This window comes from Pelobates fuscus, chromosome 2 (assembly GCF_036172605.1).
Source record: "Pelobates fuscus isolate aPelFus1 chromosome 2, aPelFus1.pri, whole genome shotgun sequence".
In the NCBI taxonomy this organism is placed as follows: Eukaryota; Metazoa; Chordata; class Amphibia; order Anura; family Pelobatidae; genus Pelobates; species Pelobates fuscus.
The window spans coordinates 139887537-140020988 of record NC_086318.1 but is presented as its reverse complement, the minus strand read 5'-3'; the positions used below and the strand labels follow the sequence as shown (position 1 = coordinate 140020988).

General features: G+C 40.3%; 1 protein-coding gene across 4 annotated transcripts; it reads left to right on the top strand.

Moving 5' to 3' along the window:
• The first annotated feature begins 29402 nt into the window (after window positions 1-29402).
• Window positions 29403-104915, top strand: OPA1 (OPA1 mitochondrial dynamin like GTPase). 4 transcript variants are annotated; one of them, XM_063442769.1, is made up of 31 exons: window positions 29403-29510; window positions 31651-31963; window positions 32142-32238; window positions 34595-34702; window positions 36136-36189; window positions 36858-36928; window positions 46345-46455; window positions 50362-50415; window positions 51830-51934; window positions 54124-54210; window positions 56957-57070; window positions 58202-58282; window positions 58729-58803; window positions 59070-59141; window positions 59217-59316; window positions 60147-60277; window positions 60701-60773; window positions 63381-63453; window positions 63959-64074; window positions 64775-64839; window positions 66617-66693; window positions 68611-68776; window positions 70025-70177; window positions 70481-70589; window positions 71521-71600; window positions 71739-71879; window positions 73217-73333; window positions 75666-75759; window positions 76091-76201; window positions 101428-101510; window positions 101632-104915. In XM_063442769.1, the coding sequence occupies exons 1-30, from the start codon at window positions 29494-29496 to the stop codon at window positions 101490-101492; spliced, it is 3030 nt and encodes a 1009-aa protein (XP_063298839.1). In that variant the 5' UTR covers window positions 29403-29493; the 3' UTR covers window positions 101493-101510; window positions 101632-104915. The 4 variants fall into 4 exon arrangements, with proteins under 4 accessions (XP_063298839.1, XP_063298840.1, XP_063298841.1 ...); XM_063442770.1 differs by lacking the exon at window positions 36136-36189; XM_063442771.1 differs by lacking the exon at window positions 46345-46455.
• Window positions 104916-133452: the final 28537 nt, after the last annotated feature.

The window sequence follows — 133452 nt, the reverse complement described above, 5'->3', positions numbered from 1 at the left end:
GGCCACAGGACTTTCCTCCTCAGATTTCGAGGTAAGGAGGGCAATGTCATTTTCGCCTGCCTTAGTAAAGCATTAGTAGCTGCAAGCTTGTAAATAGGGGCCCAAAATTTTAGTATATCGCTGAAATTCAAAGTTTCTCACGGAGCTCAGGCTTAGTGCGACCATTCGGTATGGCGGTCAGACCCCGCCCCCCACCCACCAAAAAAAATGTTTTTGACTGGAGTAACCCTTTAATTAATCACCCGAGGGTTATTTGCTGGATATATTGTAGAAAACTAATTCTATATGACAAAATGTAGAATAAAGAAGTCAAGTTATGACAAGATCTGAGTTTGAGAATTTTTCCAGATCAGTTATTTTTTTTGTCAATCAATATTTATTGAGTTTTGCAGGATAACGACAGTAATACAGTGTGTACGTGACATTTTTAGTACAGTGGTTAGCAAGAGTAGACATATGAATACTAAATTGGTCTATATCATATAGTAGGGGAGTACGTCTCGCTGCAGTTGGGTTCGCCTAGTTTGTCATGTTTTAGGTTAAATTTAACTCAAGTAGTGTCTTGCCTGGTCGTAGTGTCAAACGCCTGTGGATGGTATCATGAGGTCTACGTAGTCTACCTCCCCTCAGTCATCAGTTTAGCTCCCGTCTCGTTTTGGATAGAATGTCTCCCTGGTTTCCCATTGCTGGCGTCTAATCGGTCCTTAGGAAAGCTCTGTCCATGTAGGATTGCCTGAGTTCTACCAGATCCGTGTCTAGTCTTTTTGTCTTGCGGAGCGTGCAGAGTTAAGCACACATTAGTGGGGGGAAGAGGTATCGGGCTCCCTCGACTTGTCGGGTGGCATTAAAGCTATGCGTCAAGTTAGTGAGCGTTGTGTTAAGTCCCGTGTGTGTCTGGTTGTCGATTTCTGGGTGGCTAGTGGTCACCGTGCCCCCGTGTGTTGTCACTAGTCTGCTCCGGTAATGAGATCTTGTCCGTGTGTCAGGTGCCGGGTCCAGTCCCGTCAGCAGGTGGTTGGATCTCTCATGTGTCCGAATTCGGTCTCGTCGGTCCCCCTGGGTGTTGTCCTGCCAGGGCAGGGTTAGTCTTATCCCCCCTCTAGCATAGTGGGGGTGAAGGGGGTGACCAGTAGGAGGTGGGAGGAAAGGGGGAGGGAAAGGGGGGGTAGGGCAGGGTAGATATCGGTACGGGTATGGGTCTGCTGCCCGGGCGAGGTCCCCCTGGGCGTTTGCTAATCTCGTGGTCCGGCAGCACATGGTCTACGGCAGCACATCTGTTTGCTCTGGTCCCAACCACCCGAGCCTAGTGGCCATCCCCAGTTCTTAAGCCCTTCCGGTAGAGATATATAGCCTCCATGGATACCACTTTAGTGCGCATTTGTCCGAGCGTCCCTGCAGGGAGGCTGTCAGTATCTCCATGTCATATTTCGTTTCAACTTTATCTACCCATTGTCTAAAAGTGGGTGTCAATGCACTTTTCCAGTGCAGGGGTATCAATGCTTTTGCAGCGTTCAGCAGGTGGATTGTCAGAGAGTGTTTGTATTTCTGTGTGGGGACGGGTGTGTGGTGTAAGAGCATCGTCATGGGCAGTAAGGGAAGGTCGTCCCCTGTGATCTCCTTGATTTTTGTATTTATCAGCTGCCAGTATGCCACTATGCGAGGGCACGACCACCAGATATGTAAGGTCGTTCCCAAAGCCGAGTCGCATCTCCAGCATTGGCCCGTATTGTTGCCATCGAAGTGTCTCAGGGTATCGGGCGTACGGTACCAATGTGACAACAGCTTGTAGCTGGTCTCTTGGATCTTTGAGCTAATAGAACATTTATGGGTGAGTAGGACTATCTTGTCCCATTCTTGATCCGTGAGTTGTGTGCCTGGTTTCCAGGGCCGGTGCAAGGATTTTTGGGTACATAGGCGAAGATGAATTTTTCCGCCCCCCACCCCTCTAAAATTAACATCTTCACCTATGTGCCTCCTAACCAGCCCCTCCCTCTTCCCCGTCCCTTAGTGTTCCTCTCCCCTCCCCCCTCTTTTCCCTTTCCCTTGGTTTTTCTCTCCCCTCCCCTCTCTGTCCCTTGGTGCACCCCCCACTCTCTTAGCAGTCACACTCCCCTTCCTGGTGTGCCTCCTACCTGTCTTGTAGCGTTGCGGAGCAGACCCTCTACAGGAGCTTCAGTTTTCTGTACCTGGCTGGACTGACAGGAAGTGCTCTCTCAGTGAGCACCTCCTCTCAGTCTGGCCGGGTACAGGAAACAGAAGCTCCTGTACTGCGCTCCGCTCCGCCACGCTACACTCAGTGGTGTATACACACTAACAGCCACACACACTCAATGACAAACACACAGACGTCACTGACAGACACAGACTCACTGATCTGACACACACTCATTCATTCATTGACAGACACACACTCAATCACAAACATACTCTCACTGATTTGACAGACACTCACAAACACACACACACACACACACACACACACACACACAGACAGACACAAACATTCATACAATCATTCACAGACACACACAGACACATACACACACTCACATCCACAGACACACACACTCACAGACAAACACATACACAGACACACACTCACAAACACATACACACACTGACAGACACATACACACACACTCACAGACACATACACACACACTCACAGACACACACTCACAGACAAACACACACTTACACATACACTTTCAGACACACACTCACAGACAAACACATACACAGACACACACATTTAGACAAACACACACTCACACATACACTTTCAGACACAGACACACACACAATCACAGACACACACACTCACAGACACACACACAAACTCACATATACACTTTCAGACACACACTCACAGACAAACACATACACAGACACACACACATTTAGACAAACACACACTCACACATACACTTTCAGACACAGACACACACACTCACACACACACTTTCAGACACACACACTCACAGACACACACAGACACACACACATACACTTTCAGACACACACACTCACAGCCACACACACACACTCACACATACACTTTCAGACACAGACACTCACACATACACTTTCAGACACACACAATTAAATATTAATATCCACCCAGCCTCCCTACCTGGAGAGCTGGTGTGGATGTGTCCCTGGGGTCCAGTGGGGCTTCAGTGCGGCGGGCGGCAGCGTTCTAATGAGAGGCTGCGAGGGAGCTCTAACCTGTCTGCTCTGCTCCCTCGTGGGCTGTCTGCTGATGCCGGGAGCCGGAATATGACTGTTACGATTGCCCCCTGTCTAGCAGGAGGGTTGATCGCTTGGATGTCCTGGTTCCCGGCTTGAAGAGTAGAATGGAGCGATACTCGGTAGAGACCTGTAAGTGTAGAATCTCCCCCTAGCTATGGTGCAGCTAGGATATTCTTTCCCCCCCACAAAACGAGTCGAGGCTGCGAATTGAGGGTCAAAATGAGAACTGAGGACTGGGATGCCCAGCCTGCTTTTTATTGGCAATACATACAAAGAGGACACTCCCAAGGGGAGGCATAAAATACCCAATCATATATTGGGTTCAACCCACATGTCCCCTCCCCTCAGATAACCAAGTAACACAATTATATTACACATACTTTTGTCCACATTCTGGATGTACCCCAAAACCAGGGGGTACACCCATACACCCTGCATCGCTAGATAGATCTTGTTCTGGAGGCCAACATATCCAAAAACTGGTCGGATCGAATGAGCGGTTCGGGAGTTAGGGGCTCCTAAAGTTTAGACCGACCGCACGGACTTTTCAGCCGAAAATAGTTCCATACGTTTAGGCCTTGCGGTCGGTCTTCGTTCGGACGGTAAAAACCCCACAACCCTTTGTCTTCCGTAGTCCTTCCTGGGGTCGCTGTAATCCCCAGGTGCAGGGCAAGTGCTTTACTGAACGGTGAATAGTTCGGTATGTCCAACACTGAGTTCTGTGATCCTGGAGGTCTCAGCGGTGTTCGCCTAGGTGGGTCTCCGTTTTTGGTTCCAGATGATTCTGGGCGACCACCGCTGATTGTAGGTAAGATGGCCGCGACCACGTGCAAAAGTCCCGAAATGGCGGCCACCTCTAGGTGTACATAGCGGGTTCGGGCTGGACCATACGAGGACTGTAAATTCGTCAGAACAGTGTCCAAAGCACCAAAAGTATGGGACCGAATAAATCTTTTATAACAGGGGACAACAGTAATGTAACAGTGCTCCCTCCTTGTGGAACACTCTGGCAGACACCGTCTGACCCCTTTTCGGGGTAGACTAAGGCTGTCCAGACTTCTGGTTAGGCTGGGCTGATATCGGTTTGCCTGGACAATCCATCGGCATTGCCATTCTGTTTCCCGGGTCGATAAGTGATGGTAAAATTGAAGGGTTGTAGAGCCAAGCTCCATCGTAACAACCGGCCATTATCTCCAGAGACCCGGTTTAACCATACCAAGGGATTGTGGTCCGTTACCAGAGTGAATTCTTGCCCGTACAGATAAGGAGTCAGTTTCTTTAGTGCCCACACCAGTGCCAAGCACTCCTTTTCCACGGCGGCATAGCTAACTTCGCGTGGCAGGAGCTTACGACTGATGTAGGCAATAGGGTGTTCCCCTCCGTCTTCGCCTACTTGGCTGAGGACGGCTCCCAGCCCGAACATGGAAGCGTCTGTGTGGACGATAAAACGTTTGTTAGGGGCTGGGGCGGCCAACACGGGAGCATTCACAAGAGCAGTTTTTAAGGTTTGAAACGCTATTTCACAGTGGGGAGACCACAGGACCTGTCGAGGAAGGTTTTTCTTTGTCAAGTCTGTCAGGGGTTTGGCAATGGCACTATAGTCAGGCACAAACTTCCGATAGTATCCTGCGGTACCTAAGAAGGCTAGTACTTGTGTCTTGGTGGTGGGGGTGGGCCAATTGGCAACTGCCTCTACCTTGGCAGGTTCTGGTCGTTGTTTCCCGCATCCCACCCTATGCCCCAGATACTGCACTTCAGCCATGCCAAAATGGCACTTCTCTGGTTTCAGAGTCAAGCCGGCGGCCCGAATCTGATCTAAGACCATCCCTACATGGGTTAGGTGTTCCTCCCAGGACGCGCTATGGATCGCTATGTCGTCCAGGTACGCACAGGCGAAACCCTGGCAGCCATCAAGGAGTCTATCCACCAAGCGCTGGAACGTGGCCGGGGCATTCTTCATCCCGAATGGCATAACCTTGAAGTGATATAGGCCAAACGGGGTGACGAATGCCGACTTGGGGATAGCCTCCCTGGCCAGGGGAATCTGCCAGTAACCTTTACACAGGTCAATGGTGGTTAGGTAGTTCCCCTGGGCTATGCGATCCAGTAACTCGTCTACCCTGGGCATGGGGTAGGCGTCTGTCACGGTTTTATCATTAAGTTTCCGATAGTCCACACAGAATCTGGTAGTACCGTCCTTTTTGGGTACGAGTACTACCGGGGATGCCCAGGGACTATCGGAGGACTCAATGACTCCTAGGTTCAGCATTTCCGTGATTTCTTGTTTCATACCCGCTCTGACCGCCTCGGGGATGCGGTAGGGGGCCTGTCTCAAGGGTTGCTGTCCAGGGGTATCTACCTGGTGGGTGGTTAGGTTGGTGAACCCTGGCTTTTGGGAGAACATTGCTTGTTTTTCTCGGAGCAATTGCTGCAATTGCTCCCTCTCTACTGGGTTAAGCCGCTCGCCTATCTGTACCTGGCCCACTATATCGGCCGGTTGGTCCTGGGTAAGTAAGTCGGGAATGGGTAAATTATCGGGGTCTTCGGCTGCGGGACTACATATGGCCAGCACATCTTCGGGGCGTTGGAGATATGCTTTCAACATGTTAATATGGAACAGTTTCTTTAAGCTTGGGTCGTGGCAGCTGGCAATCACGTACGTGGTATCTCCTTTCTTTTCTATTATTTGGTAGGGGCCTTGCCAGGCTGCCTGTAATTTGTCTGTTTTAACGGGTTTCAGAACCATTACTTTTTGCCCTATCTCAAAGCTCCTTTTCCGTGCTCCCCTATCATACCAGACCTTTTGTCGCCTTTGGGCCGCCTGGAGGTTAGCCCGGACCGACCTGGCTAGCTGCTCCATGCGGTCCCTAAGCTCTAGGACATATGGTATGATGGGGACTCCGGTGTTCTCCGTCTCCCCCTCCCAATGCTCTCGGATCAGGTCTAGGGGGCCCCGGACCTTGCGCCCATACAGCAGTTCGAACGGGGAGAATCCGGTAGTTTCCTGCGGCACCTCCCGATAAGCGAATAGGAGGTGTGGCAAGAAGCGTTCCCAGTCCCTATATTCCTGGGTAAACGTCTTTAACATTTGCTTAAGGGTCCCGTTAAACCTTTCGCATAGTCCGTTGGTTTGGGGGTGATATGGGGAACTGAGTAGGGATTTTATTTTACAGACCTGCCATAGTTGTTGCGTTAGTTCCGCCGTGAACTGGGTGCCCCGGTCGGACAGGATTTCTCGGGGAAATCCTACACGAGAGAAGACTTGGACCAGCGCATTGGCTACCGTGTCTGCTTGGATATTAGATAGTGCCACCGCCTCCGGGTAGCGGGTAGCGTAATCCACAATAGTGAGGATATACCGTTTCCCGGAGGGGCTGGGAGTGGCGAGGGGTCCTATCAGGTCAATGGCCACTCTACTGAACGGTTCTTCGATGAGGGGCATGTTTATGAGGTGTACCTTGGGGTGGTCTCCTCTTTTGCCGACCCTCTGGCACACTTCGCACGTATTACAGTACGTACGCACATCGGTATGTACCCCTGGCCAAAAGAAGGTATGGGTGATACGTTTAAGGGTCCGGGTTACGGCCAAATGTCCGGCTAGGGGGATGTCGTGGCCTATCCGGAGGATATCTCGTCGATATTTGTGAGGGATTACTAACTGCCTCCTACGGTTCCCTTTCTTTTCCGTCTGTCGGTACAGTCTCCCCTGTTCCCATACAAATATCTCTTGGTCGGATCCCCCCGTCCCAGTGTCGGCCCGCTCTCTGTATTTCTGGAGAGTGGGGTCAGTTTTAGTCTCAGTCTCGAAGGCGGTAGGGGTATCCCAGGGTAATGGGTCGGGGAAGGTAGGTACAGTCGGGATCGGTCTTACCTGAGTCTCCCGCACCGGTGAAGCCTCTCGAGCCTGTCCTGCCTGGGACCGGGTGGTAACCGGATATGCCTCTGAGTTATAGGAGGGGGCAAATGCCGAAGTCATAGGGCCCAGGTCGTTGCCCAGTAAGACCTCAGCGGGTAAACTGTCCATGATCCCCACCCTCACAAGTCCCTTTCCCGCACCCCAATCAAGATGTACTTTTGCTGTGGGTAATTTGTATATGTCCCCTCCAGCCACTCGGACTGCCACCGTGTCTGTGGAGCGTTTATGTGGTGGTACGAGCTTCCCCTGGACTAGGGTGATGGTGGCCCCTGTGTCTCTCAATCCTTGTGCCGGGCGGCCTTCCAACAGTACCTCCTGTCGATGGTGCTGTCGGTTGTCGGTTGCGGCATACACAGGGTTAGCTTCATGTAATGGTCCCAGATACTCTTCCATAGTATTTGCTTGGTCTACACAAAAAGCACGGGCGGGGCGGTTGTTACCCGGGAGGTTGTTGTTTAGGGGGCAGTTGGAAATGAAGTGCCCCGGCTGCTTGCATTTGTGGCAAGTGGGGCGTGTACGCTCTTGGGGGTACTGGCTGGGTGGCCCGGCATATCGAGTAGGTCCGGCCGGCACTGGGGTACGAAACTCGGGTCGGGGGTTTGGTCTAGGGTTTTCTCGGAGTTCGGGCCGGGTGGCTATTCGAGAGTGGGAGTATTCGTGAACTTGAGCGTCCCGATGTTCGTCAGCTAGTCGGGCTGCCGCATTGAGATCGCTCGGACGCCGATCCTTTACCCACTCTCTGTCCTTTGGGGCCAACCCGTCATAAAAATGCTCTAATAAAAACAGTTCCAACACTTCGGTTGCGGTAACGGCACGGCACCCATTCATCCAGTGGGTAGCCGCCCTCCGCATGCGGTGAGCCCATTCAGCATGGGTGTCATTTACTTTCTTACTGGTGTTGCGGAATTGTCTGCGATAAGTGTCGGGGGTTACGGCATATCTCTTAAGTAGGGTGTCTTTTACCGTCTGATATTGTTCCGCTTCCTCGGGGCTGAGAGTCCGAAAAGCTTCCATAGCTCGACCCGCCAGTTTCCCGGCTAGTATCTTGGGCCAAGCTGTTGTGGGGATTTGGTGCAGTGCACATTGCCGTTCAAAATCGGCCAAGAACTCGTCAACCCCCATTTCACTCTCCACAAACGGCTTAAATGCCGCAAAAGGAATCTTTGGGATTTCCGTTGTCTCCGGGGGGGTTCGGCCGGCGAGTTTCATTTTGTGTTCGTGGGCTCTGGCCTTTTCGACATCTGCCTCAGCCTCGGCCATCAATTGCCGTATGAGTTCCAGGGAGGGGTTTGGCCCATACAGGGGCAGCCTCTCCCGGACCAACCGGGTTTTCTCATCGGTGCAAGTGGCAGTGGCTTCGGCCATGGTAAGGCTCTGGTCCATTTTTGTTAGTTCCGCGATTAGCTCTCTCCTTGGGCGGCTGTTCGCGTGTCCCCCTCGGCTCTCCAGTAAGTCCTTTAACGTGGTGCGTTTCAATTTGTCGTAGTTCCTCTCCATCCGTTCTGTACTTCTTCTAGGAATTCCAGGATGATCCCGCCGCTGCCACCAATTGTTACGATTGCCCCCTGTCTAGCAGGAGGGTTGATCGCTTGGATGTCCTGGTTCCCGGCTTGAAGAGTAGAATGGAGCGATACTCGGTAGAGACCTGTAAGTGTAGAATCTCCCCCTAGCTATGGTGCAGCTAGGATATTCTTTCCCCCCCACAAAACGAGTCGAGGCTGCGAATTGAGGGTCAAAATGAGAACTGAGGACTGGGATGCCCAGCCTGCTTTTTATTGGCAATACATACAAAGAGGACACTCCCAAGGGGAGGCATAAAATACCCAATCATATATTGGGTTCAACCCACATGTCCCCTCCCCTCAGATAACCAAGTAACACAATTATATTACACATACTTTTGTCCACATTCTGGATGTACCCCAAAACCAGGGGGTACACCCATACACCCTGCATCGCTAGATAGATCTTGTTCTGGAGGCCAACATATCCAAAAACTGGTCGGATCGAATGAGCGGTTCGGGAGTTAGGGGCTCCTAAAGTTTAGACCGACCGCACGGACTTTTCAGCCGAAAATAGTTCCATACGTTTAGGCCTTGCGGTCGGTCTTCGTTCGGACGGTAAAAACCCCACAACCCTTTGTCTTCCGTAGTCCTTCCTGGGGTCGCTGTAATCCCCAGGTGCAGGGCAAGTGCTTTACTGAACGGTGAATAGTTCGGTATGTCCAACACTGAGTTCTGTGATCCTGGAGGTCTCAGCGGTGTTCGCCTAGGTGGGTCTCCGTTTTTGGTTCCAGATGATTCTGGGCGACCACCGCTGATTGTAGGTAAGATGGCCGCGACCACGTGCAAAAGTCCCGAAATGGCGGCCACCTCTAGGTGTACATAGCGGGTTCGGGCTGGACCATACGAGGACTGTAAATTCGTCAGAACAGTGTCCAAAGCACCAAAAGTATGGGACCGAATAAATCTTTTATAACAGGGGACAACAGTAATGTAACAATGACGTCATATTCCGGCTCCCGCAGCATCAGCACACGGCGCGCGAGGGAGCAGAGCAGACAGGTTAGAGCTCCCTTGCAGCCTCTCATTAGAACGCTGCCGCCCGCCGGGGGTCCAGAAGGTGACCTGGCAGGAGGGAGCGCTTCCCTCCTGCCGGTCACTGAAATCTGGCGCCCCCAGAGCCGGTGCGCCCTAAGGCGGCCGCCTGTGCCGCCTTATGGACGCGCCGGCCCTGCTGGTTTCCCGTTCCGATTTACCCATGTATCCTATGGGGCTGTTGTCCATGGTCCCACGCAGGGTCCCGTATAGGAGTGATACCCCATGTTCCACATGTGTCCTGTTTGTGCATAGCCGCTCGAAGCCCGTGGGTTGTCTATGAAGATGGTCCTTTCCTGCCAGTCTAGCCACATATGTCTGCACCTGGTGATAGCGTAATTTATCCAGCTGGACGGGTTGTATATCTCCCAGTAAGTCTTGTAATGGTATGAGCGCTCCCCCCGAGCACCACTGACCCACGTAAATCCAATCCGTTTGCTGGAAGTTCCCAAACGCCGCTGGGGGTAAACTCCCCGCCAGGTCCGGGTTGTGGGTGATAGGGGTCAGTGGGTTCAGTGAGGTTGTTAATTGCTGGGCGTAGCGGGTTTTGCACCAGGTCTCGAGAGTCGCATCTATCATGGGGTTGTCTGTGCGTAACTCCGAGAATGTGGTTCCCTCCAGCCAGCCACAATCTCGAGGGGATCCGGCCCCGAGTTTGCTGAAGTTCCATGGTTACCCAGTGTTTCGGGCTTGAACTGACATGCCAATCAACGATTCTATGTAAATGCGTAGCTCTGTAGTATGTGGACGCCGACGGTAGCCCCAGCTCTCCGGCCAGCTTGGGCCGCTCTATGACTGCCCTATGGATGCGCGAGGTTCTGTGGTTCCATACAAACCCGCGGATGGCCGATTCTGTCTCCTTGAAGAACGAGTGTGGTATAGATATCGGCAAGGTGGCGAAGAGGTATAGCAGCTGTGGCATCACATTCATTTTGACTGCATTAATACGACCAAACCAGGTGATATAGCATGCCGTCCAGCGTTGAAGGTCTTGCTTTATGCTCTTGAGGAGGGGGAGGTAGTTCAGCTGGTAGACCTGCGTCAGGTCTTTCGGTAGCCAGGTGCCTAGGTATCGCAGCTTCACTGCACACCATGAGAACGAGAATTGGGCACTGAGTCTATGGACATCGTCCTCATTCCGCATTATTGGCATTGCTTCCGACTTATCGAGGTTGAGTTTCAGATTGGATACCTGGCCAAATCTGCGGAAAGCCTGTAGCAGGTTGGGTGCGGAAATCAGGGGTTGTTCAAGGAAGAACAACATATCATCGGCATACGCCGCCACTCTGTGTTCCCCCTTGCCCATTTGAACCCCCATTATGCCCCCGTCCCGTCTGACCGCCTCCAGGAATGGCTCCAGGGTGAGGGCAAACAGGAGGGGGGACAGGGGACAACCCTGGCGGGTCCCGTTGCGTATGGGGAACGATTGTGTCAGGGCACCGTTCACACGTATCCTGGCGGTCGGTGTCGTGTACAGGGCTGATATCCATGTGCGCATATGCGCACCAAAGCCGAAGTGCTGTAGTGTTTCATTCAGGTATGTCCAGTCCACTCGGTCGAACGCCTTTTCGGTGTTCATCGAGAGGAGGACAGTATCCCGATTTCTGGATCTCGCGTAGTGGATAATGTTCAGTGCCCGGATGGTGTCATCTCTAGCTTCCCTACCCGGTATGAAGCCAACCTGATCTGGGTGAATCAGGCCAGGTAAGATCCGGGATATCCTCAGTGAGAGAGCCTTCGTGAACAGTTTTAGGTCAGCATTTAGCAGCGAAATCGGCCTGTAGCTAGAGCAATCAGATGGATCTTTCCCTTCCTTGGGGATCACCGTGATCGTTGCCGCCAGGGCGTCTGAGGGGAATGCGGGAATGCTCCTCCGTCTCGTATGGCATTCAGGCTTGCTAGGAGTCACGGCAGGAGCACCTCTCGGTAAGTCCGCAGGTACGTCAGGGGGAGGCCGTCAGGGCCCGGTGCCTGATGGGGTTTTGATTTCTTCAGAGCCGCCGTGAGTTCCTCAATAGTCAAGGGACCGTCCAGCTCCTCCGCGAGGTCTGGCGTGAGCTTGCGTGAGGCATATTGGGATAGGTAGTCCGTGACCCTTCGGTGGTGCGTTCGTGCCCCTTCTCCTCATTGGGCTTGGGATTGGTGGCATAGGTCCATGTAATATTCCCTGAAGGCTTCATCAGTTATTTTATCCTATATTTTGCCATTCAGACTCCGGTCTTGATTTAATATTTTTGGTTAAGCTTTTCAAATGATTTATTATTTTGGATAAGCCTTGAAAATTATTTGGAAAAGTGAAAATATTAAAATATTTTAAAATATATATCAAAGATAAAAACTTTATCAATATGTCAATATTATTTTTTTTTAAATATTAACTCACCTTAAAAGCTTATACAAAAATATTAAGTCGTTAGAAAGCTTATCCAAAACATTAAATCAAAGCCTTAATTTGTTATAATTTGGTGGTTAGTGAATAATCCTGTCTGTGTCTCTCAATTCAGTACCTCTACACTGCTGGATTATTTCACTATATAGTTAATTGTGGTGATTTGAGAAGGGTATTTTAAAATGGATGCCAAAATAGGCAAACAGAAAAATTCTAATTAGCTACATTTATGCAGTTCTTTTGTTAGATCACAAAGATTCATTGGTTAGTGCATCAGTCACAGCCACCTGCTAAGTGGTATTTATATAGCATAAAATACTTATTGTATCAATAGAACAATGTAATACAGATGACTATATCATGGCTCTGCACTCAGCTACATTTAAACAAGTTCATCAAGAGTATTCCTCAATATATGTACACAAGCAAAATAAAATATAGCCCAGGAAGTGTCATTACCCAAAACCTCTCCTCACAATGGATATAACCACTGACACTCAACAGTGAAACTCTGCAGTCTTCATTGGAAGGGATCATGGCTTGGGTGAGATTAAATTGGGCAGTATTTATTACCTTATCCGACAACTATGGATCTTAAATGTTTAGTGATAAAGCAACCATTTAAATTCTAAATAATATAATTGGCATTTTATTATGCCCATACTGTGCTATAAATGTCAGCCTAAAAACTATTCCTTGAAAAGATATATATTTTTCTAATTCCTAGAACAGGGGACTTATCCATATAGTTTGCTTGAGAGTTTTGTGTATCCCAATGTTCCAAAAACACAATTGATGAGGTACATCATCATACAGTATGGTGCTTTAACCAGAACCTTAATAACAAGACTTAAAATGCATATATAAACAAAAACCTTGAACCAGGAGACATTATACAGTGTGTCTGGTAACTAATTGTATAAATGTATAGTACAGTAAAGTTCCACACTAAACTAGCTAATGAACAAAGCCATATATAATACAGAACATAAAAAAATAGATTATTTCTCAGCATTGTAATATCAATACTTTAATTCAATTATATGAAGTATCAAGTCTATAGTGGAATGTGTGAATAATGAAAAGATACTCTTATAATTGTAATTTATGATTATCAGTATATTTTTCAGCTCCAGGTAACTTATTTTATTTGAACAGGAAACGCTTTATTTACAGACATGCTTTCATAATCCTGAAAATCTTCTCCATTAACATAAACAATTAAGCTATTTACTATGTGGCGAGACCCATTTGTATGTGTGTGTGTTGTTTAGTTTGTGGTTAGTTTATTTTCCATTAGATTGAAAACAGTGTATTTGACAAGTGACTGTGAAATCTCACTATGGCGTCTTTAACCCCCTAAGGACACAACTTCTGGAATAAAAGGGAATAATGACGGAATATTTCCGTCATGTGTCCTTAAGGGGTTAAAATGTACTCTTATTGATCAGTTTGTGACTGATTTGTACCAGAAAACAAAATTGCAGATGCATACAAGGGCAGTTTAGTTCATACGTATTAGTGTTTCTGTGAGTAGATAAGGGCAAGTTTTCTGAAGTTAAGGTTTGTTTAAATATCATTTGAATTGCATTTATTTAGAGGAAAATTACTTGTCTCTCTTATCTCTGCCCATTAGATTGTTCAGGGAGCAATGTATTGTTTTCTTGTGGGCAGAATCTGCTCGCTTGCAACTTTGCAACATTATATGAGTACAAATGATTTCACTTTTAGAAAACAAAGTTAATTCAACTTCAGCTTTCAATGAAATTTGAATGAATAAAAATTAATTGATTGCAAACCGGCAATGCATTTTCTTGAAATACATCAGCTTTCTTTCATAGATTTTCTTGCAACAAACTTTATTGTTCATTGCTTAGAGGAGGAATTCGAAGTCAGTTACTTTTTAAGCGATATTAATAATAATACTATTTATTGTATTGGTTATTGTACAATTAGTCTATGGAAATCTATGGATGTTGCTTTCCCCCCTCATTTTTTTTCGGCAAACTGTTTAAAGGACCACTATAGTCCACTATATAAAGGACCATCTGCTAACCCTGCAGCTGTAAACATAGCAGTTTCAGAGAAACTTTTTTTTCTCACTGTGAAAATCACAGTGAAAAGACGCTGATGTCTATAGGAAAGCATTGAGAAATGCTTTCCTATGGACTGATTGAAAGCGCGCGCGGCTCTTGCCACACCTGTGCATTCAGCCCTGACGTCGGAAGATGGAGAAGATTTCCCAAGCCCCGAGGGAGCCCAGCGCTGGAGAAAGGTAAGTGATTAAGCCCTTCCTCCCCCTTCAGCCCGGCGGGAGTGGGACCCTGAAGGCAGGGCCGGATTAACATAGGAGCTGATGGAGCAGTAATACCAGCAATACAAATGTCTGTCTCAGTATAAACAGATATTATTCTGCAATACCAGTGCCGGCCAGTAGGGATCGCTGTTTGTGTGGAGAGAGGCAGAGATAAGAAGTTATAGAATCTCCCTCCCTGCCTCTATCTACTCACTGATCCGCAGGGGGTGTAGCTCTACACATAGAGTCCAGACAGCAGGGGGACGGTGAGAGACTTGGGGACGCTGAGACATTGGGACACTGGGAGACATAGGGACACTGGGGAACATGGGGAGCTTGAAACACAAGGGACACAGTGGCCCCATGTCTCCCACTGCCCCCTAGTCTCTCAGTGTCCCCATGTCTCCCAGTCAGTGTCCCTAGTGTCTGTGTCCCAGTGTCTCCCAGTGTCCCTGGAGTCTCTCAGTGTCCCCATGTCTCCCAGTGTGCCTGGTGTCTCTCAGTGTCCCCATGTCTCTCACAGTGTCTCAGTGTCCCCAAGTCTCACAGTGTCCCAGTGACATCTGGACACTGGGAGACATGGGGACAAAACTCTAACGGACACTGAGAGACAAGGGGATACAAACACTAGGGGACACTGGGCGACATGGGAACACTGGGCTACATGGGGACACTGGGCAACATGGGGACACTGGGCAACTTTGAAACGTGGGAGAAATGGGGCACTACCAGTGTCTCCATGTCTCTCAGCCAGTGTCACTAGCATCTCAGTATCCCCATGTCTCCCAGTGTCCCTGGTGTCTCTCAGTGTCCGTAGTGTGCCACTGTCCCTAGTGTCTCAGTGTTTCCTAGTCTCCCAAAGTCACCTAGTCTCCCAGTGTCTCAGTATCCCAATGTCTCAGTGTCCCCTATTATAAAAGAAAAAATCTCAGGCACTCACTGTGATAGATTTAAGCAGGTTTATTGGACACTGCAACGTTTCAACCTGTACCCAGGTCTTTATCAAGTCTCCAGTGTCCCCTATGTATCACAGTGTCCGCTATGTATCAGAGTGTCTCAGTGCCCCATGTCTCCCAGTGTCCCTGGTGTCTCTCAGTGTCCGTAGTATCTCAGTGTCCTTAGTGTCTTAGTGTCTCAGTGTCCCCTAGTCTCTCAGAATCCCCTAGTCTCCCAGTGCCCCCATGTCTCACAGTGCCCCCAAGTGTCTCAGTGTCCCCTCGTATAAAATAAAAAAATCTCAGGCGCTCACTGTGATAGAGTTAAGCAGGTTTATTGGACAACGCAATGTTTTGACCTGTACCCAGGTCTTTATCAAGTTTCCAGTGTCCCCTATATATCTCAGTGCCCCATGTCTCCCAGTGTCCCCATGTCTCCCAGTGTCCCCAAGAGTCTCAGTGTCCCTAGGTCTCCCAGTGTTCCCTAGTATCTCAGTGTCCCCATGTCTCCCAGTGTCCCAATGTCTTTCAATGTCCCCTAGTGACATGGGGACACAGACACTAAGGGATTGGGAGACATTGGGACACAGACATGCCCCCTTTTTGTGTATGTTCGCCCCTTTCGGCAGTTCTGGTTATGTGATTTGTGTCAGTGGCCCACCCTTTTACCCCATCCACAGACTTCCTGCTTTACTGGACACTGCTGTTAGGGGGAATGGGTTTACTTGACAGATGAAAGCATGAGATTAGCATAGGGTATGTGTTTTCCTATAGCTACATCCTATGAGTTTCCCTACAGCACCATCTCCATCAGATACATGACGCTTAGGAGGTAGGACTGTTTTAGTGTTTTTGGTCAATAAGATTTTGTAATTAGGCCCATCATAATTGTCAGCACCAGGTCCACTGGGCTCTTAATCTGGCCCTGAGGGTGGGGGGGACCTAAAGACCCTATAGTGCTAGGAAAACAAGTTTGTTTTCCTGGCACTATAGTGGTTCTTTAAGTGATTATAAGCATTTACTACAGAGAAAACATTCCCCTAAATGTCCTATCTCAATGTTTATTCCACAATTGTGTTAATTTGTGCATTAAATAACATTAGTATATTTTTATAATAAGGTCACGTGGTTTGTTTCTTTGCCACATGCTGGCTCAAGAGTTGTGCTAGGTGTGCCCAGGCACTTCCTAATGCTGGACTACTTTGCCTCCTTGTCCTTTTATACAGGTCTCTACCTGCACCTTTGCATTTTGATTGCTTATTAGCTGGGTGAAAATGATCAGTTACAGTTTGTTTGTGTATATCAATGTATGTTTGTGCATATTAATGAAATTAGGAGTGTGTTATTATGTATTAATGTTCACCTTTTACAAAATAAAAAGAAAATCCCTTGGATTATACTCTAATGAAATGTGGTACACGTGCTTACATTAGTTGTACTCAACCATAGTAGTAGAGGTCGCAAGAGGAATCAAGACTGTGGTAGGTTGTCGCAAGGGGAATAAAGGCTGATGGAGGTGGTGCTAGAGGGAATCTCACAGGATATAGCTTTCAGAAAACACACCCTATGCTAATCTCTCGATTTCATCTTTCAAGTAAATCCATACCCCCTAACAGCAGTGTCCAGTGAAGCAGGATTTCGGTGGGCGAGGTAAAAGGGTGGGCCACTAATGTGAATCACATAATCAGAACCGTCCAAAGGGACAAACATGTCCAAAAAAGGGGCATGTCTGCATGAAGAATTAGATGGTCAGTCTGGCGTGAAAGCACCCGGAGCTTGGCATAAATGCGTCTAATGAAGCAGTAGCTCTATGCTTTCTAAGGACTGTCGCCCAGCACTCGCTGGTCCTCTCCTCTTCTTACGAGCAGGCAGAAGCTCCTGCTACACAATCTGGGACAGAGAAAAAGTGTATGTAGTGAGTGTAGAAGAAAGGGAACATGCCACAGTGTTAGAGAGATTGAAGCAAAAGCAAGAGCATATGCATAGTGCGCAAAGTCAGTTGTAGCTTAACTAATTTCATTGTCAGCCAGTCCACACCTGGCAAGAGCATGTAAAGAGTCGTTAAAAAAGTGTTTTTCAAATCAATGGGCCTATTCCATAGGCATGGATCTGGAGCTGCAGGCAGAGCTGTATTTAGCACGAGGCTGACAAGGCATTTGCCTTGGGTGGCTTTTTTGCCATCCCCCTAATGCCCTGGCAGATGCCTTGTCAGTCTGGTCCTGAAGGGCCCAGGAGCTGGCCACCTTGGGGTCCCAAGGCTGGTATCTGCTCATGATTAAGGCGGGCGGCGAGTGTGTATCTGTACTCACCTCCCTCGAGCCACGCAGCCCTCCTCCTGCCACATGGTCCGACCGCTGCAGGCGGCCACACAGCATGATGTAGCTAATACTTACCTCCTCCTGCCATGCGGTCTTACTGATCCATGTGGCTGCGCAGCAGGCATCAATTTATAGAAAGTAGGCGTGACATCAAACCTGTTCTTAAAGCGACCACGTCATCATTGCGATCCTAATCTATTTTGAGTCGCAATGATGACGTGGACCAATCAAAACATAGGAAAGCCTATTTAAGGGTTGTTTTAGCCCCAATTCATTGCCCTATTCTGTTTTTTTTGTTAGATCTTTGTTTTAGTGGTCCTAGAGATTCCCTTGTGATTTCCTGTGTTTGACCTCGGCTTTATATCTGACTAAGGCTCGGTAATACGTCTTTCGGATACAACTTTTGTGGGTTTCCTCTTTCCTGCATGTTGGGGTACAACTCCCATGACAGTCTGTTCGTGAGTGTGCATTTGTGTCTGTCAGTGAGTGTTCATGTGTGTGTAACTGTGAGTTAGTGTAATTGTGAATAAGTATGTTTCAGTGAAAGTGTGTGTTGGTTAAATAGTGTGTGTGACAATGACTTGGTATCTGTCAGTGAGTGTATGTCAGTTCAGGCATCAATGAGGGCATGTGTCTTTCAGAAAAAGAAATTCAGACGGGGGGGGGGGGGGGTGGGTGGATGCTTGAATTTTGTGATGCCTAGGGCAGCACAAAACCAGAATACACCACTGGCTGCAGCTCCATCAGCCCCTATGTTAAGCCCTGGATATGGGCTTTAGTGGCTGCAGGGATAATAGGTGCTGTAGTGGGTGCAGGAAGATAGGGGCTGTTACGGGAGCAGGGGAAATATGGGCTTTACATTGCGGTGGCAATGTGTGGCAACACTCTGATACAATTGAAGGATGGAGAAAAGGTTCTTCCCCTCGGCAACCAGGTGGTCTGGTTTGTTAGGGAGATCTGTGATCTCCTCAACGGCCATGAAAGTTTGGCGGAGGGGCTAAGCATAATTGGGAGGGAGAGATAATTGCCTCTCCTCGCCCCCCTGTAGTGACTCATGAAAGTATATGACTTAGCTCATTGGCTGAGTGCGCTCTGCTCACACTCTCAGTTAATCCTGGCCTGTAGCTGGTCTTGGTTTGAGAGTTCCTGCACGAACACGGACAAACGCTTCGCCTGGCTCTTAAGTAGTGAATGCTCCCCCAGTCAGTAGATCATATCTCCCAAACGTGGTTTGTGTAGTTGCTCAAAAAAGTATACAGGCAGCAGTACCATCTTGACCGGGCTTTGTGAGAACGTGTAGCCGAAATTAGTTCCACGCACTCGAAGACCAAGTGCCACTGTCTGCGTTCGAGAGACAAAACCCCACCCAGGAAAAGCACTCAAGTACTCCTTAATTGCGGTTACAACCAGGGGTGGGCAGTGTTCTAAATCAATAACAGGGGGGACCACACAAGTTCTGTTTGGCTCCTGAACAAGGGGATACAGAAATGTTTGCAAGAACTCAATATTGGTTCAGGCAACCCCAAGGACTGATGCCAGGTTCACCACACAGCTCCCCCGTAACCACAAACCGGCATACACAGTGTGATCCCAACGGATCGTCTTGGGGATGTCCGGGGTGCTCACAGATCATTTCTTTAGTTCAGTTTGTCTGGATAAGGGTAGCTCAAAATGGGCTTAATGCTGCAGAACCTCCAGAGTTGGTAGGTGACTTCTGTGGTAAACTGGGTACCCAAGGAAAACCCATTAGGGAGAATATTCACATCAGGGCCTACACGACCATCTTAGCAATTGTATATTAGTCAGTGCCACCGCCTCCGGGTACCTAGTGGCATAGTCCACTATGGTCGAGATGTATTTCTTGCCGGACGGACTATGCTTCGCATAAGGGCCCTATAAGATCCACAGCCACCCTGCAGTGGTCTCCCCTCTTTCCTACCCTCTGGCAGGTGTCACAGAAGGCGGATATCCTTAGAGATCCTTGGCCAGAAAACGTTTTGAGTCAGTCGGACACTTAGTCTGGCTGACTCCCAAGTGTCCGTATAGTGTAATATTGTGTGCTATCCGGAGCAGCTACTGCCTGTACCTTTGGGCATGACTAACTGTCTAGTGGTGATTGGTACTGACCCAGACACTATCCTCTCTGTATTTCTGTACAATAATCCTTTATCCCAGGAGTATCCTTCTTCCTCGAATCTTGTCTGACTGGAGGTGACTTGGCCCATATATACTTGGAGTGTGGGGTCTAGGGCTACCTCCTTTTAAACTCAACAGGGGCATCCCAGGGAAAAGTTTCTATGGGTGGGGTGTTAACTCTTTCCTGAGCCTCAGAGTATGAGCGTTGGTCCATGGTGCGAGCCTTATGCCGGGTGGTGACAGGGTAGGTTTCTGGTATGTTCTGAGGTACAAAGGCCTTTGTACCTCAGAACATACCAGAAACCTACCCTGTCACCACCCGGCATAAGGTGCCCAAATAATTTCCCAGCAGTACATCTGCGGGTAACTACATTAATTCAACTTCCACAATTCCTGCCCCCACACCCCAATTCAAATGTACCCTGGCAGGCGGTAAACGGTGCACTGCTCCACTGCGACCCACACAGCTAATGATCCTCCTGTGCGTGCTGAATCAGGTATCAGATGGCGCTTCACCAGAGTTACAGTGGCACCAGTGTCTTGAAGTCCCTGGACATTTTCCCCCTCTAGGCATAATGTTTGCCTGTGGTGTTACCGGTTTTCTGAAGCGGCTTGGGCTGGGTCGGCCTCATGTAGAATACTCCAGTGCTCTTCAGCAGGGTCAGGGACTGAACTCTGGGGGGCTGCCTCCGTATGGTAGCAGTGGGCAGCTCCTCTGTTCTCTGGTGGTGGGCTGGGCCGAATCCATGGTGTGCGGTTCCTGTTCTGTTGGCACTGGATGTTGCTGCGAGGTTGGAAACGGGAAGGTGTGGGTTGAATCATACCTCTGTTGCGCTGTGGTGCTGGTGGTCCTGCCGTGGGTACAGCTGGTCTGTGAACCAGTCGGAGTTGGTTTTTTTGTTGGCTTCGGGTGTCCTGGTGTTCATCTGCCAGCCTGGCTGCATCTGTGAGGGTAAGGGGTTGCGGCCCCTTACTAATTGTTGTACTTCTGGGGCTAGTCCATCGAAGAACTGCTTCAGTACCATAAGCTGTAGTAGTTCCTCCATTGTCATAGCCTGGTGCGCTTGCACCCATCTAATTGCGGCTCGTTGTAGCCTGCAAGCCCACTCTGTATGGGAAATCTTTTTCTAGCTTCCGTAGTTCCCGGTATCGTCATCGGTATGCCTCTGGTGTGATAGCATACCGGGCTAAGATGACTACTGTCTTAATCAGGTACTGCCCTGTACCCCTCTGCTGCATGACCGGATAGTTTTCCAGCCAAGAGTGGTACTCGATCCTCACGGCTGATGTTATGTAGGTGGCACAATCTTTCAAAATCTTGGAGAAAGCCGTCTATTTCATCCTTCGTGTCTGAGAATGTTTTCAATGCGTTGTAGGGTATTTTGGGCTTACCTTCTTGGTTGGTGAACATTCCTGGGGATCGTTCCCTGAATTGCCGGTCTGCTAGTCATAGCTGGTTTGCCTGCTGCTCTTTGGTCAGCATGTATGCCTGTGATTCATCCATCACCCTGGTCAATGTTTCATCTGAGGGAGTTCCACTGTAAAATGCCAGCCTTATCCTTAATTCCCTCTGGAATTCCTTTTCATCCATAGCTGGTAGAGGTGTAGCACTGCTGGCTCGTTCTCCCTCCATTAATTTGCCGATAAAAGTAGCTTTTGCTTTGTTGCTGGCTACCTTACCCCTTGCTTCCAAGATCTCTTTTAATGTTTTTAGTTTGAGAACGGAGTAATTCGTCTCCATTTGCCTTCCATTCGCGCTGTTACTATCCACCGAACCATGGCTTCCTTCCGCTGTGAGATCTGGATCCCACTACTCCCACCAATTGTAGCGGAGCTGCAATGCTGAGACTGAGTATCTCTGCTGTAATCCTCTGGAGCTGGAAGGGAAGCGCTGGTTGGTGAGTATAGCCCATTCCCCCAGTAACTGGATGACACACAGTTCTGGGAGTCAACTGATTTTTATTAGCCAACACATGGCTTTTTATGCCATGGGGTCTCCATGACAAGTTTACAGGGAATTGAGCTGGAAATTTTAGATAACTCAATTATCTCTCAGTTACATGAAATACATAAACTTTTATAAAACACCCCAAAAACATAATAAAACAGTAGAGGAACCCTACAATTATTATATCCCTGAATAGTCTGAAACTGAGCCCACAACATATCTGAAAAGCGCTCAGATTGGTTCAGTGGAACGGGATCGCTATTCAGGAGAAGTTTTGACCGGCCGGCCACAAGGTGATGCTCTAAAAGAGTTCAAGAGAATCCAGGGATATAGCCGGTCTTGGTTCGGGAATTCCTGCACAAACACTGACGAATGCTCCCCCAGGCTTTTAAGCAGTGAATGCTCCCCCCATTCAGTAGATCAAATCTCCCGAAAGTGGTTTGTGTAGTTGTTCGGGAAAGCATACAAGCAGCAGTACCATCTTGACAGGGGTTTGCGAGAACGTGTAGCTGATATTAGTTCCACGCACTCTACGACCAAGTATCGCTGCCTGCGTTCGGGAGACAAAATAGCACTCAAAAACCACTCAAGTACTCTTTAATTGCCGTTAACAGCCAGGGGTGGTCGGTGTTCTAAGTCAATAACAGGGGGATACAGAAATGTTTGCAAGAACTCACTATGGGACTGATGCCAGGTCCGCCACAGAATTCATAACAATACTTTTTTTATTTAGAGGACACGCATGTAGTAAGAAACATAATGCAACATCTGTACAATCAGTAGGCAGATATTCATTATACATTCCAAAAAATAGGTTCAGTCTGCACAGGTCTGTATTGCCGTGCCGCTATCTGAGCAGAACCTGAGCCATGTGAGACCTTCCAGGACCCGACATTACCGACTGGCACACATGTTGCCGACATGCCGGTATAGAATATTCGCATCTGTCTCTTATACACTTTACCACATCATTAATGCTATCTGCTTTAAGCCCAGACATGTGGTTCTCTATTCTCCAGTATTAAAATGTTACCCCTCCACATGAGTGTTGAAGTGAGTTGAAGTCCGAAGTGCAGAGATGTATGCTCCCCCTTGCAGATAAACACAGTCTAAGGTGACCAGGTAAGAAGCCACCTGGGCTGTGAAACTGTGCACAGGGGCTTGGCAGGAAAAGCGCTCCAATTCGCAGTACAGGCAAGGGCACAAACAAAAGGACAGTCGAGGAGTAGCCATGGTAAGAGGATGCCAGAGGATGCCAGGGGTCAGAATAAACAAGGAGAGGAGCCAAGATCAGAAGCCAGGGTCAATCTGGAGAATACAAGCTCAGGATATAGTTATAGCCTAGGCACTACAGAGTCCAAAAACCATAACTATATACACATAATACATATTTCTGGCTAAACGCCTTCCTTCATTCATTCATCTCCCTCTCTGATACTGACCAAATTATAGATACCTCATAAGTACAGATTAGTGAATAACTTAGACCCACTGAGTTTATTAAATAGCTCCATGATTTAGAGCATAGGAAAGAAACTGCGGATGGATGCGGGAAGGATGCACTGTGTCAATAATGGCGCAAGAAGGATGTGCAGCATTGTGTGAAGGAATGACGCGGGTTCAGCGATGTGCTCATTGATAATTTTTCCATAATGAGGTATCACTATTTGAGGAATCTGTTCATCTGCAATAAGGGTGAGTCAATCCATACACAGATCCAATAACTTGGATCTGTAGTCTGGACATAAGATACATTTTTTCTCTCTTTTCCTTGGAAAGGAATGTTTCAGACTCTCTGATGCTGCAAGATAAAGAATTTAATATAATACACTAGAAAAAAAATCTAAACGTAAAATGATTAATGCCCCATGACAAAACCCCTCATCAGCAGAAATTTAAATTAGCTAAATTAAGACACAAAGACCCACCTATGATAACACTTATCCGAACTATGGCCTCAATTAAGTATAATACGTATACTCGAGTATATAGGGTATTTTAAAAGTTTATCCAAAAATATTAAATCAAGGCCTATATAAACACTCTGATGATCTTATATCTTTTGCTGTCCATTTTTATTCTTCCCTAAAATACACTATTGTCCTCATCTCTCCTCTTCTCTTTTATTTAGACTTCAGTCTTTTCTTCATCCTCTCTAGTCTATTTCCAGCCACTCTATCCTCTTACATATATATTTCATATGCTGCCAGGTGATGCCATTTCCGTTTACTTTGAGAGAGAGTCTTTTTTTCGGGGGCGTTGCTAGGTGGCAAAAAAGATCAGTGGCTTCAACCCTGAGGTGAATTTTACAGCCCCTTCTGCACATATGATGTAATAAGTCCAACACACTCTGTGTTCTATTAATTACACCAGGGGTAGTCAACCTCTTAATACCTACCGCCCACTTTTGTATCTTTGTTGATGGTAAAATTTCCTTACCGCCCACCAGTGCTGCAGTAACTCATTTTATAGCGCAAGTATGTTTTTGTTTGTGTTTTTTTTAGAGAGGAGAAATATGTACTTAAATGTATCTATTTTTTCTATTTTCTATTCCACTTTTTTTCTATGTGTGTCTGTAGGGTGGGGTATGTGTGAAGGGTGTAGTGTGTGTGTTTGAGAGATGTAGTATGTGTGAGGGGGCAGTGTGTGGTGGTGTGTGTGTGTGAGTGTGTCTGTTAGGGTTGCTGTGTATGTGTGTGTCAGGGGTGCAGTGTTTATATGTGAGGGGTGCAGTGTGAGAGGAGTGCAGTGTGTGTGTGAGGGGGCATTCTGTGTGTGAGAGGGGTGTAGTTTGTGACGGGGTAGTGTGGGTGAGGAGTGTAGTGTGTGTTTATTTGTGAAGGGTGCATAGGGTCTATGCTGTGTGTAGGTGGGTGAGATGTGAAAATCTATCTTAATGTCTTCCCCTCCCTTCTTCTTACCTTTTACCAGCAAGGGGGTACATAATGCAAGTCCTGGTGGTCCATTGGTGGCATGGTCACTTTAGCCTGCAGCTCCTCTGGCTGTAGGCGGACTCTCCTGTCCTCCTGCGAGCACAGAACTGTATCGGAGCGCTGCCATGGTAACGCGCTGCAACGCTCTGACCAGCCTGCTCGCAGGAGGAACACAGAGGCTCCCAGGCCCTTCCCTCCCTCTGCTGAAACTAAGTGCCAGCGGTCCAGTGTGAAACATTTTTGATCTCATCGCCAGCCCGAGAGGGCTTACAGCAAGGCTGGCTCTGCATGGGCCGGCAGGGGAGATGAAAGGAACTAGGCCCACCTGGAGTTTTCTACAGAACCCACCACTGCCCATCTGAAATCCCAAACCTCCCACTAGTGGGCGGTAGGGACCAGGTTGACTACCCATGAATTACACGATGATCAAATCTTTGATTCAATTCAGAGTATTACATTAACCTATATTTATAAACTCCACCATTGCTGTATCAACACCAAGCCATGCTGTATTAACACTTAATACATTTGTTACCTTTGTTAAGATCAGCCTCAAACAAAATTCTTAATGTCAGATAACTGCGGTTCTGCGGTATATATTGTTTAGTAGCAAATACTTTGCCATTTGCGGGTTCCTAGGATGCTGTTGAGACTGTAGATACAGAAGAAAAAAGTACAGGGTCAGTGCTACCCTCCTAGGGTGAGGATAACTAGGCATCCATTTCAGCTGGCTCTATTGGTTTTAGCCTTGGGTGGCATGGAGCACAGTTCAAATGTCTCTAGTGTCATTGTGTGTAGTCACGGTTGCAACAACCCATCGCTCCCCTTTCATTTTGTACCTCTTACCATCTACTACACGTCTCTCTAAAACACCCCGGTGTGACTCTGCCCCATAACACCAACTCATCCCATTGTGCCTCCGTCCTTTTCCATTTGCCATTCCCTGGTTGGTTGGTAATTTAGTACCATAAGAAGAAATGAGGACACAGGATCTGTGCTCCCTATGGGCAGATATCCTCTAAATCAGCACTTTCCAAACTTTCCATGTTTTTGACACACTTTTTAGACATGCATCATTTTGCAACATGGTAATTCAGTTTTACTAGCAAACTGGAGGCTAAACTACTAGCCCCTTATAAGAGATACGGACACACGTTAATTGTAATAACGAAATGTATGGGGACACAACATATCCCATGAAAACCTTCCATGTAAAATTTTAAAAACTACATGATTTGTAAGATAATAACACACATTTTAAAGATTGTTGTCTTTTATGAGTAACAATATGTAAATATGTGCAAGAATTAAAGGAATTTTAATAAAACCAATAACTACTTGCCATTTTAATGAGATGTATGAAGTTGATAGAATAATATTGGTGGAATATTAGATACAGACACTCTCATTTCATCAACAAGCATTTTTAAGCTCACACATTTCAGTGTCTTTCATTTTGCCATCCTTGCAAAGGACTCTTCACAAATGTATGTAGTAAAAAACTGCAGAACATTTTTTAAACTCCGTTTTTATTTTTTTATTTATAGGATCACTATAGGGTCAGGAACACAAACATGTATTCCTGACCCTATAGTGTTAAAACCACCATCAAGCCCCCCTGGGCCCCTCATGCCTCCATGAATATAGTAACAAATCTTACTGTATTCAAGCCTGAAGCTGTAGCTCTGCATGTTGTTAGACTCAGAAAAACAAGCAGTCTTCTGACATCATCAGAAGTGGTAGCCTGATCTAATCACAATGCTTCCCCATAGGATTGGCTGAGACTGACAAAGAGGCAGAGCCAGCATGATTCAAACACAGCCCTGGCCAATCAGCATCTCCTCATATAGATGAATTGAATCAATGAATCTCTATGAGGAAAGTTCAGTGTCTGCATGCAGAGGGTGGAGACACTGAATGTTTGGATGCATTTTAGGCAGTCATGACCCAGGAAGGATCTCTAACAGCCATCTGAGGAGTGCCCAGTGAAGTTATCACTAAGCTGTAATGTAAACACTGCATTTTCTCTGAAAATACAATGTTTACAGCAAAAAGCCTGAAGGTAATGATTCTACTCACCAGAACGAGTTCAATAAGCTGTATTTGTTCCGGTGACTATAGTGTCCCTTTACGTTTGGATGCATTTTTGAAAGCGAATCCAAAAGCTAAGTCTCCCTCTTCATACATCATTAACAGACTTTAATAATTTTTTTATTTTTAAGTTAAAAATTCCCCGTTGCAGTTGAAAGAAAGCGATTTCTGATCTAATCATAATCTTGGATTTCAACATTTGGGAAGTAATGATGAACATTCTCTCAGAGCAATGGTCAGATGGTTAAAATGGTCAACAATTAGCGACCATATATCACATTTTAGCTCACACTAAGCAGTTTTGGAAAACATTTCAAAATGTCCTTCTTTCACTTTCCTTTTCCAAATTGCTATTTTGTCTTTCTTATAGAGCAAATTTTATCTACCGCTGTTAAGAAATATTCTCCTTTTCCTTGAACACTGGTGTTAATTTTATTCAAATATGTCAGCAATATATGCCAATTTTGTGCACCAAAGTTTGTTTTGAATGAGATCACAGAATTCCTTTTGCTTATTTTCCAAAAATAATTTTACAAAAAGTTTAAGCATCGTTTCCCTCAATTCGTATACACATCAAAGCATGTCTGTGTCTATGTCTGTGTAGTATAAGCTTCATAAACCTTACCCCATCTGTTCACAAATATAAGCAAATAATCTTGTTTGAAGAGGTCTACTTTTAATGTAACTGACTATTTAAACCACTTTTTCTATAACTTTTCTTAATTAATTTTCAATGGTTTGCGCAACTAGTGCTCTGCAATGTAAAAAGCAATGAGTAATTGGAATATTTTCATTCTACTTAGCTAAAGTTATAAAAACCTTTTCTTGAACCAACCATTGAGGGTGTGCCATCTCTGCATATGCCTACACAATGTAACCATTACAAATTATTTTACTTCATGAAGCAATCTAAAGTTTGAAATATATCTTAACATCTAGTTCTCATTGGAAGTTCAAGGCAACACAAGAATTGCTCAATAATTCTGTCAGTATGAATGAAATGTATAAAAAAACAATAGTTGTGCTAACTGACTGATATCAAATTCTGACTCAAACATTGTTCGAACAATAGCACATGAACATTCCTTTATGGTGGTGGTTTCGGCAATGCTGTGTGGTTTCATGTTTTCAGCAACTATTTCAGAAACCATTCGAGCTTTCTTCGATCTCTTCATTCTCTTTGTGAATTATGCCGACTGCTTCTTTATAGATTTTGAAAACTCAATTAAAGTATTCTACTTCTACTCCACTGAGCTCTGTTTTGAGCAAAAATTAAGCTTTAGTTTGTTTGGTACCCTACTCTTATTTTGAAGTATATTCACACATACTAAACACTGGAGACGGGGATTGTTTTCATTACCAGAAAATGTGAACCCCAGTTTCAGATAAAGCTTATTGTATAAATGAGGCTTGGAAATTTGTCCTTTAAACTTCTTACGTTGTAATACAGACTGTTCAACAGTGGATTCGTGCATAGTTTCCTCTATAGCCGCTACTTTTTGTTCATCGCAAACGTCATCTTCACCAGCTTTTCTTTTCCTAATTAGAAACGTATCCATTATCCATGCAATTTAAGTAACTAAACATAAAAATAACACAGAATATAGTAAGGGTTGTACTTTTATTTAGAGTCACATTATGCCTCCTAATTTAGAGGTCTTAAAGTGATGTGCTACTTTATGAATACAACATGTTGAGTCCCTGAAACAGATGACGGACTATTTAAAAAAAAAAAATGTAATAATGGGGTCTCCCCTGTTACTATCTGATGCGCATATAAGAGTGTAATCTGGGGGAATTAATAAAAATTAGAGTTTATGAAAAGAAAATTAGAGCTCTAGGATTGGCAGAATTATATGTAAATTCTTAAAGTCTATGTGCTGCTTTACAATTATGAAGATCACTATTTCCAGCGATCAAACAGATCTTCGATTATGACAATTGCTCATAGGAGCTGAACAAAACAACCTAAGCTAAATAAAATTGGGCACAGTGATTAGCTTCAAATGTCAGGGTTGTCATATATATATATATATATATATATATATATATATACACACACATATATATTCTGAACCCCCCACTAGATTTGGGGGAGGGGATCAGACCCGCATCCCCTCTTCCAACATCCATGAGAAGGTATGATTCTGAGATTTAAAAACAGGTACTATTATGTAGCAAAGCACTATATAAGGAGAATCACCATGGAGACCATTTTTTAAAGTGAAGAAAACTCTCTTTTACACTGTGAATTGTCCTTTATAGATCTAAAGAGGAATCAGTATACCGCCTTCCCATTTTCACAGCCACTAGCTGTGTCTTATTTAGAGTTATTTTTATATCTGTATATGCATTGTAGATGAACTATTTGTTAAAGTATTTCAGTAATGAAACGCCGACAAGCTGACTCAGTGTTTTACCCTATCAGTTATCATCCCGTGCACAGACATGCTTGCTGTATGTCTTTGCTCACGACCTGGATCCTGTACGATCATTATTTCCAGTAATCGGAACCTTTCTCATGCGGAACCCCGGGCTCGCTCTCTCCTGTTTCTGTGCGGACTTACTAACCCGTTACCCCTTTCTTTTCCCGGAAGAACTGCGGTGACAGCTCCTGGGTGCCCTTGTTTGGCAGCTCGGTTGGCTGTGAGGGAGCTCCGATCTCCTCCCCGGGAACACATAATGCTGCGGGCCTCATGGTGAGTGTCCTGACCCCCTGACCGAGCTCTCATCCCCGGAAGGAGACATTTCAACACATAGTAATGGCTCAGATTATGACTGTAGATAGGCACACATGGATTAGACCATTATCCACACATGATGTATAAACACATAGCTGATATTTGTGTTGCATTTAATACAGCTTATATCTCAGCTCCAGCCGCTGTATGATTGCACATTCTCATTAACTGAAAGAGTCGAAAGGCTGAGCGACGTCCTGCTGTAGTGTCATATCTCTACATTTAAAGGAACACTCTAAAGTTACAATTAAATGCATTTCTTTTTTCCTCCTAAGTTAATTTTCTTTATTCATTTATTTTCTGGACCCTCATTTTTAAATTGGGTTTATAAAACTAATAAAATAAAAATTGTTAAACATAGCTGTAATCCAGCACTGGGTGGGCTGTCACCCTCATTTGAGTTTAGTTATTATGATCTTGGTCCAATTCAATGCTTCTTATTGAGACAAATTGAAGACTTATGGTGCATTTATGGCAATTGCCATGCTCTGCCAATCTGACATTTCTCACAGAGAAACAATGAATCCAATACTTCTCAGTGATAAACATTTAGCAGTGTTAGGCTTCATCGTGTTGCATGTGCATGAGGACGCCTAATTTGAACACCTTCAATTTTTGAAGATATTCATGAGGAACTGCCTTTAGTGGCAGTCAATCTGACAGCCACTAGTTGTGTTCTCTGACAAAAGTAAACATTGCCAGACAAAAAGAACAAGTTCTGTGCACCTAAACCACTACATTAGCATGACCCCCTTTATGGGGCACTGATTGGCATGCCAGTGGTGTGAATGTCACAAATGTGCTGCCCAAAACTAGGGCAGACCCAACCAGAATAAGGAGAGGTCCCATAAGCAATAAGCCTCGGGTGAATGATGACGTGTGCACGCTATGCTTTTGAGGACAGTTCCCTAGTGTCCCTAAAAGTGGGACATCAAGGAACAAAGTTGGTTACACTATATAGTGTAAGGTGTTACACTATATTTGGGCATTGTAACTCTTACTTTCTTCATCCTCCATTCAAAACGTAAAAAGGTGACATCACTTCCCCTTGTTGTAGAGGGAGGGATGTCAATGATGACAGTCTGAGGTAAGGACTTGGGCAGCATGGAGGGAGCCCTGCCAACATTGGTCATCTGCAACAGACGTCCAGTACTCTCAAAATTGACATTAGTCAGCCAGAAACACTTGTACCAGGGAGCTAATGATGAAATTCAAGGTGGAGTTACAGCTCCTGCAACAAAGTCATATATCTGTGTATGTTCAGCGTTTCACAGACTCCAAGCAACATGACCACTTTTAATCACTGCAGTGGTCATGGTGCTTGGATTAACCATTTAAGATGTAGTAGTTTCAGGTATTATGGTGATGCATATATAAATAAACACACTATATATATATATATATATATATATATATATATATATATAACACTTTTCCTGTTTGAATTTAAAGGAACAAATGAAAAGGTTATGGTGCCTGGAGTGTCCCCTGGCGCCATCTTATCTTTTAGTGTTAAACCATTTTACAATTGGATTAACACATAAATAATATTAGCTCTTAATATGAGCTCTTTATTCTTTCCCCGGCACAGATTTTCAGACTGTGCCAGGAAATAAACCAAAAAGTTGCAATTGCTGTGAGGACGCATGCAATTGCAACTTTTCTATGCCTTAAAGAGCTGTAATCCTGCTTTTTTAGAAGGTGGGAATGCAGACTTGCAGTAGCCGAGCTCGCCTTTTACTTCTGTTAGCTCTATAGAGCTAACAGAAGCAGAATATATGCTCCCCGGCTGTTTTAGTGACAGCCAGGGAGGTGTTTCTGCCAATTCTAAAAGTGACGATTTCTACTATAAACTGCTACAAATATGACAGACTCCAGACACAAATAGCTATGTGGAGTGGGGCTTTAATTTTTAGATTTCATTAAATAACAAAACTAAATTTAAAAGAGAATCCACCATATATCACATTGTATTTGCCTTCTGTAGCAGTGAGTGTCACCATCATTTGTATGTTTATTTTCTGCACTCTGTGTCATATACGTGAGTGAACAATATGTATGTGTTAATTACCAACCTTTTTTATATTTTTTATTTTAGCACTGTGTGCCGGAGTTTGATAAATAAGCGTTCTCTTGAAGAAGCCAAACTCCCCTTGCAGAAGCTACATTCCCGTAGAGTTCACCAATATTCTTTTTCAAGATTAAGAAATCAGAAGCCATTACCCAGGACCTCGACTAAATACTATTCATCTTTGTCACGTCTCCCATTAAGGAGAAGCAGACTTTTGCCAGCCAGTTATGGATACCAAATTAAACGTAACTTTTGGATCGCTAGACTGGCATCGCGGGTGTTGAAACTCCGTTATCTTGTGTTGGGATCTGCTGTTGGCGGTGGATACACAGCTAAAAAAGTGAGAACACTAGAAATTATTTTGCAGTAATTTTTAAAACAAATATACTGAGTGTTTTGCCGTCTCGTATTAATGTGTGCCAAAGTATGTTGGCAAGGTATGATTGATGTGTTTATTCTTTTGTTAAGTTTTTGACACCTATCGATTCTTTGCTAATTTTACTTTCTATTATTTTTAGACATATGATCAATGGAGAGATATGTTTCCTGATCTTAGTGAATATAAATGGATTGTACCGGACTTTGTATGGGAATTGGATGAACACATCGATTTTGGTTCGTATTTTATATTTTACTGGGATTGCTTTTATTTTAAAGGTTTGAATATCAGATGGACAATAGTAACTGGAGTTGATCCACATTTTTAAGTAATTAAATAGATAATCTATACAAATATTAAAAAAAAGACATAGGTTTGAAGTTCTTGCAAATATCCAAACTTGGCTACTCAGCCTCCATGATGCACTTTTAACACAAGCACTGCTGAGCTTATCCCATGAGCAGTAATTTTTGGCAAAAACAAGGGCTCCTGAGAGTTGTAGTCCAATTGGCAGATTTCTGCATCAGAAAGCTAACAGTTTAGTGCTTATGGTGTCAGGATAGTTTGAACCATTTCACTTCTTACCTGTGGTCCACCAGGTGCTTCTCCACACCTCCACTACTAGCACTGGACAGATGGAGGTTCCTAAGCAGGAACTTTTTTTTATTCTCCTGAACTAAGCCCCACAGTGCTTTACCAGTCAGTTGAAGCTTTGCTCAGGAGAGCTGAAGGAAGCTATTGGCTTAGGAGCTTTGGCACTCCTGCAGTTTGACTTCTTACAAAAGGGAGGCTCCAGGCCACTCCTGGCACCATAATGGTTATGGAGCTTGAGATTCCTGTAATACATTAATACTGTGGAACATCCTGTGTAGATGACACCCAGCAAGCAGCTCCTCCAAAAAATCTTAAAACATCCCATGCAACAGAGGGTGCTTACTCATAAACAGTTGCCTTTTAATGTTGGTTGGTTGTTGGCTATATTAATCATTGATTTTTTTCATTACATGTATGGAAACTAAATATTTAATACTTATATAAATTCTATCCTTCCATACACATTTGTATTAAGCCTCACATTCATTAAGTGGATTGTTGGTAATTCAAAGTAAATTCAATGAGAAATTTAGGCAGTAATAGCTAAAATGTAAAATTCTTATAGTCCGCTATGTTTTCAGTTTGGCTATTGTGGTCTAAAATTTGAAATTATTTTTGTCTTAAAGGACCACTATTGTGCCAGGAAAACATACTCGTTTTCCTGGCACTATAGTGCCCTGAGGGTGCCCCCACCCTCAGGGACCCCCTCCCGCCGGGCTCTGAGGAGAGGAAAGGGGTTAAAACTTACCTTTCTCCAGCGCCGGGCGGGGAGCTCTTCTTCTCCGATCCTCCCATTCGGCTGAATGCACACCCGCGGCAAGAGCCTAGAGTGGGTGCCTAGAGTGGTCCTTTAATGGCAGTTAAAACTTTTTGCCAGTGGCTCTTAGATTTTAGGGAATATCTTACAATTTTAGCTGGTTATATGTGTTAATCAGAGTTTGTCATGGATCTATTAAAACTCAAAATATGTCCTTATAAACCAAGATTGCAGACACTGAAAACCTGAACTGTAGTGTGACTATAGGATAGACTTTAGTTCCCCCTTTTATGCAAAAATAAAGGTAAGATGCAAACTTTTAATGACATTTATTTTGAAGCAAGAACAAAAAAAGGGTTTTGTCCCACGCTACAAGTCCATAAAATAGAAATCACCTGTAGATGTAAAAACATATATTTATTTAAACATTTTAAAATCCATAAAAAGTTACTCGCATATAGTGTGTAAGAGCATTCAAAATCTAGCAAGTTTCTCCATGAGACTAAATCATATTTTGAGGTACTAATCCTTCTCTAGTGATATCCCTTTTAACCAGGATTTTACTGAGATCTCTTGACAATCACCAACGTCCCATTAAAACAAACAAATAGATTAGTAAACATGCATTCTTGTTCATCATAATTAATTATTACTTTAGCAGTTACCACCTGACCACTCGTGCTGCCAGTAGTCAAATGCTGCAGTTCGCATGAAAAATGCAAATTAATTTATTTTGCCAATGACCCTTCTGCTGGATGTGTGTAACGTTAATCTGGTTAAATATCCAGTGTTTGATAAGTATACAAATTCAATATTTTATATATGATTTGTATATTACAATTCCCATTTGAAAGAAAACGCTGTATGTTACCAAATGTAATGCACTCATTTATTTAAACTGACTGAATTTCAAACAGATTTGCCTATTGTATGAAAATTGGGTAGCAATTTGTTTAGTTATTTTTGTTTATGTGTGAATGTAATTGATCTTAGTTGCATTTGGACTTTAATGAATAATGCTGATAGCAAATGCACTGCTTTTTCTCCCTTTAGCATCCTATAAAACATGTTTTTCATGATCGTCTCTTTTTAACCCCTTAAGGACCAAACTTCTGGAATAAAAGGGAATCATGACATGTCATGTGTCCTTAAGGGGTTAAAATGGATGTAATGACAGACATGCATGTAATGTTTCATACTTTGTGATAATGACATTTTGACATTTGGATCTTCATTTACAGATAAATTTAGAAAAGCACTCCCAGATTCTGACGAACTAGCTAAACTTCTGCCTGATTTTGAGAAGCTGGGTGAAAGTTTTAGCTTATTAAAAGGATGGCTTTCATCAGGTGAGGGGATAAATATTTCATCTCATCAGTTGTATCAGTCAGTTATATGTATCACATGTTTTGTCTCATTCAATCCTTTTAATTCTTGATTGAAAACATTTATTCTTTAAACAAATCTTCTGTTACCACCAGTATTGCCCTTATTGATGGTAGTTAGAAAATGTGAAACTGCACATCCCCCTTTCTGTGCATATTATAATGTTTGCAAATGTGGTACGGACTGCAATCCTCAATTTATTATGTTGCTTCCAGCTTTATAATATTCAGGCCAATGCTAGCATATGGTTTTAGGGCATGTATGGCTTATTTAAACTCCCCAGTCCATTGCATGTGCTGTTCGTGCCCACAGGGTTTCCCTTGTAAGCCTTTCTTTCTCAAACCCCTTTAACAGTGGTACCTGCAATAAGACTTGACATTTGGATCTGCCACAACTTCTCACATCGGCAGTTCAGCACCATATGTAATACTGATGTTGCCAAATTGGCAATTTTCTACCAACAATGTATACATTTATTATAATTCATTGATCGCACAATTTAGTTACAACTCGTGAGACATAACCATATGTATATTTTTAATATAGGTAACTGTCTCTGAAAATTACTTATAGTATAATTTAGTGTACATTTTGCATGACTCTCTTTCAACTAATAATTTCACAACTTTTGTAAGGTTTTGTTTTTGTGAAAAATACCAAACGCTGAACATGGGAATTTAAATAAATTTAAAATCACACATACATACAAGATGCGTTATCATGTCTCACTTCTATTACATTACATATGACCATGTAAAGGGTTACTCCAACTACCATAACCACTTTTAGAAGTGGTCATGTGGGTAGGCATGTGTATGTGCAGTGTTTGTAGTCCCCCACCCTCCGGAACATGTCACTTAGGCAGCCTAGAAGTCTTTTCCAGAATGCAGAATGTCAATTCTGTGCATATTTTACATTTGTCATCAGAACGCATAACATACTGTCAACAGGCGTATTGAGCTTCTCCTCCAGTACAGCCCTTCCTGCGTCCCTATACTTTTGTTTGCTTTTTCCCCACACCCAATCTCCCTTCCACTCGCCGGCTCAAAGCACACTCATGTGCTCAGAGCTGGTGAAATGGTCCGATCAAAGCCTTTGATTGGACCACACATGGCACTAGATTCCAGGTAAGGAAAATACTTAAAAAAAAATAAAAAAATGTTTTTTTATTTTTATAAAAAAATATAAGAGGGGGCATAGTGAATAGTTCCCCACAGAGCATTTTATATGTTTAAAAAAAGAAAGTTGGAGTAACCCTTTAATTTTCCATTTTATTCTCATTTGCATATTTTAATGCATTTCAATTTAAGTAGCCTTGGGTTTCCTTTCCAGGTTTGCAACCATGCTTTCACACAATATCATTTTTTCCCCTTTTTTTTTTGCCAATCTTTCACAGGTCACAATTTGGTTAGTGAAGTCATAGGAGCTTCTGATCTGCTACTGTTGTTAGGTGTGTAAATGCCATCTATGTTGCCCTTTTAACACAATTATCTGATAGTACCTCTTAAATATCACATTATATCGCTTAGCATAATATGACATTAGCACAGGAATTGTCTGGTGGGGTGTTGGGGGGGGGGGGGGATTGTGTGAATCTTAGCTGATATTTAACTTTTTAACGATGTTCCATTCCCATTTTTCTTAGTTCTGCATGAGTCCATTTTGTTATGAAAGTTGACTATACCACCTATATTGCTGGCTGTTACTGGAAAGGAAGCCTCAGCTATTGCAATGTTTATCATATGTCTATAATTGTATTCATTTCACATATTTACAGCATTTATTGCAATTTGGCCTAAAATGTGCAATTCATTTCTCAAAGGCCTTTACATAATTCTGTTTCAGCTGTGCTCCAACACAGTTTGTTCAGATTGTGACATGTCTTTCGAGTATAAAAAAAAAAAAAAAGGAAATAATTACAATTGTCCACCCATGTGGTATCTTGCTGTAGGCATCAACTATGTTGTGCAATTCGCAGAATATTATTATATATACTATATACTATTAAAATAAATCACTGGGAATATCTTATTGACCCTTTCCGATTGAATTGATGTAATTTTTAAAGATAATCATATCTATGACATGATATTGTGCACTCTGGCTTCTTTTATTTAGGTTCAGGAGGGGAGACTGCCTTTAAAGCTTCAGATAGTCAAGGTTTTGAAAATGAAAAACAATACAAAAAGGTGAGAAAACATTAAGTAGCTTTTATTTTATGTTTTTTTTAATTTATTATTTATTAAAACAAAGTTGGTATTAAAGAGACATGCATGACTTGACAATTATTATTTTTTTAAACTAGCAAGCAAACACTTAAACAAATATAAACAAATATACAAACCATAATAAAGCAAGAATTTTTTTTACAACTTCCTTTCTACCCACCCATCTCTCTTTCAGATCTGTCCACTTATGACAGAAACAGGGCATTAGTCTTGTATTTCCACTTACCATAACTAGGTTCTATAGAGAGAAACCCTACACCAAGGCCTGCTCTGCATGAATCACACTGATCAGACTCCGTTTCATCTCCCCATGTTTTAAGGCCAAGAGATCTTCCAACTGCACATTTGTAAATTTGCCATGCATGCCTAATCCACTTTTCCAGCATTCCTAGAGATAGGACACTGATTGGGTAGATCAGTGCCCTCCCTGGAGTGGATGTGAAAAGCATAAGAAAGAAAAAAGCTAATAAAAAATATATTTCAACCTGCAGAGTGAGGCAACTGTCCCACTTAAATCTAAAGGTTGTCTCAAAGTGATGCATGTCCCTTTAAGTTTTCACACTGTATGTAACATTGTAAGGTTGTTTACAATTCATAACAATGTCTTATAGTAATGTACATAGTCTTTTGCAAACTGTATCTAACACAGATATAGAGCAATATTTGAATACATGATGCTAATGTATCCTGTAATTGAATACTATTTCTATTATATACTGTAATAAAACATCGTGAGATTAGAATGCAATAGAATTCAAAAAAATTCCATCTACTTTGGTATTGTATTATTTAATATTATGTCCAGCCCTATATGTTCATGGGAATATGTACTATATATCAGGGTTTTCATCTTCTTTTCTCTCCTGGTGTTAAGATTCTGTCAGTGTGCCCAGCGAGTGCGTATGGACACAAAAATATATTCTTTTGATTGCTGAAGTTTTCTTAGAAACAAAAAAAAAAACAGGTGGTACAGCCTATACCCTCAGTGAAGCACTGTAGGGGGTTCATGCAATGTTAAACACAATACACACACAAGCAAGCTATAAGAATAATAACGAAACAGCTGTCCATGAGTGGTTCACTGGCATTGCACCTCTTCCTGAGTTGTGTTTCAAAGCTGTTGTATGCAGCAGACACATACATGGGAACCATGTATAAAGTGGAATTATGAGGCAAAAATGTGGTTCTTTGTTGAGCTCATTTGCATACTCATTTGTAAAATAGGTGTTACGCTCACTTTGTTCAGATCCTTAAAATCATTGCTCTGAGTGTAGCAGTTATAGTACCTATATAAAGGGGATGGCACAACCCCAATGAAGATTCTTGAGGCTTCAGAGGGCTTATGAAGTGCTATTAAATCTATTTAAGGAAAAATGGTATTAAAACATATAATATAAATCATAAAATGAGCAAATAGAATATATACTCATATAAAGAAAAGTTCTGAATATAGCCAAAACACGTTTCACTACTCCTGGAGCTTCCTCTGTCATCTGTGATCTGATACCATGAAACTTTCATTTTTTTTCATGTCATCTAGGCCCTCCCTTTGGGTCACATGTGTTGTCTGTTTGTCCAAGCATGATGTCTTAATACCTCTTTCCCTTAAACTACAATATATTCACCTGTTTCCCCCAAATCAGATTGGGTGGATATTTTTTCCACCGATTTTGCTTAATATTTCATTTTTGGTCAGTGGACATGACATTGCGGGATATCCTGCTCATTACTACCTTCAATGCACACGCACGGCCACATCTCCCCCAAATCCTCCTTCCTCCATGACGTAGGAAAATGCTTTTCAATGCTTTCCTATTTTAGCGGCGCTTTTAGCGACGCTGGAGGTCCTCACACAGCGTGAGGACGTCCAGCGACGCTATAGCACAGAAAACCCGTGCTATAGACCAGGAAGTGTTATCTAGTGGCTGTCTAGTAGACAGCCACTAGAGGATGAGTTAACCCTGCAAGGTAATTATTGCAGTTTATAAAACTGCAATAATTACACTTTCAGGGTTAAGGGTAGTGGGAGTTGGCACCCAGACCACTCCAATGGGCAGAAGTGGTCTAGGTGCCTGGAGTGTCCTTTTAGTCTGTTTTGTTCATGCGGGTATGCCAGCCATATTTTTCTCATGATTCCCTGCATGTGTATGTGCATTCATAGACAACCTACAGGGAATTATGGGGCATTTCATATTTGTATTGTATTTCAAAATGGCAGTTTCAGAAGGAATGTAATTTGTACATTCCATTGCATATACTCAGAAGTTAGGCATCAGCTGTATTATTGAAAGCAACCTGAATCTTTGTTTGTCATCCTTACATTACAACTAAGTTATTTGTAATGACTAGGAAATTATGGCATCTCTTTTGGGTAAGACATCACTCAATGTTATTGCTGTGTTAAATAAAATACAGGACTGTATGTACGTTAATCATATATGTGTAGGTATGTAATGTGTTTTCTTCTATTTTATCTTTTTATGCGTTAGGCATAAGTTAGCAATGCTGGAAAGCAGCACCAGTATACGTTAATAAAATAATAAAGAACACTGCACACAGGAGCATTTACAATGGCACACCAGTTGTACTTCAGTTTGAATAGGATCTCATAGAAATATAAGCCCTGTCACCATTGATTCACACGTAAAAGAAACTTGAGACTCTCAGCGTGTTAACATATGTATTCAGTACAGGTATATAATGAGAATACAACTAACAATGTACATACATACATACAGCCACTCTGTTACACACTACCACTCTCTCTTATTAAGAGAGAGACACACACACTCACAATCTCTCTCTCTCATACAAACACAGCTATTCTCACGTAACCTGACTGTCTGTAAACTTGTCAAAGCCTCAATGTGGCTGGGATTGTTGTATATTCATCACTTATCCAAGCTTGTCAAAGACCCTGCTGGATTGAAATGTTGCTGTTGTTTTGCTCTCAATAAAGCTTCTATTTTGGCTTTTATCCTTGAGTGCCTCGATCAATATTTACTTTCTATATCTGGAAGTGAGACCTAACCATCCTCAGTCTTGAGCACCCTGGAAGCCTGGCGAATGCAGTATCCATTATCAATTCCACATTGATACATACACCATAGACAAGAAAGATAGTCTTCTGGTTGGTATAGCACCCACCTGGTCATGGGCAGGGTTGCAGGCCGCCTCTTCTTTCTTTGCAGCCTCATGAACTTTAGAAAAATTCAGTTTTTACTCACAATTGTTTCCTGTGGCACCTTACTGCGCATTTGCAAGATTATCTGTGGAAGGGTCTGCGGGATCCTCTTTTGTACTATTGCACATGTGCAAGAGACCAATAATGACAACAACTTCTGGAAGATTAAATTCTGACAGCACTGAAGGAGGACAGCTTAAGGTAAGTATGTTTCTTTAAGTGCTCCCAAGTCTGAGATCTCCACACAAGGGAACATGTCGATTTGTCAGGTCTTTGCACAGAATACAGAGACCTGAAAAGTTTTCACTACCCCTATCACCATGAGTGAGTGGTGAGTGAAAATTGAGTGTGCTAGTGTTAGATTACCCATGATTAACCATACTCTGTGTCAGAAACTGTGGCTGTTAGTGGTATAAGAAACCCAGCACAGTGTGTATATGTGCTTACATTAAACACCAGGGATGAAGCCCCTACCAACCAAATGGAGAGATGATTAATGACATCTGCCTGTATGGCTAATATCAAATGTGTGAATCTAAGTCCCTTTGTGAAGAAACATATTACATAAAATAACATTTCAGTATTCTGTTTTAAATCTTTATTAATAATCCAAAATGTGTAAATGTTTGCTTGTCTTGAAAGAGGTTTGCATGTTATAGGCCAACTGTAAGGCTTACCCTGGTCTCCTAAAAAGTGTGTGGTAGGCAACTTTGCCCTTGTGTTGACATACAGTTGTTATGTCAGAGTATAACATAAATGTTGGTGCCCCAGCAATAGTGTTATCACTGGGTTGAAGTATAAAATTCTTGGTCCTGTAACCAGGGCCAGCTTTAGGCCCCTGTGTGAAAAATCTTCACAGCGCCCCCCTGGTCATACCACTTCATCCATGTATATTGTGTGTCAATAGGTGTAGTGTTTGTATATGGGATTTATTAAATTAATTATTTAAAAGCTAAAATTAATTCCTGCTTCCCTGTTGTTACCTTGCATGGAGTGGGGCATGCTGATCTCAGGTGGTCCAGTGTGCTGGGAATCTGGTCAGCACCTCCACCAGGTGCAGACCATAAGTAACGGTCTTGCGAGCTCTGGCACTTACAGTGTCAGTGCTTTCCTGTGGTAATCCGCAGCAACATTCTGATTGGCCGGAGCTCGGAAGACAGCTACATATTGTATTTTGTATGACAGAGCACCGCTGTAATAAATCTCATAACAATATGATGTAATGGTGTTTGTGTGCTGTCTGTGTGTGCTAGGCATGATGGCTGTGTGTGATATGTATGTTGTCTGTATGTAATAATTGTAATGATTATATTGACTGCGTGTGATATATGTATTGGATCTGTGTGGTATTTGTGCAGGGTTTATTATCTTTGTGTGATGGGTATTTCATTCAGATAAAAATATGTATGTAGGCCCATGTGTGAGTGCCAAGTCACATACACAATTAAAGGTAGTCACAGGCAGACAGTCTGCACACTGCTACAGACAGTCGTAAACACACTGTTACAGGCAGACAATCATACACACATTTGCAGACAGCCACACATACATTTTCAAGCAGTAGTAAACACAGTTTCAGCGAGACACACATAAACACACACTAACAGACAGACTGTTACCTCTTTACATTATGGGCTGGAGGGGGAAGCAGGGTAGTGTGGAGGTGGGTATGGGATGAGGGGGCACAGTAGTTGTAGGTGGGGTAGCAGGGGTAGTGTAGTGGTAGGTGGGGTAGCAGGGGTAGTGTAGTAGCAGGTGGGGGAGCAGGGGTAGTGTAGTGGTAGGTGGGGGAGCAGGGGTAGTGTGGTGGCAGGTGGGGGAGCAGTGGTAGTGTGGGGGAGCAGGGGTAGTGTGGTGGCAGGTGGGGGAGCAGGGGTAGTGTGGTGGTAGGTGGGGGAGCAGGGGTAGTGTGGTGGTAGGTGGGGGAGCGGGGGTAGTGTGGTGGTAGGTGGGGGAGCAGGGGTAGTGTGGTGGTAGGTGGGGGAGCGGGGGTAGTGTGGTGGTAGGTGGGGGAGCAGGGGTAGTGTGGTGGTAGGTGGGGGAGCAGGGGTAGTGTGGTGGTAGGTGGGGGAGCAGGGGTAGTGTGGTGGTAGGTGGGGGAGCAGGGGTAGTGTGGTGGTAGGTGGAGGAGCAGGGGTAGTGTGGTGGTATGTGGGGGAGCAGGGGTAGTGTGGTGGTAGGTGGGGGAGCAGGGGTAGTGTGGTGGTAGGTGGGGGAGCAGGGGTAGTGTGGTGGTAGGTGGAGGAGCAGGGGTAGTGTGGTGGTAGGTGGGAGGAGCAGGGGTAGTGTGGTGGTAGGTGGGAGGAGCAGGGGTAGTGTGGTGGTAGGTGGGAGGAGCAGGGGTAGTGTGGTGGTAGGTGGGAGGAGCAGGGGTAGTGTGGTGGTAGGTGGGGGAGCAGGGGTAGTGTGGTGGTAGGTGGAGGAGCAGGGGTAGTGTGGTGGTAGGTGGGAGGAGCAGGGGTAGTGTGGTGGTAGGTGGGGGAGCAGGGGTAGTGTGGTGGTAGGTGGGAGGAGCAGGGGTAGTGTGGTGGTAGGTGGAGGAGCAGGGGTAGTGTGGTGGTAGGTGGAGGAGCAGGGGTAGTGTGGTGGTAGGTGGGAGGAGCAGGGGTAGTGTGGTGGTAGGTGGGAGGAGCAGGGGTAGTGTGGTGGTATGTGGGGGAGCAGGGGTAGTGTGGTGGTAGGTGGGGGAGCAGGGGTAGTGTGGTGGTAGGTGGGGGAGCAGGGGTAGTGTGGTGGTAGGTGGAGGAGCAGGGGTAGTGTGGTGGTAGGTGGGAGGAGCAGGGGTAGTGTGGTGGTAGGTGGGGGAGCAGGGGTAGTGTGGTGGTAGGTGGAGGAGCAGGGGTAGTGTGGTGGTAGGTGGGGGAGCAGGGGTAGTGTGGTGGTAGGTGGAGGAGCAGGGGTAGTGTGGTGGTAGGTGGGAGGAGCAGGGGTAGTGTGGTGGTAGGTGGGAGGAGCAGGGGTAGTGTGGTGGTAGGTGGGAGGAGCAGGGGTAGTGTGGTGGTAGGTGGAGGAGCCAGGGGTTGAGTGGTGGTAGGTGGGGGAACAGGGGTAGTGTAGTGGTATGTGGGGGAACAGGGGTAGTGTGGTGGTAGGTGGGGGAGCAGGGGCAGTGTGGTGGCAGGTGGGTCAGTGCGCAGCGTGATCTGCAGTATAGGAGTGCTTTGAGCACCCCTCACACCTGTCACTAGAGGCATGTGCCGGTTGCATGGCCCCTGTACTGCCATGGGGCCCTGTGCGACCGCACAGCTCGCACACCCCTAAGGCCTGCCCTGCTGGTAACTAATGCCTGACTACAGTAAAAGCAACTACAATGTGCGTACAACACCTGCAATATCCCTTGCATCCATTGAGAAACAAGGTCACATTGTATAAAGCTATCCAAAAGCTAATCAAATAAGGATATAGATGGATGAGACCAATTACAATTGAATTGTTCTTTAAATGCACAGTTCCAAGAAAAAGACATACCGTATATAAACAATTTGTTTAAACTTCGGTCGTGTGAACTTCATATGTCTTTTGACAAGGTTATAGTGGTCTATATTTGCAAACCACTAATCTTGATGGTTTTAGCAGTTTTTGTTTGCGTGCTCTAAGAGGATTTTCTAGTGCACATCCTACACAAAGTGGAAATGGCATTTTAAGACTCTGACTTCATTTAACTTCTCTCATCCTGGATTCCTCCTTTTGTGGTTGTGCATTTGCATGTTAGTGACAGTTCAAAATATCCAAGGCTGCATTGGAACAAAATATACATAGAGACTAATTTACCCACAAAAGTTTAAAAAAAAAAAAAACGCCAAAAACCCTATGAACCCATGTTACTTTTTTCCATCTTTTTCTGTCTGATGAACCATCTAAAGTTAGATCACCCTTTTCTGGTGTCAGAATTTGTTGCTTGCTCATTGTTGAATTGGGGTTATCACCAGGCCTGTTGCTTCCCTTATACATGGTTTTCTGTTCCCTTCATAAACAATGATTTCTGACCAAGCCGGTACAGATAAATCAAATGCTATGTAGATTTGCTGGATTTATTAATACTACTTATGCGTCAAGAGATAAAGGAGCTAAACAACGAAGAAGTAACTGGACTGGTTGTCTGACAGCCAGGGAGGTGTAACAAGGCTCCTGTATAAAAGTGACAGTTTCTATTGAAATCCGTTCTTTTTGAAAATGGGAAAAAAAGAGGACACACTCTTTACAAATAAAGCACTTTAGCAAGCTAAAGTGCTTTGTGTTTAGAGTGTTTTGTGCTTTTGACAATATAGGAGAGTGTGGTTTGATTTATGGATCAGTGCTTTATATAGAACAGAATTATTCACAGCGTTTTTCTTCCTTGCATTTTCCCTGGCTACATCAGCTGTCGGTGAGAAAGGAGTTCTAAAATGTACTCTATACATCAGCTGGATTCAGCATTGAATGGAATCCAGCTAGTTTAGCATGTTGTGAGACTACATGGCATTTATCTTGATAAAACCACATAGACCAATAAAGCCATGTAATCTAAATCACATTTGCGTTGATTGATTTTGGGTATGTGTTGGGGTGTTTTCCTGGGGTGTGTTGGGGTGTTTTGGGGATTGATGCAACCATGAAAGAAAATCTGACTTCATATTTAAACATGGTAGTCCTAACCTGTTTTTCCACTACATGAAACAATGAATTAACCAAGCAAGAACCTATCATGTTCAGTTTTCCTTGCTTTTTTTATTCCCTCCAGACCTTTATTTTTTGTGTGTAACACAAGTTTTGAATACCCACGTGTAATCTGTGTAGTCCTTGTGTTTACAAATATCTGCTGTTTTGATGTATTTTAATAGCATGTTTCATGGCAGGCATGGGAAATCTGTGGTGATCCCAAGATTATAGCGTTAAGGCACCAAGATTGATGAGGATCATGGGTGTCATGGTTCACCTGCAAGTGAATAGTCACAGTTTGCCCATGCCTGTTCTAGAGCGTAGCAGTTAAATTCGGGATCCTCTGTGTCATTACGCTTAATTTAGACAGTAGATATACGTTTCTCAGCAAATGTCCATCTATGTGTTTGTGTTTAGGTATATGGAGGCTATTATCCTGCTCACATACCCAAGGTCTTTTCACGATATTCCATCACATAATCTTACATACTTTGAAGATTTGCCATTGCTACTATCCTGGCATCACATTCTGCTTTGCTTTGCGCTCTAAGCATGCGCTCTGCAGATAGCGGCAGGATAGTTATTGTGTTAACAGCTGTTGCAAACTTACTTTTATCTGGCTAGTACTTAAATATTTAATGTGCTGCAGTTAAAGCATTACAGCTTTTAAATATATAATAATGCAATTCATGTGAATATTAAGAACCTGCAGAAACGCTTTTGCTTGGATACAGAGGAAGTGAGTGTAACATTTAACTTAACTTAATAGCAACATACACATAGTTGCTTCTGTTGTTTTTTTTTTTGTAGTTGTAAAACTCATGATGCAAACGGGATAATACTATAAGTACCAAAACAACCGTTGTTTATTCTAGTCATTTTATGTATAGATCTTGCCCCTGCAATCTAAAATCTCAAATCTCTGCCATTTAGTTGTTAATTCACTTTATTTATACAGCCATGTAAAGAGAGATATAATGTTTAAACTTTTTTTTACCTCACATGGTGTTTAATTTAGAGGTTTTTTTTTTGCTCTGTTAATAGCCTGTAAGCACCTGCAGGAGCCTCCTGAGTGTGGTTTAAAGTTCAATTAACAGAGCGGTATGTACAACCTTCTATAATAAGCACACTATATCTGATGTGTTGTTACTTCTGATTGGAAATGAAACCATTTTTTTAATGTAGCATGTGGGAGGTGTAGCTAGGGCTGCCTAAACAGAAACAAAAGTGATTTAATTCCTAAATGGCAGAGAATTGAGCAGTGAGACTGTGGGGGCAAGCTCATATACCAAATTTGCTTCATTTAGCTAAAGTTGTATTGGTGCTTAGTGTCCCTTTAATGAAGATTAAAAGTCATCTAATGTTCAGTTCTTTATTTTAGATACTATCACTCTTCAGTTAAGTGCAGCACTCACCAGTCTGTTTCCATTTTGACCCTAGGCATTTCTGTCTTCTCATTTGTGTTTAGCTTGCCCCTTTTATTTTATTTGATTCCCAATCACGTTTTTGTCTTCCACCTTCACCCCTTCTTTCTCTCTCTATGAACTCATGGCAGGGTTTGCTTGGTGAACTCATTCTATTACAAGAGCAGATCAAGCAGCACGAAGAAGAGGCACGCAGGGCGACCGGGAACATTAACACAGGCACCTCACAGCAAAAGCGCAAGGTGAAGCTTCATAGGACGCTGCATGCAATGAATCTAAAAACCTGAGTGTCAGAAAGCTGGGTATTCACACAAAAAGAGCTAACCTTGTTTGATCAGTCCTAGTCTGATAAATAATCTATCCTCTTTTCAAGCATGAATACTTTCCCTTTCATTTTCATTTATAGCCACCACTGGATTGAAAGTGCTTTATTCACATGATTTGATACACTTTAATTGTGATTTCTCCCTTCAAGTCTATTGTAGCAGGTTTTCTGTCACATGTATAAATTGACTTCATTTCTAACAGGGATAACTTGTGTATGTGGTATTAGCGTGGCAGCCATTCTTCAACTTTATCATTAAGCATACTAAAATAATTTTAATAGACATTTTCCGGTGTCAAATAGGTCTCTGTTGTACTGAGGAAGGAATTGCCACTACGGTAAACAACGTATTGCTGGGAGATACCTGGTTTTGGTCCACATATCATGTGCCTTCTTCATTTTAAATGGTATCTAATGTTAGCTATTCCAAAACCGACAAGCTGGAACAATTTACGGAGTTGGATCATTTTTCCACTTGTGCTATTGTGGCCTACATTTTCCAATTCCATTTATAATCTTTATAACCTCATTAGTCATTGTGAGAGAAAGCATGTTTGTGCCTCCACATATGTGCTTCCTAGTGCATAGTAAGATCCAAAAGACATTTTATCTGTAATTCTTAAGGGACATGGAATGCAATTTGTGCATGTTAGAAATTTTTCTCCCAAAAAATTATGGTGGAACATAGTGTGCATCGTTAACACCTACCCTATTGTAGAATTTATGGTGGCCATAGTCTTTGAATAGAGTCCCTCTGATTATTGTGCAAGTAAGTACTCATTCAAAACATGTATAAACTAATTTGTTGATGATTAATGGTACACTCCATGCATCATAACCCTTATCCCAGGTGCTCTCCAGTTGTAAGTAGTCACACCGTTTCTGAATGGTTTGACTTCTTACCTTGGTATCGTCATGGCTGCACCCTGCTACTGTCACTACTTCATACATGTCTGAGCTAAGCCAGCTTTGCAGGGTGGCAATAGCCGTGATGAAGAGTGGCGCCCGACAGGTTTTAGGTAAGAAGTCAAACTGTTCTAAAACTAAATACTTATCATGGTTGCGACAGGGAACTCCTTGCATCATAACCACTACAGCACACTTATAGATAAATAAGATGTTACTGTTCCAACCTCTGGGGACCTACTGAAGTGGCTTAATGACCTCATTTCATTTCTGTCCCAGAGGATAATGGAACACTCCAAACCTATAAAGGCTTTAGCATTTAAAACCACGTCCCCTCACTATTTAACAAGTGCAGATTTTAAGAGATATTTGGCACTTTATAAAATGTCTAGTACACTCTCCCAGCTATCAGTCGGGTAGCCAGTAAGATGCTCTTCCTGATTGATCCAAGCAATGCTCCTCGCAGAGAAGCATTGGATTCAATGCCTCTTTATTAGAAGCATTGCAGGCAAAACTAACAAAAGGCTGTGTATGTGCCCTGCATCCCAATGCTTTTAAATGAGAAGCATTGGTTTGGCTTGGAGATCATCAGTACTAAAAATATCCTGCCAGGTTGATGAGAGCTGCGCTGGATTCTAGACTGAGTTAATATGTTTATTTAGGGGAGGGGAGAAGCAAGCAAGCCCAGGAAACACCCCAATACTCAATCAATATATATATATAAAAGGATTTATTTATAGAGCTGAAGTGTTCCTTTAAGAAACACTGGTCTATGTGTAGATCTTTAAAATTCTGCACAAAGTTCGCATTCTTATTTATTTATAAATAACAATCATGGGCTAAAGTCCTAAAACTAGAGCAGTAGGAACATTTCACTGGTTTCTACTTTTAGCACTTTGAATTGTCCTTGGAACATAAACCCTCATGTGTTTTCCTGACAACCACACTTTGAATGCAGCTAATGTCTGTTGTGGGATCTTAGGGGCTTTCACTCAGTTGTTTTAAAGCTGGGAGCTGTTAGAGTACATATATGTTTGCTGCTGAGATGATGTTGGTCATGTAAATTATTTAAATATTTTAAGTTCACAAAGCACATACTGAAAGTCTCTTTGTTTTACATCATTTCTAACATTTGTCACATGTTAATTTCTCCTGTTGGACAGTGTTAGCTGTAATTGCAGCAGCTTACCCCCTGAATATATCCTGCATTGTATTATGTGCTTTGAATGCATATTGACCTGCATGGATTGCCCGCATGCTGACACTGAGTGACCCTGGTGGTACCAGTGCCATGAATTCACCATTGCTGCTTTAGAGGAAATAAGAATACAAACCTGCATTTCTAATGCTATAGTATCCCTGTCCCTACTCCTTTCCAGATCCCCCATGCAATAAAAAATATAAAAATAAAATCCAGTGCTGCTTAGCACTTCTCCCCTTGCAATATCATGGTCTCATAGAGGAGCGTAGGGGACCTAATATGCATGGGTGACCAGTGCCACACGCGCACTCAAAATTCCCTATAGGAGAGCTTTATTATGGGGCTTACACATCATGTAACCCTACAGTTAATATGCGGTCATCTGGGTAGAGGAGAAATTGAGATTTGTCAATAGAGCAGCTAGTCGTTGCACTAATTGTAATAGTTAACATAGTGAATGTGCAATGGTGCTTCCACCACAGGGGGCAGTTTGGTATTGGAACATGTAATTGTGTATGCTAGAAAGTTGTGGATTAAAGAGATTGTTGTACACAGAAGGCAGGATTTTAGAAAGTAGGTGCAGGGCAGTGGGGTGGATGTTATTTGATAGTTGTTTTCTTAATTGGACTGTGAACATGTAAGTTTTTTTGTTTCGATGGGGAAAGAACAAGTATTCACGTTTTGCGGGTTGCTTAAACATTTTGATTGGATTTATTATTCGGTTTAGTTAACATTGGGATACTATCTTTCAGAGATGCCCAGTGCTATAATTTATTTTAATCCTTGCTACTTGTCCTCTGTCAGTTTATTTGTAAATACTACGATCTACATTGATAAATAAAGGGTAATTACGAAGTAGGACAAGAGAAATGCTGTAATTCATAGGGGAAAGTTGAGCAGATCAAGTTCTTGTGATGGTATGTGATTTATCACACTGTACTAGGTGCTGGAAGTTAGGACATAACATATATTTTTTCATCCCTTACCAGCATTGTTTGTTGTTGTGTTTTTTTTTTTTACATGGTATGTTTGGCAAAGAGAAAATCGCATAAGTGGGCAGCAGCTCATTGTACGTTAGTGGGAAGGTATCCTGTAAAAGCATTGAGGCATGCATTTCCTTTACATAATATTAAAAAGTCACATTAGTACACTGGAATACAATAATGTCTGAGAGGAACATTTGTAGAAAGTTAAATAATTAGCAAACAGTGGGCAGTGCGTGCTTGTGATGAGAAAGCATACTTAGATGAGAGTCAATAATATTTTAAGTAGCTTTGAGATTAGTAAATATATATTCTTAAATATATAATTTTAGGAGTAAAGCTTTGTAATTTGTGTTTTTATCAATGTGAGGTCCCTAATATGAACTGTAAAGTGGAGAGAACGTGAAATGCTACAAACAAAGTCAAGTCTGTGTGAAGTTCAGTATTATGGTATTATAACCAAGCAAATATCTTCTCATAAAATGATAAATGATTGTGTGGTAGACAGATTATATATGTTAATGTTGATTTTTCAAATGAAGGTGGGGTAAAATAGGTTTGGAAATATCATGGAACATTCTAAACCTTGCCTTATCTGATTCCACCATGCAATGACCATGCGGGAACGGAATTCTCTTGGTGGATCCTATTATGGCTTTGATTATAAACTATATTAATAAAGTATTTTACACATTGATAGGCAAATAGGTTTCATTATCTCTTTCTATTCAAGGTCTCTGACAAAGAAAAGGTTGACCAACTGCAAGAGGAGCTCCTGAAAACTCAAGTATGTATCATTCACAGTTCAGCCATTGATTGCTGCAATAGCTATTCCTTCTAAAACTACAATTACTAGTGGTATGTTTTACATAACACTAATAGTTATATATTAAGGGACACTATAGTCACAAGAACAACTACAGCTTATTGTATTTGTTCTGCTGGGTAGAATCATTCCCTTCAGGCTTTTTGCTGTCTTTTTTAGCGAAAATGCAATGTTTACAATACAGCAGTAGTGTAGCTAGAGCTTTTGCCACCCCTATCTCGACCCACATCATGTACAATGCAGTCGCAGATGTCCGTGGCTGCACCAGACATACTTCTTTTAAGTACCCAACACAGTTTACAACCGTTACAAGCTTTTTTTTAAGATATGCATGTAATTCATTGGGGGCATATAATCTAAACAGTGATTTTATGGGGGATGGGGATTTGCCTATTTGAGGATCTGTGCAGGGGAGGGAGGCAGTGGCAGAGGAGATCTGTGCAGGGGAGGGAGGGGGACTGTCAGGGAGACAGTGGGAGAGGGGATCTGTGTAGGGGGTGCATATGTACAGGGGAGAGAGGGGGGCTGTGCAGGGAAGGGCATACATGATGTTTCTGCCAGGCTGCTCTTCCTCTTCACTCCGCAGGACAGGAGGCACAGGAAGTGATTTCACTTCACATCCTTCTGCCCCGCCTCTCCCCTCACTCACTGCACCGCTTGGAGGAGACCTGGCAAGCAGAGCAGAATCGCTGTCAGGTCTCACTCAGAGGGTGGGGGGAGGCACCTTGCCGCCCCCAAAAAAGTGCCACCTGGGACAGGGAGCCATCCCCCCCTCGCTACTTGCTATGCCACTGCAATACTGATAACTCCACTGGCCACTCCTTAGATGGCTGCTGGATGTTCTTCCTGGGTAAGTCCTGCCTAGTGTGCAGTACTGCCATTCAGTGTCTCTACCCTCTGCATGCAGGCACTGAACTTTTCTCATAAAGATGCATTGATTCAATTCATCTCTATGAGGAGATGCTGATTGACCAGTGCTGTGTTTGACTTGTGTTGGCTCTGCCCCTGATCTGCCTCCTTGACAGTCTCAACCAAGCTTATGGGGAAGCATTGTGATTGGCTCAGACCACCGCTTCTGATTATGTCAGCAGGCAGAGGCAGTTCACAGGCAAACAGGGGCAGAGCCAGGAGCTGCAGACTTGAATACAAGTAAGATTTTACTATATTTAGGGTGGCCAGGGGGGGCTAGATGGTGGTTTTAACACTATAGGGTCAGGGATAAATATTTGTGTTCCTGACCCTATAGTGCTCATTTAAACATAGTGTGAATTGTTAGGAATACTAAGTTATTTTCAGATAAATGTTCACATGTATCTGCAACATCAGAATTTGCCTTTACTGGATGTGAAACAAAAATCAATGTTTATATTTTCAGCTAAAATACCAGCGAATTCTTGAGCGGCTAGAGAAAGAAAACAAAGATTTGAGGAAAATAGTACTCCAAAAGGATGACAAGGGAATTCATCAGCGGAAAATGAAGGTGATGTGATAAAATGATGATGACATTCTCACCAGTAGGATTATAGTTAGATCTTTTTCCCCCATTTAAAGGGATACTATAGGCATCAAAACAACTTAATTTTAATGGAGTGGTTTTGGTGTATAGATCATGCCCCTGCTTTCTCATTGCTTAATCCTCTGCCAATTAGGAGTTACATTAATTAGTTGAAATACATTTTGGTACCATAACAGTCTAACCCTGCTATATTAGGCTCAGCACCAAGTGAGTGGAACTTATTTCCATTGTGTTATTGTATGAATATTGCTATATATTTCACCATGATCTGTGTTTATGCTCAACTTTTTAGAAGTGGGTTTCTTTTGTAACATAAGTGTGGCAATATTTTAATTTTATATAATATTTTATTATTGTTGGAGTGGTTGTGCGTTATCACCAATTTTTATGTTTTTGGAATTACGGTATATACTCGAGTATAAGACGAGTTTTTCAGCAAATTTTTTGTGCTGAAAAACCCCCACTCGTCTTATACTCGAGTCAATTGTCTGTATTATGGCAATTTACATTGCCATAATACAGACAGGGGGCTGTGGGGGCTGCAGAGCGTTTACTTACCTCTCCTGCAGCTCCTATCAGCTCCCTTCTCCTCCGCGCCGGTCCGTTCAGCACCTCGGTCAGCTCCCAGTGTAAGTCTCGCGAGAGCCGCGGGGTCATAGTGCGGCTCTCGCGAGACTTACAGTGTGAGCTGACAGGGAAGCTGACCGGACCGGCGCGGTGGAGAAGGGAGCTGACAGGAGCTGCAGGAGAGGTAAGTAAACTCTCAGCCAGCCCCCCTCCTCCCCCCACTGAACTACCAATGCCACTGGACCACCAGGGAAGGAGAGCCCCCCTCCCTGCCATGTATCAAGCAGGGAGGGGGGGACGAAAACAAATATTAATAATAATAAAATAAAATAAAAAATAATAATAATAAAAAAAAATGAATATAACAAAAAAACTATTAATATTAAAATAATAATAAAAATGCCCACCCCCCACCAAGGCTCTGCATCACACTCTGCATCACACACACACTCTGCATCACACACACACTCTGCATCACACACACACTCTGCATCACACACACACACTGCACTCATACACACACACTGCACTCATACACACACACTGCACTCATACACACACACTGCACTCATACACACACACTGCACTCATACACACACACTGCACTCATACACACACACTGCACTCATACACACACACTGCACTCATACACACACACTGCACTCATACACACACACTGCACTCATACACACACACTGCACTCATACACACACACACACACTGCATTCATACACACACACACACTGCATTCATACACACACACTGCACTCATACACACACACACACTGCACTCATACACACACACACACTGCATTCATACACACACACTGCATTCATACACACACACTGCATTCATACACACACACTGCATTCATACACACACACTGCATTCACACACACACACACACTGCATTCATACACACACTGCATTCATACACACACTGCATTCACACACACACTGCATTCACACACACACTGCATTCACACACACACTGCATTCACACACACACTGCACTCATACACACACACACTGCACTCATACACACACACACTGCACTCATACACACACACACACACACACACACACACTGCACTCATACACACACTGCATTCATACACACACACACTGCATTCATACACACACACACTGCATTCCTTATATACACACACTGTAAATAAATATTCAATTAATGTAATATTTTTAGGATCTAATTTTATTTAGAAATTTACCAGTAGCTGCTGCATTTCCCACCCTAGTCTTATACTCGAGTCAATACGTTTTCCCAGTTTTTTTGGGTAAAATTAGGGGCCTCGGCTTATATTCGGGTCGGCTTATACTCGAGTATATACGGTAATTAAAAATAATTGGATAGCATCATTTTTTGTTTATATATATATATATATATATATATATATATATATATATATATATATATACATAATGCAAATTTTTTCATAAAATTATATGGTAAAACTAATGACTGTAATTTTTTTGTGTCTTGAGAGAAGCACAGCATGCAGCATTGAAATGACCTTAATGCAGTCTTAACCAACACTATCCAATATTTTCCGAAATTGTCTTCTAGAAATCCTTGATTGATATGTATTCAGAAGTTTTGGATATATTGTCTGACTATGATGCAAACTACAACACCCAGGACCATTTACCAAGGGTATGTATCTAAACCAGTATGGGCAGCAAAGTGTAATTAAATGCAGAAATGTACACAAGTGTGTTAACCTAGAAGCCTAGAACTGGAAACTGCAATCTTGGCCTTTTTTTTTCACAATCATTGTTATAAAAACAGCTGTTGCACCTGTCAGTCAGCATAGAGAGAGGGCATGAAACAGAAAGGGAAGATTCCTTAATGTGTTGTTTTATTATGAGAAATGGTTCAAAGTGCTAAAAGTGGGGCAATCGCCATGGAAACCAGTGGGACCAGCTAGTGCATTCTTTTGTTGATGCTTCCTCTTTTACAATTCACATCACTTTACGGGACAGGACACATTGTTAAATCTCACCCAGTGTATCTTTTTCTATTCCTCCTATGCATGTGTGCCTTGACCCTGACTGGACTGAACTGGATTGTTAAAGACTCCTAAATCTTGAAAATATATTTAAAAGAAAACAGAGCACAACACAAAAAAGGTTAATACAGTTCATAGGAGATTGTTAAAGGAACATTAAAACTGTAGGAATAGAAACCTGTGTTCCCAACAGTTGAGTGTCACTGTCCTTAGTTGTTGTGAGCTACCTCCCATTTGCAATAAAAAAAAGTTAAATGAAAGTTTTAATCACCTTTTTCTATTGCCGAGGTGCTTTGTTTCTCCCCGCCTCCAGAGACATTATGGAAGCGGCATGGCCTCTTCCGCCGATGTCCAATCCAGTGCTACTCATAGAGGAGCATTGGGGACCTAATACACATGTGTGGTGAGTGCCGTGCGCACATTTAAAATTCCCCACAGGAAAGTATTGAATCAATGCTTTCCTATGAGGGCTTCTGCGTCTGTTTCGCAGAATCGTCTCTAGTGGCTGTCAATATGACAGCCGCTAGAGGAGGATTTAACCCTACAATGTAAATTTGCATTGCAGGATTAAATGGACCTGACCACTGCACCCAGGAAACTTCATTGAGATGAAGTGGCCTGGGTGACTTCAATGGTTCTTTAATATTTTATTCAGTTGTATAATTTCCAGAGAAGTGACAGTTTTTTCCCATTTAGAAAACTCATGGCAAGTCGCTACCCCTATAAGGTTCTTGGCAGATGACTTTCTCTGTGCTGTCTTGAGTTGAAAGCAAATTTGATTTAAAAAAAAAAAAAAAAATCAAAATATATGCATGGCTGAAATATGCTGCCATATTCTTAGCTTCCACTAGAGGTCACTGCATTATATAACATTTTGAAGTTTTGCTTGTTACTTTTTGGTACATGGTGTAATTTTGTACATCTATACAATGAAAAATGCCCAAATCCTCATATGCCAATGTACAATCATATATCATTCAAAAATTAGCTATATTGCACACACTTTACAGAAAAATAAACTTTCAAATCCAGGGGATCCAATGGATCAATTAATCAAAAGCTTGATACAGTATAGAGTATTATTTTTATATTTTCGACTATATCAGTAATCAACCCATTTTTGGAAAGTATTTTTTAGACAGAAAATGTGTTCCAACACTAAAACAGAAAGGAATCCTTATTTTCCCCAATAAGTAAATCATCAACCTGTATATCATTCTATTCGCTAAAATAGGCTTTCAAAATTGTAAACCTGTAGTTATTGATACAGCTTTAATTACAGTATAGAGTGGTCTGGGTGACTATAGTGTCCCTTTTGAAGTATTGATTTGGAAAGCATGCTACATTTTCTAGTATATTAGATTTATATGCATCTTAATTAGAATTTTGATTCTTGTTCAAACTTGGAAAATTATCTTTAAAAAAGTTCTCATTTAAATATAGCACTTTTTTTTAAGGAACACCCCAATGGAAAAAAAATATATATTTTTTCAAACAATTTAGTATATATATCCCCAATGAAAACATGCATGCATTTAATACTTCTTTTTTTTCATTGGGGATATATCTAAAAACGGCTTGCAAATGTTGCAGATCACTTGTCTTCAGCCTTAACAAGCCTTCTCCAGCCCAGACCTCCGTCTTCTCCAGCCCAGACCTTCTGCGGCTGTCCAATCACAGACTTCCCAATGCAGCTCAATGAGAACTCTTTGCAAGGCAAGTCTTCTGAGCAATCATCTGTTTCTTGACTTTATCTCTACCGAGTTAACCAAACCAGGAAGTACCAGGGCTGTTTGTCTTTGTCATTTATAAATGAACAGTGTTAATTTATAAATAAATTACTATTGAAATATGCACTTTCTGTAAAATGAAAAAAGAAAACACTCTCTTCACACTTCAGCAAGCTGTTCTCAAAGATATTAACCATTGCAATGCAGTCAATTCAGGATAGGTCTTACGCCAAGTAAATACAGTGACATGTTTTTAAACCTTTGCCCTAAGTTTGATTCTGTCACATTTCATGCTTGTATCTAGAATTGACTAAGCCTCATCATTCATTATTTTGAAAAACCTTGTTGTCTCAAGGAAGCATGAAATGTAAACATAAACTTGCAACATTTTATTATATTTTTTTGGGAGGGGAAAGGGGTGCATTATCTTTTCTTTCTTTTTTTTTTTTTTTTTTGCTCCTTATAGACATTAGTTTTAGTTTTTTTTTTTAAACATGTTTAAGTACAAAAATTAGCGGCATTCAAATAACCAAGATCGATTTCAACTGATATTTGGCTCACAATGAGCAATTCTCAGGCAGATTTGCACTAAGATGTTCTACGGTGACAAAATTACAATTAAAACGCACAGAATGTGAATAATAGTGCTTCATCATTACAGGTGATTGTAGTTGGTGACCAGAGTTCAGGAAAAACAAGTGTCCTGGAAATGATTGCACAGGCCAGGATCTTCCCTCGTGGATCAGGAGAGATGATGACTCGTTCTCCAGTGAAGGTACTTCACAAAAAAAAAAGGAATATTGGGGATATAGTATAATGTCAGTCTTGCATAGTTAACTTTTATAAGTAACCTGAAAGTTCAGCTGTTGGGATTGATTACCTTCTTTTATGAAGTAAACATTATTTTGCATATGTTTGTAAATCAATGTAATCAGTGTAGCAGTGTAGAGTTTTCATTGTTGTTTGAGTGTAAATGTGTACTATTATAGATTCCTACTTAATAATGTACACATAGTTGTGTATATTTTTTCACATTTTCAAGAATTGCCTCTGACATAAAGGCATTATGATTTAAAGTTCAGACATATTTGAAAATGAAGGCGTCCTTGGGTACATTTGACACATTAAAGGGATATTATAGGCACGAACCCAGGCCCTGTAGAAAAGCGTTGGATTGGCTAAAATAATTTAATTTTGATGATGTCAAGAAGGAGGCGGATCAGGGCAGACTCACGCTGTGCTGTAAAAATGGTAAGTTTTACTACCTTTTAAGGGGAGAGCAAGCCACCTAAATGGTGGTTTTAACACTATAGAGTCAGGAGAACATGTTTGTGTTCCTGACCCTATAGTGGTCCTTTACAAACGTTATTTTGACGTCTTTAAAGGAAAACTTTAATCAAATTTGCACTTTTTTAATAATAAAATAAATAATAAAATAATAAAAGTTGAATACATTTCATAAACATTACCGCTGTTTTTCAGTTGTGTATATCTTTTTTTTATTTTTATTTTTTTTATTTATTAAAACTTTTGTATTCTACTGTTGTCTGCCCAACTGCTGCTTAACCAAGGCAGGTTCATACAGAGCAATCGCAGCAGCAGGCCAGTTAGATTTGAGCAACAGATGGTCAATCAATATAGCTGCTCGCTAGATAAAAAGTCATTTTCTCAAAAAAATCAATCTACATCAGAATTTTTTTTTAAAGTTTCTTTAATTGTAATATACTTTAAAAAAAAAAAGTTCAAATTTGATGACCGTTTCCTTTAAGTGGAGCAATCAGCACAAGCATTCATTTAATTGCCATTATGATTGCTCCACTTTTAGAACTTTATTCTAGAGTTGTTGTCTGCAATCACCATTAGTTTTCATTTGACTACTACTAATTGTTATTTTCTTTTTCTTGAGGTAACTTTAAGTGAAGGTCCACACCATGTTGCTGTGTTTAAAGACAGTTCACGGGAATTTGACCTAACCAAGGAAGCAGATGTACGTACGCATTACCTTTTTTGACGCACATTTTAATATTTTGTGGTGATGTACCATAGGAAGGTAATTTTTATGTGAAGTTTCTCTGGAATTTCAGGCCATAAAAGCCAACCTGGAAAAACAAAATTGATTTTGAGATTTCATTTCCCCCCATTTAATCTATATTGGTGTAATTCCTTTGACATTTCTGGACAATTTCAGTTTTACAGAATGGCTTGCAGGAAGTGCAAGCTGTGTTTTAAGCTTCTATTTTACTTGCACAATGTTTGACTTGACTACCTACCTTTCTATAGCAAGCAAATACCATTGTTCATTATAAATTAATTTAGACATGCCAAAATTGCATGTTAATTTCTTGCTGTCTATAGTCATTATGCTTTTCATTAAGATTTAAGATAAGGTTGTGCCATCAATTAGAATCTATATTTTCTCTGTGTATCTAACAGCTTGCAGCTTTAAGGGATGAAATAGAGGTTCGCATGAGGAAGAGTGTGAAGAATGGACAAACCGTTAGCCCTGAGGTACTCCACAATTTCAATTAACATTCTCATAATCTACATAACAATGCAATTTAAAATGAAATAATAGAATTCCAAATGAGAAAGTAGACTGATATAATGGAACTTACCTTGAACACTGTCATCAATCTTTATTTTCTTGCTTATCTCATTCGATACACTTTGTGAAATGCAAATTATTCATGTATCTCCAACTAATGTATACTTATAGCATTCCTGCAACACCTAACACATATATATATATATATATATTTTATAATTGTTTTCAGACTATCTCCTTAAGTGTGAAGGGTCCTGGCATTCAGAGGATGGTACTTGTTGATCTGCCGGGAGTCATCAGTGTAAGTTTCTTCATTTTGCAATAGCTTTTAGTACATGTGAGAAAGATTATTACGTCTTATTTCTTCCTTTCTCAGACGGTAACATCAGGCATGGCTCCAGATACCAAAGAAACAATCTTCAGCATCAGTAAGGCTTACATGCAGAATCCAAATGCTATCATTCTCTGTATCCAAGGTAAGCAATTAGAACTTGACAGTAAACCCAAGTTACTATTGTGATCTGAGACGAAATTCAGTGCCAAAAAGTGATAAACATTTCCATTAACGACTATATACCTTGCACTGCTCCTGAAAAGTTATTTATGTTTAGGGGAAGAATGCATATATTTGTTGAAATACATGACATTTTACCTTCTGCCAGGAATACTCTATGATTCAGTAGACTTCCCTGAACCTGGCCAGTACCTCACTTGTGTCTTTGCAGTTGATTGAGGAAACGCTAACTTTACCATCTACTGCTGGCAAATCTGTTTATCCCAGACAGTTGAAACACAGTATATTAGTAGATATGATCATACTTGTCCAGTTTTTTATATTTAAAATTTGTATCTGTCTGAGGAAACAAAGCAAAGTGATATATAATATGCAAAACACATATTTAGCTAATATATTTCTTAAAGGGTTTCTCCAACCCTTTTTCCCTTTTAACGGAACGCTATAGGGTCAGGGACACATGTATTCCTGACCCTTATAGTGTTAAAACCACCATCTAGTGCAGTGTTTAGGACAAAATAACAGATCAATTCAGATCTTTGGACCTGAAGTCGGTTCCCAATTTATTATTATGCTCTTTAAACATATTTTAATACTAATATGAACCCAACTAGTCTATTTATTGAAATAAATGTTAACTTTGTTCTCAGATAGATGTCATAAAATGTTTATGGGCCTACTTTAAGATGTTGATATTTTGAGAGTTTTCAAAAAAAATATAAGCTTTTTTTTTAAGTGCCCTTTTGGTCCACAGAATTTGCACAGGACTTGCTATACCTTTCACTTTTGCAGATGGTTCTGTGGATGCAGAGCGAAGCATTGTAACAGACCTTGTAAGTCAAATGGATCCACAGGGGCGACGAACCATCTTTGTTTTAACAAAAGTTGACCTTGCAGAGAAAAATGTAGCTAGTCCAAACAGGGTGAGTTTTCTATAGGGGCCAGGCGGATGTATTGTGTGTCCTCGTATTATCATTTGTAATGTTTTGTGTTTACATTGTTCACACTGCTGCATATAGCATTTATTAGTATGATTATTTTTTTCTCCAATTGTAATATTTATTAAGAGTTTGAATTTAGTAAAAGAAAAGTTCCCAACAATATCAGTATAGTATCCGGTGACAATAAATATGCATGAATATTTAGTTAGTATAAAATGTTTGAACAAACAGAAAAGAAGTCTAGAGCAAAAATGTTATCTGTGTTTCATCTATTAAGGCTATTTTGCTTTATCACTGTTCATATGGTATTTTTGCAAGAGGTTACTCTTTGACTAAATAATTTATAATCTATTTAATTTTTCACAAATATTGTGGAAAACATGCTTTTTTTCTGTTGTTTTGTAGATTCAGCAGATAATTGAAGGCAAATTGTTTCCAATGAAAGCTCTTGGGTATTTTGCCGTGGTTACAGGGAAAGGTAATATCAATTAAAGGTGTACAATACCTAAAATAATGTTACTAGAAAAACAAAAACAACAAAATGTCATTTTAAGCATTAAATCTTTTGAATTATAATGCCTTCCATATTGCAAATAGTTGTGCAGAACCAAAATTTGTATAAATTCCTGCAATTTCAATATTTTTGAAAAAAAAAAAGTTAAATTTTTGTTGTGCATAGTGATAATAACATACTTGGGTTTCTCCAATAGCAGTCCTTGAGCATCTTTTCAAGCATAGCAGTAGGAACATTAGAAATAATCTGCACATTTTAAAGAATAATAACATTAGCATAATATCAGTATTCAGTAGCACATTTTTTTATTGTTAAGGACACACTAGCTGCATGTAAGTACGTCTATATGTTCTAAGTTAGTTAGGCATTTAAACAAGAAGTTACTGCTATTCATATCACTAGTTAAGCGTAGGTTTTGTGTAATTAGCATGGATTACACATGGGCGCTTAACATGCCTACAGTATACCTTGTGCAAGCCAAACAGAATAGGAGCATTAAAGGTAGGATTAAATTGTACATGCAAATGGAACATTATTAATACAATCAGGCTGTGTTCACACGTCTAGAGTGATGAGTAGGTTCAACTAAATGAAAATAACAATGTTGCGAGACTTTCTAGACATATAGGTTGATAGCATAAGAATATCGTATTCAAACAGGTTAAGCAATACACATCTAAGCATAAAACATTTTTTACTTTCTCAAGCTAATCAAGTGATGTGGAGAGTAGGTGCCACTGGGCGCCAACATCATCTGGGGACAGTGTAAACATGGCAAAGCATCACTGGTGACTGTCCACGAAGAGGTGGAGCACTGTGGCCCCTGAGGCAACAAAACAAAGCATAACAGCCAGCCAATACCTCTCATATAGTGGGCACTGCCAATGTAGTAGCAATGGTGTTTTCCCTTGCAGACAGTAGTGATCTTCTGAGGGAGTGGGTTGAGCTTGTGGAGGCGTCCCCTATTGAACCGCGCCTGGGAAGGTAGCAGTCCATAGCAGGACCAAGCCTCAGTTGCCACTGTGTCCGTCGGGCACCAGCCTCTTCGCCGCCATTTTCATTGTTGCTTTAGCACTGTGCCCAGGCTTTCCAGTGGCAGCCATCTTGTCATGCTGGTTGCAAGTAGACAACTCCACAGTTTCTGCCGGCTCCAGGGCATATGAGTATGTCGGCACCTCGGTGCGGACCGGGATAACCCCCACCGATTCAGGGGGAGGGGGATAGGATCCGCTCCGTTGCTCATGTAGCGAGGAGAGCGGCCACGTCTCCCCGGCTCCTATGCACTTAGGCTGCAAATTGTGGTGCTGGCTCCCCGTATCCATTAGCGTCGAGAAAGGTATCCCCAGAGTCGTCGGTTTACTCCCCCACTGCATGGAGTGCATATGGGGTGATTTCAGGCTTAAGTTCTGGGATTAGCTCAGTTTTTGTGACTGACACCCGTTGCAAATATTATATATGAAAAAAGTGTGCAGGCATGGTTTCAATATTTTTCTCTTGGTTTATCTATTCATTGTGTTATGCAAATCACTAGCAAATATACAGATTAGCAGTTTAAAAATCAGATTTTCATATAGCTCTCGTGGCTCTGGATCTTTAGCTGCACAGCTAGCCACAAAGAATGCACGTGAGCCTGATCTGGCATATATATAGTCTGTACTTGGGGCATTTTGTTAAAGAGCTGCCATGGCCACTTCAGTGACTTGCAGTGGTTATGGTGCTCGGAGTCTGTATGTGCAGCACTTGGCTACAAATGACAAAACAAACCTTTTGCTGCCAGTAACTCCACCTCCAGCAGCGTCATTGGGTTGTCATGGTTAATCTTACTTAAAGAAAGTATTGGTAACCAATTAATGTACATGGATACCAGGTCTGGATGCAAAGGGCATAAAAACCACCCCCTTCAGTGGTACAATTGTAATCGGATATTAAAGAAATACCCGCACTCCTATTCTCAAAAAACTATATATTTTCATTTGAATTATGTTTTATTAGTGATCATGTAATAAGATTTATTTATTTTTGAGAAAAGGAGTGCGGGTATTTCTTTAATAAAATCTCAATTATGTGCATATTCTATACACAGTGGGTCATTCATCAGCCGATGCTCTCCGCCATTAAATGGCCAATGGGATCCGCATATGGCTTCTGCATCTCTGCAGAATCTGGATGCACAGGAAAGGAACTTTGGTGCCCAGCAGGATCCAGAAAAGAGTGTACATCTTTACAAAATGATTTGCCCCATTATTAGGGAAAGGTGCCAGGGTATTCCAGGCATCATAACACTACAGTGGGCTGTAAACAGAAATCATATGAAAATATTGAAATATTTCCTTACTGTACATTTGCTTAATGTTGATTGTGTTGACAACAAATAGGTGAAATTATTGGGAATTAAAAAAAACATTTTCATCAGTTTATGCAAGCTTGGATCCCCTTTAATGCTTCATCCCATAAAAGGCTGTGGGAAAAATATCTATACACTAACAAAAATTGAAAAAAGCAAGGCAGTATCCATGTCAGGAGACATGGTACAAACTTATAGGTTTTTTTGTTTTTGTTTTTTTTTAATAGGCAACAGCAATGAAAGCATTGAATCAATTAAAGATTACGAAGAGGAGTTCTTTCAAGCATCCACACTTTTAAAGTAAGTATCTCCCAATCAATAATAGGCTGCATATTTCTGGCATTTTTACATATTTTGGGGATTATTTTTGCCTCCCCTGAGTGTTTTTTTTTTCTCCAGATTTGTTTTTGTCTTTGTGAATTGATCATAAATCTTAAATTAAGACCAAAATAAATAAAAAATAGTCTGCATCTAATATTTAAATGATATTGCAGTGTTGTCAAAATTACCACCATAATAGCACAAATAACTGCCAAGTTATTTTTGGAAGTATGTGTACACAGAATGTGCTACGTAGTGGAAAAAAAATGAATCAAATGTTCTGTTGTCCATTACAGAGTACTTGTGGTGTCACCAGCAGCACAAGATGCATTTGTTTTAAATGGCAAATCCAGTGTGGTTGCAGTCATGTGTAACAAAAAGGTGTTTTGTTTAAATCCTGTTTTGATTTAAACGTTCCTATGTATGGAAATACATTTTGTAAAATCTGAAATGTCACTGTGATTTCCTTTTTCATCCTCTCCAGAAAAGGAATGCTCAAAGCACATCAGGTGACCACCAAGAACTTAAGTCTTGCGGTTTCTGATTGCTTTTGGAAAATGGTTCGAGAGTCTGTTGAACAACAGGCTGATGCTTTCAAAGGTAAAGTCAATGGGAAACACTCAGATTTTCTTATGTTTAGAAATTAGAAGATTGTAATATTACTGATTTTATAGTAACAATGCCAGTACTGAGCAGAAATGCACAATTTTGCTGTGTAACACAAGTGAAATGCTAGAAAAGGACCCCTTTCCTAGATTGCCATGGTTTGTGGTTAAACAATTCAAAAGCAGTGCACACAAACAGATGTACGTAAGTCACAGCAATAGAAGATTTTATATTTAACATATAAATAACAATAAATATTTAAAAATAACATCAACAAATTGTTCAGTCTGTGCTGAATATGACATTACACAGCAGTTATTCAGATACTAGGATTATGATGTTAATGGAATTATGAACAATAATAGATAAAAAAAATAGTGTTTGAATATGGCTTTCTTCTTTTGTCTGTCAATTACTTAATAATAATATTACATAACTGTATACTTGTAAAACATTCTGAAAATGTTGGCAGTATATAAATGCTAATATTTTTATTTATTTTATTTCTTTGGCATTATAAACTAGTTCATATCAGAAGCATGAACTGCCACTTCTATATCAGAACTAATCTGTGTAATGAAGGTTGCAGGTTCATGATAAACAATATTTTTTTTTTGTTTTAAAAGCTCAATTTGGTATTTCTGTGATATGTTGCTGGTGTCTGTTAAGTTTTACATCTTTTCTTTTTCAAAAGCAACTCGTTTCAACCTTGAGACGGAGTGGAAGAATAACTACCCCCGACTACGTGAGCTAGACAGGGTAATGATATAAAGCATTATTCACATTGGGTAAAACCAAATGCAAGCTGCATGTAAAGGAAATCATAATTCATTTGATGAATTTGCAAGAAAAGTCAGGAGCGATGCTTGCCTAATCATTTGTTCTGAAAGAGTTATCTTTTTATAGAACCGGAAAATATTCAGTGCTATCCATTACAAAATCTAGAACTGCCTTGATTCTTGTGTTTAATCTTTCCATGCATGGAATGAGTAGGACTAATTCCATGCTATTAAAGGAACACTCACGCTATTAAAGGAACATGCAGATACCAGGCCACTTTATTGTTTATGGGGCCAGTAGTGTCACGGCTCCCTCCAAAGTTAAGTATTCAAACTGGTTGACAACATACCTGGGGTCAGCCAGTCACCTCCTCTGCTGCAGGAAGCAGTAGCACTGAGTTAAGTTAGGAAGTGCAGGTCTTGGGTCTATTGTTAAAAGTGCTCAGCTGATGCTCTCAGTCTATAAACCGGCCCTACACAGCAGGACTTAGCTCAGCAGAGCTAAATAAAGGTCCTAGCAATAGCTTCCAGTTCCAGAAGAGGCTTGGACTGATGCCCAGCAGACCCTAGGTAAGTTGTCACCTGTTTGCAATCAGTCTGACTACTTTTCCCAGGAGGGCACGTTTTCCTCTGCTGCTGAAATCAACGGTCCTGGGATGACCCCAGCAGTGGAGGGCTTAGCTCATTGGTGCAGAATGTTCATATGATGCTTTCAGCCAATGACCAGCATTGCATTGCAGCGCTTAGTACAGTGGAGCTAACAAAAGCTCTACAACAGGCTGCAACCACTGCCCAGAAGACTCTAGGTAAATTGTCAAACTGTTTGCAACCAGTATGACTGCTTACCTCAGTAACAAGCCAGAGTGACTATGATGCTTGGATCTAATATAATTAAAATGTTTAGTGCTAGCAAAACAATCATGCAAATTTTAAAATTCTATGCATTCTATGCTGCAGAAGTGTTACAGCCTTATCAAGTGATACCTATGTCAACTGGCTTGCTTTATTCAGTTTTGCTTTTGGCTGTGATATATGATATCCTGTTCACAAGGAGATGTCATTATTCAACCTAGACCTAGATTTCTCAAAAGAAGATTATATACAGTGTATTGATTTCTTTCTTCCAACAAAACAATGTATTCTATAAATTGCATTTATTCTATAAATTGTCTCCTAAAATAGTTTTTTGTCAACTGTTTGTTGTTGAAAGATCTCGATAATGGCCAATAGAAACATTAGCATAGCTAATAGCTGCTTCAAACTGAAATACTTTTAATAATTAAATTGCTGAACCTGGTGCTCTATAGTGGTTATGGTGCCTTAGCGTCCTTTGACTTTGAGTAGTCAAACTATTTCTAGATGGGTTTTTACCTGGGGGCCAAAAGGACCTTATCGCTGCCTCTATGAGAGCCGTAGGTACAGGGCTTAGCACATTGTGTGAGAGCTGACCTTGCACAGTATGGTTTTGCTCAAAAGAACTAAGGGAAGCTCCATGCCGGAGCTTCCACCTTTCCATAGAGGCAGTGATCAGCACCCAGCATACTCCAGGTATGAAGTCAAACCGTAGGCAAAAGGTTTTCATTGCTTACATTGCAGGGGGTAGAACACTCCTGGCACCATAACCACTATATGCTGTAGTATACCCCTTTTATTTTCTTTGGGCATAAGATGTTGAAAACCCGATAATGTTGTTTAGTGTAGTTGTTTGTTTGCACATGTCGATAGTGAATTCCATTTTTGTGTCTTTCTTATATTAGAATGAGCTGTTTGAAAAAGCAAAGAATGAGATCCTTGACGAAGTCATAAGTCTTTCTCAAGTCACACCAAAACACTGGTAATATATGTTTCATGGAGTAAAAAAGTTCAACACTTGCTATCATTGATATTGCATAACTGTCCTTGGGGTATGGCAGAAGTATCCAAATATCTGCTAATTACTTTTTTTGTGGTGGTTTTATGTATGTTTGTATTTTTCCTGTAGCTGACTTAATCCTAAATTATCACATCTCAAGCACACATAAAACAGGATGAGTAATTTAGTATTAGTATTGTACTGTACATTTTTTTTACATTAAAAAAAAGTATGTTTCAAAAACATGAATATTATTGTACATCAAAATTCATAACATTGGTAACATTACCGTAAGAGTTATACAAAGTTAGATCATTATACTGTCTACCTGCACTTACAATACCTAAACTAGTATAAAGGATAGGGATGAAAGACTACATGTTGATTAACTGATCTTAGGTGACTGGAGTGTCATCATGTATTGCATACAATAACAAAAAAAGCTATTTACTTACATTTTTGTCCCACATTGAACACAAAATGAATATATTCTTATTAAAACATTGTGTAAAAAGCAACCACACTTGAACAAGATTTGCATGTGAATCAGAAATTCAAACTAACCAGCAGGCATACATTTACATAATATAATATATACATATATAGAAGATGCAAGAAATTATCTGATAAAGCACACAGCAAAATCCTCTTACACGGTAGAACATACAATATTATTATTATTTTTGCCATTTAGATAGCGCCAACAGATTCTGTAGCGCTTTACAATATTATGAGAGGGGAGATGTAACAATAAATAGGACAATTACAAGAAAACTTACAGGAACAATAGGCTGAAGAGGACCCTGCTCAAGCAAGCTTACAGTCTATAGTATGTATTTCCCTTAACAAGCTCAAAAATATTTCCTAAAGTTTACCTGTCTTCTGTTTGTTGGAGTTTATAGAACACTTGCCTAGGTAAACATAAGTCCCGTCAGCTACCATTCATGATTTTCATTCATATTTTTTCATGTGTGAGCTGTAACGAAAGGCACTGCACAAGTATGTGCGATGCTGTGTTGATTTGTACATTTCACGCCTGATTTGTGCAGTAGTACCTGCCTATACTACTTATCAAGGCTGATGTATGTATCCCATAAACTCCTCCTGCAAATTGAAAACAAAGGAGAAAGCGTAATTGGGTGAGAGGTCTTAAACACTTTCTGGCGTCTGCAGCTTTGTCTTAAAAAGCTGAAGGTGATTGAAATTGCATTACATCGTGGCATTGAAAGGTAAATAACTGTAAAAGGACCACTATAGTGCCAGGAAAACATACTCGTCAGGGTCCCCCTCCCGCCGGGCTGGATGGAGAGGAAGGGGTTAAACGTACCTCTTTCTCCAGCGCCGGGCGGGGAGCCCTACTCCGCTCCTCTTCTTCGGCGGAATGCGCATGCGCGGCAAGAGCCACGCGCGCATTCAGCCAGTCTCATAGGAAAGCATTTACAATTTACAATGATTTTCACAGTGAGAAGCGCGGAAGCCCTCTAGCGGCTGTCAATGACACAGCCACTAGAGCCTGGATTAACCCAAATATAAACATAGCAGTTGCTCTGAAACTGCTATGTTTATAAAAAAAAAAAAAAAAAGGGGTTAACCCTAGCTGGACCAGGCACCCAGACCACTTCATTAAGCTGAAGTGGTCAGGGTGCCTATAGTGGTCCTTTAATATTTTTTTTTTTTTTTTTTGTGTTTGTATGTTTTTAATCATTTCTAGAATGCATTGAAATGTGTGCTATTAAAGTTGGAGGGTCCCTTTTACTATTTGTATAGTCCTTTGAAGATGCTTTTTGCTACCGCTGTTAACATATTTTCTTTCTGCTGATATTTGCATAAACATTTGCCATGCCAGGGACATTTGTAATATTTTGCATACACCTTTACCTATTTGTCAATTTATCTTAGGGAGGAAATTCTCCAAAAGACTTTGTGGGAACGAGTCTCAACGCATGTGATAGAGAACATCTATCTCCCAGCAGCCCAGACAATGAACTCAGGCACTTTCAACACCACAGTGGACATCAAGTTGAAACAATGGACCGACAAGCAATTGCCTCATAAAGCAGTAGAGGTTTGTACTTCTATATGTAAATGTCAATGCTCCCCTTAGGGCATTATACTAGCAAAATTACTTACAGCTATATATTGTTAAACAGCTTTACTTATTCCAGTTTTCAATAACTGAAATAAACTGTTGAACAAGACATTTGTATAGATTTACTCCAACCTTTTGGGGGGGAGGCGGGGCCTTTTCTGTGTAATATGCCCCATTAGGCACTATGAATTTGCCCCCCAATCTGCTCTATTTTCATTAAAACCTGCACAAAAAAAAAGTTAGCAACTTACCTTGAATCCAGCACTAGGCAAATGGAGTAGACCTTCACTCACCCTCTTTATGTCACAGGGGGCCTAACATGTTTCAATCACAGGCTTTTCATAGAGAAGCACATGATTGGACTGTTTTGCAGGCTTAGTGTGCAGGCACACCATCTGAGCCAGGGAGAGTAAGGAGAGAGAGTTTGTATTTTTTTTTTTTTTTTTTTTTTAAAGGTCCATTCAGCTAGCAGAGGGAGGGAAAAGCTATCTTCATCTTGCAGTTACTTTGCCTGCAAAGGAGAAGATTTTTCTGTCTGTTGCCAGCACGCTGATGACCGTTCTAAAATATGCATAGAATTAAATTAAGAAGTCAAACATGTTGGGGGTTCAACTGACCACTGCACACAATTAAAAATAACTCCGTATGTGCAGTGTTTCAAGCAGAAACTCTGCATATACAGACTCCTCACTACAAATCACTATATTGGTTATAGTGGATGAAGTAACCATTTAAGTATTGCTTCATTAAGTTATGCTAAAATGTACTGAAGTTCGGATTAGCCACAAGGAATTTCTGCTTGTCCACCTCACATCAATTAAAATAAAAATGAGAAGCAATGGAGTTGTATTGGCAGCTATAATATGAAAATGTGCTGTGTGTGCTCAATTCTCCTTTATGAGAAACATCTGATTAGACAAAGTTATCAGTCTTGATGATTTCACCCAAATCTCTGCAGTGAGGAGATTGTCTTACACTGGAATAAAGGTAAAGGTCATGGCTCTACTGAAGTGCTCTTTACAAACGGCCCCCACTGGTTCTTAATTATTGTGCTTATTAATTAAAGTGAGATTCTGAGTAATGGGTTAAACATTTAATTTGTGTATTATAATCCTCTTCTACCTTGTTTTATGAAGCAATTTGTACACTCATGTACCAGACGTACATTTGTTACTGGGAGGAACAAGTTACCTGCAATTTTTACATTTGTTTCTTCCCATTTAGGTGGCTTGGGATACTCTTCAGGAAGAATTTTCCCGTTTCATGACCGAGGAAAAAGGGAAAGCACATGATGACATATTTGACAAACTTAAAGAGGCCGTAAAAGATGAGGGCATCAAGAGGCACAAGTGGAATGAACAAGCAGAAGACAGTCTGGTATTTCATCTCAAATATAATGTTTGTGAATGTAGTGAATTAGAATCTGAATGGCATTTTGAAAATATTAAGCAAAACTCTTTTCTAGTCAAAGCTTAGCGGTTTTAACCTAGATTTTAACATACAAAAACACCATGGTTTTTGTATGATACACTGTAATAATATGTTGATGTTTTTTTATTACTACCTAATGTTTCAGATATGTGCCACTAGCAACAATAGCGGGAGCTGTATCTTTACTATCTTGTGTGTTCATTTCTTATGATTTTAAATTTGGATATATATTGCCTTTTATTTGTACAGAGAGTCATTCAGCACAATGCTTTAGAGGACCGCTCCATTGGAGACAAACAACAGTGGGACGCAGCCATCCATTTTATGGAGGATACACTGCAGAGCCGCTTAAAAGACAGTAAGTGTATTCATTTGAAACAAATATGAAATTAAAGTTTAGAACTGAAGTGGAATATATGTGCTTAGTAAAACTGGTGGTGTTACTGTTAGGTTGTTGTTTTATAAATCACATGTTTTGGATAGTTATGCCATTGCATAATTCTAGTTGTTATCTTTTCATATTTTTCAGTAGAGGAATCTTGAATATTATATGTTGACACATATTTGTGACACAGCGTGAAATAGACCTCTTACTGCCGATGAGCCATTTAAATCGGTTTTGGGTTTTTATAAAACGTAGGAATTCAAGGGCACTTTACTATGTCTTTTCTTGTGTTTGAGGAGAGATTCAAAAGAGAGTCGTGGGAGAAGAAAGGAGGAGGCAGTAGAAGTCGCATAGAGCCCTTTCCGAAAGGGAAAAGGGATGAACGCTGTTTTAGGTTCAGGACTGGTCCTCAAGCCTAATATCAGTCCCCTGTTCCTGTTACAAATGTAAACGTTGATGGGTCTCTGAAACAGCAATGCTTATATTTGTCAGACTTCAGGGACAGCATCTGGCCAGTAAGACCAGTACAGTAAGCTACAACATTCCTTCAATTTAATCCTTAGAGTGTGAACTCATATGAGCAGGGCCTTTTTCACCTGTCTCTGTCAGCATTACATTGCATGTCAACACTAGTTTTATATTCCCAGTGTATTATTGTAATGCACTGCAGAATATGTTAATGCTCCATAAATGATGATCATAATAATAATAGAGTATCCCATTTAGTAATACATTTGAATTGATGCCTGTCCTGGCAATTTAACTAACACAGTTTGCATGAATTGTTTTTCTCTAGAAGTGGCACCAAATCTCATATAGAATATCAATCACTTTAAAATAAACTGAAAGTAATAGACCGTGATTTGTATAACTTGTGTGCCTAACTTGGGTTTTACTTTTTCAGCTGAATCTGTTATTCGTGACATGGTGGGTCCTGACTGGAAAGAGAGGTGGTTTTCATGGACTTCTCGTACTGCAGAACAGGTAAATGCATGTATGAGTTACCATTTATTTTGGTATTTTTACATGTGTAGAAATTATCTGATTTTTTTTTTTTTTTTCTTTCTTTCTTTTATGATTATATGAAAAATTGCATTGCTTTCCAAATCCACTCTACTCAAGAATATTCGCAATGAAACTAAAAAAGAACTTGACAGGATGATGAAAGTTAACGACGATCATCCGGCATATCTTGCTAATGATGAAGTCACCACAGTCAGAAAGAATCTAGAATCCCGGGGAGTGGAAGTTGATCCCGTTTTGGTAATTCATATACTTTATATGAAAAATAAAAAAAGTGTTAAAACAGTAATAATTTGTTGTTTAATATAAAATACTGCTAATGATAAAGTCAGCCACGGCTAGAAACAATCTAGAATCTCAGGGAGTGGAAGTGGATCCGATTTGGTAAATTAAATATATCCCAGGACATTTTTCTATTCTTCTTCCGATGTAAACATTTTTGTCAAATATTCTTTATTGAAAGGTTTTCATTTTTAACAAAAGAATAAGAATACATATAAATAAAACAAACAAAAAGAAATAGAGGGAAAAATTATCCATCCATTGTAAAATTGATAACAAATGCATTATGAAATACACTACACTACATCTCTAAATGAGTATACGTTTGGTCTAGTATTGGGACTTCAAATATCTTGCTTAATCTGGTAGCTACAATTTCATATTTAGTGGCATCTGAACCTTCTAAATGTTTTAATCTAAATTTGTCAAATGATAACTAATTATTTGAGAAAAAATTTATTATTTGAGAAAAAAAAATAGTCCAGATAATGTAGAGAGAGTGGCCCCCAGAAATCAACATCAATCCCAGGAATATTATATTTTAAAATGGACACTGGCATTCCCTTTATCTGTCTAAACAGTATATTCCAAGTCTTTAACATTGTCCTGGCTGTGGGAAGTATTTTTCTGAATTTATTATGAATTTATGAGGAAACCATAAAAGTTTCTAGTGTAAATTGTATTAGATTGATTCTGAAATTGAGAAAAGAAGCATTTTCTAAAATTACTGGTATAAAATAATAGTATGGGAAATTATGTGAATTACACCAGAGATGTTTTTATGTGTTGCACTTACCTCATGCTCTTTACAATGATTAGTAGTTATACAGCCTATTTAACGTTAGACTATGATCTGTCAACATTAACATTATGCATTTGTTTATTTTTGCAGTATAAACCATGCTGCATATAATACACAAGACAAGACAAAATAACCTTCTTTTGTCTTGTCTTGTGTATTGCCTTTGTGTATAGGGCCTATAGCAGGGGTCATCAAACTGTGGCCTTCCAGATGTTGCTGAACTACAACTCCCATGATTCTCTGGCTATCTATGTAATTCAAAGAATCATGGGAGTTGTAGTTCAGCAACATCTGGAGGGCCACAGTTTGAGGACCCCTGACCTAGAGGGAACCCTATTTTTAGGTTTGCTGCCTCCTACTTTCCCTATTTATAGTATTGGTTTATTTTAGCGCTGTTCCCGTTTTTTGTACATGCTGAATGTAAGCATATATTTATGTTGGCTTTACACTGTGTATCTTTTTTTTCTCTTTTCATTGTTTTCTTTTTTTGTAGATAAAAGATACATGGCATCAAGTTTACAGAAGACATTTCTTAAAAAACGCTCTCAGCCACTGTAATCTTTGCAGGCGAGGATTTTATTACTATCAAAGGCATTTTGTAGACTCTGAGGTAAGAGTGTGAACCAAAGTGTGGCTTTGAGAATTAAAGGCTGTGGGCAAAATATTTTAGGAGACCCATTGGTATTAAACTTGCAATCCATAACTTTGTGTGGTATAATATAAGTCTGTTGCAATGCTATTGGTCCATATGTCTGTCCCATCTCCTCGTTCACATAATTTGGAAAATGTGGGGCCTTATACATCCACCTCTAATAAGGTTCCCATATTCTTCTTTGATCTTGGAAAATATAGTTTTGGGTACACTGTTAAACATTTGTACCTGGAATACATTGTTTAGTGAGACCCCTGCGCTCAGCCCAAGACCTACGCCTATCCTCTGCCCGGATCCCCACCTCTGATGCTCGCCTTCAAGACTTCTCCAGGGCTGCACCTATTCTGTGGAACTCCCTTCCCTCCTCAATCAGACTTTCACCCAGCCTCCACTCCTTCAAAAAATCTTTGAAAACTCACTTCTTCATTAAAGCGTATCAATTAAACTGTCAGCAGGTTTCTCATCCCCCACCCCATGACTCCTTTCCTGCAACTGTCAAAAATGACCTACCAAGCACTCAATAAACCCTTCTCTAACAAACTATTTAATTCCCTACTGTAACCCTTTGTGTCACTATACCCCACTCCCTCTAGCATGTAAGCTCATCGAGCAGGGCCCTTGACCCCCTCTGTTCCTGTACGTCCAGTGGTCTGATCTCAATTATGTGTCTGTTAGTCCACCCATTGTACAGCGCTACGGAATTTGTTGGCGCTATATAAATAATAATAATAATAATTGGCATTATTTAACAAATGCTCCATCATGTTCTGCTGTCAGAGTAAGAATTTGTTTAGTAATAATTTTGTTTTATGTAAGGGATCTTTTGTTGACATCCACATGTCTGTATTAAAATTAAAAACACATTTAACATTAGATTATGACAGTTGACACATTAGGTGTTAAACCCTTTCTTCCACCTAATTAAAGGCATTGTGTCCTGCTCATTGGAATGCTTTCTATATCTTTATCAATATTTGGCTATATGGAATGTGTGTGTGTTTTTTCCTTCAAAACATGAAAACGCATACTTTTTTCTAGCTATTTTTAGACAAAGTCTCTTTTGTCCTTTGATTACTTCTGAAGCATACTCATAATGTTGACTTTTGTGCTTCAACAGCTTAAACTCGCCTACATTTTCCCCATACTTCACTATGTGACCATCCACAGTCATCAATCACATTTCCTATTTTTTCAGTGCTATGTAATGATCTTTTTGTGCTAATTCACAGCATCAGGGTAGTATCTGGTAACGTTTAGCTCTGCTTTAAAAAAACAAACAAACAACCTTACAGGCTATTAATATCAACATTGATTGGTCTTAGTCAAAAAACCTGACAAGAGTGTTCTATATACTTGTAGAAAAAGAAAGAAATCAAGCTTATTTAAAATATTGTTCAGACGTCTGTATAATATTGTTCTAGAACCAATGTGTGCAGGTTTTGTAACCGCTAAATTCAATAACAAGCCTGGAGATCATTTGGAAAGTATTGCATGTGTTCCTAACATTATCATGCTTAGTGATCAAATGATGTTCCAAAGTATGATGTAAATTTGAGTATTGACCATTAGGTGGTGCCAGAGAATCTGAAATGCATTTGGAAATGGTTTCACCCATCAGTAAATATGATACTGCAAGTTCAAATTCGCTTACAGGATCACTATAGGGTTAGGAACACAAACATGTATTTAGGTGGCTTGCCCCCCCTTAGCCCCTCTATAAAAGTATAAAACTCACCTTATTTCCAACACAGTGCGGGTCCGCTGGCCCTTTGTGACATCATCGAAATGGGCAGTTTTTAGCCAAGCCAATGCTTTCCCATAGGGAAACCATTGGATTGGCTAAAATCGGCGCGAGGCGAAATGCCGTTTTGGCCAATCAGGACATCCTCATAGAGATGCATTTAATCAATGCATTGTTATGAGGAAAATTCAGCTTCTACATGCAGAGCTTGGGGATGCTGAACGGCAGGGCTGCTTACTGTGCAGCCCTGAGCCAGGAAGCCCCTCCAGTGGCCATCTAAGGAGTGGCCACTTGGAGGTGTCCCTAGGGGCAATGTAAACACTGCCTTTTCTTTGAAAAGGCAATGTTAACATGAAAATGCCTGAAGGGAGCTATTATACTCACCAGAACAACTACATTAATCTGTTACTAATTTTTCTGGTAACTATAAACATCAACATCCCCAGCATTTTATTTTAACTTGGTTCTCTTTGTATATGTTTTTCTGAATATGACTAGTACTCCCGGTATGTAAAATATTAGGTAATGGCATTTTTATTAATTTTTTAGTTGGAGTGCAATGATGTGGTCCTTTTCTGGAGGATACAACGGATGTTAGGAATCACTGCTAACACCTTAAGGCAGCAGCTAACGAATTCAGAAGGTACAGTGTTAAGAATGGTGAAGTAATTATATAATATTAATGCAGAGTATTGGTATTGCATTGTGTATTTGTCCATAAACCTAAATGTTAACATATTATATAAACACATTATATTTTCTAAGAAAAAAAGCGGAATCTTTATTCTATCTTTTACAGAATTATAAAAAAACGTATTAGTGTATGTGTTGTGTTTAGTTTTTGTCCAAGATCCTGTAATCGTAATATTGGTTGCTTTTGTATAGATGGCAATTGCTAGCCAAAATTATTTGTGTGGCAGGGGTGCAGTAATTCGTAATTGTCTGCTAATACACCCCTTCCATGTCTTATGCAGTAAGACGCTTAGAGAAGAATGTGAAGGAAGTATTGGAAGACTTTGCAGAAGACAGCGAGAAAAAGGTTACCTTGTTAACCGGGAAGAGGGTCCAACTAGCAGAAGATCTCAGTAAGTGGAGAACGTTTTCAATGTCCAATTTACGAACGACTATCTTTCAGAATCTTTACATACATATGTAAACCATCAATATGGTTCGTGTTTTCTTGCATAATGACTTTTGAATATATAAGTATTCTGTATAATTCTTGGTGTTATATTGGTATGTGGCGCTACACTGTATAAAACCCTATAACTATTTGTCTTTTTATGTGTGAAATATGCTCCATAAATATGTATTACTTTTATGCCCTTGTACAGCGCTATGGAATTTGCTGGAGCTATATAAATAATAATAAAATAATAATAATCACTGGCACCTTCATTAAAATAGCCATACTCTGTTCAAACACCAGGTGGCACTATAGCCTTTTATTTCATCATGTACTAATTAATTTGTATTAACATGCTTTCTACATTTAATAATGCCGTTTGTAGAAGCTGAGCTAGACAAAGAAAATTAAGATCATTTGCTGTACTAGTTGCTAGGATTTGGAAATAAAATTTATTGATTACTGTATCCTATTTATACTGCCTTAAAAAATGGAAACATAGTGGCTTCATTTGGAAAAAGTTAGTTTTTTTATTGTTTAAAACCTGCCCCACATGCAAAAAAGTGTTCCATAAGAAATCTACAGTAAATCATCATCATCATGTACTAATTTATTTAGGTTCATGCTTTCTACTTCATGGCAAGCAAATCATGCAGGATTATGTTTGTCTCTCTCACCTGAAATGTTTGTGGTATTTGATTAAATCAGCATGTCTGAAACTAAACGTGTCTGCCAAACCAGATATTTTACAGTTTAGACATAGATATTTTAAACATTTAGACATAATTAGAATAGATGTCACTATCAATAATTTTTGGAAAATGACACATGGTTTGTCACTTCAGCATAGTAAAAGCAGCAAAAGACAGGTGTTTTTTGGGTGTTTTTGTTTGTGTTTGTTTGGTTTTATTTTACATAACATAAAATGTATCTGTAGAATTAAGAGTTCTCAAGCAGATGTTATACACCCAATGGTGATATTAATTTTGCAATCCTTTGTTTGTATCAAGGATGGCTTATATAGAATGTAGACTACATTTTTTTCAAATTTTAAAGGGACATTAGTGGCACCTAGACCGCTTTAGCTCATTCAGGTAGTCTAGGTGCAATGTCCCATGTCTCTGCAATGGTTTAACCCTGCAATGGTAAACTGTAAAATGTACCTCTCAAGGCTAACTCCACCTCTAGTGGCTGTCTGGTGGATTTCCTGGTGGTTAGGTGACTAAAAAGTCGTCTAGATGACGCTGGATGTCCTTACGCTGTGCATAAGGACATCCAGCATCAATCAAATCCCCATAGAAAAGCATTGAAACAATGCTTTCCTATAAGGAATCCTAATGCGAGCGCGGCATTTACAGCACATGTGCTTTTGGTCTCCCCCGCCGACATCAGCGAGCGTGAGCAGGCATCATCCAGCGCTGAGGGACATTGACGCTGGATTCAGGTAAGTGACTGAAGGAGTTTTAACCCCTCAGCGCCACACGAGGGGGCACGAGGGAGGTTGGGCACTGTAGGAACCTATAGTGCCAGGAAAACGGCTTTGTTTTCCTGGCACTATAGTATCCCTTTAATAATATCAGCACTTCCCCATAGTTCAATGTCACCATGGCAAACATCTTTGCTTAGTCCCTTATTAACAATTAATTTTGCTGCTTACAGTTTAAAGGGCACCATAACAACTTCATCGCAATAAGAAGTATATATGCACCATGTTTCCCTTGAAGGTCTAAAACTTCAGTTTGGAAGCCTCTGGTTAACTGCTTGCGAACGGTTTAAACTTCTGCATGTTGGCGCCCAATCACGGTGCCCTTCACTTCTTCTGAAGATCTGAGGCAACAATGAGATCTTTAATCTTGAAGCCTCAGACTGGGCAACAATGATAGACTGACAGCTCTAGGCATAAAACTAGCTCCCATTCACAAAAGTAAGTGAAAAAGGTAGGTATCTTTTTTACTCTCTTTTCTGAATGGGGAGCTAGTGGTAAGCTTCCCATTGTGATAGGCATTCAGTGCAAGGATGCCTTGGACCTGCGATTGGGTTACACTATTTAGATTTTGGGATTAAACCATTCATTAACAGTTTAATGTATTCAGGTAAGACAGCACCTGGTACCTCTTGCATCATAACAATTTCATTTTAATTAAGTTGTTATGGTGCCTAGAATGGTCCTTTAAAGACAAATCTCTAATGAGACAAGTGCATATTCTTATGAATCCCTACAAACTAATTAACATTTAATAGGGAAAGCACTGTTACAGTCACAGCTAGGCTATTTTAACATGCATTTTCTATTTTCATGTCACTAAAATGACTGAGCGCCTTATAGTTTGAAGAGTATTTTAAACTGGTGTACCAAAAATATTTTAGGCATCCATGTTTTTTTATTTTTTTATTTATTTATTGAGTTCATCCTATGTATTCTCAGTTCCCGATGGGCCTGTGTAACACTGCCTGTTATTTTTTTAGATACAGCATACAATAGGACTATTTGTATTCCTATTTAAACAAACATAGGGCTTTGGAAGGTCTTATTAAGTACCTAAAGCTTTATTGTATAGACACTGGTACTCAAATGGTTAAATCCCTTTTCTTTTTTTTATATTTGTGTGAAGATAACATGCATTGGACTAGAGAGGTGTTTTGTGTCCAATTAGTGACAGTGGTGTACTTTATTTTCATTCCCATGGGTCACTTAGTTAACTAAACAGTGCCAAAGTTGTCTTTAGTGTTGACCTTTGGCATGGGAGTAAAGATGAGACAGCCCAGGGATGATGTTACCCTGGTTTAAATGGCAGTTAGCAGATCTGCAATAAGCTTATCTGGATTGCACTGCTTTTTTTCAATGTTAACACAGAAGTAAAACTTTGCCCCTCTATAAATATTTGTGTTTTATTTTAACCCTCGTCACGTGCAGAATAAATTGGAAGCAGCAAATACTACTAGAGTTTGCAATCTGGACAACAGTACTTGCCCAGACATGTCTGCCGTGCTGTGCCACAGACATATTGAGACTGAAGAATTAGCAGGGTTGCTATGTTGCATTCTTTTTTTTTTTTTTTGAAGAGTAAAAGTGTTTTATTGTGTAGTAGTTGCCAGGCAATCTTATCAGGCAAAGTACTGTATAACTCCTTAACAAAGTTAAGGAAATGAAAGCTATAATCACAGAGTGTTTTATGTCCTCTTGTATCTCTGCTATTTATTGCATTGCAATGGTTATCATGCCTTTTTTGAGTTATAAATGTGGCTGTACGTGTTGAATCCCTGAGAAGAGTTTTAAAGGGGGTTTGTCCTTTATAATGTGTATTTCTATCTATGCATTATCCAAATCAAATAGCAAAAATGTGTAGATTGCAGATCTAAAAACCTGAAATTTTACTTCAAAATAATTTTTTCGTTGGTGCTCGTGAAAGTACACAAATACGTAGTCACCCTAAAGGACAGATATCCTATTAAAAGACTACAGTATTTTTCCTGAGTTATTCATGTAAAATGTATTACCAAAAGCTGGTAAAAATGTGCGGCCTGAAAAATCCACATTGTTACCATAGCATCTGAACAAAACACATCCCCATAGACAGTAGTGTATTTTGGATTTGTGCTGCCCTAGGCATTCCAAAACTCTGGCACACAGCCCCCCTCCCAATTTAAATTTGCCCCGCCCTCTACTAGTTTATGACGAACGTGCATTTTGACTGGCACACCAACTCACTGACAGACACATACTCTCAGATACACATACAGTGACATACATTCACTGACAGACACATACTCACAGACATACACTGACAGACACACATTCACTGACACACACATTTTCTGAGACATACAATGACAGACACCTACATTCACTCACAGACGCACAGTGACAGACACGCACACATTTACTCACAGACTCACACACTCACTTACAGATATACATTCACTCTGACACACTGACAGACACACACATTCACTGTGACACACTCACACACATTGTCTCATACACTTGCAAATTTTTTATATATATATATAAATAATTTATTTATTTTAATTTAAATCCACCCAGCCTCCCTACCTTTGGAAGAGCTGGAGTGGATTCTTCCCTGGGGTCTAGTGGGGCTGGTTCCTGCTGGGCAGGTAGACAGGCAGGCACACAGTGGAGTGAGGAAGCTGTAATTCTCCTGCTCAACTCCCTCGCGTGCCGGTTAATTATGGTGGGAGCCGGAGTGATGTCATATGTTGGCGCAAGGGAGCACAGCAGGAAGAGCTCAGAGGACAATGGTCACTTGGGGGATGTTTTTTGCCGCCCTGCTGAAAGTGCCACCCAAGGCAAATGCCTTGTTAGCCTAGTTGTGAACACACCACTGTGTGTGTGTGTGTGTGTGTGTGTGTGTATATATATATATATCAAAAAGATCTTGATAAAGACCCCAGGAGGGTCGAAACGTCGATTTTGAATATGCACAGTTGATGTATTTTTTTGAAACACAATAAATAACCTTGTTTCACTATTTTGAAGACCAAGAGTGCTCCCTTATATATGTTTCTGTATATATATATATATATATATACACATATACACAAACACACACAATATGCCTCTGTTTACCATTCTATAGTGTTTAGTGGCGCAACAAGACCTGGGTAGCAGCCTTGAATGATTAGATTTCATTCAGAGGCCCACAATGCACTTGTTGACTATCAAATATATTGATATTTGGTATGCGAAGGAATCCGCTCACCTGCACTCCATGGTAATAGCCATGTAAGGACCGGTGGTGCTCCGCAGTAAATATAAGTTGTATATGATAGCACTTCAGTCACTTTGAATTGTAGTTAAATACTAAATAAAAGTTGTTTTATTTTTAACAATTAGAAGTTCCTGGAGTGCTGTCATATACAGCTTTTATATAGTGTAGATTGAATTAGCTGTATTAGTCCAGTAGACAAGGTGCCCGGTCAGATGAGGCCCCATTGCAAAACCATTTGGCAATTTGCTAAATAAATTACCACAGGGAGCACTTGAAATGCTCCTTCACGGATTCAGCATAATGACTCTGAATGCTGTCACTATGGCAACACTGTGACCCATTCACTGAGTGCCGTGCCAGAAGAGTGTCTATGTGGTCGGCATCCACCAGAGGTAGGTTCTTTACTGGACCACCGGGGATGCTCTCTGCAATGAACATACGCTCATTGGATGACCAGGGATTTTACCCCCTCCTTGCTGTGTGTGGATTTTTATTTTAAATATACAAAAAAAAAAAGGTATTGAAATGTATTATATCTGATTTAATCAATTAATTGTAAAAAGTTATTGGCCAGTTAATCAGTTGTGAAAATAATAGTTTGGTGCAGCCCTAATTCTCACAGCAGTTGTTTTTTTGTTAGTATGTTTTTTTTCTCTTGCATTGGTATTGATATTTGGTATGCAAAGGATTCTGCATGATTTTTCTTAGGCTTTTGTGTTATACTGTTGCGCATGAGTAAGAGTTCAGCAAATATGTGGGCTACTGGCGGATAAAACATCTGACGTTAAAGAAGGGAGATGGCAGCACCCCCAAGGGAGAACTAATGCCGTGTTTTATTATTTTTATCTTCACCCATGTGGGTGAAGCAAGCGGACATGCATATTTTATAACCATGTTACTAAAATATTATAGTAAACCAGAATACATGACCTGCCAATTCTTCCCAGATTTTAAAATGTTGTGTTGTTGATGCCTCCGAGGAATGGCTTTTAAAAAATGTGCAATCTCATTATTTGCACACAGGAACAGATTTTTATGTCTAATTAATACGTTGCCTAGTATATCCATTATTTAGTAGAGACCTTTGATGTTATTTATTAGAGTTAATTTTTATATGCATACAAGCAGTGTAGTCCAATGAAGAGTGGGCAATGTAAAGTATATTAGGCGAGACTTAAAGAATGACATTGTGTGAATAATTTTATTTTCTTTTTAACTTTTCCCCTTGAACATTTTTGTCTATTATATATTTTCACCCTCCTCTGCACATTCACTTTAAAACATGCGTAAGATGAAAGCGGTTGTTAATATAAGGTGTGCACTGCTTGCATTTCAGTGTTCTCAGATTTCTGGAGAGCAGTTCAGATTCCATGCTCTAGGGGGCAATAGAATGCTTGTTTAGTGTATTTGGAAGGATTAGCAGACTTAAGAAGAGCAGCATGACAAACCTCCTGCCTCTGTTTACCATTCTGTAGCAATGAATGGCGCAACATGGCCTGGGTAGCAGCCGTTGCCTTGAATGATCAGATCTTCACTCCGAGCACACAATGCACTTGTTGAGACTTGTTCTTTATTATTTTCCCTTTCCTTACCCCTTTGCTTTGTTATGCAGTTCCCACCGTGATGCTAGCAGAATTCTATAACTGCCTTAAATCCATGATGCTTGCCCTAATTTAGATGTTTTTCTTGACATGAAGTTTAACTTTGGTAGAAAGTTTGACAAGTGGCATTAAATGATAACTTTGCATTTTTGTTAATTGGCATCAAGGGATGGACAGTTCCCACTTACTCCGTGCTGACTGTTTTTTTGTCTAGTAGCGTTGTAGTTGTTATAATGCAGGGATTGGACTTCTTACCTGGGGTACATTGAATGCTGCAACCCACTTCCACCATGTCCTACAGAGAGCCAGACGCTCCAGCTTCAGAGCTTCCGTTATCTCTCCTGACCTTAGCTCAGAAAGAAAGCTTTAGGCTCTCTGTTCAAACTAGTGGAAGCAGGAAGTAGCATCCAACAAGCCATAAGTAAGAATGTCATTTGTTCTGCAAAGGTTTGAATACTTACAATAACCATTACAGCAGTAAAAGAATTAAGGCTGTCCAACCAAATATCAGCCAGCCTGTAGAAAGTAGGCAGAAAAGGCCAAGCTGTACAGTGCATGTTAGAATGCCATGTGATGTGCAGAACTATGGAATGTGCATTTTAAGATTCTTTATTTATTTTTTATAAATGCTTAAATAATTGTCAAGTATTTTGTAATTTTATATTATTATTTTATTTTTTTTGTTTGTACAAAAAGACAGAGATCACTGGATATCACCCTCTGGCGCTTAAAGAATTAAAAGATGACTTGCTGATAGAAAGACGTTGATGTGCAAAACACATACATAATTAATGGCCAAGGTTACCCCTCGGTCACAATAAATGCTGATGGTGCAATAAAACCCTTCATCACAAAGCATGTGACCAATGACCCCGCAGCTTGTGACTTCCCTTTAGTTACACCATATTGGCAATTTATAAAGAAATCTCTTGTTAATGTCTTGGCTGCACATAGCAAGCGCAGGGTGTCAGCTGCCCAGGGATGCTCGATCCAATTAAGCACTTTGAGGAAGACAAACTACTTATTTGTGAGCAGTGCATGCGAGTGATAACATGTTTGTTTTCCGAATGGTCTGTGTCTCCTTATTTGTGGGCCTTCATGATTTCATTACTGTTCTCCTGTCCTACCTAGCAGTCTTTGTGTTAAAGACTTTATATCTATAGAAGAGATACTGCTTTTTATTCTGTAATAAATGTCTTGCATTTTTTCTTGCTACCTCTTTGTTTTTTTGTTTCTTAAACGGGATAATTAAATAGTTATTAAAAATTATTTCTTGATAATACTTACATAATCATACAAGACCTTGAATTGTGATACATGCTCGTTCAGCTGTAATTTGCCTCCTTCATATAGAGTGCACACCAAATATTTTTTCTCCAATAAAAACTGAATATATTTGGTAGTGGGGGATGTGATCAATATCCCAGAATTTCAATGTAGGTAGTCTGTTGTGGGCTGTCACAAATGTTTACCCACTGGTTTGTCTGTTTGCTGTCACGGAACATTGTTGTTTTTCTCAATGTTAAGTCAGTCTTCCCTACAAATGACAAACTACAGGGACAAGTAGTTAAGTATATAACGTGGTCAGTGGTATATGCATATAATCTTGAATGGGGATGCATTTGCCACTGTGAGGGTGTGAAAATGAGGTACCACTGATCTTGTGGCTACAAGTAAAACAGCCACTGCACTTGAAGCATCCATTTTTAATGGATGAAGTGGGGCTTTCTGTGTACAAGATCACTCTATACCAAAAGATCTTTTTACTATTTCTTTTATAGATGATAATGTTACATTTCCGAAAAAACACCTGTACATTCTGATCAGATTGTAGCAGCCACCAATATTTGTTAATGGAGACTCTTATTTTTGCTGTACCATTATGGATGAGTGGCATACGCATACTATTATGTTGCATGCTCTCAACACGATTATTATTTTGCGTTTCCATTCACCATATGTCTAACTGTGTTTCTCTAGCACAGAGTTTCCCAATTAATTTTTCTTGTGAAACCCTTTGACATAGTGTATCAACATTGTGGGAACCCCCAAACCTCCCCTGGGAAAAATAAATAAAAATTGCGCCGTTTATGTGTGTCTTTGTGTCAAGGTGTGTGTATCTGTGTTTTTATGTGCCAGTGTGTGTGTGTGTGTATCTGGCTCACAGATACACACACTGGCACATAGTGGCACACAGATGTACACACCTTGACACACAGTGTGTATCTGTCTTTGTGTATCTGTGTTTGTGTCAGATTCAAACACACTGGCATACAAACACAGATACACACACCTTGATACAGACACATACACAGATACACACACACTGACACATAGTGGCACACAGATACACACACCTTGACACACAGTGTGTATCTTTGTGTCAAAGTGTGTGTATCTGTGTTTGTATGTGCAGGTGTGTGCCAGTATGTGTATCTCTGTGTCAGTGTGTGTGTGTGTGTGTGTATGTATCCGACTCTAGCATCACTGCTGTGTGCACAAGCAGGGAGCTGAGCAGGGAGATCACTGCCCACTGCTCCCACGCCCACAGTGGCCATTTTGTTTTTAGAAATTTTGGCGGAACCCCATTTTTGTTCTCCCTAGGGTTCAACGGAACACCAATTGGGAAACGCTGCTCTAGTAGTTCATTCACTGTTGTATCTGAGAACTTTCAGAAATTGTGATATCGGTAGGAAATCTTTAAGATGGAAACTATGGGCGAGCAACAATGTGTTACAATCTATCTAGTTTCGATACAATGTGTAGCCAATTGTATTTTGTGTTATAAAAACCATGACATCCAGGAATTGTATGGATGAATCATGCCATGTGGATGCCAACTAAACTGGAAGTGGAGATTGAAACTTCTCAGTAGTGCCTCCCAAATCAGAAAAATATAATTGACAAAGCATGGTAGCTCACAATTCTGTCACTGTATTTAGGCACAATTTGCTGCTGTTCAAACCAGAACACAAAAGCATTGGCATAAGATCATAGCAGTCCTCATTGCATTCACAGCTAGTAGCAAATACAATTTATTTTCAAACTTGCAAGATAGAGCTATCTGCAAAAATTCCAGCAAATATTCAATGAGTGGGCCAGAGTTCAGATGAGGGGCACATACGATTTCTCTCAGGGCTTGTATCCCTTGCTTATGGGGTATTCTTGTGCACAAGCTATGCAAGTGTTATAAAAAGCACTTCATTGTTGTTTAAATCCAGACTACTGATTTTAATAATAAAAAAAAAAAAAGAAAAATGAAGTAATGTAAAAATCCACATATTTTTGAGTTTCCATCTCTTGCTGACATTGATCTATGCTGATTTCATACATGGAGTGATTTATTCATATTCATAGTTACATTATATGATCATACATTGCATAAGCCTGCCACAACGCCAATGTACCCCATTTTTAAAAATTCTGTTTAGTGAATAAGCGGGTGCGTTAGATCTTGCATGTTGTATGAATTGCTGACCCCCCAGCAGCACCCTTATAATGTACGCATATAAGAGGAGTGCAGCTCTCTTGGTTTTGTGAATGAGTGAGTGCACAGGAACTTGCATGATATATGTATATTTATTTATTTTTTTTTTTTTATTTTTTTTTTAAATATATATTTTTATTTAGGCATAGATTTTTTTAATTTAACATAATATTAAAATATTACCTTTGTTAGACATACAGAAATGCAATTAAAATTTGTTATGTTGAGGATCATTTTATTTTAGTTACTGCGAAGCAATTAAGTGAAAAAGACATGTGTAAACATTTCAATTACATTGCAAAGCCATCAATGAATGTCTTTTTTTTTTTTTTTTTAATTCTGTATTTTTGCTGTGCGTGAAATAACATACATATGCGTGCAATGCCACAACAGCATTCACAGGCAGTTAGGAAACAAATATTAGTTATCAATTGCATGGCATTCAGAAAAACGCACAATTTTTAAGTTTGTGAGACAAGCAAAATACAAGCTGCTTAATTATTTCTAATATAATGGTTCACGTTATGGTCGTCAGGCTTAAACTCGAAACATACAGTGCTACATTGTCAAGCTGACTATGATGAGAGTATACCAAGGCAAAAGCCACAGTTTTAAACAAAATATTTCAGTTAATGATAGGTGCCTGACAAGTTAATTATGTTAGCGTAATTGTACTATAGGAACAGTGACTTGGCTTTAAATGCTGGTACAGAATATACATCGTGCTGAACAATCAAAGCTTTGTAAGTAAATTATAATCATGAGTAAGTGAGTCGCTTCAATGCTTGTATCACCCCAGCCGACCGGGACCACCATTGCTGCCTCTGCGGGTGGCCGTCTTCCTGGCGGTCCAGAGACCCCATACTCAGCGAGAATCCCATGAGCTGTAGGAATCCGCTCTGCCTTACGATCATGCCGAGAAGTGAGTGTCCATCATGGCAGGTATCAGGACACAGTCCCCCCATGCTGCATTGTGGAGTGTTCGCTGGTTCCCATAAGGCTGCAGCTGTGCGGGAGTGTGCTCGTCTCTCCCGATAATCAGATTGTCGGCGTCTGCCGTGGAGGGGAGCCCGGTTTTCGGTTCCTGGGTGAGTCTGTTACAGGCTTGGAGTGGGGCGAGAGGTCAGCTTGTCTCCATGTCGGTGGCACTTTCCGTCTGTTCAGGCGGCGGTAGTCTGTGTGCGGGTTACCTCCTACTCCCCTGTGCCGCCATTGCCGGTAAGTGAACTCGCTCCTCGGCTCAGCCCTATCTGAGAGCTGGGGCCACCTTGTCAGTCTTGGGCGCCAGTGTTAGGTGTTAGTCCGTGCTTCGTTGGCTTGCGCACATGGCGCCCGCCATCTTGGGCCTAGCGGTTAGACCTCCCAGCTTCGGCCGTGGTTTCTCGATCAAGGCCTTGGGGTGAGGACCGGGATCACCCCCCCGGTCCATAGGGGGGGAACGGGGCCGAGTCCGCCCAGCGTTGTGCTTCAGGTTGGGTGCTGTGTGGCAGGCCAGTGGGGCAGCGGCCGTCCGCCCCACTCACCACCGGAGTAGGCCTCAGGCAAGTCCATGAGGATTTCTCCTCCAGGGGACTGTAGCTCGGGGAGCCAGCCTCTCCCTGGATCCAGCGGTCCCTCTGCTTCAGGCTTCGTAGCCGCAGGTTAGCTTTTCGGTGTATATGCATATTTTTAATCGATTATTTGAGTGGTGTAGCAGGAGCTCTGCTGGCCTGCGACCGACCAGCTCGGCGGCCCGGCCCCGCCCCCCGATATATGTATATTTATATGTATATGTATGTATGTGTATATATATATATATATATATATATATATATATATATATATATATATATATATATATATACACACACTAAATTATGCAAACAATTGGGGATTTAAAAAAAAAAAAGGTAATTTTGTTTTCTATATTGTTTGCAACTTGCAGCTAAAGAACATAAAATATGTCTGTTTTATTTGTCCTAATTTTGTAAATGTCTCTTTTTAAATTAAGTGAGATCCAGTATTAGACTTCATGTATCTCCTGTTAGCAGGGGATTCCTTGTCACTACATCACCCAATATGTTAAAGTGTGCAGCACTAACCGTATCAGCAGAAGAAACGCACTCTTTGATGGGCTCAGAGACTCTGTTATAGAGATGCAGCTCCTCTCTGTGTGTCTGATCACACTTGGAGTAATGGGAGAAATCTATTAGGGTCTCTTTAGACCATGTGAGTCCCTCCACAGTAGTCCCAGTACCTCACAACATCAGCATTGACATGGCAGGAGCATACAATGGGTCAGCTGGGACATTTAGAATTCTAGTGTAAGTGAATAAGGTAGGTACAGTTTTGGGCTTCTGACACATACTTCATTAAATCTGCTAATACAAATTTGGGTATGGGTACCATTTTTCACACACTGTAGCAATGTGTAATACTGGCTAGTTGTAAAAAATTTTTATCTAACTTAGTAAAAAGTTTTACCCAGCAAATTATGTAAATATATGAGCAATCTAGATTTGGGCTACTAATGTAAGTGGATGCCGTTATTAAGCCTCTTGTTTTCCTGTTGATAAAATACAGTACGTTCCTTGTCCTGTCTTCTCTTACTTCTGTAGTGTGATACAGCCAGTTAAATACAAGTATTCTACGCTTGACAAAATAAAATAAAAATGCAATCCAAAACCTACCACATATGCCACCATCTCACAGAGTAGAATCAAAACAGACAGTGATAGCACTTGCAGGGACATGCTTCCAAGGAGTCCATGTAATTTAGTATGCTATGCATGCAGACAGAACCGACTCACTTATAAGAGACCTTGGAAGTGCAATTCTAGGTTCAGTGATTGGCAGGGCTTTCTTCTAAAGTTATGCTTTAAAGCTCTGTTGGGAGAGTTCGGAATGTAATTGAAAGCTGGAACAATAGAATGAAGTTGTTATGGTGTCATAATGTGTCCATTTTAATACCCTCTCCCAGAAGGAACACAAAATAAAAGTCTCCATTTTGTTAAATGCTTGTATCCAAAAGGAGATGCACTATACGGGCCTATATTTTGAAGGGTTACTCCAGGCATCATACTCACTTTAGCCCACAGTAGTGGTTCTGATGCCAGGAGTACCTTGACCCGGTTCCCTGCTAATGAGACAAACTGTTTAACAGTCCGGCTCTGAGGCTCCCTTCTGCTTTAGTGACATACTTTGTGCTTCTGCAGAAGTGCAGAAGCCAGTGCAATCGCCGTTCATTGATCAATGAATGTCACACTGCAAAACAAAAATATTTTTTGAAACACAGAATAGACATTAACTCTCCAAAATCTCTAGCTGCCGTAGGTGTAGTTCACAGCAAAATGCTGCACATACAGACTCCAGGCACCATGACCACTTCAAATTATCGACATGGTGCATGCACTATACCTTTTAATGTGAAGCTTTATGTTAATTGTACATTATTTTTTTAAAGCTTTCCTTTTGATTCATAAAAAATGCATTATATGTTTATATTGTTGACTTATTTTATTAACAAATTTATAATTGTTCTTTTTTATTTGCATTTTGAGTTATGATTTTGTGGGGGTTAATGCCAACACTGGCTCAGCAGCAAAGAGGTTTGTATTGCATTGCACTGATTTGCAACACTCAGTTCAGTGAAAAGGTTTGAAAAGACTAACCCTGAACAATGCCTTGTTTACAGTTTCTGTAGATAAGAGGATCTCCTGCTATGTCTCAAGGCAGGAAAAGTCTTACAGAGTAGTTTTTAAAGACAGTCATCCCCTTTCTCTTGGGGCACACAAAAAAACCCATCAATTGTGAACCTCACATGAATATGTTTGGTTTACTTAACTTCTAAATCCTACATAAGAAAGATTCAAGTGGTTCTGTGGTTTTTTAAAGTTATTGATGAGGAGCCAGACTTGAAACGTGGATTTTTACAGCTTTTAGTGCATTCTTAGGAAGCCAGACACATTATTTAATCTCTGCATCAGAAGATAATGATGGATCGCTGATTGATACCAGGCTTTCTTAGTTGTCATGCATACTACTATCCTTTCCTTAGTCTCTAATGCATGTGCACCGAAAAGCATTTCTCGCGCTGATAACACTGCTTTGAACATCAGCCATTACTGTCTAAAAGCAAAAGTGAACTAAAGAGACGGCAGGCCAACTGTATCCCTACTTTACAAATCCACTTATTGCTGCCAGGAATTTGTTTACAGTTTGTTACTGTTCACATGCATTGTACTGTTTGCTTAGCTTATTAGTGAATTAGTGAAGTTATTGTTTGCAAATGAAAATAGTGGTCAACTTTGCCACCTTGCTTTAAAGGAACATTATAGTGTTAGGAATACAATACTGTACTCCCCCCTACAACCTCCAGCAATGTAAAGGGTTAAAAAAAGTCTCCTCCACTGATGACACCTGATGGGGTCAGGATCCTAAAGTGCTTGACGAGCGCTGCACGCACATTAGGTATTCCCCATAGTAAAACATTGAATCAATGCTTTCCTGCGGGGGATTTTCGTGCAAAGTGTGGAGACGCCTAGCATTCTTTCATGGAGTCAAACTGCAGTATACGCCTCTAGTGGCTGTCTGGTAGAAAGCAGCTAGAGGAAGTAATAGCATTCTCTAAAACTGCAATGTTTAACATCGTGGGATTAAACAGGGACACTGCACCCAGACCACTTCAATGACATAAAGTGGTCTGGTGCCTATAGTGTCCCATTAATTTGGGACCATCCAAGATTTTTCCCAAAACTAGGCAGTAAAAGTCCTAGGTCTACATAATATGTATAGCACTTTCTGAAACAGAATGAGAGACATCCATTATCTATTGAAAAGATTTGGAAAGGTCTTTTCCAGAACTCAACCATGCTGCTACAATCTTGACCCTTTTTTTCTTATGTTGCAAAAAGGCATGCTTGAGACAGTGTACTCCTCCCATGTGTTTTCCAGGCCTGCTGAGTATCAATTCAGACCCCATCTGTTTTACTGTCCTAAAGGAAAAGGAGAGGGGGGGTCCTCTTATAAATCTTTTTTTGCAGGTGATAATTGATGCCCTGTCTCATTGAGGACAGCCTGGGTGGCTTCCTTTCTTTATTTTCCCTCTTAAAAGTTATCCATGGGAAAGCCTAGTCTGTGAACTTGGTGTTAACATGCTAACCAACTTCTTATACAGTAAAAGCACATTTCCTTGTCTGTGTTTCTTTAGGCAGCAAGTTGGACAAATTATGGTTTGGTTATTATAACAGGGCTACTGTAAAATACAAAGTGGCAAGCAGCTATAGTAAACAAGACATGCATTATTTTTGTACATTGCATTATACCTTCAATCCTACAAATTAATACATTTTTTGCATGATATGACAAATTAGGAGTACATGGTATTGAAAAGGCAAGGGAGCATCATTGTAGCGTAATGTTGTGAAGCATGAAATTGAATGACAATTTTTTAAGTATTTGTGTGTGTTTTATATTCCACATTTTTTATTTCTATATATTCATACTGTAGTTACTATTGCAGTCAAATGGAAATTGGAAAAAAACTTGAATTCAATAATATGCTATGCTTTATCAACAGAAAGAAAGCATAGTTTGTCAAAAAGAGAGCTATAGACCCCCTGCTTCAAATTTTGATATAGACTCTGACAGAAGGTTTTAATAGACAGAATACAATTTAGAGGTAAAGCATTTGTCTCGGAGAATTGATGGGGAGAGACCTTGTGTTCTCAATCTTGGCTCTGTGTGAGTCCAAGGAAGTAGTATTTCACTAAGAACGGTAGTTGCACATAACCAGATAAAGGTGGTCTGGGATCAAATGCTTTTAGTAATTCAGTACAGAAGGAACGTGAGCTCATAGCCAATAAGTTATTTTTTTGGGGTGGCGGGAGCAACTTACTACTATTTTAACTGTGCATTACGAACACGGTTTATTTCCGAAATTCCACTGAAATAGCCTTCTTAACTAATTGTTAAATACAGGTATGGTTGATTAGCTCCATTAAGCGGACAGTGAACCCGGAAAGGATATTTATTCCTTGGGTCCATGATGTGACTCATGCTTACTGCCTAGGGATGTTGAGTTCAGAGCAGTGTTTCATGTAGAAATGATGCATAGAGTATCTGCAGATTCTGCTTCCTCTGTTATGGGTATAATGAACCTGTGTTGAGCCCATATGGGTATCCTTCATTGCCAAACATCACAAAAACCCGTTGAACATCTTGGAGTGGTACTAGATTATGCTTCTCTCAAATGCCATGTCAAGCAAATTGTACCCAAGATATCATATGCTTTATGTGTGTGATGTGTTTTGATTTATGCATCCATTAATAAATTACGTTTTGTAATATCTGTACAATTATAATTACTTATATAGCCAACACAGTCAGACACTCTTAGAGATGCATTGATTCAATTAATCTCTATAAGGAGATGCTGATTGGCCAGGGCTGTGTTTGACTTGTGCTGGCTCTGCCCCTGATCTGCCTCCTGACACTCTCAGCCATTCCTATGGGGAAGCATTGTGTTGGCTCAGACCACCACTTCTGATGATGTCAGCAGGCAGATTAGGGGCAGAGGCAGCAGCTGCACACTTGAGGGAGCCACGGGGGGGGGGGGGGGGGGGGAGGAGGGGGAGGAGGGGGGACTAGATGGTGATTTTAGCACTGTAGGGTCAGGAATACATGTTTGCGTTACTGACCCTATAGTGTTCATTTAAGGATTTTTTTTGGGTGCCAACCTGTCTTTTTCTTTGACATGCTGTTTTTGAGCTCTTTGACAAAAGCTAGAGCTTTGCCGGCACAAAACGCTTGGCCCCTTTGCTGCCGAACAGATAATGAACATTTCACACAAGCCAACCATCCTTGGTTGTGCAATAATAGGCTCGCTGGAGCTACATTAGCATCATCTAAGCTGCAGCTGAAGGTTTGGCTTTGAGTAGCTTTCTGAAAGCATTTGAAAAAAATGGAGATCATACTTATTGCACCATAACCACAACAGAGTATTGGAATGGTTATGGTGCTTAAAGGGTCAATTAAATCACCAGCACAACTTTGCATTATGTCAAAGTGATGGTGCATAAAGCTCTCAAAGTCTACTTTCAGAACCCTTCAAAACTGTCAGTCAAGCAGCCAGAATACTTTCCAGTGGCCCCATAGCGTTTCCCCCCACTTTGCACAATTTGGGATAACTTCTTTCTCCCCCCCCAAAGATAGAGCCAAGCTGCTGACCACTTGTGCATGGACCTCTTCTCATAGTGCACATCTAAACAATGAACTAAGCTAAGTTTCATGTGATAGCAACCATGGTATGACGACTGCCTATTTACAGAGCACTTCCATTCATCCTAAACGCTTGGGGATTAACTACTTATCCTATAATCTCTTCCTGGATTGGGAATAATGGAATAAGAGTCTCTACCTGCTGCAGATAGACCCACTAAACAGTACCAAAAATAGTATTTTAAAGGAACACTATAGGGTCAGGAACACAAACATGTATTCCTGACCCTATAGTGTTAAAACCACCATCTATCCCCCCCCCCCCCCCTGGCCTTCCCTTGCCTCCCTAAATATAGTACATTCTTATCTGAAGATGTTTGCTCTGCCTCTGGAACCTCCTGTGTTTGCTGACATCAGAAGTGGGGGTGAGTCAATCACAATGCTCCCCCATAGGATTGGCTGAGACTGTCAAGGAGGCAGAACAGGGGCAGAGCCAACACAAGTAAAACACAGCCCTGGCCAATCAACAACTCCTCTTAGAGAGTAATTGAATCAATGCAAAGTTCAGTGTCTGCGTGCAGAGGGTGGAGACACTGAATGGCAGTGCTGCTTACTCTGCAGGACTGCCCAAGGAAGCAGCTTTAGCTGCCACCTAAGGAGTTGCCAGTGGAGTTATCATTATTCTGTAATGTAAAACTCTGCATTTTCTCTGAAAAAGCATTGTTTACAGCAGAAAGCCTGAAGGGAATGATTCTACTCACCAGAACAAATTCAATAAGCTGTAGTTGTTCTGGTGACCATATTGTCCCTTTAACCCCTTAAGGACACATGACATGTGTGACATGTCATGATTCCCTTTTATTGCAGAAGTTTGGTCCTTAAGGGGTTAAGGATATGTGTGTGTTTTTTTTATATATATATATATATATATATATATATATATATATTTTAACATTTTGCATCATTTACATCTTATAGTTTCCTTTTAAAGTGCCCATTTAAATTCAGTAAACTTGGAATTGTGGAGAATTTACTAAGAAATATGTGTGTCTTTGCCTGTTATACAGTGGTGCAGAATTCACGTTGAACGTTGAGTGTGAATATAGTAGTCGATTTTATAAACATTGCCTAACTTGGCTACGTTTTCCTCTGTGGTCTTCAGACCTGTCCCCAATTGAACTACATTTCTACTGGTCTCTATGTATGACTGGATCCTACTGTTGTTTAATTTTCCACTGGTCCAATGCAGCTTTGTCTTGTGGTGGGCAAGTACCCATAGACAACTTATGTTCTCAAGCCATAATGCAGAAAAGAAAACAAAGGCTGAGAATTGTGTGTACTAGGCACCCAACTCTACCACATTCTCTGTTTATACATTTCAACAATGGACTACTTAGCTACCTGGTCATTTCCATCCCTTCCTTTTACCCTTTAGCCGTACCCATACAGGCTAATTTTTTAGCACCAATTTAGTATATTGTTTGTTTAAGTTCCATAAATTCATTGCTTTGCTTTCTCTTATATGATTAATCCTTCATTATCAACTCTTTTGGTAACCCCTGTACAAGCATTTTTGAACATGTACAGTCATGGGAAAAATAAAGTATACCCTCTTTGACTTCTATGATTTTACATATCAAGATATAATACCAATCATCTGTACATTAGCAGGTCTAAATATTAGGTAAATACAGCCTCAGATGAGCAACAACACATGACATATTACACCGTGTCATGATTTATTTAACAAAAATAAAACCAAAATGGAGAAGCCATATGAAAAACTAAGTACACCTTGTGATTTAATAGCTTGTAGAGCCAACCTTAGCAGCAATATCTTAGTTATTGTTTTCTGTATAACTTTATCTATCAGTCTCTCACATCATTGAGGAGGAATTTTTGCCCACTCTTCTTTACAACGTTGCTTTACTTCATTGAGGTTTGCTGGCATTTGTTTATGCACAGCATTACAGGGTTACGGACTGGACTGGGCCATTGCAACACCTTTATTCTTTTCTTTTCATCCATTCTGATGTAGATTTGCTGGTGTGTTTGGGATCATTGTCCTGTTGCATGACCAAATTTCGGCCAAGCTTTAACTGTCGGACAAATGGCCCCACATTTAATTCTAGAATACTTTGTTATACAGAGGAGTTCATGGTCGACTCAATGACTGCAATGTTCCAAAGTCCTATGACTACAAAACAAGTAAATTCATCAACCCTCCACCACCGTGCCTGACAGATGGTATGAGGTGTTTGTGCTGATATGCTGTGTTTGGTTTTTGCCAAACTTGGTTCTGTGCATTATGACCAAACATTTCCACTGTGGTCTCATCTGTCCAAAGAACATTGTTCCAGAAGTTTTGTGGTTTGTTCAGGAGCAACTTTGCAAACCTACATCATGCTGCCATGCTCTTTTTAGAGAGGAGAGAAAACCCTTCCTGGCAACCCTTTCAAGCAAATTATTTTTGTTCATTCTTTTTTTAGATGTAACATATATTTGTTTAATCTTTTTTGAGATGTAACTCTGTTTTTTTTTTTTTTTTGCAATTTCTCTGAGCATTGCACAGTCTGGCCTTGGGGTGAATTTGCGGAGACGTCCACTCCTGGGAAGATTGGCAGCTGTCTTGAATGTTTTTCACATGTTAATAATCTTTCTCACTGCAAATTGATGGAAATGTCTTTATAACCCTTCACAGTTTGATGGGTAGCAACAATTGCTTCTCTAAGATCATGGCTGATGTCTTTCATACTTGGCATTGTGTTAACACACACCTGAATTCTCCAAACCAGCAAGCTTCTAAAACTTTGGCTCTTCTAGAGGTGGTCACACTTGCTGATGATCAATTAAACAAGGGCATTAGCCTTTTAACCCCTTAAGGACCAAACTTCTGGAATAAAACGGAATCATGACATGTCACACATGTCATGTGTCCTTAAGGGGTTAAAGGACCACTATAGTGCCAGGAAAACAAACTCATTTTCCTGGCACTATAGTGCCCTGAGGGTGCCCCACCCTCAGGGTCCCACTCCCGTGGCGCTGATGGGGGAGGAAGGGGTTAATCCCTTACATTTTTTCCAGTGCCGGGCTCCCTCGGCGCTGGGACTCTCCTCCCTCTTCTGATGTCATCAGCTGAATTTGCATGCGCGGCAAGAGCCGCGCATTCAGCCAGTCCATAGGAATGCTTTCCTATGGACGCTGGCGTCTTATCACAGTGAGAAGCGCGGAAGCGCCTCTAGCAGCTGTCAATGAGACAGCCACTAGAGGCTGGATTAACCCATAGGTAAACGTTCTCTGAAACTGCTATGTTTACAGCAGGCCGGGTTATTCCTAGATGGACCAGGCACCCAGACCACTTCATTAAGCTGAAGTGGTCTGGGTGCCTGTAGTGGTCCTTTAATTCCTATGGAAGCAGTAAGGGTGTACTTAGTTTTTTTTTTTTTGTTTTTTTTTTACACATGGCTTTTTCATTTTGGCTTTATTTGTGTTAAATCATGACATAGTGTAATATGTCATGCGTTGTATTTACCTAATTTTAAGGCCTGCTAAGTAGATGATTATTATGTCCAGATATGTAAAACTAAAGAATTCAAAGAGGGTGTACTTTCTTTTTCCCATGACTGTATATTATGATCTAACCCTCTGTAAAAACCAAAGTACAAAATATAATAATCCTTCATTTGGTAATTTAAACAGCAGTTCTACTACTACTACTGGTTTACATTGACCAGTCAATGCATGTAATATGTACAGTGCAATTCTATTTATGTAATATTATTTTGAAAGTATTGAGTTCACTGTGATTGTTCCAATGTGTGGTTACAATTGCAGCGATTTTTTGACATAAAATCTGTTTATAATTTATTCTGTTCTGTAACTTTTTAATTAGGTAAGACAACATGCCACTTAGATTCTGAAAGTTGGTCAGTGTATGTTATCAGAGAAAGGGTGAAAGTTGCAATAGGCACACCTTGAATTGATCCTTTCTGTTCCCTGACATTGGTCACTATCCGCTGCGGGAAGCATGAAAGTATTTATCACCCACCAGTTCGGGATAAGCTTAGGATGCTGTGTGTACCAGCCAGCTGCTGTTTGATGAAGTGTAGGTGGTAGCTATCTTCCTCTTTCAGAGAAAGATCCTTATGTATATAGATACTGTTTATTCATACACGGGACATTAGCAGACTACTACTTCAATGGCCTTGCATTTACACCTCTAAACAGCAGATTTTATTCTGTTTAAACAGTCATAAAAAGCTTGGATTGCCTATAGCGGCTCTTTTTAAAGGGCCACTTGAGTGTGTTCAGGTGCATTTTGATGAGGAGTAGGTAAGCAATGGGCTTTTTACCATTTATCAGTCGGTGGGCTAGGCAGGAAGTACTAAATAATTAAATTAAGCCTTTTATTCAGATAAAGGATACAATAAACCTTCCCACGTATTTTCTCACTTTTGTTTGGTAAACATTTCTATTCCTGCAGATACTGTGAAGTTCAATTTCTTTGATGTGGTAAAGCGGAGGTCCTTAGAGGTTAAAAGTACACTCCAGGCTAATTTATACCTACTTATCATTTCTGTATTAATGAAATAAAAATGAATCTAGTATCACTAAAAAATAAATAAAAACTCTTTGACAGTACCTTGCTCATTTCCTGCTGGCCATGGTTTTCTCATTCCTTTGTAGCGAAGAAGAAGCTATGTGTAGCACATATCTGTGATGTTCAGAGGGTATGCAAAGTATCTGCGATACGTCTATTCTCCCCACACACTTATACAGACATGGTTTTCCCATTTTTACTCATTAACTAGCATTAAAACAAATGGGATCATAATACTTTCACTACTTTATATTTTGAATGCTGGTAAATATTGTGCCTGGAATGCCCCTATATTTCTGCAGGTTGTCATCGAACAGCAATTTATGTAGTAATGATGGTTGTTTAATACGGACCCTATCCTGATGACACTCAAGGCAGGACAGTTTTTCCTCTGCAGAGAATGTATAGTTTTTTTCTATACTTTATCTATGCTCTAAAGTAGACATAAGGACAGAAATGTCATTGACATAATACAACTGGATTTCTAAATTAGTACAATTTATCCCCCATCCTTTCCCCCCGCCCCCAATGTAATTACTTTTGAGTCTGTTCTCTTACATTTGAAGACGAATATTTAAGTTTTTTTTTTTTCTTTCAAATGTGAGCTTGTCACACTTTAGTAGAAAATAACATTTTGCCTGTTTGACAAAATGCCAACAAATGTATAGATCATATTTAACATTAAAGGGTGATGCTTACAATAATATGTTAATTCTCGGCGCATATATAAATACATGTGGATGTACACATATCTCACAGAACAGGCTTGAATGCAAATCTATAATTATTATTTGCTGGTGATTGGGCTAAAGCATGTGTATAATAGTTGGAAATTAGTTTTCATGTTTCCTTATGTTAAAGTGAGCTTTGCTTTTTTGCATTAATGTACGCATATAATATACTGATGTTCTTAATGAATCTAGATCTCTCTATTTTGGTTCTGACATCCACAACGTTCCAGCATTGTGGTGAACATCATAAGACTGTTCGTTTTCTCAGTAATTTGTTTAACAGACTAGTCTTAATTTTTAGTATCCTGTTCTTTTTATGTCTTTGATTTCTGTATCCTACAAAAGCACATTTGACCTTAACGTAGAATGACAGATCTATATTTCCACCTCTGATGTGAAGAATAAGGCTATTGGGTTTAAAGAGAACCCAAGGATTAGTAATCATGATGGAATGGATGATGACCAATGTAAAGTAACAGGTGGTTTGCAATGAAGGCGGGAATTTTGGAAACCAAAACTGTATTTTTACACCATGATAAGCCCTAAGGCTGTAAGGAAAAACTTGCTTCAAACAACCTTTTTAAGGGGCACTTTACCCTAATAGGTCATATTATTTATGAAGAAGTGGATGTGACAGCTTTGAACTGAAGTAAATAGTACAGAATGTGTGGGCTTATTATGTAGCTCTGTACAAGGAACTAATACAGAAAATGGGGTAAAACACTATTTTGTGATAAATATAGAATTGTACCACTGATGAGTTGGGAATTCGGATGGCTTTCCTAACCCAATGCCTGACAAACTACTTTTCAGTGAGAATGCTTGTTTTAACAATGATGCTCTCCACTTTCAAGACATAACTAGATCTGCACTATGGCTGAATAGTTAAAACCCACTGCCTTAGAAATAAGTTTAGGCTAACCAGCTTATTTCTTTCCCTTGTTACATTCTCCTGTTTGCTTTTATTAAAGGGGTACTCTAAGCATAATTACTACAGTCAATTGGAGTGATTATGGTACCATCCATAGTTCTGTGTCAGTCCATAGCCCCATAACCACAATTGTTTATGCTGCTACACTACAGTTTACAAACTATGTTGTTAATACACAATAGAATGTACTACATATTTTTGGTAATTTTAATCAATCTCATTTAGATTGTAATATTGTATAAGCTAACTCAAATTTACAGAGCAGAAAAACAGACATATAAGTCTGGCATAAACGGTGTGTGTGTCTGTGTCTGTGTCTGTGTGTGTGTGTGTGTGTGTGTGTGTGTGTGTGTGTCCGTGTGTCCTGACCAGCAGATTTCAACGCTTTTTTTGCACAGCTTCAGTTCTGCTCAGAAGCCACAGCTAGGCATGACAGCAACAGAGAGGACAAACGAGTAGCAGTATCCTTACTACATGTCTGGGTGTCCACTGTTTATAATGGTTTGCAAGATGGAGGTAGTTGAGGCAGATTAAGTTGTTATGGCAATTCAGTTGTTATGGTTTGACTAGGTCTTGAGCACCATGTTAACTTAAGGTGTTGAACTGTTAACGAATGGTTTAACCACAAAATCTGGAATCCAGAACCTGATTGCCTTGTGCCTCTATTTCCTCAGAAGCTCCACGGCTTCAGTCAGGAAACTGTGTACTGGGCACAGGTTGAGAGCGTACCTTTCACGTATCTGTTTTACACCGTTTTCTAAATGGGGAGCCAGCAATAGCCTGAGACCTGATTGAAGCCTCTGACATTCTGAGGAATTGGGGTTAAACCATTCGTTAACCATTTTAACTCCTTGGTGTAAGACAGTGCTTGGGCCCCCTCTCACATCATAATAACTTCAGGTTTTTATTTTATATGGTTTTTTTGTGTGTATTAGTGCAGTTTATATGCTTTAAAAAGGATGGGTAAGTTATGGTCTGGAGTGCCTTTTTAGATATAATTTTAAATAAACTAAAATTGGGTGGGGGGAGGGGGGGATGAAAAGTGCCTAATAGCACTTTAATAGACAAGGTATTTCTAAATAATTTGGTTTTCCATGATTAGTTTTTTTGTTTTTATTTATTTATTTTTAAATTCTTTATTTTTCGTGAGTCGTTGCAGTACATTTTATATAACGTAATAACAATACGCAATGCAAACATCTATGGCATGGGTAAAAGTGTACAGGTCTCATTTTGTTCTATCATGGTTAGTTCTCCTGCCTCCAAAGGAGGTTGCTTGCGTTCTGACGACTTCGGGTTTCCTTTACTCTATAATTTTATCACAGTTAAAATTAACATTTCCAGTAGAGCTTGTGGTTTTGCTTATAGTCTCTGTTAGTGCTTATCTCTCTGTTGTTAAATACCATGTGCTCTCTCGCTCTTACTGGCTTAACTTGGAGGAAAAAGGAAGAAGGGGTGAGGAGTGGGAAAGGGGGGGGGGGGTTGTGTCCCTCTCGTGGTCAAGTCTGGATGAGGCGGTTTATCGGGTCGCAGTGGTTCGGTCTTCGTAGACTGCCACCGGCTTTTTTCGAGGTCCCGCGGCAGCCCGCGGCAGCCCGGGTCACCCCTCTCCACGGTGATCCCACCGGGAGCGGGGTTCTCGTTGGTTATTATTTATTTTTGTATCACAGTTTTCTTATTTTGCCCCTGAGACTTACTTAATCTAGTTACAACTCTTGCTCATTGACTTTGTATTAGCTCCTATGTAAACGCTATGGAGGAGTCCTACCACTTACATACTTCCTTGGTGATATAGTGATAAAAGAGCCAGGCATATCTAACTACGGCAGGGAAAAAGTAACTCCTTTTAAAAATTTTGATGACCGTTTTTTGTCAAATTATCACATATACAATGTATTTTCTGTTTAGAAAAAGTCCGGGAAATACAGGAAAAACTTGAAGCCTTTATTGAAGCCCTTCATCAGGAGAAGTAGGAGCAGTTTACCAAATAGGTAATTTGTCTATTTATTGCATATTGTGCAGTGTGATTAATTTTGTTAATACTGACTACATATGTATTTTATGCACGTTTAACAATTCAGCAATTTATTTTTTCCCTCTCCTCACACTCAGATAAATTCTTAGAAAATGAAGACATTTTGGATTTCCAACGTTCTGCTAAACAGACCCGAACAAGTGCTGGAATTCAGAAACAAGAGGGAACTGTGTCCGATGTAAAGACGAGAAAGCTTTCAATGTCCATACACCATAACAAAGAATATGGTTGTTTGTTGCCACTGTCCTGTGCTTTATTCTGCACCTTATCCTACCTTACACAAGCAAAATGCCTTGGGGGAAATTGTCATTTTACCATTTGTACATAAATCACTAGCGCTGTGAATACTATCTTCTGTTTCAATTGCTGTATATTTAAATTTTGTCCGTCACTTATGTCTCAAGTAGCAGCATTTGTTTTCATATGAAATTTAACTTTGCAACTGCAAATAATGAAATGAATTTTGCTTCATTCTTAAATTCTGTTTTATATACCTAGTACCAGGAAGGGAAAGCAATGTACTTATTCACGAGTTTGGAATTGTAACACTTTGAGTCCCATTCAGGGAAAGAGGGCTTTAATATGAATTTGTTATTCTGTTGTGTCATAATGTCTGCTGCTTTGTAATTAGATGAACCGATGAATTCTAGTCAAAGCAGACTAATTTATGCAGTGTAAATATGTGTATCCAGCCCAATCTACTGCTGTCACGTGATCTTTTTTGCTTGGACATTTCTGAAGGATCAAATAAAAGAGCACTTACTGTAAGCCTGCAATTAAATTATTTAACTGCCTATAATTCCCCTCTTTGTAAAATACTTTAAAGGAACACTTTAGTGTTAGGAATACAAAGATGTATTCCTACCACTAATATTTTCCTCTGCCCCCGCAAACCCACCTCTCCCGACGAAAGCATTACCTCAGTTCTGTCCTATGGGGTTTTCCTTGACGCTGGATGCCCACTTGCAGAGTGTGAGGACATACAGTGTTGATTCACAGATTCTAAAACTGCAATTTTGTGCATTGCAGGGCTAAGGGGAACAGGGACACTGAACCAAGAACACTTCAATGAGATGAAGTGCTCTGAATGCATATAATGTCCCTTTAAACTTCTATTGAAAAAAAGCAGTGTTGTTTTTAAAGTTTATTGGCACTTTAAATATGTTAAAGGAACACTCCAAGCATTGACTCTAGCAATTATGGTGTTTGGAGTGCTAATTTGACCATAAATGTCCTTTAATTACATTTCTTGTCATATTAGTCTCTTTATATTGATATAGACATATATAAAAGGGATTCTAAGGTGGGGGAGGTTATTAATATTGCTAGTCTATGTTAATCTGATGGTTTATATTAAGTGAATTGTTTTGCATGTGACAGCCAGTTCACACTCATATTTACATGATGCACTGCATATAGTACATTTTTGGGCCGTTTTTTTGCCAGAATCTCTCCTCTTGCTTAAAGTAGGGGGAGGGTTAATGTTCAAATTACAGCACATTGCTTACTTTGCATATGTGTGCCCAAACTCAAGTAAAACAAAAATATGTTTACATTTTGAATATTGCACATTATTACATCTTGTAGTGTGTAATTGACACCCTGTTATCTCTGATTTGACAAAACATGTTTTGTTATTTTACCATTCATTGTTTAGAGATCTGGGTCCCCTCTTGGGCTTCAAGGCTCCCTGATCGTCTGGTGACATGCTTCTGCAGAGACATGGAAGCTGTGGCGTTTGCCATTCATTGGCTGAGAGCATAAGGTGACCGCTCTCTACCAACGACCGACGTTCTGTGCAATGAAAGCTGCACAGAATTGGCGTTAGTCAGAACAGACCTCTAGTTCAAGGCTGGCTGATCACAGTGCCAGTAGGTGGCGTTACACATCTGGCTGCAGAGGGATTAAACTCTGTGCAGTGTTTCAAACAAAATGCTGCACATGACATGCAGATTCCAAGCACCATAACCACTTCAAATCACTGAAGTGGTCATAGTGCCTGGATTAACATTTTAATTTGGCACAACAGCATTTGTTGATACAACAAATGTTTGGACTGTCTGAGTATCATGGGAATCGTAACCCATGAATGTATGTAATTGCATTATTATCCGTCTCTGGTTTTCATGAACGCCTTAATATTTTGAAGCCTTTAAGGTAAGGATAACTAACTTCTCTCTAAGCCTATTTAACATTGTAATAATTTCTGTCTTAATTAAATCTAAATGTTTTAAGCAATAAGAGAGATAGACATTTCAGCTCATAAGAGGAACCTTTCTCAAGCTGAGAAGCCAAAATGTTGCATGGACTATCCTACTATATTTGCCTGAAACATCTTCATGTGACCATTCTAATTTCTTTATTAATACTGTTTTGCTGGGTTTTGTCTGCCGTAACCAGGAGGCACTTTGAATGCTATTCTTCAGCATGTGCCACCCCATTTATACACACTAGATCAAAATAAAAACAAACTTTATATATATTTTGGAAAATTAAATAATTTATGAATACATTTCACCTACAGAATTCAATGGTACCATACCTGTAGTGTTTTTATATTTTAATCACACTCCAGAAAGGGGAGTGGGGGGGGGGACCGATTCACAGGTTTAAAATATCTTAAGACAATTTAAAATCTTTTAAAAAACAATTACAAAGCATAAATAAATAAATAAAAAAGCTGAGCTTTATCGCTTAACATATTAATGGTTAACTTATGCACTCCTATTATTATTCTAAATCCGTATGCAAGGTTTCAGCTGCATAATTAACCTGTAAATTCTCAAGTTTCTGAATATACTTAAAGCAACGTATTTCTCTGTGGACATTTATAAAACATATAATGCATTTAAAATCTGTTGTTTTTTTCCCTAAGTATATATATTTCTTATATAAATGTACTATTTTAGGTAGTATGACATACATCTGATAACGTCACTTTCAAAATAATTTTCACCATATCAAAATACATTTTCAGTATCATTAAGACAGACAGTCAGTTCAGTGTTATGTACGAAGTTTCCCCAGTTGCAACTTGTAAAAATATATAAGAATGACTATTAGTAGTATTTGTAACATCCATAATTCTAAAAGGTCTAAATGAAATGTATATCTGATTTCAAAAAGGCAATTCTCAGACTGGACATGTAGAATTCACAAAACATGTAAAGTGGGGTGTTTTGTGTGCTTGGTTCCCGAAATGCTTTCTGAATTCTCTGCAAAATGAAATGTCAAACGGTCTACTTAATTAAATGTGTGAACTAGTAATGTATGAAGCATGATGTATAAAACAAACCTTGGGTATTTATTAAATGACAATGTATTTGGACAGAAGGCAAATAAAATAATTTTGACAATTGTATTTCATCATGTTATCTGCGTCTTGTTTAATGTTTATTTTTTTCCAAAAAGCTTCTTGACATTTTGTAACTTAATGTCCATCATTAGCTGGTATGCAGGATTTGCCTTCCAAATACTTGATTATCAAAGACTGGAAAAGACAGTGTAAATTAATACAGAAGTTTCTATAATTAAAACGATAGGCACTCAAAAACACTTCAGCTCATTGAAGTGGTCTGGATGCATATTCCCAGAACTCTTAACCCTCCAATGGTAATTATTGCAGGTATTGATAAACTGCAATAATTACTATCCAGGGTTAACTCCACCTCTAGTGGCTGTCTACCAGACAGGCACTAGAAGGAATTCCGGGTGGTTAGGCTACTTTTGGTCGCCTACCTGACGCTGGGCGTCCTCACGCTATGCATGAAGATTTCCAGCGTCACCTGAAACCCAATAGGAAAGCATTGTATAATTCTTTCCTATGGGGAAGTCGTACTACGAGCGCAGCGATTGCAGTGCATGCACATTAGGTCTCACACGCTGACTGACGTCAGTGGGGGAGGAGCGGAGACGGAGTCAGAGTCCGCACCGAGGGTCATAAACGTTGGACTCGGGTATGTGACAGAGGAGATTTTTTAACCCATTTTGCACCATTGGGAGGGAGCGGGCACTATAGGGAGAAATAGTGCCAGGAAAACAACTTTGTTTTCCTGGCAATATAGTTTCCCTTTAAGCATTTCTCAACATACAATGCATAAGACTCATTCTCCACCTTAAACTGATTTGTTCAAAGCTTCAGTTATTTCAAATTAGCACAAGGGCCTAAGTAGTCTTACATAAAAATGTGCTTTTTTTCTACTATAGTTTGGAGAAAAACTCTATACTGTATTCAGCTCAATGTCATATGGAGCTGTACTAAAGTTAGACCTTACTTATGTTCCATATTCACTTCCTCAAAGCTAGGTATGAAATGATCTAATGACTAGTCAATATTGTTTTGAAAATGCAATCCTATTCATGGAAGGAGTTTATTATTTTGTGCAAGTTTTCTTATTTTATGTATGGCAGATTATAAAGTCATGTTTCCCGAACTGATTTGCATTAGGACGTTGTTTGAAGTGTGCAGTCTTTTAAATACATAAATAATAAGATTTTTAAAATGTGTGATTGCAGCATACAATTTCAGTTTCATAGGAGGGCTTTTTAATTTTATTTTCGTAGCATTTGTCAAGTAATATGGGCTATTCTGCTCAATCATAGATACAGTAGACGTTTCACGTTTTATAACTTTAGTTAGTTAAGTCATAGAATTTGATAATTTTTTTTTAAAATACTGTATGTTCCACGGAAATTTCTCTAGGATCTTTTTATAATAATTATCATATATCAAAGGTCTTTTCTTTTTTTTTTCTCTATGGTGAAGCTCGTTATTTGTCATAAGATGCTAAAAGTTTTTTCACCAATCCTTTGATCAAGTGATTTGAAATGTTCTATACATCTATATTACTAAACCCATCTGGAAAATGAATTTGTACTGGATAAAATGTAGATATGTAACTTACTATGTGACAGGTGTATGTTCCCATATGTTGTGGCTGCACATCATATGCTAAATCCAAGCTTGGGTAATTTTTTTAAGCAACGATGGGACTTGTCAGTTTATTTAGATTTTGCTCTTACATTTCAAAAGATTTTATGAAACAAATTACTAAACATTTGTGGAGGTAATTAATCACCTCTTTTGTTCAGTGGGTAATATTTCTTTTTAACTGGGTAAAACAACATCGTGATTTAAGATTGTTCTTTAAGGCCGCCTTCTCAAATTCCCAAGAAACCATGTTTCATGTATTGAATGAAGACAAACAACGCATTTTTATTTTCCATGGTAAAGCAAGAAGTGTATATTAACACACGGTTTAGGTCTCTGTTAAAATTCTCATCACCTATTGTTTTGCTAATTGTGAAATATAAATACTGGTATACAACAGTGTTCATTTTGGCGGCAAATTCCAATTTAGTTTTAGTCGTAATCTTTTGACTAAAAAGCCATTTTATTTTTAGTCGTATTTTAGTCATCTGAATAGTTTTAGCTTTAGTCGACTAAATCTCCAGGAGATTTTGGTCAACACGACTAAAATTTTATGGGTTTAGTTAAAGCCTCTATTTGCCCCTTCTCCTACCCCTCTGGGTGTCTCTCTCCCAAGCCCCAGTCTGTCTCTTTTGCCCCTTCCACAGTCCCTCTGTGTTGCTTTGTGTCCCCAAAACCCTTTGGGATCCCCCCTCTCCCCCCCAAGTCCCTGTCTTTCTCTTTTGCCCCTTCACCAGCCCCTCTGTGGCTCTTTGCCCCGCCCCCCTCCCCTCTCCCCAGCTTGAAACAGTGGTAATATGGTTGGAAAAGCCAAAGTGATCACAATGAAAAATCCAGAGAAGTGGTTATAACTAGGCAGGATGAAGTAGCTAGTTTTCACCCTACACAATTAATGTTACCCACAGCCGGATCCTGGTGTTCTGGAAGAAGAGTGCAGAAAATGAGTAAGGAACACTATAATGGAACCTTCAAAAACACACACACACACAGTGTAATGCTCATATTGAACATAATGAGTTAATTAGAACCTGTAACCTCTTAGCATCATTAATGCTCTTGGCTGTCTGTAACCTTAAACTTGTGATTTAATTGAAAACCGTTTGAAGTCAATAGTGAGGTCTTTATTGCAAGGTTAACAAAAAATCCCTATCCAGCTCTACATCATGAGATTAATTATGAAGAAGAAAAACGGTTTCCATAATTACTGCAAGTTTCTTTTTCTGATCAATAACCTTGTCAGCACTAACTGATGGGTAATCTCCTCCCCTCACAGCTTTAAGCACAGGAAACAGAGTTCTAAAATTAATATAACTTTTGTAACTAGCTTCACAACCGTCATAGAAGATGGTGGTAACATAAATCTACCGTGGTGATTAATCAGGAAAATAAAATTACTGTAATTATAGAAACTGTTTTCCTTATTTCTGATCAACCAGTGGTAGTATACCCATACAAACCAATAGCAATGAATAGCACATGTATCCCATCTGTAGATATCACAGTTTTATTTGATCAAACCGCACCCATTCACTATCAAAGCCTAAATTATCTCTTAATGTCTATTTATTCTTCCGGAAATGTCTTCATTTCTCTCCAACTCTCATTTCTCTCCTAACGTTTCAAAAACCCTTTTTGTTTTTTTCAATCAACTTTTTTGTTTCTACTCTCCTGCAGCCTTCTCTCATCCCACAGATTTATCTCCTCACTCCATCCAGTCTATTTTCCCTCTTCCAGTATTTTCCTTTCTCTGTTTTCTTTCATTCACTCACCTCAGGCTTCACTCTTATTCTTCTCGTAACATTTCGTCTTATGTCTCCAATCATGCCACAACCATTCTCTTAAATGACCACTATAGTGCCAGGAAAACATACTCGTTTTCCTGGCACTATAGTGCCCTGAGGGTGCCCCTCCTGCCGGGCTCTAGGGGGTGGAAGGGGTTAAACTTACCTCTTTTTCCAGCGCTGGGCGGGGGACTCTTCTCCTCCTCCTTCTCGTCGCCATCGGCTGAATGCGCATGCGTGACACGAGCCATGCACGCATTCAGCCAGTCAATGAGACAGCCACTAGAGGCTGGATTAACCCTATTATAAACATAGCAGTTTCTCTGAAACTGCTATATTTATAGAAGAAAGGGTTAATCCTAGCTGGACCTGGAACCCAGACCACTTCATTAAGCTGAAGTGGTCTGGGTGCCTATAGTGGTCCTTTAAGCTTTCTCATATATTTTTCGACAGTCCTCGTCCTTTTTTTTTTACATTTTCTCCCCTATCATTTCATCTACTATACTCATTCACCTATAATACAATGCTGGAAGGGGCACTTCGAGTTGGTTATCATCCTTATTTTCTTTAAAATACATACGACAGCTATCAAAATATGCATGCGGTGTATGAATACCTAATCTACAGCATTAGTTTCTTCGTAGCTGCATGTTTGCAGCTTTCACAGGGAGAGTCATCCATATTTCACTTGGCTGCCATTTTAGGAAGCTGACTGACATTGCTTATCTTCCCATCAATTGTCTAAATTCCCTCTCTGCTCTGCCACAACTTTCCTTCCCAGTCCAGACTGTTCCACATTCAGAACCTCAACAGACGTTTTACTTTGTGGTTGGCACTAATAAAATAGCACAGTCACAAACCGAACTAATTACCAGACACAGTTCTTAACTGGTTGCCCCGTACTACACCTTCAGCAGAGGTCAGAGAGTGACATTCATGTTCCCTCCCAAGTGTGCACTGCAGCACAACATGCAACAGCCGCATAAGAGTTAAGGGGAACAGAGAAAGCAGTCAGAGACCTGGTTGCTACCCCCCACATTGCCTTTTCTATTGTACTTTTATACCCCACCTCTTCTAGATTGTAAGCTATTTTGAGCAGGGTCATCATCAGCCTATTATTCCTGAAACATTTTCTATTGTTACATTTCTATTGATAACTTTTCCCCTTTATAATATTGTAAAGCACTGTGGAATAAGTTGCTGCTAAATAAAATTACAAAAATAATAATTTTGAATCCGTGTGGATCAGTGACCTATTTCATTGGTCTTTAACCCCTTAAGGAAACATGACATGTGTGACATGTCATGATTCCCTTTTATTCCAGAAGTTTGGTCCTTAAGGGGTTAAGAAGATAAATATAGTAGGGTGTTGAGAGACATGAGGGCCTATCACTGCATGTAACTTAGCACTTTCACAATCTAATTATATGTCAGTAAGGAAGAGTACTATGCATGACTGCACTTCAAATTCAGCCTGCTTGGCTTCCTGCAGCTCAGCTCACTGATTAGTATTGAGAGTGTCTGATTTGTGTATGTACGCCTTTAAGGCATGCAAAAATTATATTTTCACTCCACTAATTTGTTCATAAATTGCTGTACTTGACTGTATTAATACTTTAAGACTGGAATATTCATCTATACATCTGCTAAATGTTTAGCCAGAGTAAAACATACATTAAAATAATCACATCATATCCAAAACTTGCAGAGTAAAACATACATTAAACTACACATTAAAATAATCACATCATATCCGAAACTTGCAGAGTAAAACATACATTAAACTACACATTAAAATGATCACATGAAATAACTACAAAATGTACATTGTTCTTCATGCCACATAAATGCTATGCAATGTTAAATGATGCGAAGGTACCTGCTGTTGTGGCAGTGCATTTCCGCTTGTCTAATCTATGTACAAATAAAATAAAGAATTTAAAAAAAAAAAAAAAAAAAAATGATCACATCATATGCGAAACTTGCGTTTTCACCAAAGAAAGTCCTTTTAACATCTTTCCACACAAAAATTGAGTGTAGAAATGCTTTATTACATTTTCAAATAGAGAACAAACTGAAAACAAATTGAGAAAATAAAAAGCTTTCCTTCCTCTAATGAAGCTGATGTTTGGTGTGTGGTGTGATATCAGCACTGAAAAATAACAAAAAACACATGGATAGACAAAAAGTAATAAGCTACACAACAGCTAGGTGCAAACTATATAGGCAGTCCCCAATATGCATTACTAAGTCAAACCATACAAGATACAGAATGCACACTATAACAGCCACAATTAATAATATAAATCTTTTATTAGAACAACAAAAACAATCAATACATAAAAAGACAAAGCAACAAAATAAGGCAAACCGTAATCTCCTTTAAAGCAATTCTCTGGCATGTCTATGGAAATTAAGACTCATCGTTCACTTGGTGTGCCAGCTATGTTTCAGTGCTGATATCATTTCATACCTAAATCTCACAAGCCTCAAGACAGAAACACGAGCCACCAATCCCCCCAACGTTTCGGCACCTACTGGTTGCCTTTAGCAAGGGTGTCACAGACAACGTTTCAGCACCTACTGGTTGCCCTTATCAAGAGTTTCACTGACACACTTGATAAAGGCAACCAGTAGGTGCTGAAACGTTGGGGGGATTGGTGGCTCGTGTTTCTGTCCTGAGGCTTGTGAGATTTAGGTATGAAATTATATCAGCACTGAAACATAGCTGGCACACCAAGTGAACGATGAGTCTAAATTTCCATAGACATGCCAGAGAATTGCTTTAAAGCAGATAATTGATTGTTTGCCCAAAGCAAATTCAATTTCATTTTAAAAGATAATCATATTCTGGGCCATTATAAGACATCTGTAGGGATTTTTTCATCCTTGTACAGTACCTAACTAAATGTTCATATACACATGAAAAACTATTAGAGTATTTGTGTTTGTTTTGGTTTTACACTGATATACACATGGTAGATTCTAGAGGGATTTTTTTTCGCCATACCTTTTGCTTACAAACATGTATACCTCACACTATAATGTTAAAACCACTATCTAGCCCCCTTGGCCCCCTTTGCCTCCCTAAAGATAGTGAAATCTTACTTGTATTCAAGTCTGAAGCTGCTGCCTCTGCCTGTGAACTTCCTCTGACATCATCAGAAGTGGTGGCCTGATCCAATCACAATGCTTCCCCATAGGATTGGCTGAGACTGACTAGGAGGCAGATCAGGGGCAGAGCCAGCACAATTCAAACACAGCACTGGCCAATCAGCATCTCCTCATAGAGATGAATTGAATCAATGAATCTCTATGAGGAAAGTTCAGTGTCTGCATGCAGAGGGAGGAGATACTGAATGTTTGGATGCATTTTAGGCAGTCATGACCCAGGAAGGATCTCTAATAGCCATCTGAGGAGTGGCCAGTGAAGTTTTCACTAGGCTGTAATGTAAACCCTGCATTTTCTCTGAAAAGACAGTGTTTACAGCAAAAAGCCTGAGGGTAATGATTCTACTCACCAGAACAAATACAATAAGCTGTAGTTCTGGTGACTATAGTGTCTCTTTAATCTTTTCAAAAAGCTTAGAAGACTAGAGATACCTTGTAATTAGTAAGGCAACTTCTACAGTTGGTTGTATGTGACCATCAGGGATGTGAGCTAACTTGAATGACATTAATGGTGCCCCCTCTCCACCATCAATTTAAAAAATGCAGTTAAAACATAATGTTCTCTAAATGTTGAGCATCACTTGAATAACACAGTAATGGCACAATGCATAAGAGTTTAGTGTCATTACTACTTGGTCCATAACAGCATTATTTTAATGATGAATCCATAAATAAAGGGACACTCTACTGCTAAACGAAAAAAACATATATATATAAGAAAATCACTTTTTTTTTAAGAGATGTAACCCCAATGAAAGCATAAATGCATTTAGTTATGCTTTTTTTAAATTGGGGGATACCTAAAAAAGAAAGCCTGTCTGAAGCCTTTGTAAGCCCTCCCATTCTAACCCCGCCCACACTTTCTGTGGCTGTCCAATCACAGACTTCTTAAAGCAGCTCAATTTGCAAGGCAGGTAAATTGCTGCCTCTTGAGTTTAGCTCTACTGAAATAAGCAACCAGGGAGTAACAGGACTTGTTGTCTGACATCCAGGGGATGTAACAAGGTTAATTTATAAAAAAAAACAAATGCCTATTCCTGTTAAAATCTGCTCATTTGTTAATTGAAAAAAGGACAAGCAAGCTAAAGTGTTTTGTGGGGTCTGGAGTGTCCCTTGAAGAGTTCTGAGTATATTGAGTTAGGTTTAGTAAATACTAGGGATATATTTACATTCAGGATAATGTAGGTCATGATTTCAATCTTTCTGAGGCAGTCCACAGAATCTCAATTTTCCATAGGGCTTAAGGGGTGTTCTGCACTCTAAGGATATTGAGTTACAGTATGAGATACAGTTCTATACTCTGTGCTATAATGCTGGGACTCTTATGAAAGCATACCTAATGTTGTTTATTAGTTAGTCAGCTCTGTATTGTAGTGACTTAATATCCAAATGGCAAATTGAGGGCAAACGTGTTCTGATTTGAAATATTCTCCCACTCCGATATAGTCATAGCTTGGCTACTTATTTCTACATTTTAAGTAACATACTTAAATTAATTCTATTATTCTTGTCCCCTATTTTGTTTTCCAATCACTAATGATCTTGAAATTAGTGAAATCTTGTATTCATGTCTAATGTTATACGTCTAGTAAGATGTTTTAGATATCATGGTCTGGCCTAGGATATCTAATGCTCTTAATGTAGAGATCCTTCTTTGCGAGTTTCTGGATTGTTGATTTTTTTTTGTGCTGCAGATACTGTTCGTTGCCAGAATAATACAAAACCATTAGCATCTCCAAAGATGGTTCTCCGTCTATTAGCAAAACTTCAGATACTAGGGCTGCTCAACTTGTGTTTTTCTATTATGTACTAGAAACAAAGAGACTGAAGGCTGGCAGAGTCCTGTCACATCTTGCGTTGTAGTGACCGACCCCAAAGCCTCATTCTGCTTTATAATATGTCTTGTTCATTTCCCTTGAATGCGCTCTGAGGTAGGTAAATGAATTCAGTGAACTGGTGGGCGTGTGATTCCTTTCTGACCTCATTCCTGTACCATTTGTTTCCCAGCTTGTAACAGGCAAAAGGGACATTTTTCTGCATCTTCTTTGAAATATTTTTCTCATTGGCTGATGAGTCCATGGAGATTGTTCTTAGAACCGAGAAATGTCAAATTGCACCTTTGTGTCAAGCCAGTTTCATTCTACTGATAGCAAAAGTATAACATGCTTGTTGTACATCTCTGTGTAAGTACACAACTTACATGTTAAATAAATATTTCAAGTTATATGGATCACGAAAGCAGAACTAAATATAACTGTTTGCACTGTGATTGCACAGCTGTAAGAATAGGACTTTGTTTAAAAATAATAGCTAACAAGTCTTATTATTAAGCTGCTTTTTTTTTTTAGCTTTTTTCTCAAGTAAAATGAATGTTACAGTATATTTATTAATGGTCTTATGTTGTATTTTTTGTAGGATTGCCTTATCAATGCACCGGTGCTCTTTATTAACAGATAATGTCCTTTGCAGAATACAAACAAAAAAAGTAAATTACACTATTCTATTTGAAAACAGAAGCCGACTTGTATGTAATGTTTCAGGATCAAATAGGATGCCGTGGACCAGAGCATCCCTTCTTAATTGAAAGGTTTCTGTTGTAGTGAACAGATGGATTAGAAGAATATTCATGACTCATGGGGATCAGCAGGTGACACATACGGCCTAGCGGTTTATCCCTTTGGCAAACAGTAAATAAAAGCATTTGGTTGCCAGGATAAAAGTGCAGCTTCACAAACCATGGTCTTACCTACTACAAAGGAATGCTTCTCTTTGCCACTTACAAAAGTAGAGGCATGGACGAGTGCTTTCATTTCCGAGCATCAGCTTGCAGGAAAAATACAGCTCACGTGACATCTTTTGATTATGAGAATGGGGAGCTATTTCTCCAGGTTCCTTAACTCTCATCTCACAAAACCATGTCCTCCAAGATCCCTGTGACATACATAAACCTTCTTACACATTCTGAATATTCTGCAAAGCTCCTCACATTTCAAAGTGTTATGTGATGAGACGTTATGATAGCAGCATGGATGGGACAAAACGTTCTAGGTGTTCTACAGAAACCAGTATAACTTAACATTACATGGTTACATTATTTGTTTTATTAGTACTAGAGGAAGAGGAAAGTTACCACCAATCTCAACTTTCACAGAATATTAGCTCATCAGGGTTATAAATTGATTTATGTTTGCCCAATACCACACTAGACCTTATGTTACAAGCAGTTACAGTAACGACCTTTATCATGACCACATGATTATACCAGCTTTGTATAATTGCATTGGCACTATCTTTGGTTTAAATGGGAAATTCCATTATCAAAACATTTTTCAGCTCATTAAGAAATGAATAGTTGTTTTTCCTAGGGTCTAAAGCATTGCTACATAATGGCAGAAATATTCTGAGAATTTTTTATATTTTAACTCTGGACGTGATGTTTGAAATCCGACTCCATGCTTATTCTGTATCAACCTTTTTATAATAAGTCTAGCAATGTTATCATAAAAGTGTCAAGTGTTAAAAATTCAAAGTGAAGTAAAACGAATATCAAATATTAGACCAAAATGACCAAATTGGAAACATTATCCGAGCCAGCTAGCTATGTTTTCTGTTTAACTATTTTGGCCAACAAGTTGAAATTGTCTTTATGGGAGGTCTTTTTTTGACTAAACCAGAAATTACAGAGAATTTACAAGAATCGCAAAATGTGGACAAAAAAAAAAGACGATCTCGAGAATGCTACAAATAAATTTAATTTAGCCTATTTTCTATTCCTTTATGAATTTCCAACTCTTTCACGGTTATTCACTAAAGTGAGAATTAAAAGTGAAGCATAGCTGGCTCAGAGATTTTTTTCCCAGTTTGGCTATTTTAACCTTAAATAAGTGAATAAGCCTGTTAGTGGTTTAGTAAATAAACCCCTGTATTATATTATGAAAGATTAAATTTACATTAGCTCATCTGATATATACAGGTTATAGTGAGAAAGATGCTCTGATCCTTTGATTTACCAAGAGCCCTCTTTCAATATGTATTCATCCAGAGCAGACAATTAAGAATCACTTTTGTTCCGTTAACATGGTCATAAAATGTTTCTATTGTACTACTAAACATAAAGGAGTATTAAAAAGAAAGCCTTCTTAGTATATATTTTTTTCTAATTTCCTTTACAATTCAGGGTTGCTGACCAATACAATATAGAACCCTTAGCCCTGAGAATAATTGCAAAATACACTTTGTAGCAGGTAATTCATTGGTGACCTTCCTGCGTGTGACAACAAATATTTCCAAGTTTGCAAACAAAATAAACGTGCCCTATTGGTGTCTACACAAATATTGAACCAAAGTCTTCAACACTGTAAGACTGTTGACTGAGGCAGATAATGCAATTGTCTTTTTGTTACTATGAAGTACAAATTGTGGTTTGTGCCATCACTCTCTTAGTAAACACGAAAGATATTCTCGTTGTAGGTCTGGAATGTTTGCTCTGCCAATACAAACCTGAAGCCTACACTCTTGTCTAAAGTATCATCCATTGAGCCATGGCAACTGTAAGAATCTTGTGAAAGGAGCAGCAGTGTTGTCATTGAGAAGCTAATGGCAGTATAGGTTCAATGTACTTAACATCGAAACTTTGCTATACACACATACAACGGTCTCTCCAAACAGTTCTTTTTTGTTTTTTTATTAATTTATTTATTTTAAGAAATGTTTCGTAGAGCTCATCACTTTTGAATTGCATATCATAAAATCATATGTTGATAAAAAACGATCAAATATTTATTTTGCCATTAGTGTTTCTCTATTTTACATAATTCTTAAGTTAGGGGGTAAAAAAGATGCAAAGATTTAGTTATGTTGAAACGTGTTATCCTTTCAATTTGCAATCTAGGGAAAAAAAATGGCAGATTATTTTATCTTTATTGTTTTATGAAAAATAGAGGAATAAGAAGAATACAAAATAAACATTACAATTATAAATATAGCGCCAATACAGTCTGCAGTGTATACTGCCCAATGTTTCAGCATAAAAATACCCTTGTCTTTGCACTAGTCCATGTGAAAGGCAAGTTCATGCAGAAAAGTAGGGGGTAGGTTCTTTAAGACGGTGTGCTGCTCTCTTTCAGGATCTTGTTGATATCAACAATATCGGTGGGTCCTACACTAATTCCAATGTGGGAGACAAGTTAAATTCTTTTTTTGTCTTTAATATATAAGTTTGGAATCCAGATTCTTTTTTAGTTGAGCACCCTGCCCAGCCCCCAGCTTCAGAGGCCCCTTTGGAAGGTGACCACAGGATAGTATAAATTTTGGGGAGGTTTTGAATAGTAATGTCACTTTAATTATAATTTTCATAGAGCCGATACATGGTATGCATTGTGAGTTTCTACATCAAAGCACTATCACTTTAATAGTTTAGTTTTGACACTGCATTTTTTTGAATTGTGTTTTTTATCACATTCATTTTGCATTATATATATTCACAATGCTCTTACAACAGATTTTTAAAATACACTTCAGCTTATTTGGCACTAGCACTATTTGATTTGTCTCCCACGTTGGAATTAGTGAAGGACCCACGAAATTGGGGTGCTGTGAAGTAGTGGTGGGCTTAACACAATATGGCTATATCGTGGAACTGAATCCCAATATTTGTTTGCTGAGACAGAGGATTTTAAGTAGCCTTATAAAATGTAATACTGTGTTTTTATGTGTGTGTTGTTCTTTATGTGTGCGATGTACTTGTGTAAGTCTTTGCCACTTGAAATTAGTATGTCGTTTTTAAATGGTATTTTTTACTTTTAGACAATTTGTATATTCATTTCTAAAAACAAAATCCTTGTAATTTGACACTAACTAATAGCATTATTGTTTAATGGGAATTTCTAGGAAGAAATGGATGCCTATCTCTGACGTACATTAAAAAATACATAGAAAGTTCCCATACATATGCACTGTTAAGCTGACAGTTACAGACAGAACCCTATCTAATCGGGAATAGACCACTAATCAGGAGCATTTCATTCTCTTTTCTGTGGTCTATTCTTTTTTGTTAAACTTCTTTTCAGCAAGGCATTATGGGATAGGTACCTTATACCCCACAATAATTCCACTCATTTCTTGATTGGATTTGGACCTGCTTTGTAAACTATCAGCCATACCATGCCAGTCTTGGCTGTGTGAGTAAAAAACAAAAGAAAAAAAAGAGTTACCTGTGCACTAGCCCAAATCCCTATGCATATTTAAATAAATGGAGGTTATTTAGTATCTCCAATAGCCATTAGATTTAAGCCAACCTGCCACGTCAAGGCAAAACTCTTAGGTGATTCCTATACTAACAATTCACCTTGCTACCTTCAGCTTCAGGCAGAGATATCGCTAATGACACAGAGAGGGGTATTTTTCTAAACCCTATATATTTATTAACCCTCAATAAGGAACACATGGGATGGTTGGCAGCCTTGTAACATGACTGATGTGTGCTATGGTCGTTGCCACCGCCCAGGAGTAATGGGAGATGGAGCGCAGGACTTATTTTTGTGCATTGGTAGTGTCAGTGTCTAAAAAGGCTAATACAAATGGCCAGCTCACTGACTTGCTCACCAGTCTAGCTCTAGCAATGGTTGTAGCTGACAAGTCAAGTTATGGTAGTCAAACAACAGATGAGTACCAAGGTAAATCTTTTAGGTAGGAAAATGACAGAAAATACTCTCAAGCTGATACTTTATACTTTACATTCTCTTTCACACAAACAATCACCTTCTGCAGTTAGATCAATGAAACAGAACACAGTATGTGTTCAAACTCCACATGAAAACATTGACTAGACTGTTCTAGGTAACATGATGTCTGCTGGTTGGAGGCAGAGCCGGCTGTTCAATTTTTTCTATGTTGGTATCTACCCAGAAACTGGCCATTGATCATGGCTGAAGCCATCATTGTGGGAGATGTCAAATCAACACTTTTTTCATTATTGGCTCATTGTCTTAACTGTTTCTCTCACTACAAAAGCGGCTGCTGGAACCTGTGTTTCTCCTGCACACAATGTCTACGGCTTTGAAAAAGTAACAAGGGTCTCACTGTGAGGCAGCATCCTCCGAAATTTTAGCAATGAGAGAGGATGGTCCTGTTGCTTAGCACGTCCTGTAGAAAATGAAAAGGCTGCCATTGCAGGCTTATAATATCCTACTATATGAAAAGAGATGGACAAAAGAGACGAACAAAAGAAAAATATACACTTTAGTGAAATAAATGCATGCAGGGAATTCAGTATCAGTGGAAAAAAACCCATTGTGGCTTTTAGTTAGCATTGTTTGCTTTTTAGCAACAGCATCATTTATTATAGGACTACACCCCCACTACACGTTACTGTTGGTCTGATTTGTAAGTGTCAGACATTGCTTCAGTAATTGTACAGCCCAAGTAGTAGGGGGTTTGCCTATTAAACAGTGAGCTGATTACTGACAAACAAATGTGCTCATATTGTGAACTTATAAATAAATTCTCCCACTTGACTTTGTATTAATTCTCTTGCAATTAAGCACCAAGGTTTGAAACATTCCATACAGGGTATTTTTTTTTTTTACCTCTGATAATTCGGGCACCCATTACAATCCAGCATGGACCGATCAATAACATTTTCTGACTTTTGGGCAGTGTCCTGTTTTTAAACCATCCATAATAAAAATTTCATTGGCCATTTATCTGCCTTGAACATCACTGAGGTCAGAACAAGGTATAGTTTTTAAACTGGGTTCCTCATTAATCAAAGTCAAACTTGATAGGTTGATATCTCAAGATTAATGACACAAAAACTGTGCCATCACAGTGTTTTTTATTACATCACAATTTGATGGACAGTCGTGTGCATTAATGATAATAAAAGGTGACAGGTGTGTTAAGTTCCAAATGGGGATTGCTGTGTATGTATGTTGTATATTTATGTAAGGAACCTCTGAATGGACATTTTATGTATTATGTACATGCATAGGTGTTAAGTATACATTTTGATATATTATATTTTATTACAGTGCTATTCATGCTTTAATTGGTCTTACTGAGTAATGAGGAATTGTTAGATGATGTTGAATCGTTAGGACGTGTTTGTGGTGTTCTCTCTGCTCGTGCGAGCCCATAAATATTTAGCAATATTTGTTATTTGTTATATTAAGATGTGAATTCTTAATATAAAATGGGCGCTCTCTTTTTCATGAATCAAATAATAGCACCAGTTGTTTTGAAACTTACTGGAACAGTGGGATTGTAATTCCATAAACATTGTTAAGGGCTCCTGGGCAGTAGTTAATGTGATCCAGTGAGATGGATAATTATTTTCTTAACAATTAAATGAATTCCATATATATGAGACTGTCTCAATTTTGTACCAAACTCTGTATTCATTGTTGCTGGTGGGTGGAAAACCCACCTGTCCCCACTTGGAGGGTCAGAACATATGCATCTTTATGTATTTTGCTCAACTTTGACTCCATTACTGAATTACTTATTTTAATATACCCCAGGGAGAGAAAAATCACTTTAGCAGTAGACTCTACGATTTTCTTATTTGGAGGAATTTTTAGTACACAGCAGATAGTTATTATTATTATTAGTAGTAGTTGTAGTATTGCCATTTACATAGTGCCAACAGATTCTGTAGCGCTTTACAATATCATAAGGTGGTGGGGGGGTGGGGGGAGATTTAACTATAAATAGGACAGTTACAAAAACTTACAGGAACCATAGGTTGGAGAGGACCCTGCTCCTAAAATGAGCTTATAGTCTATAGTTGCCAATAGTTGTCTAAAAGTTATTTGGCCAAACATTTCCAAATGAGTAATACATTTCACTGCAATAAGTTACAGGCCTCTCCTCCAGAAAATGGGTTAATCTGTCAGATTTATCAAAGCGAAGGAGCAGATATCTTGGGCCAGAGGTTAATCCCATACACCCCCCATGTCCAGAACTCCTACAGATGACACTAATAAGTTTTTCAGCTGATCGTTTTACCATGGAGAATTCATCTGTCATTTTGATAGCTTCATTTTCAGGTACCTTCACTTGTGCTCTGAGGCATATTTAAAATATGTATCTATATGTACAGCATGACATATCATAAGCAGGCCTTGAGTAGGTAAAACAAAAATAGTTTGAGATACATTATAGCAAATCCTTATTGCTTCCCTACATTGAGCAAATATACTTAAAAGCATGTTGATTATGGGTTGGTAATCTATACTATTGCAGTTCAAATTGAGGATTTTTAAGAGGCAAACTTGGCATGAGCATAGAGGTGCGATACTCTAACTTTTATCACCCACAAGCACCATGTTTCAATTGTCCTCAGACAAGAGGCCTTTTTTTGGGCAGGAAACTGGCCTATCATTTTTCAGACATTTAAAGGATCTACATCTATACCAAATGATTCATTACATATTCAGATATATAGCCCAAGCTATAATGTGCTTATATGGCTTTTTCTTTGGATCCCACCTTAACTAAAAGAGAAGTTACCAGTTGACAAGGTCACAAGTAGGGTCTTATTTATTCATCTGTTGGTTTATTAATTTACTTTTAATTTGGTAACTTCTGAAAACACTCACATCAGTTCTATTGTTGCCAGGACCATCCGGATATGGGACATGTGTCCTGATGTCCATGTGTGATAGGGAGGGTACCACCACTGGTGTGCATATGCACCAAGCGGCGCCGGTCATGCCGGTCCCAAATGATCTCTTTCAGTTTTTATGTGTATGAATATATTTGTACATGGAACTCAAAAAAGATCAATTAATTCAATGTATAGACATTACGGCACCATGCAGAAGGAGAGGTCCTGAGATGGTATATAGACAGGTTCCTTGGGGAATTTGAGTTTCACATTCTCATGTAGGTATAGATTATCTTGTTCAAGCTGTGTTTTCTGATCTTAGAGTTGAGTATGGAAGGAGCAGAGGTTCATACATACCAGCATTCAAGGAAATGTTGAGGCAATCTCAATTTGGGACTAATTCCCGTCATCCCTGGTTATTTCTTTGGTGTCCTGTTTCCCTGAGGGGACGCTATAAAAAGCTAGCTAAATTGCTAATATGCATAGAATGAACACCCAGACCCAGGGATTTTGTTAGCATCATGGTATTTATGATGGGAGTACACAATTCCCCGAAGCCAAGTTTCTACGATACATCCCAGTTTCATTAAGTTGAGAGGAGTGCTTGTGCAGGGTGTCGTAAAAAAAAACAACAAAAAAAACAAAAAAAAACAGGAACAGGAACACAAGGAAAATACATACTATTGTGAAATTATTTTTTTTATTTTTTTTTTTATCTAGGACAGCATAATAGTCTATGTACATAAGATTCATATCATTCATATCCACAATTATAAAATTTTATCCAAAATTATAGATAGAGTTTTTTTTTAAAATATAAAATAGATTAGTTTCTTTCAGGGTGTTGGGGGAACATGGCAAATTAGAAGTAACATGGCTGATTGCTTTCACAATACTGCAAATCTAACTCTGGTTTCAAAGGGGACTTTGTACTTTGGCTGCATGCACCGGAGATAAAAGAGACCTATGGGAGAGTGAGCACTAAAACAGAAATAGTGGGTTTTAACACAAAAAGTCTTGTGATTTAATTCTACAAACTCTCGTGTCAGGCTGCAAACACAAGATGGGGTATTTCAGATGCCCTGAATTGTGCTGAGGTCACACAATCAGCTTATCAGGATCCTGCCTGCTAACACTGTCTAATAAATGTAATAGATCAAAGCCATCCATTAATGCTATTGACAGAATAGACAAATGGTTAGGTATGTAACTCTGTTTTATAGAGCTCCCCCACATACGCTGGACGCCACGATGAGAACTCAAAATACATGAACCAAATAATCCCTTTTGACATAAGAGGAAAATCACTGCATAACTTATCAGCCTGAAGAGCTCACAGTCAAAGCTGTATTATAAACTGTATGAATTAACAAATATGCACAATACAACACAAATGTCTAATGTCCATCTTTGATTCAGCAAGCTGACGTCATATCTATATACTTCCAGTCTGGATTGTCTGTTTAAATGTCTGTAATGTGTGAACTTGGCTGGAATATCCATGTAAGTTGTTTTTTTTTTATATACGTAAATGTAACTTTTTTTACAATTTTTTTTTATTACCATACATATTTTTTCCAATTTACTATTTTATTGTAGTAACAAGCAAGTGGTGCATGCATCAATAACAACGGCATCACATACTACACTTTTTGGTACAGTGCATCAGCTAAGTGAGCAAAGAATAACAATAGATGGGAAATTATTATACAAAGAACAGATAACGTATTTAGTTCTTACTTAAAGACCTATAATATTTATAGTAGTTTATCAAATTGCTTAATTGGGGGTGGGGAGTATGAGCCTCAGTACGAGATGCATGCAACTGTAAGCTTTGCCCCGACAAATTTCAAGCCAAACATAAAAAACAAACAAAAAAAAACAGAAAAGCTTAAAACATTAAATGTAAGGCTGAAACTTAAGGCACTGGATGACAGCCTTGTACTCCATCCACCTCTGGTGAAATACATAGAGTGATAGTAAGAATGAGTTGGTATTACTTTACAAATGAGCCAGAATTTACAAACATTTGTTAAAAAACTAGGTTGTGAAGAGCCCTGTGAATTTAAGCATGGTACTATGATAGGAGGCCACCTTTGCAATAAGTCAGTTTGTGAACTGACATTATATTTATAGTTGACCGTGGATATTCCACGGTCAACTGTAAGTGGTATTAGTGTAAAGTGGAAGCATTTAGCAAGAACAGCAACTCTGCAGCAGCTTGTGAAGTCACAGAGCGGGGTGACCAAGTGCTGGTGCTTGGTGTGTGATCGTCGCCAAGGCTCTGCTGATTTCATACCCGGAGAGATCAAACTTCCACTGGCATTATTATATCAGCACAAAAACTGTGCGGCAAGAACTTCATGGAATCGGTTTACTTGGCTGAGCAGCTGCATGCAAGCCTCACGTCACCAATGCCTAGCATTAAATTGAGTGGTGTAAAGCACACAGCCACAGGCCTATGGATCAGTGGAAGCATGTTCTGTGGAATGACAACTCACACTTCTCTGTTTGGAAGTCTGATGGTCGAGTCTGGGTTTGGAGGATGCCAGGCGAACATTACCTGACTGACTGCATTTTGCCAACTGTAACGTCTGATGGATGAGGGATAATGGAATACGGCTATTTTTCAGGGGTTGGGTTAGGCTCTTACTTCCAGTGAAGAGAAAGTTTAATGTTTGGACATAGCCATGTTTCTACCTTTGTAAGAACAGTTTGGGAAAGGACATTTTCTATTCCAGCATGACTGTGAACAAGTGCACAAAGCAAGGCCCACAAAGACATGGCTGGATGAGTTTGGTGTGAATTAACTTGATTAACCCAAATAGAACCCTGACCTCAAACCCATCGAACACCTTTGGGACATAATAATTTGGGTTTACCAAATGTGTAACTGGAACAGAGATTGCGAGCCAGTTCTTCTCGTCCAACATCAGGGCCTGACCTCAGAAATGATCTACTGGATGAAAGGGCAAACATTCCAGCAGAAACATTCCAAAATCCTGTGGAAAAGCCTTCACTGAAGAGTTATAGCTGCAAAGGGTGGACAACTATATATTAATGTCTTTGTATTTAGAGTGAAATGTCAGAAAACCTCCTGTTGGTTTAATGGTCAGGTGTCCCAACTTTTGTCCACATAGTCAGTCTATCTGTCTGTCTGTCTATCTCTCTATCTTTCTATCTACCATCTATGTATTTATTATTTAGTTCTGCATAAGAAAATCCCCTAATGATTGATATTCTCACGGCTATGATAGTCTGTGTGCTATTTTTTCTGCTAGAAGTTTGAGCACTCAAGTGACTCAAGCTGAATCAGAGGAAGTGGTGTAAATATGGAAATAGCAGCAAGAATAGCTAAGTGACCATTGACAACTGTTTAGTACCCTAAAAATTTAAATTCTACCTGTAGAATGATTAATCACCCATAAGATTATATTTTATCAGCTAACAACCAAAATGTAAAAAAAAACCTTCAAAATTATTTCCCAGATTAGATTTACTTGGTGTGCTTTCAACTCATAAAGTCCTATTTTGTTCACAAGCCCCCTACCTTCATCTAGTCAGGGAAGACTGATTGATTCCACTATTTTAGCCACAGGGTGCATAAGCTTCCTTAATAATGGCGTAGGGTAACTTAACATATGAACTTTCAGAGTCGTGATATTGTGCAAAATTTAATTCCTGGAAAAAAAACAGAGTTATAAAATAGAATTCAAATGAGCAGATATGTAAACCAAGATAATGCGTTCCTTTGGCTTCTAATCAGATGTATTAAGAGGTTTTGTAAAGTTTAGTCAAGCAGCCTTGATGATTTTTAACTTGAAGGCACAGTACAGAGAAGAGGCCGCATTGGTCTGTGACCTTGCTTTTATCAACTTTCTGTCACGCCTGTTCTTCAAAGTACAGCTTAAGGGATCTGAAGCTTCTGTGTGGGCTGAATGGAAGCATGAAGGCAGATACCAGAATCCCTGGAGCAGTTTTTCATTAACTGTCTTTATTCAAGGCTATTCGCATTGTGAGCCTTACGTTGTAGGGGCAACAGCTACCTCGCTGCTTGTTCTGATTCATGAAATCAAAGCTGAATAAATGAAGTCTTTATGTGGTGGTCAAAGTGCTAATACCGAGTCTAATACTATCAGAAACAATAATAAAGTGAAACTAACAAGAACATAATGATTTGGGTATACCAAATGTGTGCTACATGACATGCATTAAAAAAACCTCTTCAGTCTTCACAAATAATGCGTCAACAAAGCAAAATTGGTAACTTCGTAACATGGCCAGATAACAGTGGAGCATAAACATTAAGATCTGAGTAATGAGAAAAAAAAAAACTATTAAATAAGACTGTCCTTACATCTTTAAATTTATCTGAATGTATTTTAAAATGGTAGGTTTCTTTATTTTGGTTTATTTCAAACATTCTACTTAGATATTGAATTTAAATCGGTTTGTAAGACTGTATTTTTAAAACGTTTATCTTATTGATTTAGGAAGTTCTAGATATGACTGTTTATGAATTTTGGATGATCTTCAAAGATAGAATCCTTATATGTCTCTTTGTTCCTGTTGGGCTTTTGTCCCAACTGCAAATTTAGATTTATGTGGTTCAGTGGAAACCCATAATAAATGTATACTTAAAGGGACTCTCCAGGGAGGTGATTTTACTCACCTCGTTCCAGCGCCGGGAGCCTCGTGAAGCTGCGCCCCCTATTTCGTCAAAATGACGAAATAAGCGGACGCGAGCAGGGAGCAATCAGACGCTTCCATTTGGAAGCGTCATTGCTCCCTTGTGCGCATGTGCGGCTTTGCCGCACATGCGCACATACTTCAGAGGGCGGCATTCATGCCGCCCTCTGAAATGCTGAGCGCACTACCGCGCATGCGCGGTGTGCGCGCCCGCGAGCTGAGCTGAGTGACAGCTCAGCTCGCGGTCTTTGCCCGCCCCCCTCCTCCGCTGACAGGCTGGAGAGAGAAGGCGCGCACACAGTGCCTTCTCTCTCCTGAACACGTCAGACGTATTTTAATACGTCTGACGTGTGCAGGGCCTTTTTAGGGCCCTGCGTGATAGGAAGTCCCTCTAGTGGCCGTCTGAGTGAGGTTATTCCTATCAATTCCTATTAAGGTATTCCTATCAATCAATGTAAACACTGTATTTTCTCTGAAAATACAGTGTTTACATTAGATTGCCTGCAGGGAGCTATAGATAATACCTGAACAACTACATTAAGCTGTAGTTGTTCAGGTGACTATAGTGTCCCTTTAACATATTTCGAATTAAGTTTGCAGTGCAAATCTCATTATACCTAGTTGTTAAAACATGTGAAAGAGTTATTCACTATTTTATTTGCTTTAAATTCACTTTACATTTCTTACAATTCATAGTTTAATGAACAACCCTAGAAGTTCAAAACTTGAAAGTCTTTTTTGTGAATGCAATGGATATTTATCATTTGGAAACTAGATTACTCAACAATCCATAAGTATTTGGGGGGAGGGCGGGGGTTTGGTGGATGAAGCTACAGATGTTGGACTCTTAAGCCCCAGCTATCTATAAGTAGTTGAGGAAAAAAAAATTTGTTTTCTTTTTTCTTTTTAATGGACACTAAAGTCACCCAGACTTATCTCAATAATGTGGTCTGGGAGAGGTGGCCCTATAGTTTTAAAATACACCTCTAGTGACTGTCTTCCTGACAGCCATTAGAGAGGCTTTCTCCTCCAGAACACAGTCCAACTCTGCAGCAGCATTTTAATAATGAAGTATAGCTTTTGGCCATTAAAGGGACACTATAGTCACCTGAACAACTTTAGCTTAATAGAGCAGTTTTGGTGTGAAGAACAGGCCCCTGCAGCCTCACTGCTCAATCCTCTGCCATTTAGGAGTTAAATCCCTTTGTTTATGAACCCTAGTCACACCTCCCTGCATGTGACTTGCACAGCCTTCCATAAACACTTCCTGTAAAGACAGCCCTATTTAGGCTTTCTTTATTGCAAGTTCTGTTTAATTAAGATTTTCTTATCCCCTGCTTTGTTAATAGCTTGCTAGACCCTGCAAGAGCCTCCTGTATGTGATTAAAGTTCAATTTAGAGATTTAGATACAATTATTTAAGGTAAATTACATCTGTTTGACAGTGAAACCAGTTTTTTTTTTTCATGCAGGCTCTGTCAATCATAGCCAGGGGAGGTGTGGCTAGGGCTGCATAAACAGAAACAAAGTGATTTAACTCCCAAATGACAATGAATTGAGCAGTGAAATTGCAGTGGAATGATCTATACACTAAAACTGCTTTATTTAGCTAAAGTAATTTAGGTGACTATAGTGTTCCTTTAATGAGTAACTCCAATCAAATGCTATATGAAGCTCTGTTCTGGATGAGATCGTAGAAAATGTCAGCAGCCTCCTGTACCACCTAAAGATTGTGCAACCCTGGGGTCATCAGGTTTTGCTTTGGGCTCAAGTCTCAGGTGTTTCTGGAACCAGAACCCTGGAGCAAACCAATCTGCATGTGGAGGCAGAAGATTCTTGCCCAACAGATTGTCAGATCTCTGCCCTCTCTAGCAACAGTCCTGATATTCTAGATTTTCAATGGGCTGTAGGCTGAGTTTTATTATATACCTTTATTAGTATTAATTATCCTCGTTGTATGATGTTTCCAATTTCAAAAAACAATATAGAAGGCATTTCAGTGGTTCCTAATTTGAAATTAAAGCAGAGTTTGCAAGAGGCTCAGTCAAGGTGAGAACTTACTTAGCCTAGTAATTTATAAGGAACAGTATTATGCCATGCTATATTCCTCATCAGCCATATTTGCATACATGTTGTTATAATCTTTCATCTTCTGTGCCCGTGATGTCCTTTGGGACTCAAGCAGTTGGGATGCAGTGCTGTCTTCCATTCCAATAAATAATCAGTCTTTCAAAATAAGACAATGGGAGCTCAACATCAGAGTGTTCCATGATGAGACTATTTTATGTAATCTTAAAAGTCTGGTGTTCAAGATTAGTTCTCCCCCATTAGTTCTCCCCCATAAGATCCCTTCATTAACACACAGAGCTGAATGCTTTGCCTTTATTGACTATTGCTTTTCTCGTCTACTTGCTGTCTATGAATAATTGTCTACACCCTGTGATTATTATTTTTTGCACATTTAATTAATATAATTTTTAATAAATAATATCAAATAATGTAAAATTTCCAATTAAAGACATAATTCCAACTCCAACCCACCGAAATTTGACATAAAATGTACTCCCTCTTCAAAAATACTGGCTATAGAGATTAATAAAAACTGCACATCATGAGCTGAATGTATGATACACCAAAGCCATCTATATACGTTCACTTGTTTATTGATCGTCATGTACCACTAATTATCTATAAAGGTAAAATACATAGTAAAAATAATAAGTAAATCTGCTTGTTAATAATCTTCAGTAGTTGCTTGGTTATCCATCTCCCTAACTACATGTATTTTTATGTTGTTATTTTCAGTAATTTAATATAAAGATTTTTAAAATGTGGATTTCTCCATTGACCAGGTCCTGGGATTACAAGAAGCATTTGGAAGAATTTTCACAAGGTCCCTGTGCATATATTGAAGTGTTTCTGTCAATACCAACCCAGAGCCATTTTTCAGTATTTGTCAATGTCTTTAATTGAAACAGCGTGAATTGTCCTCAAGAGATTCCCTGCAGCTTCATATAACCATCCACAATTTGGCAGTTCTATGGGCACACTCTAGCCTATGTATCATTTTTCTTCAAATAACCAGTTAATTACTTGATAAAACAAGCCAGCTTTCAACCTGATTGCCCCAGATTAATGACTAGCAGCATGTTTCACTCTCCTCTACAATTCATCATAGAAAAGGAAAATGTCTAATGATTTAGATGCTTGGCCTGCGGAGGCTTATTCCAGTGACTGCAGCCACCAATTTGATGTAATTGTTCTTCTAAGCTTCTGACCTGGAAAAGCCCAAGTGACAGTTCCTATTAGTGAGTCCAGATTCTAACCGGTTTGCTCCCATACAAAGGCTCTTGCGGTGTCTTTCTATACCAAATTCATTAAGAAGATATATAGAGGTTAAGTGTCATTTTGGCACATAGAAATCCCAGGCCAGTTTGTTATATAACAGAGGTTACAAAGACTTTTTTATTTATTCATTCAGATGTATTATATCAATTAGTTTTTCATGTTCATTTTACCAACATGGAAGAATATTGTGAGTTTCTTAAAATAATTTTATCATACAGATATAGCTTTTTTTTTTCTTCTCTGTAACTGATCATATCATTCCAGCACCTTCTGCATACTTTTTCATCCTGGGTGCATCCTTCAAGTGCCTATAGAGCCGAATGTAGAAGTAAGCAACCCTTGCAAAGGAGACTTTGATGCAATAAAGTTTTTGCCAGAAAAGATAATTCAGAAACGAATGGTAATTTATAACCGCTTCATAGAATTAACATGCCTCACTGGTAATTTATCAGATGCCCCTAAAACCCCTGATCAAAACCTATATTGCTTCCTATTAGAGAACTAGGGATACCAATTCTCTACTAGGTGCACAAATTCATCCCTTTATTCTCTGATACATGAAGACAAGGATCTTCATGCTGATGGCCACTTAATTCTGTTTGGTTAATGAATTATTTTTTATATGGATTGCTCTAGTAAGATGTAGCGTTTTACAGAATACCCTTCTTTAATGGCAGTCTTGGGTACTCCAATTCAATTTTTAGGGTAAACCATTCCTACACAAGCTGGTGCAGTATGAACATTCTCAATTTCCTGCCAAATTTATTAGGTTGAAACTATTGTGAAAACATGTTATTAATGATACTAGTTTACTAGTCAACCAGGAAAAGTACATTTAGTTCATACATATTTGCTGACTATACACAAAAATAGCCAATCGCAATATGTCTCAATAGGAGAATGTTTCCATGGCAACCACTGCCTTTAAATTCTTTTTAATTTTTTTATATTTATTTTTTTATCCAAAAAGGGTGCAAATGACAGTGGTACAATACATTTTCAACATGAAGTGATTGAAGTGATAGCTCACGGTTACGTACAAAAATAGTCCTACAATGTACGGTATGTGATACTATACACAATACAAGAGGGGCGGGGCCGGGCCGCCGAACGGAGCGGCAGCCATCTTCGCTAGGGAGGTGCAGGAGATGGTCGGAACCTGGACTCTTGGTGTGGGGAGTCCGGGGGACAGATTTGGACTTTGAGTGCCCACGGCACCACAGAACTCTAAACCGGTGGGATGGGTCAGACCCAGGGAGGACTGATGGAGGACAGGCATGCTTGCAGGGCCGGACTGGCCCACCGGGATACCGGGAAATTTCCCGGTGGGCCGCGGCACCTGGGGGCTGCGCTGGGAATGTATGTGCCACCGGGTGGCCGGTTCGGTGGCACACACTCTGAGGGGGCCGGCCGGCGGCCGCATTCCACTCTGGAGCCGCCGGACCGGGTGGCAGCCTTGCCGGTCCGGCGGCACTCCTGTCACTAATGCTGGGGGCTGAAGGAGGAGGGAGGAGCATGTCTCTGTACCATGCTCCCTCGCGGTTCCTGTGCTGTGAATTGTGGGAACCGCGAGGGAGCATGGTACAGAGACATGCTCCTCCCTCTTCCTTCAGCCCCCAGCATTAGAAATGCCGCCGGACCGGCGAGGCTGCAGCGTGGAACGCGGCCGGCCCCCCTGACTCCTCTCAGGTGGGTGGGGGGGAGAAAGGTAGAGGGTTCAGGGAAGAGAGACAGTGGCAGAATAGAGAGACAGAGGGGGGAGAATAGAGCGACAGAGGGGGAGGGAGAGTGCCACAGGGAAAGGAGGGAGAAAGAGACAGAGGGGGGAGAATAGAGAGAAAGATGGGGAGGGAGAGTGCCATAGGGAAAGGAGGGAGAAAGAGACAGAGGGGGGAGAATAGAGAGACAGAGGGGGAGGGAGAGTGCCACAGGGAAAGGAGGGAGAAAGAGACAGAAGGGGGAGAATAGAGAGACAGAGGGGGAGGGAGAGTGCCACAGGGAAAGGAGGGAGAAAGAGACAGAGGGGGGAGAATAGAGAGACAGAGGGGGGGAGTGCCATAGGGAAAGGAGTGAGAAAGAGACAGAGGGGGGAGAATAGAGAGACAGAGGGGGAGGGAGAGTGCCACAGGGAAAGGAGGGAGGAAGAGACAGGGGGGAGAATAGAGAGACAGAGGGGTGGGGGGAGAGTGCCATAGGAAAAGGAGGGAGAAAGAGACAGAGGGGGAGGGAGAGAGCCACAGGGAAAGGAGGGAGGAAGAGACAGGGGGGGGAATAGAGAGACAGAGGGGGGGGAGAGTGCCATAGGGAAAGGAGGGAGAAAGAGACAGAGGGGGAGGGAGAGTGCCACAGGGAAAGGAGGGAGAAAGAGACAGAAGGGGGAGAATAGAGAGACAGAGGGGGAGGGAGAGTGCCACAGGGAAAGGAGGGAGAAAGAGACAGAGGGGGGAGAATAGAGAGACAGAGGGGGAGGGAGAGTGTCATTGGGAAAGGAGGGAGAAAGAGACAGGGGGGAGAATAGAGAGACAGAGGGGGGGGGGGAGAGTGCCATAGGGAAAGGAGGGAGAAAGAGACAGAGGGGGGAGAACATAGAGACAGAGGGGGAGGGAGAGTGCCATAGGGAAAGGAAGGAGAAAGAGACAGAGGGGGAGGGATAGTGTCATAGGGAAAGGAGGGGGAAATAGACAGAGGGGGAGAATAGAGAGACAGAGGGGGAGGGAGAGTGCCACAGGGAAAGGAGGGAGAAAGAGACAGGGGGGATAATAGAGAGACAGAGGGGGGGAGTGCCATAGGGAAAGGAGGGAGAAAGAGACAGAGGGGGGAGAATAGAGAGACAGAGGGGGAGGGAGAGTGCCATAGGGAAAGGAGGGAGAAAGAGACAGAGGGGGAGGGAGAGTGCCACAGGGAAAGGAGGGAGAAAGAGACAGAGGGAGGAGAATAGAGAGACAGAGGGGGAGGGAGAGTGCCACAGGGAAAGGAGGGAGAAAGAGACAGAGGGGGGAGAATAGAGAGACAGAGGGGGGGAGTGCCATAGGGAAAGGAGGGAGAAAGAGACAGAGGGGGGAGAATAGAGAGACAGAGGGGGAGGGAGAGTGTCATAGGGAAAGGAGGTAGAAAGAGACAGAGGGGGGAGAATAGAGAGACAGAGGGGGAGGGAGAGTGTCATAGGGAAAGGAGGGAGAAAGAGACAGAGGGGGAGAATAGAGAGACAGAGGGGGAGGGAGAGTGCCACAGGGAAAGGAGGGAGAAAGAGACAGAGGGGGGAGCACACTATGCTGGCGCGACGCATTATGGGGCTGGTAAATATTTTTTTCCAGGGCTGCTTATAATTCCCAGTCCGGCCCTGCATGCTTGGAGGCCTATGGGGGCAACCATGGACGAAGCTCTCTTACAATGCAATCGACACTGCTCTCCATAACCTATTATGTGCAACGACACAGCGCAACATGTTCCTACTCCCCACGAAGTGACTCACTTTATCCCATCACTGTTAGCAGCAAATGCACTATAACGCATTTGCAACCTAGGTTTAGGTCATAAATACCTTGTTTGCCTTCAATTACCTGCATTGCATAACTAACCACTGTCTACATCAGATTGCCCGTTATGTGATGAACATCTCCTTTGAAATTGCAATCGCCTGTTTATGCATTCCTTCACTTACATTGCATATTACTACTAGCCTAGCTCTCATAATGTTATAGTTCTTACAATTGATTTTCATTTCGTTTGCATTCATTGTTGTTGCAGGCCTATGCCATAATTCATTAGACGCAGTTAAGAGACAGACGGCAATGACCTATCACAGCCTTATGATGCTTACTTAATATATTGTAATAGGCGTGGAAACGCTGTTTATGCTGCAGTACCTATACGAGCTACAGTCTACGGGCGTAAATCATTGCATACATAGCCTTTCTCAGAATGGCAGCAAGCATTATGTAAACCCTCGCCTTCTTATTTTTTAATACTCTTAGATAATTTAATTAAACAACACTGCCTCCAAATGCCTTCTTATAGCAACACTACATTTCTTTACGGGTTTGTTAACTATTAATGCTTATATTATAGGCATTCCTAATATCCAAGCTAGAGTCACAATAGAGTAAGCGCTATTTGAACACATCATATGATAGGTCTGTGTAATTAATCACTTGGGTTATAAATCCACAAGGTAACACGTCACCCTCATCCACTCGCTGCATAATTACCTATAGTTACTAATGTATATGTTGATTATGTAAATGTATGTACCGCGACTTAAACCTGAATATGTTCTCCACGTTACATGGCTTCAGCGGATATAGGCTACATGTTAGCCATTGTAATCAACTTACTGGCAAACCAAATGCAAATATGGCACGTGGCACAACTTA

Coding starts and splice junctions, on each gene's coding strand:
- OPA1 (XM_063442769.1), top strand. Junction 36,190..36,857: donor TGATCTGCTACTGTTGTTAG/GTGTGTAAATGC, acceptor TCTTTTATTTAG/GTTCAGGAGGGGAGACTGCC. Junction 64,840..66,616: donor GACTACGTGAGCTAGACAGG/GTAATGATATAA, acceptor TTCTTATATTAG/AATGAGCTGTTTGAAAAAGC.